The sequence below is a fragment of the Ambystoma mexicanum genome, chromosome 8, assembly GCF_040938575.1.
Source record: "Ambystoma mexicanum isolate Mex_15411 chromosome 8, UKY_AmexF1_1, whole genome shotgun sequence".
NCBI lineage: Eukaryota > Metazoa > Chordata > Amphibia > Caudata > Ambystomatidae > Ambystoma > Ambystoma mexicanum.
In genome coordinates, this window is record NC_090929.1 from 1158308430 (window position 1) to 1158452608 (window position 144179).

The window sequence follows — 144179 nt, forward strand, 5'->3', positions numbered from 1 at the left end:
ACTTTGATACCATGCCTTCCTTACATCAGTGAGAACCGGGCTCAATCCTTTTAGAAGAAAGTTTGTTTATAGAGAACTGATGATGGAGGAAGTTTCCGAGGGGTCAAGTGTGCATCACTGTCATCAAAGCCCTTATTGGGAGCTCAGAGAAGAGCTGCAGACCCTCGCTGACTGAAGTGCCAAGAATGGAAAGAAATGGAAGGAGGGACATGGGTGGCAGACAGCAGGAGACAGGCCTGCACGCTTACAGGCAGAGGCAGAGCTCACACAATGCAGACCTCGGAAGTGCCAGTGTCTAGCACCAGCTATAAATTATGTGCCAGGCATAACACCGGCAAGAACCGGCACACATGAAGCACTTGTAGAGAGAGAGAGATAGTGACAGGAGGAGAGAGCTAGAGAGAGATAGTGTGTCAGCAAGTGTGATCGGACAGAGTGGAGAGAGCCTGTGGAGTCAGCCCATCAGAAGGATCGGAGCACATTAGTAATTGCCAAAGGGAATTAGTCACAGAAGGCCAGAGTCTTTAGGTTTTCAGCATCCGTTGAGCAAGACTAATTAAATACCTTGTTATCGTTAAAATAGTGCAGCATTGGGGGGACAATGATGGGGTTAGGGACACTTGAGCTATGTTGGAGGGAGTGCAAAGGAAGGTTGAGAGAGCCATACTGTTTGCTCTAGCTAGACTACCCCAAGATCTCCCGATAGGCTTAATGTTCAAATCAAATACAAATCTTAAAAATCTTAAAAATCATTACTTAACCAGACCATTACTCTAGTCGGCAGGCCATCTGTGACACGTGGGAGATGGAGCACAGAGGCTGTCTAATAATCAAGACTTTGTGTGATGCCTCATGTCCAGCATTGCATCCAGAGTCATTGGGATAATGCCATGGCATTGGGGTTAACACACGTGATTCACTCGACTCTCAATGGCAGATGGTGGCTCGGGGTGACTGGGGCATTATGGCAATGGATGTGTTGTATTTCTCATGACATTCTGAGGAATTGGGCACTACTTCATTCTGCAATTTTTTGATTGGTGATTGGAGCTTCATGTGAGATTTGAATATGGTTCAGGGGTAGCCTATTCTAAAATATGTGCCACTCTCACCAGTTTCCCTTTCTTTGGGGAGCAGTACATCATGTTTTGATCAAAAATAGCATGACATCTTCCTGACACATTTCTCAGTAGAGTAAGCAAAGAATTGTTGCTAGAATGGAGGCACCATGCCATTCAACTTCCCTCCTTGCTTCCTAACACATTTTTCACCACTTGGCTTATATCCCATTCCCAGTCTTGGTGTTCAGTTGTTGCACGTATAGGTGGCATTAGCTACCTGGATTACAATAAATATATTGTGAAGGTAGTCTATGTGGCTTGGCACTTTTATATGGCATTTATGTATGGATATGTGTACCTGAAGAGCATCACAAGTGGCATGTCCTTTGTGTTATCTAAACCCTTGTTCCCTTTAGGTGATGCTTTTCTGTAAGCAAAAGCAGTGCCCTGAAATATAAGGTTAATTGCAGTTATTAAGCTGCCCTACTTTGATTAAAAAAAACATCCTCACCAAGAGTGACTTTTCATTAGTGATTTATTAGCAATGCAGCACATGGCACTGAAACAAAGCACTTAGGTTGTCTCATTTAAGGTGAGAAGTATGATGCTTCTAATGAAGGCATGAGCCTTAACCTTTTATCCATAGAAACATGCATCAACAAAAATTGTTCAGCTGTTTCATCTTTAAAGTGGGGGTTCTCTCATATTTGTTAGACTGTGGATATGTTAGAAAATAGGTATGGTGTATTATGCTTCCTTCGTACTACATCCCAGTCATGTTATCTCATAATTACTGAAGTGATTCATTAAAATACAAAGTAATCTGGTGTAATACAAAATTATTTCAAATAGTCCAAAGTAGTCCAAAAATATTTAAAAGTAATCAGATGTAATGTGATATATTTTAAAGTAATAAAATACTCAGAAGTACTCTAAAAGTCATTTGAATAAATAGGAAGTAATATGAAATAATCTAATGTGAAGTAATCTGAAGTAATCCAAAAGCAATCTGAAGTACTTTTAATGCAATTTGAAATCATGTGAAAGTAATACGAAGCAAACCAAAATAATTTCTTTTTTTATTAATTTATTTTTTATTGTGCAATTTTGGTTAAAATAAACCGTATACACATTTATTATAACATTTCAAGAACATTTAAGAAAACACATGATTGCACTCATGAGACGGTGGGATAACAATATCTATATACAATACATAAAAGAATCAGTGAAAATGTTATAAAATCAAGATTTAAAATCACTTTTTGCATAATTGCACCCAATAAAAGACATCACATCATGATAAAACACAATCATATTGAAACATAGACACCAAATGCTCCTTATCACCTTAAAACCATTAAATTGCAATTAGTAATGATTCATGCTTTTTCTTGGACTTTATACAGGTATTGGCAATTTTCCCTATGTTGTACACCGCAGCATTGATTACCACTGATTCTGCGCCAGTGATGGTACTCCAAAATGGATCTCCCTCCCTCTGGGCGGGGTTTGAGATAATCTGTCAGTAGCCCTTTATCATAGTATTTGGTCATTTTGGGTACTGTGTCAACACATGCCGAGCAGTCTCCATTTTCAGGCCACAAAGTCTGCACAATCGCTTATCATGAGGTATCTTTTGCCATCTCCCTGGGTGCTCTAAAGTGGGTAATATGCTCAACTGCAGATAAATTATAAATGTACAGATAGGTCTTGGACAGTTTTTGACCAGATAGCTACTGGTAGTAAGACCCCTAAATGCCCGCTTACAATATTCTGCATACATGGGTATATCTGCTAATAGGTCTAAGTTATTAGACTGCGGTAGGCATTTCGTTCTCTTTTTCAGTATCATTAGTCAATTTGGAAGCACCATCAGATCTTACAAATGCGCATGGGTGTAATTTTAGGGGTGGATGCAGTGTTTGTCCCCCCCAACTTTCATGGCACACCATTTTGTCCCCATTCATTTGGCTGGGGCACCTTTTCTTCGGATGTCATGTCCCCCCAAAATCTTCAGCAAAGTTACTCCACTGCAAATGCGTGTTGATATAGACCAAATGCTTCAATGCAGAATTCCTCAGCCATTTTAAAAATTCGTTTTTGCAGTCAATACTCTCCAATTGCACTAGCGGGTGAGAGAGAGTATCGAGAAACTCAATTGATTGTTGTATTGTAATATACAATTGGCACTGTTGTGTACTGCAATTCGTTTTTAATGAGTGAACACCCAGCTCACATCTAAGTGCTTGCACAGGGACTGATTGAGAGACTTCTAGTATTGATCTGAGTAGTCTCCCCTCTAATTTATCCAACCACTAAATCAGTTCTTCCGGAAGAATGGCCAACCCATATAATATAGCTGGGATATTACTCTTACTATACAAGGCTACTTGGCCTTCAATATTGTTCCCACGTTTTAATCGCATATTCTTTTTATCCACTAGTCTTTTTTTATGACCTTAGAGCTCACCAAATTGCAGTACAAATCCTGTGAAGGCGTGTTAGATATTTGGAAGCCTAAATAGGTGTAATTATCTACTACTTCCAATGGGCTATGATTCAAAAACCATTTGAAGTTGTTTTGTTTATGCCTGTTACGTAGGATCATTATTTCACTTTTTCCAATATTCAGTTTGAGGTTACTTGCCAGAGACTAGTTTGCCAGTGTGAGAATTGAGCGTTGGAGGCCAATTACAGTTCTATCTAAAAGAATGGTATCATCCGCATAGCTGAGCCATGACACCTTAGTAGTGCCCAGTTTAGGCCGAATGTTTCTAACAGCTATTACCTCATTCCCCATGTCACTCACACAAAGGTTATACAATAAAGGTGCCAATGGGCATCCCTGTCTGACACCAACGTTGAGGGGACATTCATAGTCATAGCTTCCTCATGACTAAGGCGAATGGCAACACTTTTTCATTGTATAGTAAAGTGATGAAATATAATAAAGAGTTATCCATGCCCCAATCTTGAAGCTTCGCCCAAAGTTTTGGTCGAGATACCATATCAAACGCTCTACTATAATCAATGAAACACATATACAATTTGTCATTAGGTGTTCTTTTACACTCAGAGATCAACAATTGCACTACACTGATGTTAAGTAGGGCGTTAAAGCCTTTTGTAAATCCTGATTGACTAGGAGATAAACAATCTGCTGCAATAGAACATTGTGTGGCTTTCTTCAATAAAATGTTTGTGAAAATCTTCTAACTAGCAAAATACATTTTTATATAGCGCAGCACTCACCCAAAAGGTCTCGGGGCACTCACAAGAAAAGACAAACAACGAACAAATCAGCTCAGAGTGGGGGGAAAAGCGTTGCTTGGAATGGCCACTGACAGAGTCCTTAAAAATTGCTGGGTTGTCATATACTAGTGAGTGACGTTAAGCATCAAAGAGAAACGTCTTAAGATATTTTCTAAACTGTTGCAATGTTGTACATTGTTTAAGGTAGCGTGGAATCATATTCCAACTATTCGGAGCCCAGGCAGCGAAACTTGCTTCACCTAGTTTCTTCAAGGAGGTGCGTGGGTGGACCAGTAACATCAGGCTGTTAGAGCGCAATGCCCGCTTTGGTGTGGCCATTTGGATATTAGATTTCAAATATTCTGGGGTCTTACTTGAAAGACATTTAAAGACTATTACTAACCCTTTGAATTTCAGCCGCTGCTCAATGGAGAGCCAGTGTTGTTTTTCTTTGATGTTCTGTAATATGAGATTGACGACTCAATCCACAAACAGCCCGTACAGCTCCATTTTGTATGGTTTGAAGTCTCTTGATGTTCCCTTTAGAAGTTCCTATCAGAAGACTATTGCAGTAGTCTAATTTGGTGTTGACTATAGCTGCTGCAATAGATGCTCTATTAGCTTCTGGCAGATACGGACGTATTTGCCATAGAAGGTGAGTAAAGGAGCTACATGGCGATTTAAGGTAGGACACATGTTTCTGAAATGTCAGGTGGGCATTGAAGAACACTCCCAAAATCCTCACATAATCAGATACTAGGATGTTGTTGCCACCTATTTCAAAGGCCTTCTAGCATGCATCCAAGTTTTATATCCTATGAGGTGTACTAATGACCAGCAACTCTGTTTTTTTATCATTAAGGCTTATCATAGCCGTCTTCTGGCTATGCTGACTTGCATCCAGCATAGGCAGAAGACGGTAATTGTCCTTGTCTATTCTGTCAACCTTTTTAAAAACTGGGATCAAAATCGTCCTCTTCCATGAACATGGGATATTGCCTTCATGCAAGGTTTTCAAAAACAGCTGTTCCAAAATATGTGCCCAAAAAGGTGGGTTAGATTTAAATACCACGTTAGCAAGGGTATCGGGACTGGGCCATGAGAATTTTTAATTTTAATAGATTTTATGATCATAAGAATATCCCCCCACTCAAAGCCCTCACTGAATTCAAAACAGGGTACATATTTATGACTTGCCTCATACTTAACAGATGTGTCATAAAACATGTTCCTAATTGCTAGGTGCCACAAGGACTCATCAATCGGAAACATTTTTCTTAATGAAGACTTATTGAGAAATCTATAGACCATGTCCCGCACAAGAGAACAAGAGAACCTTATCACCCTTAGAGGCCTGAGAAAGCAAGTAAAGGTGTATTAAAGCTGTATGCACCGCGTGAGAATTGAAAGACAGCGGAGGATACCAACATGCTACTTTGAAAGAACTCTTGAATTAATGCTCATACAGTGATGCAACAGGTGGATCGGGTGCCCTGCTGGAGTTCCCTGTGGTTCACAAGTTACTGGTAAGTTGCTGAGCATCTTTTGCCCCGGGGACGGAGTGTTGTGAGTTAGTGATTGTGGGAATATGTGCACTTGGAATGGAGAAGCCGGTCGTTTCCTGGCTTTAAAATGATGTGCAAGAAAATATAAGGGCTACCCACTTCATTTACTAATCTATCGTTATTAAAACATAAACAAAGGAGAGGACGAGCAAGGACAGTTATTCCAATTCGAGTGTCTACTTCTTTGTCTTAGTTATGTCACGATACTAAGGGGGTAATTCATAGAATTCAGCGCACAAGTGGCGCACGCGGCTGGCGCACAGTGTGCGCGTGCGAATCCCTGCGCCAGCCGCGTGCGCCAAAACCCATTTCCGCGCACAGCGTATTCATGGATTCCAGCCACCAAAACCAGCCGTGGCGCACAGTGGCGCAGCGACCCTGCAGCAGTGCCAGTTACGCCCCCAAGAACGCCTTCCGCGCAGGGAAAAGCCATCAACATACCCAATCCAGCGCAAAGGGCTGCGCTAACCCTGTACCAGCACAGCAAGCGGGCTACGTGTATCACTGGGGTGCGCGGGAAGTACCTCACGCGATTGGCCCCGTGCGAGCAGGGTACGTGAATTTCAGGGTGCAGGGGAAGTTACACACGCGATTCCATCAGGGTACGTGTATTTCGGGGCGCGCGTGAAGTTCCACACGCGATATCAGCAGGGTACGTGAATTTCAGGGTGCAGGGGAAGTTACACACGCGATTCCATCAGGGTACGTGTATTTCGGGGTGCGCGTGAAGTTCCACACGCGATATCAGCAGGGTACGTGAATTTCAGGGTGCAGGGGAAGTTACACACGCGGTTCCATCAGGGTACGTGTATTTCGGGGTGCGCGTGAAGTTCCACACGCGATATCAGCAGGGTACGTGAATTTCAGGGTGCAGGGGAAGTTACACACGCGATTCCATCAGGGTACGTGTATTTCGGGGTGCGCGTGAAGTTCCACACGCGATATCAGCAGGGTACATGAATTTCAGGGTGCAGGGGAAGTTACACACGCGATTCCAGCACGGTACGTGTATTTTGGGGTGCGTGGGAAGTTCCACACGCGAATAGCCTGGGCGCGTGTATTTCAGGGGTGCGCGGGAAGTTCCACACGCAAATAGCCTGGGCGCGTGTATTTCAGGGGTGCGTGGGAAGTTCCACACGCGAATAGCCTGGGCGCGTGTATTTCAGGGGTGCGCGGGAAGTTCCACATGCGAATAGCCTGGGCGCGTGTAAAACTTCCCGCGCACCCCTGAAATACACGCGCCCAGGCTATTCGCGTGTAAAACTTCACGCGAACCCCCAAAATACACGTGCCCCGCTCGCACAGGCACTATTGCTGTATGTTGCCACTTTTGTAATGCGCAGGGACGCTACCGCCTGCCTTCGTGTGGCGGACGTGTATCGGCTTGTGCGTGTCTTTCGCTGTGCGTGGCTTTGCCCTATTCGGTTCCATGAATACGTGTGGTTCGGGTGCGTGTGGGCGTTCCCTCTGCTTCCCTGCAGTACATCCCCAGTTACGCCCTTGTTTTCGCAAGTTGTTCCCCATTCCGCGCGTTACGCCCCGTGTTCCGCCCACTTTCTAGTGTATGCGCAGAGGTTGTGCGCTTTCACTGTGCGCGTCGCGCACGTCTTTCGGGATGTTGCAGTGACGTGTGCGGCATGCACGGGTTTGGCGCACATCCCGAGGAAGACACGCGCAGGGACTTCCATGAATCGCACGCGTGCGCCTCTTTTTTTCCGCTTGCGCCTGCTTGCGCCTGCTTGCGCGTAGATTTTCGGCGCACGTTTGTTCCATGAATCGGCCCCTTAATGTTCTGTAGTTTTAATTCATATTCAACCAAATAAGGTATACAAGTATACAAGTGCAATTAGTACTAAGGCAAAATAAGTCTGTGCCCATTTTTTAAAATCATAAATAACAAGTCCGGATATGTTATATAGTGTGTTGGTGAGACTGTTGCCCTACCATTCAGATCAAGTAATCCTGTAACGCTTCCTGTGTTCATTGTAGTGCGTAGTTTGTGTGATTACTATAGCACAACTCCTGTAGAGATTTCACATTTGTGTGGACAATATATTGAACACTTAAAAAACCAAAGTTGTAGTGCATATTGATAAATGTGAGTGTCTCTTTGGCTCAGACGACAGCTCAGTGTGTTGCAGAGAACTATATTCATATGCCAGATCACAGTACCAATCTCTGGCACGGTCAACTCTGCCGGTCAGAGGTTGATAAACGTACACGTGCATACACATTTGGCATACTAACACCTATTGCACTAGCTATCAAAAAGAACACAGCGTCAGTATGGTTCACTTCTAGAGCTCTGTTCCTCCTGAAGAAGTGGACGGCAACCACAAGCGAAGAGCACAAAGCATTGGTGGGATTATGATGAGGGAGCCAAATTCAAGACTCTGGAACCAAAGTGTCGAGGTTCATATTCTGGCTTTACCACCAGATGATACAGTGACCCTGGACACATCATCCTATCTCACTGTATAGTACTGTGCTGTCATCGGTGAAAATGTTTTCCTTCTCACATTCTGGTGAAATTGTTGGCTATTGTCTGCTCGTTCCTTTTATGTAGTCCATTTGGTTGGAAGAGGTACAGAAAAGAAATAAGACAACCTAATATCACAAGCCTGGTGTCAAGCTTATTATCAGATCGGCTGATTTGCCTTTAAAAAAAGTTTGTTTTTTGTACAGTTTTACACATTCTTCTGCACGTCATGAATATCAACCCACAAGTCTGTGTGTTGGGTGCATTTACAGCTTTAAAATAAAATGCAATGGAAAATACCGATATAAGATTTTTATGTTCACATCAATTACTATTCTAGTACTTGTATACTTCCCTTGATGAGGGAAAACAAATAACCTAACATCATTTACCTCTAGCATTACATGCTTCTGTAAAGGACTTTTGTAATATTGAGTTATCTGGGGAGGATAGCTCAGGGGCCACGTGCTCGCCTTGGAAACAAGACGACACGGAGCACCACGGGTTCAATCCCTGGGTCTGCGCTTAGAAACCTCTCGTTATTAAGCGCATTTAAATCACCAATCGTTTTATATAATGTATGTAGTTTCCAAGTCAGGTCTACAAAACAGGGTATTATTTTAGTTCCTGAAAGTCAAACATTCACAAAAATGTGCACCTTATGTGGTCAGAAAATGCATACTGGGATCAAATGCCAGCTTTGCCTCTTAATCCATTGCCAGTCCCTAAATATTTTGAAATAGCCCCTAAGAGTGAATTTGTTCTCGGAATACTGTCCAAAAAAACTCACTTGCAGCTTAACGGCGTATATTTTTGATTCATATATAAAAATAGTGACAATTTATATATCGGACGCCACAAAGTCGTTTGTTTCTTTGCTCACTAACAGCAATCCCGCTTGAAAACCATGTCTGTCTTGTAATGTCAGTCTACATCCAGATATGCGCCCCTTCCTGGTAGCTTCCAATCTTCTATCCGTTTTGGTGCGTGTCCCTTGTTGCCTCCGATCTGTCTCTGGTATCTGTACTTGAGCATGCTTATAATCTGCGACGCTGTTAATCCGAGTTTGGTCTCGCCGGTTTATATGCTCCCTTTCATACCTCTACTGATCTGTGCTCTGCAGTTATAGTGTGGCCGCTATACCTTCCTCATGGCTGGTATTGTTAAAAAGTGACCTGTTCCCATGCTAGGAACAAATTGGTTGTAGAGGTGCACTCCTTAAAGCTGAATAGAGCTTAAATGAAGGTAAATAGTTCACAATAGATGTAGGTAAACTCAATAGTGCTCCCTGTTGGAATCTATGCTACTAGATTCGAAATAGTGAAAGGAAAGGGAGGGTACCCCGAGACAACTTGAGGTATAAACAGGTGCACAAACAGCAGCCCAATAGCTGCTAAATTTGTTCTTTAAGCAATGTAATTATTTAGACAAAGTGATTCCACACGATAATCTTTAAATAAAAGGTAATATTATTGATAATAGTGACCAATCAACAGTCTTGTTGGTTTGTACTCTATACATAGTATTCAAACAAAGGCGTAATTCATACAATTAAATAAACAAAACAGAACACATAAGTATTTGTATTCAAATTACACAAACATATATCTCATTCTTTTAACATTGGATAACAACATAAATAGTTCATTCAGTTTTGATCTGTTAGATACAAATTATAGTCAGATATTCTGATATCTGGACAGGAAAGTGTTGTTGTTGTCTCTTCTGTCTCATACTACGCGTTTTGGGTTATTAAACCCTTCTTCAGGTATAGATATCAGTTGACTCTTTCTAAAAAAATTGATATAAGGTAGTATTACTAATTAATTCATCAAATTATAAAGTTAAGTAACTGAAATAATGATTAAGGGCTGAGTTAGTTAGTTACTTCACTAACCTGTTGCTGTGATCAGTGATCGGGGTCAAAAAATTGTAAGAGATTCTTAGTAGGATATCCCAATCCTATCGACAACAAAAATTTAATGTGTATATTATAAAATCTATGGCTTACATATTGTCTAGATTGAAGGCGATCTATCACGGGACCAGTGGCTTAAAAAAAAGCGCTGGGTCCCGCTCAAAAGATCGCAAGTTTTATAGTTAGTTAGTACTTTTGTAGTAACATGATTTATAACTCAACTAATATGATATTTGGTTGGGAAACATATCATACGCGGACACGAGATGTGTCTCCATGGTGCCACAGCATCATCTTAAGGAATATAATGGCGGCTACAATTAAAACAACAAAGTTTGGGTTGTAAGTCGGGAATACTCTACGTCGTTTGCAGAGAAAGAAGCATGTGAATCAGTTTTTAGGAGAGGACAGTACCTTAAAATTAGTTCCGGGAGATGTCTTCATGTTCTACTGAGAAATCTGTGCTCAGACTCGAAGATGAAGAAATAGAGTTTGGCTTTAAACCATGATTGCTGTTTCACACGCGTGGTCACTTAAATCCATGCATAATACCGTAAATGGGCGTCTAGCCTCGTCTGGTGATCATACGCTGTTCTAAACAAAAACAGAGAGAATCTCCGTGTAAATCATCTTTATGCTCAGATAATTACTGAATATAACCGGCAGCACAACGACCGCTGGATCCTCGCATTCAGAGGAAGCGTATTACCTGTGTGTCAGTGCGCTGGTGTGTCTGTGTTTCAACGGGAACGAGATGCTTCCTGTTTCTCGTGCAGTTGCTGCGCAACGCTTGGCATTTTATGCTACTTATATGAACTAGAGGGGTTCTCATAGCTAGAAAGAACTTAAAGGACACCATCTTGGATTGGAAAATGGCTGAAAGGATTCTTTATAATGAATCTTTCATGCAATCTGTAGTCCTAAGTATGATCGCAGTGATATATCCTGTCACTACTGCGGGTGATGACAAATGTTTATGCTAAGGAAACCTTAGCACTATTAATTACCTGCAAATTGTATTCCTATATTACCAAGTTGGTATATTGGTCTATGGTGAACCATTTATTTATATGAATTGGAGCATAGTTCTGGCTCATAGGAAGTTATTATAGTGGGCAAACTATAATGGGATACGTTTAACACTATAAAGCAGGTGTATGTTTGGTCAAGTAAAACATTTTTCTTAATAGGTGGTACATTTTACACAAACAGTTCGCTTGTCACAAAAAACAATATAAGTCCCATTCCAAGTTCATTCCTCGTGGGGACATGGAATCAAGTTTGTCAATCCAAAAGGTTTCCCTTTGCTGAAGCATTTTTTGTAGATTACCTCCACGTCTTGGTAGTTGTACATGTTTCAAAATGACAAACTGCATTTGCGCGATTGTGTGATTCCGTTCAATGAAGTGTTGAGCCACAGGAGATTTGGTCAATTTCAGCCTAATATTGGATTTATGTTCGCACCATCGTTGTTTCACTTCCCTACCTGGAAGGCCAACATAGTAAAGTCCACAGGGACATTTGATTCCATAGATGACACTTTGTGTATCACATGTAGAGGTATGATTCAATAGGATCTTATTACCTTTGTATGGATGATGTATGAAATTGCCTTGCATCACATTATGACAACAGTTACAGTTGTTACATGCAAGAGTCCCCTTAAATGTATTGCTCTGTATCTTCTTGGTGTTGAAATCTGATTTGATCAGACAGTCTCGAATAGATTTACTTTTATTATAGGCAAAGAATGGCGGTGTTGGAAAGAGATTTTCTAATTTCGGGTCGAAGGATAGCTTCTCCCAATTTCTTTTGACTATTTTTTTGATCTGTCTGCTTTGTTGTGAGTAGGTGGTAACATATAACATGTCATTAGTATCCTTCTTGACACTAGGACATAGGGCTTGTTGTCTAGTAATGTGCTTCACTTTCTCTGTGTCTAGTTGTAATTTGGTTGGATCATAGCCTCTTGCGAGCAATTTCTTGGTAAGTTAATTTGCTTTTCTGTCACGATCTGAATGACACCTGGCCTAGTAGGATCGTTGTCTGTCTCCCCTTGTTCTCCCCCCCTGCCTCGTCGCGCCTTGAAACACTTGTGTATAGTCGCGTTACAAATGCCATATATTATCATATCATATTTATCCTCTTCAGATACAATCCTTCTATATCTTAATAGTTGACTCAGAGGAATACTTTCAATCGTAGTTTGTGGATGAAAACTTGAGGCCAAAAGAAGAATACTTCTGCCTGTTTGTTTTGTGAATACAGTTGTAGACAATTTGTCCTGGTGTACATATATCATAACATCTAGAAATTCAAGCAAGGTTCTGCTGGTTCTGTAAGTGAATTTGATCCTTTGTGCCAACGTGTTCATAAAGGTAAAGAAGTTTTCGAGTTCTTTTTCTGTCCCGCACCAAATACCAAACATGTCATCTATATATCTGGCAAAGAACTTCAATTTGTCACTCCACACAGGGTTGTTGAGTACATTCGTCTCCTCCAGGTATCTCATAAAGATATTTGCGTAGCTGGGGGCCATAGCTGCCCCCATGGAAGTTCCTGAGATCTGGATAAAATATTTATCTTTGAACATGAAGAAATTATTATTCATGACTATTGTAAGTAGTTGTAAGATGAAAAGATGAAAAGTCTGTCACTCTTGATATTAACTGCTGGGTTTAATTCTATTGCTTCAGGGCCAGCCTGATGGGTGATGTTCGTATAAAGACTGGTAACATCATCAATAGTAAACCTTCCTCATGGCTGGTATTGTTAAAAAGTGCCCTGTTCCCATGCTACAACACCCTGGTCGTGAACTTCTAATGTTGCCCTTGAAATGCCACTTGTTTGAGAGGTCAAGGGGACTTTAAGGTAGTACCCTTGCTTATTGCGTGACCAGAGATTCTGGATACCCTAATTTCTTTAGTTCGAGGGGAGGCCCTGAAGGTGCCTGTTCTCCAGGCCCCAAAATTCCTTAAGATGCCACTGCAAGACTTTACATGTTATGTACCAATGGACACAATACAAATAATCACATTGTCTGCAGTCATGTATTAGAGCGCAACTACAAGTTATGAGATTGTATTACCAAAATCGTGACTTGTTGCACTTATAGGCGTATTTATATCCACTTCTACATTCGGGTGACAGTGCTTAGCCTAGGGACCCGGTCTGATCACTTGTGTTGGGCATGGGAGTGCTGCTGAGTCACAGTACAATGCAGCACTCATTTGCACAGAAAAATGCAATCAAGCAGCACAGTCGGACTGGTCCATAACAGTGGGCCTTATTATGAGTCCGGCGGTAGCCGGACCGGAAAAACCGGCAGGCTGCCGCCGGACCCGAGATACCATTCTGCCTCCGTGATTGCCGGAATCACCGGGGCATTACAACCCCGGTGACCCGGTAATTCCGGAGGCGGAATTCCGTAAATCCCCATTTCCATGGACTCCATGGGGATGGGTACAATGGAAACACTGGTTCCATCTATGACGGAGCCAGTGTTTCCATTTCCGCCTGCAGGCGGGTGGTGTTACTCCCGCCAGGTCAGACCTGGCGGGAGTGACACCTCCCGCCTGCAGAACTCGGAATCAGCCGGTCCGGTAACAACGGTGGCAGCAGATTTACTGCCACTGTTCTTTCCGGACCGGCTCAGGCACCAATGAAAAAGTGCCCCACAGTTGCAAATGGATATTCATTCCTTTTGTGACACTGTTTGAATACTACCAAAGGGGGAGTTTTTTGATAAAATGTAATGCAAATTGTGCGTGTTAAAGACTATTTATTCAGTAACGCTGGTGAAAACCACTAGTCGCATAGTGAACTAACTCATCAAACTGGCCCACATTGGCCCAAAAAGTGGCCGACTTTAACCAAAAAAACTGGCCCACACCAGCACTTTTTGTTATTGGTTCGGCCATGGGCCTATTGCCCCATTGGCCAGTCCCAGCCTGTTAAGCAGACCTTTGATTTGTTGAAAAGCAGAATACGGTGTTTGCATGGAACAGTGGTGGGTTTCTGTAAGCGTCGGGAAAGTGTGCAAGATTTATGCCAAATGCTGCGCAACATATCTATAAGAAGAAATTGACCCTTGCCTGTGGAAGACCGCCACATACTGGACAACAATGACAACGCAGAACCTGCAGGTGGAACTGGCGACAGTGGTGATGGTGAAAGGGTTAGACCAGACATTGTATATTGCCTTTTCTTCTAGCCATATGTTGAGATTCTTGCTGGTTTTTTTTTTAAATACACACAAATGGCCTCTTTCTTTGCCAACATTTTTTATTTGTGTACTTTATCTTGTGTGGATGCTTTATCCTATGTGAACAATGAAGGTATTAAATATTGTTTTTTTTTTTTTTACACACCATCCCTCATACATTAACCATTCACCTTTTACAAGACCAACACCATCGGTCTATGCTCACCGACTCATCACTCTCAGATTTCGGCACGCCAGTTTCCCGGTCATTGCCGCCAATCTGTGTAATTCCATGCCTCTCACTCTGCACACTGAACAACCGCATTGGGTTTTCAGAAAACACCTGAAAACATGGCTCTGTCTAACTCTGCCCTCAACGCCACATTTCTTTGACTTCTAACTAGCGCCTTGATGCCCAATTGTTTAGCGCCTTTCTACAAATGTAAAAATATATAAAATAAATAAATGTCAGTTGGTATGATTGCCAAATGGCTAGCCTTGGAATAAAATGGTACTGCATAACTCTACAATGCTTAGAAAATGTAATATGTACCTTTATTTTGGCTTGGTCAGATAGCACAGTGGGTGAAGCGCTCGCTTTGACAACACAGGTTCGAATCCCGGCATGACCAAACTCAGCCTTTCATCCTTTCGAGGTTGATAAATGAGCACCACACACTGTGGGTAATAATAAGCAGCGCTCAGATGCCCGAGGGTTCATTGCGCTATATAAATGCAAATTATTATTATTGAAAATAATGTGAATTTCGACATGTAGGTAATTTTGTGTATGATGACTTTTATTTGCAACTCAAAGTAACTGTTGCACATATATGGGTTTCACATGCTAAGCCTAGCAAAAGGCACTTCCAAAACTAGAAATCACAGATATGCACAATATGTGTTATCTACATTCATATGAGGGAAATCAGGTTTTTGCTTTCATCTTTGAGAGAGTAGTGTAGTTCAAATGTTAATGCTTCCTCCACGGATGTAATTTCACCAAAATGCCAGGCGGAGCGGAAATGACATCACATGACCCTTGACCTCTAACATCACAAGAAGTGATGTAATTTGACCCCGCCCCCAAGTCACATCATGGGAAGTGATGGCACACAACCTTTGACAAAACATGCAGTGGCGTCACATAGCATTGTTCCTCAGTACACTACAAAAAATATGGTTACGATATCACTGTGATATGAATTATATTTCATCACCATATGTAGCGTTACCATCAGTGTGTACAGGCCCATATTACCAAGATCTTTTAGTTGTGTGACCACCAAATGGGATGGTCCTGTTCCCCTGCCCAATGGACCTTGACAAATACCCATTTGCTACTTGTTGCAGCCAGTAAAAAAAAATGTCTGGCCACGGGTAGCAAGGGAGTGAACAGTGGTAGAAAGAGAGACTGTAGGGGTCACATCTGCGACCCCTAGGGACCCCCAAATGGCATTCCTAGCTTCCTCATCATCAGCAGAAAACAACGTTGGTGCCCCCTACTTTAAACTACTTGCCTGATTGATGGTCGATGGGCATTGTACTTCTGTGACAGAAACTGATTCAATCCTCTCTATATTGTAGAGAATTTCTTGACAAAAGTGGCCATGTGAATAGGGGATCTCACAAATTCACTGTAGAAAGCAGATACATTTGTGTTACTCCCTGTAACTGCTTTTCCGAGGTGAACAATACTTTTGCCTATTTGCATAAATTGATCCTGTGAGGATAGTGGGTGAATGTGTGCCATTTGGTGATGACACTTATGTGCTGGTGTCTGCCTATTTCTTAAGTTGCTGTCCTCCTTAAAAAAAATCACAGTAATTGGCACTCAAATCTACGAGCCGCTGTTGTCCATCCTTATTTTAAGTGACTTCAATCTCTAGAACAAACGTGCTTCTTCCAAGAGTTCCTACTATTTCGTCTGTCTTCGTGAATCCTGAGACCTGAAAACACAGTCAGCGGACACTACTCACATTGGCGGTCATGGCTTTGCCACCATCATCGCCTCCTATCATGTCTAGTTAAACTGCCCTTTGCTCCTAACCACACTCCCTAAGTCAGCAAAGGTCTGCCCTCCTCATCCTGGCGCTGGTTTAGGTTATAGCCAAGTACTTCCCATGAAACGCGTCACTTCTGATCACTTTGCTGCCACATTCACCTGACAGTGTCCTCTCCTCCTTATCTGACAAACTTATAAGAACAATTGACATTATTGCCCCACATAATAAAGTTGTAGTTCAATACTGACCTGAAATGCCTTAAACTAAAATGCCACCCACTGAACAACATTGGAGGAAATCTAAAGCTGCACTGATACAATGGGCCTCATTCCGAGTACGGCGCTAACCAATGGCGCTATTAACGCCTTGGTTGACGCCGTACCCGGACCGGCAGCGCCTTGGTGGATGGCGGAATTACCGCCCCATTCCAAGGTTGGCGGGACGGTAATTCCCCATTCACCAAGGCTCTTCCCCATTCCAAAATGAGCCCCCATAGGGCTCAATGGGAATGGGGAAGATGCAAATAACGGTGACCGTTCATTACGGTCACCGTTATTGGCTTGGAGGCCCCTTTGCGCCCTCGACTTTAACACCTGCTCAAAGCAGGCGTTAAGGGCGAGGGCGCAAAGGGAACTCGGAGTATGGCGGTAAGGGATTACCGCCACAGGTCTCTTTACCGGTGGCCGCTATCCCTTACCGCCATACTCGGAATGAGGCCCAATGTTCCTTCTTTACCATTCATGGTATGGCCATACATACATATATTCATGTAGAGGCCTTTCTCCATGTGTATCTCACAGGCTAACATTGCAGCAGCTGAGCTCCTCAGAAACTACTGTGGGCTAAGAGACACCATCCAGTGGTCATCTGCCTCAGACGCCTCCCTGTCCTTTGTTGATCATATGTCTTTGGTCTTCACTGGAAGACAAGGCCTATACATCATCCCATTACTAGCCTACCCAGATGTAATGCCATGACCTCCTCAAAACCCCCCAGTGTCGTCCTCCCTCGCCAGTTCCAAACTGTTACCTCCTTGTGATTCCATAAAGTTCAAAAACTGAGAGTGTCTTCAGAACAATCGATCCTGTGCCCAGTATAAGCAATAATCAAGGATAACATCTTCATCCTCACCCCTGCTAATGCCACAATGGGGAAACTCTAATTTGCCACATGATCCCTATCCTCCTCTCTTATGGAATGCCACATCTCACCTCTCCTATCAAAAATGAATGCGGATCCTAATATCTTGGCCAACTTTCATCCTCTCTCTGAACCCGCATTTTAAAGCATGATAGAGGAAAAAGCAGATGTGCACCAACTGCTTCAGTATTCTGAGGCCAACAATGTCCTCCATGATTACCACCTTCCAACCATCAGGAGTCAAGGAAAGAGCAATTTCCTTTATGTGCAATGGCCTCCTAAAAGCACTTGAACCTAACTCTCCTGCTATCATTATCCTTTTGGACCTACCATGGATATTCGATGTGGTAAATCACTCAGCGCTTTGTAATTACATAAAACAATCCTTTGGCAGAGATGGTCCTGTCCTCAGTTGTATTTTTTAATTCCTTACCAATAGGTGGTCATGGGTAAACATGGACTCCTTCTCCTCTGAGGCTCCATGCCTTGAAATAGGAGATCACCAAGGATCTGTACTCTCCCCCTTGCCCCGCCCGTTCCAGTCAGGACACCAAGTTTCTCTTATAGACCCCCCTTCTACGGGATTGAGTTTCAGTCTCTGATTAGTCTTGTTCGCATACACTCCGTTTCAGTCTTAGGTCTGCACTCAGGGTTTGGGTGCTTCCTGGCACATACGTCCACACCAGATATTTTCCAGTGGTTCCCGATCCAGGAATCTTGCTGTACTCTCTTCAATTATTTATCTCCTAGTTTGTACACATTCTTAAGGGTCTAAGGTTCCTCTGCCCATCTTGGGGTCTATCTCTCACCCTGCTTTGGAGTCTGGTTTCTTTCAGCCCACCTTGGGGCCAGTCTTTCATCCCACCTTGGGGTTGGTCTCTCACCCCACCTTGTGGTCTGGTTTCTTTCACCCCAACTTGGGGTCTGGCTTCCAGCCCACCTTGGAGTCAGTCTCGCACCCCATCTTGGGGTCATTTTTCTTTCAACCACCTTGGGGTCTTGCTTTCACCCTGCCTTGGGGTCTGGCTTTCACCCCGCCTTGGGGTCTGGTTTCTTTCACCTCACATTGGGTCTGGCTCTCAACATTCATTGGGGTCAGTCTCTTACCCCACCTTGGGGTGTGGTTTCTTTTACCCCTTCTTGGGGTTGGTCTCTCACCCCACCTTAGCATATCCTGGGGCTTTTATGCCCACCACCCTGTTCCTGAGAGTGACCGCGTACCTTCTGTTTCTGAGCGGTGCTTCTCTAGGTGGGTGTTCCCGGAGAGTGAGATGGCTTTTCTTCCTAGGCTTCTTCTTCAGATTCCGCGTGGGTTGGAGCCTTGGCTACCTTCCTGCTGCCAATCTGCGGGTTCCCAACATCTGTTTCTCATTGCAGCTGTTCTTTCCCGCTCGGGTTCACTCATTTACTCAAGAATCTCCAGGACCGGGCAATTCAGTCTGTCTCCCCGCTCCGAGGGCTTGTCCATGGCTTGGTACAGCATGCTGGGAGTGTGCTTCTGGTCTCCTACCACACCTCCCATGATCAGTTTTCCCATCCTCTGCTACTCCGCGGGTGGCACTCCTCTCCTCCCTCAAAGGTGATTGGAGCTTTGTTTTTTTCCCCACAACAAGAGGGTGTGTCAGTTCTTCGCTCTTTTTCTTTAAGTGCGGATTGTGCCTGAAAGGGGTCGGAGACCACACCAGCCGCTAGTTATCACAAAGGTCGATTCCCATATAACCAATAATGCTGTTTGTTTCTTGAGTCCAAGAAGGATACCATAAATCCCTCTCTAGGGATGGCCTGTCCTCTAAGGGGGAGTCCCCCTCAGTGCGATTCTGCTTGCCTGGTCCCCTGGGGGAGTTAAGCATAGCAGGCACACACCCCTAGTCCCAAAGGGGTGGCTCCCTCTTGAGGAGAGGGGATGAATTGTCTGGATTTGTCACACACTTTACCAACTTTACCACCTATACTACTTTTTCTTCAAAGTCTTTTTAAGACTTGAAGTAAAGAGGTGCATCCAACCAACAGAAACAAATTCTAATATCTTACACTTACTCGGAGCAGCTGTGCTTGAGTACTCACCATTGAGTCAGTGAAGGTTTCTAAATCCATGGGTTCTATGCTTAACATTGCCAGTTTTTTGCCAATTTTTTTTTTTTATCTAATCGAATCCATGATAGCCATCATCTTTAAGTCAAGTTTGCTGAAGTCGGGATCATAAGGCAGAGCAGTAAAATAAGTGTATAAAATGAAGGGTAAAAAGCCTATGCTAGTCTTTACACCTGTTTCGCTGCTCTGGGGCATTTAAGAAAACTTTACAGGTGGGAGTTGCGAGGCAAAATATGTTTCATCCGCCTCAATCCCGCTGTGTCTGCAGAAACACTTTGTTACACGCCTGCATGTCATTTTCATGCAGGTGTAAAAGAAATTGATTTCTATGGCATCCGTTTGAATAGGACTCCAATGTAAATGCAATCTACAGAGCATAATTTGCAGGCAGCATTTACATCTTTCAGAAATTGGATGATAAAAATGAAAGAGTAAAGGCTATTTCGCCTGTTTTGACTTTAATTTTCCACTGTTATTTGTGACTTTGCAAAAATTCCACCCTACGAGGAAAACACTTGCCGGTGAGAAAACCGCCTGGAAAATAAACACAAGCAGTCAACTTACTTATATGGACAGCTTTCTTATTAGATCCGGTTTCCTTTCAGGCTATATAATTCAGTCGGCCAATATGGCAACTAGTACCTTGTTCTTTTGCATTCCGCCATATTTCCCAAGTGATGGGAACTTTCTCAATATTTTGATCCGGTGAGTGATTTATTTTAGTCCTCATCATTTTGTTCAATTGATTTCATAGCTCCTGTACTGAGTTCTATTTTTGTTTTATATATTTTTACTTTGAATAGGATATAACCAGCTAATTGATGATCTTTAGTTTTGTGTGGTAAGTGACTTTTCTGTATCATATTATCATCGAAAGGAATTTTGCATTATCCTTATGCTATTCTATATAATTGGTATCTTTTAATTATTTAGTATCACGTAACATTAGCTGATGCTGTATTTACAATATCCCTCCATTTAATTTTGGGTTATTCTGGACTGTGATTAGCACTTTGTTTTTGTCTGGTGTCTGGGCTCGCATGTGGTTGTGCCACGGGATACTGGCTACAGTTAGCTTTAAGATGATATTTGAGTACCAACTGTAATATGTATGGATGATTTCTCATCTGAACATTGTTTATATCTTTTTCTAAATCGTTTCTTTTCTTGTCATCTTTGATTTCACTGTGTTTTTACTGATTCACAACTGCTGTACCTCGCCCTCTGCATGTTTTCCTGGTATGTTTATTCATTTTATTTTAATTTTGCATTTCCGTTATCTTTTTGGAATATCGATATGTACTTTATTTTAACGATTATTTTTCTACTGCTATGTATTCAATGATTATTTCTTTGTTATCTTTTTGAACATCTATATTATTCTTATTTACGATGTGTGTTAACTAGCCTTGAAAACGACCTAAGTGTCGAAACACGTGTCGGCTGTTCTTCAAAGAAAGTTTTATTATTAAAAACATTGTATTCAGCAAGATTGTTGATTTACTTTAGTTTAACAGTGTCAAGCGCATTCCTACCCCCATTTTCATTATACTATTGTTAACTTTTGCCAGCCTTTGTGGATGGGTTGGTGGGTACGGAATTGCTGCTAGACACGCCTTTTCTGAATATAGTAGTGATAAATAGCGCACAAGTATTCTGTTTGTGACTCCACACATTTTCTTGTCACTGTATTTTGTCACTTTTTACCTGTGCCAGCTGACCATCACTCTATTAATAATGGCTGACTATATGGCCAACAGGGACCAGGATAGAGCGGCCCTATTTGCCCCACGGGGCAGTACTGCCAATGCCTTTGCCAATAACACTAAAGTTTCTGAAACTCTTAAACAGAAATTTATCCGACTTGAAAGATTATCCAAGAAAGAAATCAATAAATACTGGGAGCAGGCTTCCCTCACTAATTATCTTGAAAACAATCTTATCCCGAGGGGCCTACGCAACTTAACATTTCCGAATTTTGATAATGAAGAGGATGCAGACTTAGCGGAACAGTGGGTAGATAACCTTAATCAAAGCTCTAAGAACATGATAGAATTATTAATTTTACATGCCACTAGAGAACACAAAAGGGTTCTTACCCAAATCACAGCACTCAAAGATGAGATTACTAAAATGCCAAATGCTGAAGAAACCAAACGTAAGAATTTTGACAAAATGCATGAAATCTTGGTTGAATATCAGGATGAAATTAAACTTCGTAAATGCAGAAAGTTTTTCCGAGACGATAAGGATTATCGTCAAGATAGGGTCTATACATTTCAAACCAAATATGACAATATTAATATTGGCGGTAAATCCGCCTCAGCAACGACCTCAGCTAACACTACCCCTGCAAGTTCGGATCTCGATTCTGAAACAGACTTCAGTGAATTACCAACGGATAACGTTCCAACTAATGAACCTAATTTAAAAGGTAAACATTTTTTAGGGGAAATTCGGAGATACAAAAAAGGGAATGTAAGATTCGCAAATACCAAACAAGTTCGTTTCACCAAAACACCAACAGTATTTACTCCAATACCTCCAAACATACCAGGGGCAGGAGGGGGGGGCAAGCGGAAGCGGAAGTGGCAGCTCAGACGAGGAACTAGCCAGACCGGGCATCTTGACTCGCTCCAGAAAACGTTTGGGACAATAGTTGATGTTGACTTAGTTACTAATCTTTCTAATCGTAACTTGACTGATCATGAAATATCTGCCCTGAATAAAGGTTTATCATTTTCACCCAGTGTGTGTACCAATTTCATCAATTTTCAGATTGACCTTTACAAATTTTTGAGAAAACTTAAGCTCAAAAAATATTTTGCAACACAGGTTACTATGTACAAACCTAAACCCAAACCTGATCCCCCGAGTGCTTTCAGCATTTCAGACCTTAAAACCATTGAAACTTTGGTTTCCTTGGATCAGGAAGCCCGTCGTGACACCTCTAATGTTATCCATGATTTGAATATCAATCCATTGCACTTGGATATCATGGAATTTAAACCGAAATCTAAGTTTACACCTCAATTTATTGGAGACAATGTCATTGAGACATTTAATCAAGCTTTGACTCGAGATATCCATCAATATATGGACAAGCACTCCAAACCCCATTTTAAATCCAATCTTACTAAAAATCAAAAAACTGCTCTTCAAGAATTAGCCGATGACAGTAGTATTGTAATTAAAGAGGCAGATAAGGGAGGCAACATTGTCATTCTGAATACTTCTGATTACATTTCCATGGGTCTCAAACATCTTTCAACCCCTGGCTGCTATCTCACTCTTAAATCTGATCCCACTAAACGTGTTGTGTCAAATTTAATTGATCTGATTTCTCATTGGCACTCTAAAGGATTCTTAACTGATGATGAAAAAGATTTTTTGTTAATTACTGATCCTACCATACCAACTATGTATTTTTTACCTAAAATTCACAAACCTTATGAGATTCTACCTGAGGTCAGACCTATTATGAGCGGTATTCATTGGGCTACAGAGAGCTTGTCTAAATATTTGGATGAAGTGCTGAAACCATATGTAATACGAATGAATTCTTACATCAGAGATAGTACCCATATTCTTAAGGACCTTTTTGCCACTACTTGGCAATCAGACTTTTTGCTAGCTACCATTGATGTTGTTGCTTTGTACACCAATATTGATCACCATCTGGCTTCACTTACATTAGATTATGTTTTTAAAGATTGTTCGGCATCTTATATTGAACATGTTTCTATGCTTAAACAATTTCTCAAATTTGTTCTAGCCAATAATATTTTTCTTTTCAATGACCAATTCTATCTTCAACTGAAGGGAGTAGCCATGGGAGCCAAGTTTGCACCCTCCCTGGCTAATCTCTTTATGGCATACTTTGAGGAGACCCATATTTTCAATCAAAATCAATATCATGCCAACATTGTTACATGGCGACGTTTTATTGATGATATCTTTTTGATTTGGAAAGGCACTGAGGATACCTTCAATGACTTCCTTACTTATGCCAATACTAATACCTTTGGGATCAATTTCACTGGCAAATCTGATTGTAAACAAATTGACTTCTTGGACTTACATATATTTGTCGAGAATCAACAAATTTACACGTGCACTTACAGGAAACCTACTGAGGTGAATTCCGTATTAGCAGCACAGAGCAACCATCGACGAACTACTATTAATAATATCCCTACGGGTGAGTTTCACAGGGCCAGACGGAACTGTACACGCCCTATCGACTTTGACAAAGAATCGAATATTATTAGTCAACGTTTTTTGAACAGAGGATACAAAGCCTCTGTAATCAATGAAGCACATGCTAAATTCATTGGTGTCACTCAACCAGACCTCTTGAACAAGGCAGCCAAATCTAAAGACTCTTTACCCCATATTTCTTTGGTTACCCCATTTACGTCTGATTCTTCCATGATGTACAAATTGGTTGCCAAACACTGGCACATCCTGAGACTTGACAAGGATCTAGAGCCATACCTGACTCCTAAACCGAAATTTACTTATTTAAGATCACCAACTATTAAATCACGGGTGAGTCCATCATTCTTTGATAACAAAACCACAGAAACTTCCTGGTTACAACAACTGACGGGCTTTCGTAAATGTGGAAATTGCAATCAATGTGCCTGGGCGTTTCCCAAGAGTGAAATTTTCACTGATAAATTTGGAACTAGAGTGTCCATTAAGGACTACATTAATTGCAGATCTACCTATGTGGTATATGCCATTGTATGTGTATGTGGCAAACTTTATGTGGGCAGTACCATCCGTCAGCTTCGAATACGCATCAGGGAACACTTGGCCAGCCTCAGGATGTGTGAACCCAAATCACCATTAGCAATTCATTGGCAAGTAGAGCATCAATTGGACTCAATCACTGATTTGCGCTTTATTGGTCTGCAGAAAGCACATAAAGGGAAAAGAGGTGGCAATCTCCAGCTTAAACTGCGACAGATGGAAGCCAAATTAATTTGTCTACTGAGATGCACAACACGTGGGTTGAATTCAGATCATGAGATGCATGTTTTTCTCTAAATTAGGCTTACCTTATCAATATTGAATTTTGTGAGCAGAAAGGTTGTTTTTTTCATGCATGTGCATCACTGTTTTGAATATCTATCTGATTGGGGCCAGTTATCACCGTGGCTCACCTCTCATGCGTGTCCGACCACCAGTAATTTTTATATTACTCTTTAGTCTAATTTGGAATCTGTTTGTATACCATATTCATGGAGTTCACGTTAAATGGTTGTGAGGATTTTCCGGCAATTATCGGGCACTGTAAGTCACCTTTTCGAAACTATGTTGATATCTGACGTCATAGCCTGCGACCGGGGCACACTGCGTACGGCCACCGTCACCTTGTTGATACAATACGTCACCAGAGCGACATAACGCGCCTCCACTTACGTCGCCGTCACTTCTGTGACGTCTTTAGCGACACACTTTATCTTGGAAGCTTTCGATCATTGATGGTTGAATTTATCCTGGTATATATGTTTCTCACTCGATACATCGAGTAAGTAATTTCCTCTTTGTGAATATTGAATCTTTAACTGATTGAAATCGACAGCTTTCTTATTAGATCCGGTTTCCTTTCAGGCTATATAATTCAGTCGGCCAATATGGCAACTAGTACCTTGTTCTTTTGCATTCCGCCATATTTCCCAAGTGATGGGAACTTTCTCAATATTTTGATCCGGTGAGTGATTTATTTTAGTCCTCATCATTTTGTTCAATTGATTTCATAGCTCCTGTACTGAGTTCTATTTTTGTTTTATATATTTTTACTTTGAATAGGATATAACCAGCTAATTGATGATCTTTAGTTTTGTGTGGTAAGTGACTTTTCTGTATCATATTATCATCGAAAGGAATTTTGCATTATCCTTATGCTATTCTATATAATTGGTATCTTTTAATTATTTAGTATCACGTAACATTAGCTGATGCTGTATTTACAATATCCCTCCATTTAATTTTGGGTTATTCTGGACTGTGATTAGCACTTTGTTTTTGTCTGGTGTCTGGGCTCGCATGTGGTTGTGCCACGGGATACTGGCTACAGTTAGCTTTAAGATGATATTTGAGTACCAACTGTAATATGTATGGATGATTTCTCATCTGAACATTGTTTATATCTTTTTCTAAATCGTTTCTTTTCTTGTCATCTTTGATTTCACTGTGTTTTTACTGATTCACAACTGCTGTACCTCGCCCTCTGCATGTTTTCCTGGTATGTTTATTCATTTTATTTTAATTTTGCATTTCCGTTATCTTTTTGGAATATCGATGTGTACTTTATTTTAACGATTATTTTTCTACTGCTATGTATTCAATGATTATTTCTTTGTTATCTTTTTGAACATCTATATTATTCTTATTTACGATGTGTGTTAACTAGCCTTGAAAACGACCTAAGTGTCGAAACACGTGTCGGCTGTTCTTCAAAGAAAGTTTTATTATTAAAAACATTGTATTCAGCAAGATTGTTGATTTACTTTAGTTTAACAGTGTCAAGCGCATTCCTACCCCCATTTTCATTATACTATTGTTAACTTTTGCCAGCCTTTGTGGATGGGTTGGTGGGTACGGAATTGCTGCTAGACACGCCTTTTCTGAATATAGTAGTGATAAATAGCGCACAAGTATTCTGTTTGTGACTCCACACATTTTCTTGTCACTGTATTTTGTCACTTTTTACCTGTGCCAGCTGACCATCACTCTATTAATAATGGCTGACTATATGGCCAACAGGGACCAGGATAGAGCGGCCCTATTTGCCCCACGGGGCAGTACTGCCAATGCCTTTGCCAATAACACTAAAGTTTCTGAAACTCTTAAACAGAAATTTATCCGACTTGAAAGATTATCCAAGAAAGAAATCAATAAATACTGGGAGCAGGCTTCCCTCACTAATTATCTTGAAAACAATCTTATCCCGAGGGGCCTACGCAACTTAACATTTCCAAATTTTGATAATGAAGAGGATGCAGACTTAGCGGAACAGTGGGTAGATAACCTTAATCAAAGCTCTAAGAACATGATAGAATTATTAATTTTACATGCCACTAGAGAACACAAAAGGGTTCTTACCCAAATCACAGCACTCAAAGATGAGATTACTAAAATGCCAAATGCTGAAGAAACCAAACATAAGAATTTTGACAAAATGCATGAAATCTTGGTTGAATATCAGGATGAAATTAAACTTCGTAAATGCAGAAAGTTTTTCCGAGACGATAAGGATTATCGTCAAGATAGGGTCTATACATTTCAAACCAAATATGACAATATTAATATTGGCGGTAAATCCGCCTCAGCAACGACCTCAGCTAACACTACCCCTGCAAGTTCGGATCTCGATTCTGAAACAGACTTCAGTGAATTACCAACGGATAACGTTCCAACTAATGAACCTAATTTAAAAGGTAAACATTTTTTAGGGGAAATTCGGAGATACAAAAAAGGGAATGTAAGATTCGCAAATACCAAACAAGTTCGTTTCACCAAAACACCAACAGTATTTACTCCAATACCTCCAAACATACCAGGGGCAGGAGGGGGGGCAAGCGGAAGCGGAAGTGGCAGCTCAGACGAGGAACTAGCCAGACCGGGCATCTTGACTCGCTCCAGAAAACGTTTGGGACAATAGTTGATGTTGACTTAGTTACTAATCTTTCTAATCGTAACTTGACTGATCATGAAATATCTGCCCTGAATAAAGGTTTATCATTTTCACCCAGTGTGTGTACCAATTTCATCAATTTTCAGATTGACCTTTACAAATTTTTGAGAAAACTTAAGCTCAAAAAATATTTTGCAACACAGGTTACTATGTACAAACCTAAACCCAAACCTGATCCCCCGAGTGCTTTCAGCATTTCAGACCTTAAAACCATTGAAACTTTGGTTTCCTTGGATCAGGAAGCCGGTCGTGACACCTCTAATGTTATCCATGATTTGAATATCAATCCATTGCACTTGGATATCATGGAATTTAAACCGAAATCTAAGTTTACACCTCAATTTATTGGAGACAATGTCATTGAGACATTTAATCAAGCTTTGACTCGAGATATCCATCAATATATGGACAAGCACTCCAAACCCCATTTTAAATCCAATCTTACTAAAAATCAAAAAACTGCTCTTCAAGAATTAGCCGATGACAGTAGTATTGTAATTAAAGAGGCAGATAAGGGAGGCAACATTGTCATTCTGAATACTTCTGATTACATTTCCATGGGTCTCAAACATCTTTCAACCCCTGGCTGCTATCTCACTCTTAAATCTGATCCCACTAAACGTGTTGTGTCAAATTTAATTGATCTGATTTCTCATTGGCACTCTAAAGGATTCTTAACTGATGATGAAAAAGATTTTTTGTTAATTACTGATCCTACCATACCAACTATGTATTTTTTACCTAAAATTCACAAACCTTATGAGATTCTACCTGAGGTCAGACCTATTATGAGCGGTATTCATTGGGCTACAGAGAGCTTGTCTAAATATTTGGATGAAGTGCTGAAACCATATGTAATACGAATGAATTCTTACATCAGAGATAGTACCCATATTCTTAAGGACCTTTTTGCCACTACTTGGCAATCAGACTTTTTGCTAGCTACCATTGATGTTGTTGCTTTGTACACCAATATTGATCACCATCTGGCTTCACTTACATTAGATTATGTTTTTAAAGATTGTTCGGCATCTTATATTGAACATGTTTCTATGCTTAAACAATTTCTCAAATTTGTTCTAGCCAATAATATTTTTCTTTTCAATGACCAATTCTATCTTCAACTGAAGGGAGTAGCCATGGGAGCCAAGTTTGCACCCTCCCTGGCTAATCTCTTTATGGCATACTTTGAGGAGACCCATATTTTCAATCAAAATCAATATCATGCCAACATTGTTACATGGCGACGTTTTATTGATGATATCTTTTTGATTTGGAAAGGCACTGAGGATACCTTCAATGACTTCCTTACTTATGCCAATACTAATACCTTTGGGATCAATTTCACTGGCAAATCTGATTGTAAACAAATTGACTTCTTGGACTTACATATATTTGTCGAGAATCAACAAATTTACACGTGCACTTACAGGAAACCTACTGAGGTGAATTCCGTATTAGCAGCACAGAGCAACCATCGACGAACTACTATTAATAATATCCCTACGGGTGAGTTTCACAGGGCCAGACGGAACTGTACACGCCCTATCGACTTTGACAAAGAATCGAATATTATTAGTCAACGTTTTTTGAACAGAGGATACAAAGCCTCTGTAATCAATGAAGCACATGCTAAATTCATTGGTGTCACTCAACCAGACCTCTTGAACAAGGCAGCCAAATCTAAAGACTCTTTACCCCATATTTCTTTGGTTACCCCATTTACGTCTGATTCTTCCATGATGTACAAATTGGTTGCCAAACACTGGCACATCCTGAGACTTGACAAGGATCTAGAGCCATACCTGACTCCTAAACCGAAATTTACTTATTTAAGATCACCAACTATTAAATCACGGGTGAGTCCATCATTCTTTGATAACAAAACCACAGAAACTTCCTGGTTACAACAACTGACGGGCTTTCGTAAATGTGGAAATTGCAATCAATGTGCCTGGGCGTTTCCCAAGAGTGAAATTTTCACTGATAAATTTGGAACTAGAGTGTCCATTAAGGACTACATTAATTGCAGATCTACCTATGTGGTATATGCCATTGTATGTGTATGTGGCAAACTTTATGTGGGCAGTACCATCCGTCAGCTTCGAATACGCATCAGGGAACACTTGGCCAGCCTCAGGATGTGTGAACCCAAATCACCATTAGCAATTCATTGGCAAGTAGAGCATCAATTGGACTCAATCACTGATTTGCGCTTTATTGGTCTGCAGAAAGCACATAAAGGGAAAAGAGGCGGCAATCTCCAGCTTAAACTGCGACAGATGGAAGCCAAATTAATTTGTCTACTGAGATGCACAACACGTGGGTTGAATTCAGATCATGAGATGCATGTTTTTCTCTAAATTAGGCTTACCTTATCAATATTGAATTTTGTGAGCAGAAAGGTTGTTTTTTTCATGCATGTGCATCACTGTTTTGAATATCTATCTGATTGGGGCCAGTTATCACCGTGGCTCACCTCTCATGCGTGTCCGACCACCAGTAATTTTTATATTACTCTTTAGTCTAATTTGGAATCTGTTTGTATACCATATTCATGGAGTTCACGTTAAATGGTTGTGAGGATTTTCCGGCAATTATCGGGCACTGTAAGTCACCTTTTCGAAACTATGTTGATATCTGACGTCATAGCCTGCGACCGGGGCGCACTGCGTACGGCCACCGTCACCTTGTTGATACAATACGTCACCAGAGCGACATAACGCGCCTCCACTTACGTCGCCGTCACTTCTGTGACGTCTTTAGCGACACACTTTATCTTGGAAGCTTTCGATCATTGATGGTTGAATTTATCCTGGTATATATGTTTCTCACTCGATACATCGAGTAAGTAATTTCCTCTTTGTGAATATTGAATCTTTAACTGATTGAAATCGACAGCTTTCTTATTAGATCCGGTTTCCTTTCAGGCTATATAATTCAGTCGGCCAATATGGCAACTAGTACCTTGTTCTTTTGCATTCCGCCATATTTCCCAAGTGATGGGAACTTTCTCAATATTTTGATCCGGTGAGTGATTTATTTTAGTCCTCATCATTTTGTTCAATTGATTTCATAGCTCCTGTACTGAGTTCTATTTTTGTTTTATATATTTTTACTTTGAATAGGATATAACCAGCTAATTGATGATCTTTAGTTTTGTGTGGTAAGTGACTTTTCTGTATCATATTATCATCGAAAGGAATTTTGCATTATCCTTATGCTATTCTATATAATTGGTATCTTTTAATTATTTAGTATCACGTAACATTAGCTGATGCTGTATTTACAATATCCCTCCATTTAATTTTGGGTTATTCTGGACTGTGATTAGCACTTTGTTTTTGTCTGGTGTCTGGGCTCGCATGTGGTTGTGCCACGGGATACTGGCTACAGTTAGCTTTAAGATGATATTTGAGTACCAACTGTAATATGTATGGATGATTTCTCATCTGAACATTGTTTATATCTTTTTCTAAATCGTTTCTTTTCTTGTCATCTTTGATTTCACTGTGTTTTTACTGATTCACAACTGCTGTACCTCGCCCTCTGCATGTTTTCCTGGTATGTTTATTCATTTTATTTTAATTTTGCATTTCCGTTATCTTTTTGGAATATCGATGTGTACTTTATTTTAACGATTATTTTTCTACTGCTATGTATTCAATGATTATTTCTTTGTTATCTTTTTGAACATCTATATTATTCTTATTTACGATGTGTGTTAACTAGCCTTGAAAACGACCTAAGTGTCGAAACACGTGTCGGCTGTTCTTCAAAGAAAGTTTTATTATTAAAAACATTGTATTCAGCAAGATTGTTGATTTACTTTAGTTTAACAGTGTCAAGCGCATTCCTACCCCCATTTTCATTATACTACTTATATGGATAGATGATCCAGTTAAGAAGAAAAGCAACAAAAACACCAGGTGCTCACTTGCTTACCAGATGGAGAGTTTCCCCCCCACACGATTATAGGTGTATTGAAATAAAATCATGAGGAAACCCAGGAAACTTTAAAAGAAACAGTACAGAAAAGAAACAGTTCATCTTCCCTGTGTGTCAAACAAGATTCAGAATTTGAATAAAAGACTATTGGGTAGTCAACTGATTTGAATATCATGTTTATGAAATTACTGTATGTCCTGATGAAGGCCCAGCATAACATTTAAAAAGAAGATCGCCAAGGATGGGCGAATCTTGACCAAAGGGCCGAAACAGCCTGTGTCGACAGAACATCCTAAGAGAAAAAAACATTCTTTTGTGAACCCACTAAAGCGGAAAGGAAAAGCATTAGAGCTTAGCCGCTGGGCAATTTATAAACACATAAACCACTGTGAAATGCAACAATGAAATTAAATCATATGTAATTTTGCATCAGCCTTTAGGAGAGGCATGGGCATTAGTCATGTACACTAACAAAAAATAATGTATTGGTACCTAAGGAATAGCTGTGGTAGTGTTCTCATACCCTTATATATAAAAAATGACAAAATCTTTTAACAATGTTGAAAGCACTTTCTAGTATTAACCCCACATTGCACTTATGCACTTTAACGAGCAAGTACTACTGACCTCCAAGTACTTTGTCCGCTAAATAATATTTTGTGTTAAATGTTAGATGTATGTGAAAATGTATGATCCTTTGTCTAACTGCATTTTGTGTTATATTTAGTTTGACGTTTTAGAATTCTGTTTATGTATTCAATGTGTTTTTCCTTAGAAATACAATAAACAATTTCTTATGGAAAATGAGAGCTGAAGCTTAGTGCAGCATTTTTTCCATAGCTGCACTCACTTTACAGTTGGCTTGAGGTCCCCACACAAGAGGGAGGGGTAGATTCACACTTGCTTGCTCACTTTTCTTTGCAAAACTGCATGCCGGGGACCCAACAGCGTGTAAGTGCTAACTTTTGCAGTCACCTGTAAGGGAGTGCAACAGTCCAAAACGTCTGCTTCCACTCCTGAAATGCCGATGATGCAGCCATTTTCCTCCTCATGAATGTGTGAAAAAGATGTGTGGAAACAGCAGCTCTGGTGCCAGTCCAAGGTCCGGGCATGTTTCGGTAATGCAATGTGTAAATGCACGTGAAATGGGAACTTACATGTGCCTAGGAATGCATGAGCATAGAAATAAGAGGTATCACCACTTGCTTCCTAACACCAACCAGTAGTGCACAAGCACACGAAATATTTGTGCATGCACCACTCCTTTGAAAAATGCACACTATGAATGACATTGTGTAGAAAATACATAGTTAATCTGTTTCATGATTGAAAAAGTTAAAAGTCTTAACTTCTAATATCACCACACTACGTTCCAATGGCTCTAGTGATAGGAATGCTACAGCCTCTATCTTTCGACCTTCTCAAACGTATCATAGGAACACAAACCTAGTAATCATTTACAGTGTGTAGACCTTCTAACAAGCATTGCTATCTCCAAATAATGTAGGACTTCATCAGGACTAAAAACATAAAAACATTTATTGTGATTTGGTTTACAAAAAACCTTTCACACTTACATTTAAAATGTACCAAAAATAGAATCGAATATGTACATCCATGTATCCAATACAACCATTTCAAAACAAAGCAAAACACAATCACTTCTCAATAGTCTCAAAGGCTGCCAAAAGAAATCTACACCAAGCTAATATTAAGGATACATTTTCACCCCACATGAGGCGAGCCCAAAACATGTCCCCTGAAAAGTGAATTCCTGAAGGGGTACAATCTTTGAAGTGTCGCATTCTGTTATTACGCAATGTAGGGCAAACAGAGACCAAATGTCTCAAAGTCTCTAGATTGCCGGCACTTCCACATGACTAAGATGTATACAATCACTCTCCTCGATGGTTTACATGTGTATCAGCTGAGTGCACCAATCGAATCCTGTTATCTTTTCAGGCCTACAACCACATGTGCAATCTGCAAGAGGGGACTTTTTATTCTCCTCGCTTAGGTGCTTTCTCGTGTCCCTTTTCAGTGTTTTCTCAGTTAGTGGCGAGGAAGGGGGAGAGAGGCAAACATCCTCTTATATTAGAATACAGTGTGTCTTGCTGCACAGTGTAACAGACATACCTGGATAAGATATCTCAATCGAATTAGTCCCTACATTGCTCTTCTCCACCTTACTCACCACAAACTAACGCATTCCAGACACTAGCATATGGTCTATTGATAAAAAGGAAAACCTCTCCCTAGAATTTAAACAACACAAAATGTGCACTGCCTACTCCAACTGACACACTCAACCCCTGGCCGATGCACGCCCACACTGCAAGCACAAGGCTGCTTCTATTTGCACAAAGCCTCCAGAAAGCATGCACGCGCATCCGCACCCTTAACACAGAGCACTGACATATTGCCTTCCCCTCTCTTCCCAGCTAACCAACCCCACCCAACCTCTTTCAGACCCGTCCGAGCGCTTCCAAGCCACGGAAACGGCAATGGTATGATGTGAAAGCCCTAATAACGTAACATTTTCCTTTGCACAACTACCAGACCCCATTCAAAGTGGCATACCACAAATTCAAACAGTGGGATGGCATGTTCGAACCTCAAATTAAGGGCACCGCCCCCATGTGCATTTTTGTGCAAAAGGTCCTCTCCAGGCAGTTTTCCTCATTTTCACTACATGTTGAAAACGTAGGGAGAAATGCATAGGCAAAATCGCCTTCACGCTCCAATTTTCCAACACGATAGTGGAACAATGTAAATGCTGCCGCATAGTAGCTTCACAGGCATCATTTACAATGGATTCCCATGGGGTCCATGTGCTTTTACCAGGTGGTATTTGCATCTGCTTTTATCATCTGCGTTTACCAGGTGGCATTAACGCCAGCATGAACATCCATGCTGGCGTTAGTGCACCCACATTAGTATGACGAGTGGGAAATGAGGGCGGAAACATAATGTGTGCCTCACTCTCCAACTCTGCCCTATGAATTAAACATAATTAGGCGAATTGCAAAAAATGATGGTAAACACATTGATTGGCATTTTTTGCAATTCTCTTCACCTGGAACATGTCCCCTGAGCGTATGTAGGTCCAGTACCCGCCCTCTACCCAAGTCAGCGCTTGGGGAACAATATCCTATAATCAGTAGACTTGTACTTGTGTTGCCTGCCTTTGGAATTGTTGCATACCTGCCATTGGGTGGCCATTGAACTGACATACATTAATAAAGGGTTTCCTTGGGTGCTGGATCACTGCGCAGGATCTAATACTTTCCTCAAGTGTACTTCAAAGACTTGCAAATATGCATCTGGGATACCTGGAAAAAAAAGTTCAGCAGAATTCGTATTCTCTTGTTTTTATGATTACTCTATTTCGTATGAGAAAGAAGGGATTGACTTCTAATTTTTGCTACACAAACATTGTAGCTCAGCGGCAACGTGCTCGCCTTGGAAGCAAGACGACACGGAGCAACACAGGTTCGACCCCTGGGTCAGCGCTTAGAAACCTCTGGGTATTAAGCGCATTATAAATTACCTATCATACTATATCATATCATTGCACGCTGTGATCACCTGGCCGCCAAAAGGCATGGTCTCACAAACGGCCCAACAGATCAAACTTGCTGCACATTTTCAGCTGCTATAAACAGCACTCATGGCATCATTTCCTTCCGGATCAGAACACCTTAAAAAATTGAAAATGTGCTCGCCTTTCTGTAAAAAGTATACTCCATTTGGCTCGAACGGCACCACACATGCTATTTAAACTCTTTACCTCTAATAAGGTCTAAGATTAAATTTGCAACCAGGTGTATACTTGTGCAAACTATGCAATGGAGCACAATGTTACATAGAAAGTAAAAAAATCCATTGGGACACAAATGGCACCATGCATGTTGCTTATACCAGGCGAAAGCTTGAGTGCACAGGGTGTGATAATTGCATAGTTATGAATTATGAAAGAAGATGTGACATTAGGTTACTTGTGAATTATGATAGGCGAAAGCTAACTCCCCTGACAAAAAATAAGGCAAGTGAGTAGCTACTCATTTTGGAATAGATGTCCTTGTTCCTCCTCTGCTGTGTGATGAAAGCACTTATCCTTTCACCCTGTCACGTGTGCAAATGTAAAATATGACATTTTTGGTTTTGGCGAAGCCACAACATTGCCAAAACCATTGTCCCAACAGAGAGAGAGAGAGAGAGAGAGAGAGAGAGAGAGAGAGAGAGGTAGAGAGAGAGAGAGAGAGAGAGAGAGAGAGAGAGAGAGAGAGAGAGAGAGAGAGAGAGAGAGAGAGAGAAAGAGGATTCTGAACTGAGAATATTTGGTTGGCATAGCAACAAGCAATGCTGTTGCACGAAATGGCCAACTCACCAAAATTTATTTTCTCCAAACTACTCCGCCATACTACCCAATGAGGAGCTCCCTACCAAGATTTGCTTCAATCAGCAGCTTTGTAAGAAGCAAGTCAGCCAGGCTTTCCATTTCCAAGCTGCATAGTGATTTTCCTTATTGGGCTATCTTGGGCTATTCTGTGTGCCATTGGGTTATTTTTAGCCCACTTTTGGCTGCACTTTTTTTTATTCCCCCTGAGGATGCTCCACTACTACAATCCACCCACCCGACTTCCACTCTCTGTACCCCTACCAACCCCATACACATTAAATGTGCTGGTTGGGTTATGCTTGGGTCACCCCCCACTCTCTCTATCTCCACCCATCCTATCCCCACACTAGTGCCATTCTTTCAACCCCAATACCCACCCTATGCTCACTCTTGCAACCCCACTGCGTGCCCACCTTACCCCCACTTGTTCTACCCTCATGCACCCACCCTAACCCCACTCTCTCTTGCCCCACCCACCCTACCCCCACCATCTCTATAAACGCTCCCACACTCTCTACCACCACCAACCCACCCTACACACATTCTCTCTACCCCCACACCCAAACCCACACTCTCTCTATCCCCCACCCACCTCACCCCAACTCTCTCTATCCCCCACCACCTCACCCCAACTCTCTCTAGCCCCATCCTCCCACCCTACACACACTATCCCAATCCACCTGCCCTACCCCCACTCTCTCTTCCCTACACACACATGCTACACCCACTGTCTCTACCCCTATCCACCCACCCTACCCCCACTGTCTCTATCCCTACCCCAATCTCCCTACCCCATCCATCCTACCCCCACTCTCTCTACCCCTACCCACCCACCCTACCCCCACTCTATCTACCTCCACCCGACCTCCACTCTCTCTACCCCAATCTCTCTAACTCCACCCACGTTACCCCCACTCTCTCTTTCCCCATCCACCCACCCTATGCCACCCTATCTCTACCCACACACTCTACCCACACTCTCTACCCCTACACACCCACTCTACCCCACTCTCTCTACCTCCACCCGACCTCCACTCTCTCTACCCCAATCTCTCTAACTCCACCCACGTTACCCCCACTCTCTCTTTCCCCATCCACCCACCCTATGCCACCCTATCTCTACCCACACACTCTACCCACACTCTCTACCCCTACACACCCACTCTACCCCACTCTCGCTACCCCCACCCACCCAACCTCCATTCTCTCTACCCCCTTCTCCCACTCACCCACCGTACTGCCACTTACCAACCCTACTCCCACTCTCTACCCTCACAACCCTAGCCACCTTCCCCACACTCTCTCTAACCCACCCAACCACCCTACACCCACGCTCTCTACCCTGACGCACGCTACTCCCACTCTCTCTACCCCCATCCATCTACCCTACCCCCACACTCTCTCTATCCCACCCACCCTACCCCCATTCTCTCTATCCCTACCCACCCACCCTACCCCACTCTCTCTACCCCCACATACCTTACACCCACTCTCTCTACCCCCACACACTAACCCTACCCCACTCTGTCTACCTAAACCCACCCACCCGGCTCCACTCACTCTACCCCCAACCACCAAACTCCCACTGTCTCTACACCCACCCAACCACCCCACCCAAAACCCACTCTCTCTGTCTCTACCCACCCACCCAACCGCCAATCTTTCTATCCCCACCCACCCTACCCCATTCTCTCTACTCACAACCCCTCTAGCCCCACTCTCTCTATCCCCACCTACCATACCCCAACTCTCTCTACCACCACCCAACCACCTAACCCCCATCCTCACCCCACACAACCACCCTCTCCCACTCTCTCTACACCCACCTATACCGGCCCCAACTCTCCCTACCCCCACCCATCCATCATACCCCCAACCTCTCCACTCACCCACCATACTGCCAATCACCCACCCTACCTCTACTCTCTCTATCCCCTATGTCACTTCCCCCCACACCCAACCTACCGTCACTCACTCTACCCCCACCCAACCTACCACCACTATCTCTATCCCACCCACCTAACCTACCCCCACCCATCCATCCTACCCCCAGCCTACCCCTCTCGCCGACCCTCCCCCCACTCTCCTTTCCTTGCCCACTCACCCTATCTCTACTCTCTGTACCCTCACTCTCTTTAAACGAATCCAGCCACCAATCCAGCCACCCTACCCCCACTCTCTCTACTCCCACTCGATCTACTCCCACCAACTCCCACCCATCCATACTCTCTCTACATATCACCCTCTCTCTATCCCAGCCACCTTACACACACTCTCTCTACCCCCACCCAACCTAACAATACCGTCTCTACCTCCACCCACCTACCCTACCACCACTCTCTCTACCCCACCCACACTACTCCCACTCTCTCTACCCCTTCCCCCATGATACACCCACTCTCTCTACTCCACCAACCCACTCTACCCCACTCTCTTTACCCCCACCCATCATTCTGCCCCACCAACCCAACCCCCACTCTCTCTACCCCACCCACCCTAACCCAATCCCTCCATCTGACCCCACTCTCTCTACCCCCACACACTCAACCTAACAACACTCTCTCTACCCTACCCACCTACTCTACTCCCACTCACTCTACCCTCAACCACCCTTCTGCCACTCTCTTTACCCCCGCCCCATGATACACCCACTGCCTGTACTACACTCACCCACCCTACCCCACTCTCTTTACCCATGCCCATTCTACCCCCACAAACCCAACACCCGCTCTCTCTACCCCACCCACCCTACCCCAATCTCTCCATCAGACCCCTCTCGCTCTACCCCCACCTACCCATACTACCCCACTAACTGTACCACCACCCACCGACCCTACCCCATCCAACTCTCTCTAAAAACACAACTCTCTACCCCCACAACTTACCCAATATTCTCAACCCCCACCCATCAAGTCATCCAACTCTGTCTACCCCCACCCACATTACCAACTCTCCCTACCCCGACCCATCCAATCAACTATCTCTACCTCAATCACCCACCCTATCCGCACCCTCTCTTCCCCCACCAGCCCACCCTAACCCCACTCTCTCTACCCCAGCCACCCCATTATCTACCACATCCATGCACCCAATCCATCCCTCTCTATCGTCACCAACCCTATCCCCTCTTTCTCTACTCAATCATAACCTCTCTTTATCCCACCAAGCACCCTTCCCTATCTCTCTCTAGCCCCACCCACCCTAAACCATTTTATCCCACCAGCCACCATACTCCCTCTGTTACCCACACCCACTTTACCCCCTCACCATATCTCCTCTCCTCATTCTTATTCTCACACTCGCTTTATTTCTTATACTCTCACTCTCACCCTTTCACACTCATATTTCCTCTTGCTCATCATCAATGACACCCTCTATCAATGACTTCTTCCCTTGCTCTATTCCCCTTCTTATTCTGTTGCACACCCACACCCCTTATCGCATCCTCCTTTGAAACTTTGCACCCTTGTGCTTATAAACACAAAATGCAAAGAACAGCAGTAAACGCCAAAACTATTGCCATTGCCAATGCTTGTTAGTTTGGGCTATTAGGTGGCAGAGCCACCTCTGAGCTGAAACTATTTCATTAGGGTAGAGATAGGGAGAAATGGCGTATGAGAAGGGACACAAAGCTTGAAGCTATTGTTTGATTATTTGCATACCCATTGACTGCCCATGGCCATGCTAATCCCTATGGCCATCCCCATGCGGTTCCTGCCCCCCCCCACTCAAAACACCTCCCCATGGGAACTCTTTGAGATCACTTTAATAAAGCCTCACCATCTAACTTTGCAATAGAAGTGCGTGCCAGTGTTTTCTAAAAGCAGTCTTCTGAGAGTTAATGACTTAACTGGTGCTGTAAACACAGTCCTGTGTGATATAAATGTCTAAACCAGGTCTGCCTTCAGCCACTAAATTTGTAAGCACTATGTGTGTCCTTTACAGAAGTCTGTTAAAAACAAGCATTGGCAATACCACCAGTTTTGGCCTGTGTATAAGTATTAGGCATTTGCCAGACAATGCTATGAGATGGCCAGGTGCTCACACTATTTTTCACATGCTAGCATCAATGACCAGTTAATAACACTACGGCAGTGCCTGTCAAGTGAGTGCCCATGTCTATACAAAAGTCCAAACTGGTGGCATTGCGAATCCTTGATTTCATTTAAATATTTATAGAGCGCATACCTCGTAGGGTCCAAACAGAAACTACATCTAGGTCCAGATGTTAAATTCTGATTCATCATAAAACTCATCGAGCCATCATTTCATACTTATGTAAGTTGCTAAACAATTACATAACACGGTACGTTTTAGTAGTTTTCTAAAGGTGGGCATGGACGTGGTCCGTCGAAGGATCAGAGGAAAAGAGTTCAAGGACTGAGGCCCAAAAGATGAGAAACGACTGTCACCCCACGTTTTCGTTTTAACAGATGGAACTGTCAGAAGGCGCTGCTCTGCAGAGCGGAGAGATCGATTTGGGCAATAGGTTTTAATTTTTGCGATCAAATCTTTTCCTTTCTCCTATAGAGTTTGTTCAGGTTTTTCAGACTATCATTAAACCACTGATTATTATGGCTCTTGGATTTTTTTTATATTCTTAAGAGGAGCAATATTATTACAATTAGTTTGAAGGTGTCACATAAGATTGTAATACAATTCAATGCATGTGTTGGTAGAGTGCACATACGATAAACCCTCCAGTGGATCTTTACTTGAGATAAGGTCAAGATCTTTTTCCCAGCGTAGTAATTGCACATGGGTAGTTGCAGTTTGAGAGCGAGATAAATGAGTATCAAGGATTGAAAAGCTTACTATAGAGTGATCTGACCAACTCACTGGGGTTATTTCATGGTCGCATAGTCTCAGCCCTCCACAAAGCACATGGTCCAGAAAATGACCCCCAGTGTGTGTTGGGAGACTAGATAAAAGATGTAAGTCATGAATCTGCATTATCATGAAGATGTTTACAATAAACTTTTTCATGGATATTGCACCAAATGTTTAGGTCACTCAAAAGAATCAATTTTGAGTGATGAAGTGCCTCTAAATATAGGCATCAAGTGCATATAAAAAAAAGAGAGCAGCTGAGCCAGGGAGTATATAGCAAAATAGCAGTCGATATGCTTCATTGGGTTCTGGGTGATATGTACAATCTAATTACCTAAGATGAAATGTCCCAATCAAAGGGATGAAAGTTTGTCATTTCAAGAGCGGACCTTGCCAAAAGAGCCATGCCCCGTCCCTTTTGATTAATTTTATCAGGCCATTTGATTTGAAAAGACTCAGGTTCTAAAAGATGAAAATATATAGTACTACTGTCAGTAAACCATGATTCAGTCATCAAGAGCATGTCAAGATTCATGGAACATATAATTTTGTTCAGTACGACTGCATTCATTATCACGGACCGTGCATTAATCAATGCTACTTTCAGAGGGGGTACTATGGCGCAAGGTTGCACCAAAGACTTACTTACCGCAATGTTTAGCTGCCTGATTCTGTTCAAGGTACGTAGTGAAAGCATACGGTATGTGCTATTTTTAAATGTAAGTAGATAGCTACTGGTATATGCAGTTAGCATTGTTGCAGAGTAATTTGTAACAGTGACAGTCATACAATGATACAACTGCAACAATATAGACAGGGGAATACTCACTCAAGTTCACCTATCATGGTATGTCAGGAAAAGAAGCTAAACATCCACCACGTCCACCACGGACCGACACAGACCGCCTGGTCTCTGGAGCGCCAGCGCTGTCATGCCTGGTGGTCAATAAAAGAAGGCACGGACTACAACTCTCTTGGGAGTGTAGTTCAGCACTTCCACTCAGTATAAGTAAACAGGGCATTCAGTCGAGCGCAGTACGTTTAGATGCAGTAAAGAGTTTTCTATTTGTGTCTTGCTTTACCCACTTAACCCACTTCCCAAGAACATTTACTGTGCAAAATTTGCAATTTTTTAAAAATCAAATCTGGATGTAGTTAAAATTAATTAAACACTCACAAATAAGTTAAAACAAATCTAGATGTAGTTAAAAATTGATTAAACACTCACAAATCATCCATACAGCATAAAACCAACAAACTATGTAATGACTGTGCAAAGAACAAGCAGCGTGAGGTTAAAGTGCAATTCAAATATGGACAATAAACAAAATGAAAGTCAGAGCCTCCTTTTAAGCTGACACAGACGGTCACTGTTGCGCCGCTGGTGTTGCACCTCTGGTGTTGCACCTCGTGGCCAATAAAAGAAGGCACAGACTACAAATCTCTTGGGAGTTGTAGTTCAGCCTTCCAAACAGAGCGTTTACTCACAAATTAGTTTTAAAAAAATCAATTCTAGATGTAGTTAAAATTGATTTTTAAGCATGTTAAATTTATTACGTGTCTTGATGTATACAGAATATTCATTACAGCAATGGTCTAAGAAACTAAGAAGAAAAAACTCAGAATGCCTGACTCAAAATGTTGGAACCTGACAACATGGCATTGCCTTATCTACTTCGGAGCAAGGAACAGCTGAGGATCTTCAATGGGTTTAACACATTACAATCCTTTTTGCTGAACATATCCTACAATCTTCAGACAGTTGAATCCAAGTCCCTGACATACTCGACAAAACAGGTGTACTGCATCCATTTCATCACCCCTCATCCTTTTGTCACTCCTCCGTCATCCTCTTCACTTACAATTCAGCCTTCTCATTCCTAACATTTCACTCAACCATGGGACGTGGGCATCCTCTTTTCCACTCCTCACCCGTGTGAGGAGCAGAAATGGGTATGCCCTAAAATAGATGCTGTAAGTGGCAGCAAAGTCAAATGGCAAGGTTTTCGGCCATTACAAGGTACATCTACTGGGTTGTGAACCAATACAGTGTAGAGAGCAGTTACAGTCAGGCGCCAAATTACACAGACATTTTTGGTCAGTGCTAAACGTTTGGTTTGCTTTAATTTGAGATGAATTTGAAGTTTGTGCACGCTGGGGCTCATTGTCCATGTCCCCAGAGTATAGGAAATGCAGCTAAAAACAGACATAACAGTGTTTTTTTATATTCACATTTTATTCGATTTATAATCATAATAAATAAGATAACAACACATCAGTAACAAGCCAATGAAAACATAAACAATACAAACATATAATACAGGATTCACCACTATAGAAAAAAAATCATATTGCAATATGTATAGGGTAGAAGACATTCTCAGGCAAACAGATCGAGGAACCTGCCCCAAATCTGATAAAATAAATTCATCTTTTTGTTTCTAAAAAAGATAATTCTCTCCTTTCTGGCCACTTGGCTGAGGTCCGAGGTCCATTCTACAAACTTAGGTCTTTCCACATCTTTCCACTTCCTTAGAATAACTTTCTTGGCAGAGTTAGAAGCCCTCGGAAACCAACATCTTTGGGGATATGTGAGTTCAGCCACCAATTCATCCTTACCCAGAATCACATTTTCATAGTCAAACTCCACATCCAGCATGAGAACCTCATTCATTTTCAATGACACCTCCCTCCAATAATGCCTCAGTTCATAACATTCCCAAATCATATGTTCAAACGTTCCTTTAGAATGTCTGCATCTCCAACATGCATCTGAGTCAAGAAGACCCCTTACTTGAAGCCTTTCAGGTGTCCAAAAAACCCTGTTCAATATCTTGATCTGACGACTTCTTTCACCCAGATTTATAGATGATAAAGTCACATTTTTGCAGATGTTCAACCACCTGACTTCACTCATCTCTGTGTCTAGAACAACTGACCATTTGTCCAACAATTCTGCATTTGGCTCCCTGAATTGATTCAGCTTTTTGTACTTGAGGCTGTGTGACAATCTACTTTATATTCCTTCAGCCACAGACATAACAGTGTTGATTTTTTATTAACACTTTTATTTATGCTATGGGGCATTTGTGTGGTTTTTAAAGCTGAAGGGGACACAGAACAGGAGTTAAATTTTTGCCTCCCATATCACTATCATCTCCAAAAACCAGCTGGTTTTCAGTCAGCATGAGATTTTCATGCAGGCGTAAAACCAATCGATTCAGGATTCCGCCTGCTTTTTACACCAGCAGAAAGCAGACAGATTCCATAGGAATCCATTGTATGGCAGGCAGCATTTACTGAATTTACATTGCTAAGTGTAAAAGAGTAGGATACAGGCCATTTCGCCATCATTTTTATACCTCCCTTTTGCACGTCCCACTGTAAATGACAAACGTCACAGTAGGGGGAACTCTTTTCACATAAATGTAAATGTAACAGATCCCCTCCGTATTAGCAATTTTCCAAAATGAGCTCTGCTATGTTTTGCATGGTATGTTTTTGTGGATACAAAAGCATCTTGTATATGGTTTGAGTGTATCTTTAGCTCAGGGGCAACGCGTTTGTCTTGGAAGCAAGATAACGTGGTGCAACACAGGTTCGAATCCCGATCCCACGCTCAGAAACCATTACAAACAATAAAATTAAAATAAAAAAATGTTGTGCTCATCAACTTGTGCAGTTTTAGCTGTGGGGTCCAGGGGAGGTCTTACCTCACATACAAAAAAATGACACAGACGTGGGACGGGCAGTGAACACTAATTGCTTTATTGTTCACACCTTCCAAAATAACTGAACGTGTCCCCGTTATATCCTGTTCCTTACCCACGCCCCCTCTTTAACCCCAACATCACTTCCCTGGAGTCTTGGCCCGAACGAGAGGCATCCTCCACAATGATGTGCAAGGGTTACATGTCCCATTGTACTCACAACATGACATCTCCCCCCTTTTTAACGTAACAGATCACTTACAGTTTGTCATCCCATTTCCTCAATCAGTCGCTGAGGCTTTATGCGACATCTCTGCAGCAACGTGGGCATAGGTAGCATCTGCAGGGATAATTGTGCTCCTTCACAGCTGTCTTCTTCTTCCGACTGCTCACCATCTCCTTTATACAAGTCATCCGAGCACCTGTCATCTTGGCTGGCGAATGCATGCTCCCATGCGACGGGTGGGAAGTCTCTGACTGTCCTGAAGTGGGACGAGTTCCTCGTTATGGACTGTTGTTGGTGCCCACTGGCTGTTATCATGGTGCCCTTTTTAATGGTCACCGCCAGCGGCTCTGGTGCAAAGGTAGGGTCCACCTTTCCAACTCGTTGGCTGTCTTACCAACAAGTGGTCTCCCGGCTCCATGACACCCTCTATGGCTCCTCGTCGAGCATCTGCCCTGTCCTTCATTTTGTTCTTCTCATCTTGGTCTCTGGTCCTTGCTTGTTGCTCCAGGGGTGCTGGCTGTGTCTGTGTGTGTCCTTTGGGCAAACTTGTCTTGATGTGTCGGTGGAACATCAGGTCAGAGGGGCAGACTCCTTTTGTGCTATGTGAGGTGTGGCGATACACATGCAGGAGCTGATATAGTGCTTGTTCAAATGGCTTGTTGAGGAGCGTGGCTATTTGCAGTGTCCTCTTGACGTTGCCCATGAATCTCTCGACTATGCCATTGGCTTGAGGCCAGCATGGTGTTATCTTTCTGTGCTGGAACCCTGTGTACCGTGCAACGTTTTGAAAGTCCTGGCTGAAGAACAGGGGCCCGTTGTCCGACTTTATATGGTTTTTGGAATCCTGTATGTGGACAGCATGTGGTCCCGGGCGAGTATCACACACTTAGCTGCCGTGCTATCAACCAGTTGAGCATCAGGAAATGTGAGTGTTCATGAATTAGAACAAGTACATAGGCGCAAAGTATTCCAAAGAAGTCCACTGCTAGTTCTTCCCAGACATTCTCGGGGAGTGGAGACATTTGTAGAGGGTTGGGGTGGGGAGGCTGGGCCACTTTAGCGCATATGGAGCATTTGCCAACAATCTCTTCCACTATGGTGTCTAGCTTGTGGAACCATACCTTTTGGTGGAGGAGGCGTTTCGTGGCTACCACCGGTGGCCTTTGTGTGCTAGCATAACCGTCTTCTCCTTCTATGATTCTGACATAATCACCTTGCAGCACTTCATGATGATCTGGTCATCGACAACAGTCAGCTCGTCCTTTACCAGTTCCATGCATCTAATGTCGGACTGCACCAACTCCTTCTCATTCCTGGCCTGATGTTTCAGATGCGCAGTCTTCCCTGACCTGATGCAGTGGGCTACGATTGCGAGAGCCGGGTCCCGTTCTAAAGCATTTGCCAGGGTGGCCCAGTACACTGGGAGAGGAGTGCCTGATGGTGAATGATGTAATTGATTTAGGCCTCCGCAACAGAGGGTCCTGCTTGAGCAGGTCCTTTGGGGTGGCACGACAGGTAGTCTGCAGGGTTTTCTTCCTTCCCTGGGCGATGCACAATGTTGAATTTGTAGTCCTGTAATCTCAACCCCCACCTGGCTATCCTTTGGGGCATTCTTGCCTTTGGGTCTCCGTAAATGTAGTACACTTATTCCATGGCTGTGAGGCTTCTGCTAGCGTAAGCTACAATGAACAAGTTGGACAGGTCAGTCAGATCCCTCTGCATTAGTATGGCTCCTAGCCCGACCAGGCTGCCATACACTATGACCTTGGTTTTCTCTCTCAGCATGAAAGTCTGCCATGTCTTTCACCCTCACAATGTTGTTTCGTATGGTCTCAAAGGCGCGTTGGCAGTCTGGTGACCACTCAAATGGTTGATCTTTGCACGTGAGTAGCCAAAGGGGGTTGCTGACCGTTGCATAGTCTTTAAGGTATCTCGAGCAGTAGCTTGCAAGCCCTAACAAGGACTGCAGCTCGAATGTGTTTTTGGGCGGTTGAGCGGTGTTCAGTGCTGCCACCTTGTCAGGTCGGGCCACATTCCTTTCTCTGAGAAAATGTGCCTGAAGAACCTGAGGGAGCCTTTGCTGAATTCACATTTTGCCTTGTTAAGTGTTAAACCTGCCACTTCGAGCATGGCGCAGACTTTGTGTAGGGCTACGTCATGTTCGTCTTGCGACTTGCCGAATATGAGGACGTCGTCCGAGTAGTTGAGGCAATTGGGGACATGTGGAACGACTTCATGTATCTCCTCCTGAAATATTTCAGCTGCAGACGAGATGCCGAAACTGACCCGTTTGTGTTGGAATAGCCCAATGTGCGTGACGAAGGTGGTAATATAGCGTGACGAAGGTGCAATCTCACTTTGGTGCTACCCTTTTGTGAGGTCCAATTTTGAAAAGCCCTTAGCACCATGTAGCAGGTTTATCATGTCAGTTATTCTAGGTGCCTGGTGTCTTTTGCACACAGTCACTTCGTTTGCACTCTGCATGTCCACGCATAGTCTTATTGGGCCATCTGGTGTTTTGTTAGGCACAGGTGCTATAGGCGAAACCTATGGGGTGGGGCCGGTAGCCGGTTAGATGACTTGTCTTTTTAAGAATTTGCCAATCTCTTCTTCTACTTGTCGTTGTATATTAATTGGTATGCAGGTAGTGTTGGGCCACAGGTGTGTCCTGCTGGTTGATGTGTAGTTGTATTTTCCGGTGTTTCAGTTTTCGGAGTCCTTTCAATAGGTTTGGGAATGCTGCCTCGATGTTTACAGCTTTTCAAAGTATTTGTGGGCCATTCATTTGTATAGGATGTGTACCAGACCCATCTCTAGTGCCGTTCTGAAGCTGAGTATACAGCCGCTGTTGACTTCCGTTTTCAGGACATGTAGTGGGATCTTTGCTGCGTGGGCCTTATGGGTGCACCAGACTGTGATGACACCCTTACATGATAGCGGCGAGGTGGACCCGTATGTATAGATATCGACAGTTGACTTCTTGAGCTTTGGAGCCCTAGAGAGCGCATTGTAGGCCTCTTCACTAATTATATTGACCGTCGCCCCAGTGTCGATGAGATATTCTGGAAGGGTGTTGTTGGATTGGAGAGTGAGGGCTGGGTGAGGGCTGGGCTGTGTTGGGTAGTGGTCCTGTTGTTTAGGGCCCATACGTAGCCTATCTTCCATTGGTCTTCCCACGATGAGGGAGAGTCGCTGATCGAGGGCAATCTCATTTCAATGTACCTAAGGGCCCTCATGCTGGGTGTAGGGGTGGGTGCATTTTTGCAGATGGCCTGAAGTGGTCATCACCACCGCATGCAGCGTATTGCTGGCCCAGGGCGGGTCATTCTCCGGTGTGAGGATATTCATATCCACATCAGAAGCATTTGGCCTCCGAGCGTCTGACCGGCTGATTGGATGTGGTGAATAGTTTATTGATGGCATCAGGTTCGGCGGGCTTGTGTTGTATTAAGGTTTTTCCTAAATTGTCCAGCTGGGATTCCACTGCCACTTCCATGTGAGCGAGGGCCAGAATTTCTTCTAGGAATCTCTGTTTTTGCAGGAGTTTCTTGCCAAAAGTTTCTGAGTTGCAGCCAGCTATCTCCTGCAATCGTAGCGCTTCCTCATTGGAGTATCTGGGAAATTCACAGTATTTCAGTTTTATTCTAAGTCTCATTACAAAGTTGTCTAGCAATTCCCCTTTGTCCTGGCGCATCGTATGGATGATGTGCCTCTCATAGTCAATGTTGGTGTGAGGTGCGAAGCATTCCGACAGTTTTTCGTGCAGGTGTTGGTAGGACGCTGTTTCTAGGTTGAGTAGTTCACACGCTATGTCTCTCATGGCTGGTCCTACTGCCATGGATAGGGTGTTCTTCAGTCGTTCATCATTAATGAGCCCTATGCCTCCAACATAAATTGTGAAGTCTCTTAACCAGGTCACCCATCAAAGCCCCAGGTTGCTGGTGTCTCGGAGGTCAAATGCGTGGGGCAGGTGTAGTAGTTGCAATGCACCCCCAGAGGCGGGTGCTGGTCCTAGAGTGCCGCCTGCGGACGTGGAGGAGACGTCTTCCTCAGACATGTCGTGTGTTCAGCTGTGCCCTGGGAGCTTCCTTGGCACGTGTGAGGGGGTCTTGCTGCCCCTTGATGAGCATGGGTTGCTACCTTGTCAGGGTGACCACCCTGCGTATGCTGATGTGTGTCGGCCTTATGTTTCTCGGGTTGTAGAGCTTTCCTTTGGGACACGCTTTCCTGCCGTCCCTTATGCCTTTGGGGGGCAGATTCTCCTCAGCAAGGTCTTCCTGCGGTGCCCGGGGTCCTTCCTCCTGCTTCCTGCAGCAGGGTCTTCCTGCTATGCTCTGGAATCTCTTGGATGCGCGCTCATGCGCAACGTACGGCCAGTGTAGTTCCTTTGTGGGGGCCTACCCCTGCCCCTGCCGTGTGCTGCGAGTGCAGTAGGCTGGCCTGGCAGCAGGAGGTGTGCCGATGCACGTGTTAAATGCCCGACGGCATCTTCCGGTCGCTGCTGCTGGCGGTGCCCGGCCACGGCTTTCCCACCCGTGTGCTTGTGCCAACGCTCATTGCAGCAGCTGGTATTGTGGCGCGTGGTGCTGTGTCGTCCCTTCATCACCAGTGTGCAGTCGTGCCTGTGGGGTCTATGGGAGGTCTTACCTCACATACAAAAATTACATGGACCAGAGTGGCCGGTGACCTCTACTTGCTTTATTGTTCACACCATCCAAACTAAATTAACTTGTCCTGGTCATATCCTGTTACTTCCCCACACCTCCTCCCTAAGCCCAACGTCACTTCCCTGGAGTCTTGGCCCGAACGAGAGACGTCCCCCACAATGATGTGGGAGGGTTACATGTGCCATTGTACTCACGACATGACACAACTGTCTTTCTTTTTTGTCTGTTCCCAATAGTATCATGTTCATGCATGTGGATGTAACACTTTGTGTGCAACCCAATTTGCGGGTGCAAAATGACATCATATCATGCGTGGCACATTTACCTACTTATAGTGTTGCACTTTGTCTGCTGCCACTTCTCCACCTCGATGATAATGTGAAAAAGGAATCTTAAGGTGCAAGTAGCAAAACCTCACCTGAACAAAATAAGAGCGTTCAAACATAATTATACTTCAAAATTGCCCACATTACACACGACAAAACGTTTTGCAAAGGGCAAAAGTGTTTATGCTATATGGCCTTAGGCTGCACGAATGAGTTTTATGTGAAGAAGAAATGCGGTTATGCCCTTAAAGTTACCTACATAGTTTTCTCAATGGAAACATGGCGACATTTCCGTTTGATAAAATATGAGTATTTGGAGACACTGAGCAGAGCCATCCTTTGCCAGTCTGATTTCAAAGCACTCCCAAAAACATTCTCCAGTGTGTTTTCCTTTCATTTCTAAACACTTGCAGACAGGACCTTTAATAGTTGATCGCTAGAATGCAGTACTTAGGTATTTGCCCAAGCCCTGTCCCCCAGCATGCAGCTGGAGCAGCAGGTCTTATACAGAGGACGACTTCCCGGTACATGTTTATAGAACGGCAAGGCTGCCCGGACTGTGTATACTACAGAATCAGGCCATAAAATGAGCCGCTTCCTCTCCACAGCTGTGCCTGCTAACAGTTGGCTCATTTGGGACATTCCAAAAGAATATTTGTGTTAAGAAGCGTAGTGATTTGCGAGAAAGATAATAAGCAGGAACTGGAAATCCTCTTCCAGATTAAAATGTGAGTCCCTGATGGAAGAGATGAGCTGGCAAGCAGGTCTACCTCCAGGATGTTTCCTTTTCTGAAGTTTGTTTGGAGTTTACGATTGTTTAAGACATAACTGGCAACTAAATAAATGCAGTTTCTGCACCATTCATCATACGTTAAACTAACAAATATCCTTCCACAAATAGAAAATAACAACAAATCAGTGGGGTAATTTGCCTCCAGTGCCGATCACGTCATCATTTTCCCTTTGACATCCGATCCGACTATTAACTTTTTGTTTTTAGTTTTTGATACCACGGATGGCAAAATATGAGTGTATGTTACCTATGCCTGTTTACTTTGACATGCATCACTTTGGCTCAGCAGTGCCACATTGCAGAATGCCCCCACAAATCTCTATGCGACATTCGGTGATGCCGTGGGAAAACAAGAACACTCTAAAAGCAATGTTAGTGTTGCATGATGCCCCTGCGACCTCATGGCTGCTGCCACATCCCTAGTATGGTCTGCATGGAGAGGAGCCCCTATACCTACACAGCAGAGCACAGCACACCACAGCTTGGCAGTCCACCAGCCACACTCCAGGCTTGCTTTTTCTCCTGGGCAGGAGATACCACCAACTAGAGGTATTGCTAGGTCTGGAAAAGATCCGGGGCTACGCTAAAGTCAGGACTGTCCAGACTCGGGGCTAGCTAGCGTTTTGACTGTAGCCCCTGAGCTTCTACCCGGGTCTACAACCGAAAGACCCAGGGCTATAGCCCCCTCAAACTCCACCTAGCAACGCCTCTGCCACCAACACCGTCCTCACGTCCACACTGTACAGGGGACGAGTATTGATCTGGAGCTCATCGCTCCAGCCTGTGGATTCCGGCAAGAGACAAGATTACTCAGAAATCCCTACTGGAGGGGATGTCGCACGCCAGCATCGCAAGGAAGCCAAGCTAAAGAGGCAGGGAGAGTCCTCACCTCCCTCCACGAGACACCTGGGCAGGTTCCTGAGAGAAGGGATATGAAGCAAGGACATTTACTTTTAGAGCTTCTTTGAGGTTGCCAAAGGCTTGCTTCTCCTCTTTACTCTCACTTTTACCGTTGAGCACATTGAGAATTTGTTGCCTGGCACTGATATTATTTCTGACAATGACGCCACAATTAGGGAGCTTTTGCTCTCACTGAAGCCTGTATCTAGCAAACCCACTCAATACTCTCTGGCAGGTGTCCACAGGCTAAGTATTAGTAAATCCATCCTTATTCGAGTGCCATTTATTGTGTCCTTCTAAACCATTGAATAACAGTTCTTCTAGCCCAACCTATCTATGACATTATTATTTATTTGTGTACGAGCATGGTGTGCCTTCATGACACCTGGCTAGCCATCCACAGACCCCCTTTTCCAACCCTCTACTCAAAGATGATTGCTCGATTCTCTTCGGTAATAGTGATGAGCTTGGAAATGTCTGGATCGCGGTTATATTCCATAATGACCCTTCAATCACCTTTTTCCTATACTTTTGTTGATGATCACAAAAGGCCCATTAGGATTTAAAACCCAAACTTCACATCACCTGAGTGCGTTTTGTGCTCTGCTACATAACACATCTCCATTCCCCATCCCAGTAAAAACAACTGGAAATGATTATTGCTGTCTACTCTTGCATCCCTAAAGACCATTTTGATTCCATTAGTGTTCCCATCATGATAGCACTTACGAATGAATCATTGTGAAACCGTCAATATTTATTTTCAGTCTTATACCTTTTCCAAAAGTTATATTTTAGGCATCCTCACTTTCTGAGGCCTCTAATTTGTCCCCTCTCTGCCCAGGCTGCTTACCTGGTCCAATAACTTTCTAGTTCCATCTTATATTAACAAACCCCATCCTAACCTCCCTGTCTCTAGTTTCTTCTGGATGTGTTCATTTCATTCAAAGAAAATCATCTGCATGGAAAATCTGAACTCTCGGTTTAAGCCCCTAAAAGCAAGCCCCTTGCCAGTTTCTATAATCGAATTGTCTCTGAAGCCTACAATCGTCTCTCTCTAGTAAAATATTGTAACAACTAAAACAAGCATTGACAATGCCAACAGTTTCGGCTTTTGTGTGCATGTGAAGGCACTTGCCAGGCACTGTCGTAGTGTTATTAACTGGTCATTGATGGTAGCAGGTGAAAAACGGTGTGTGCACCTGGCCATCTAATAGCAGTGTCTGGCAAATGCTTAATACTTATTAACAGGACTTCTGTAAAGGACACACATAGTGCTTACAAATTTAGTGGCTGAAGGCAGACCTGGTTTAGACATTTTTATCACACCAGGAAGGTGTTTACAGCACCAGTTAAGTTATTAACTCTCAGTAGACTGCTTTTAGAATACTCTGGCATGCACTTTGATCGCAAAGTTTGATGGTGAGGCTTTATTAAAGTGATCTCAAAGAGTTCCCATGGGGAGGTGTATTGAGTGGGGAGGGGCAAGACCTGGGTGGGAATGGCCATATGGATTATCATGGCCAGGGGCAATCAATGGGTGGGCAAATATACAAACTACACCTTTAAGAGGTGTGTCCCTCCTCATATGTCATTTCTCCATATCTGTACACTAATCCAATAGTGTCGTCTTATCAGTGGCTTTGGTACCTACACCCCCTAATTAATAGGATCTCCCAGTGGTTCAATGATAGGCTCAAAAAACTCAAATCTGCCACTAATGATCAAGAGACAATGACATACCAATGACTTGGCATCTGGTAAATTAAAGAATAAAACACAAAAGAGTACTTCAGAGAACACCTATCTCCAAGACAATCTAATACAATTATGGTAAATCGATATTATGGATTTCATGATTTCATGATGCTGGGGAAGTAAATTAACCCTGGCACAAAGGTCAAGAAACAATGAGAAAAGTATAGTATGCTAAACTTAAGGATACTCCTGTCCCCTGCACACCTATATTCTGAAAACAGTCAATAGTAGATCAGTTTGATAGTGAGTTTAGCTATTCCATAGTACCCACTTACATAACAAATATCAATACAATTAGGAATATAGATATTGGAACAAAATCACACATGTTCAATACCATGTTCAATAACAAAAACCTTTTTTGTGAAAGCTAATAAGGAAGTGTGTATATATATATAATATATATATATATATATATATATATATATATATATATATATATATATATATATATATATATATATACATATAATATAATTGTGCTCAAACAAGTCCCGGGTTAGCGCAACACATTTCGGGACAAGACCCCTTCATCAGGAGCATAGTTTAAAAGATCTGTTGAATATACAAACATACTAGTGTTATGATGTTTATGGAGAACAGAAAATAAATCACATATAAAAGGATATATACAAGGATAAACATTGCATGAGATATTACATTGATTAATAAAGGAATGCCTGCGTAGGTGAACAGACCCGTAGTCTGAGTTCAAATTCTGTGAACAAAAATGGAATATGCCTGTAATGTAACTAGTTGTAATACCATATATGAGGTAGACATCTATGGTACTATTAAGTACTTGAAAGTATAGTGAGAAATCACAAAGTGGATGCTCCCAGGCTGGTTACGTAATGTCAATAGTGGTATCTGAGGAATATGCCAATTCTAAAGTTAGAGAATGATAGGTGCATAATGTTGATTGCTATTTCAAAAGTATCTTACCTGAAAGAAATTAAATAGGTCATAGGCAAATAGTGTGCTGATGCCATGTGTCTGTGTACCTTACTACGAGACACCAGGTAAGTAATGGGCTAAAAATGACCATAATGTATAGATTACGTCATGACGTACGTGCCATAATGATGTCATATGTAGTATGTGTGACAGTGATTAAATCACAATTAAAAGAAATGTTGACATAACATAGATCCAATCATACTTATCAAAGGTTTATAGTTATAAAGGTAGAAAGGATAGCCGAATTAGTTTATCATACTTACATGTTCAATGGATGGTAATAGATGTATCACAGATACAACAAGAGAATAGTCTCAGAATAAAGTGAGTTGATGTTGAAAACAATGCATATTGCATCTCTCAAACATCAAGGTGATAATCAAAGGAGCACAGTATATGGAAAAGAACAGATACCTGGGCATCTAATAGCAGGGTCTGGCAAATGTCTAAATATCGAGGCTCAGTGCCACAAATGAAATACGCCAAACACGGGTTGAAAAGATACAAGTATCTTTTATTACTGTACAGTTACAAAGCAAAACAGATAGCTATCTGGCTCCCAACACCTCGCAGTGTGTACCAGCAGACACAGTGAGGAGTGAGAATGCTGGACATCTAAACACAGACATATTTATACCATTTTGAAAACATTGTCCAGCCTCTCTCCAAACTAAAAATGTACTGACTAGAGTTCATATGACAGATGTTACAATATTATATAAAGGATTAAACAAGTTTGCATGTCCATGAAGTCACAATGATGCTGTTGGTTTTTGGATCCACGGTAAGCCAATTCCACGAATCGCTACAATGCAGTTCAGCCAAAACACACAACCAGAGTTTGTTTTCCATTATCTCTTTGTTTATACAAAGATGAGGCTTGTGAGCGCAGACAACACTTACATGGCAGTTCATATGAAGAGCAAGGTTTCTTTGCATTAGTCTGCTCTCGGTCAGCCTAAACATTAACAGAACTCAAAGGTCGTTCGGCTCGACTGCAAGTTGAAAACACAGTCCACCATTTTAGAACATGGAATAAGAGTCGAAATCAAAATAGCGGATGAGTATTAAAATGGCGGAGAAGTTAACCAAAAGTCAGAACATTACAAACGCGGTTTTCTGTGCAACGCTAATGGGCTTAGGCCAATAATCATAATAAGGAGGTATTATATGATTATGGTTTACCAAACCCTCCTTTTGGCGTAAGCCAAGAGCATTACTCAAACATTCGTTTTACTCAAAACCCCATGCCTCAATGGCCGTACATCCTGAATCACATTCTTCAAAAATATCAATTGCCATTTGATCCTTGATAGTGATATCCTTCATTACAAAAACATTAGTCATTTTCTCAGGTGCATGTATTTCTGGTCCTAATGTACCCATAGTTTGCGCACAACATCCTTCTAACATCGAAGATATGGCAGGAACACATTTTATGCAATAACAACAGAATAATAGAATACCAAGAATTACTAACAGGACTGAAAAGAGCTTCCATCCCCATGAACGTAGAAAGTCCCAGAACTAAGCACTAAGATCACAATTTCCCTCGGGGATATGTACTTCCGTACTCAAGGTATTCAGATTTAGTTTTACCTTGAATATGGTAGGGGAGGTGTCAGGTACGAAAACACAACAAGCAGATCCCACCAATTTACATACCCCATTACGTTCGGCTGGGATGACATCTAACACCATCCTATTCTGAAGGGCCACTAATCTGATTGCTTTTTGTTCCAGCGTCATGTTGTATAGTATATCAGTGGTTCTGTTGATGGTCCTCTCCAATACTCTTGGTAGTCTCCTAATATCCTCAGAGTTCATTATCTGTCCCCAAAATGGTACAAAGGATTATGCTACATCACCCGTAACCTGTGAAGGAGTGTCACCGTTCCCGTCCCACCTTGGACGAGCTCTAGAGACCTCAGAGGTGCTAGCTACATATACCCCTGGTAACAAGATACCCAAGTAACAAGTACCCTGCCAATCTCTAGGTAGCCAAGGATAAGCTTCATTGCCACAGACAAAATAAACAGGATCACCTACATACAAAGGTCTGTCATCACTAGTTAGATTTGCAATGTTGGTACAACCCTCAAATATACCCATTGGCTAAGAACGATCCCTTTGTATTGAAGAGGGAAAATGGGACGCTCCCTTCCCCCGATTCTCAGCCAGACCATGGCCTAGATCGTCACGGCCTAAGCACCCACCACAAGAGGTATTCGACCTGCTCACAGATGCCCCAGACGTCAACATCAGACCCACCCATTCAACCTATGAGGGCCAAGTCACCATCCCCAGGTTCAGACGACAGAAGGCAGGCGGATCAAGCTTCCCAGTGATTGTGTCCAAGCAGCGGACTGAACACTCCAAATGGTCCTTCCGCAAAGGCCTCAAAACCTGGCTGTTCACCCAAGATAGTAACTAACTTAAGGGTCCCTGTAGCACAGACAGCCATTAGCCGTTACCTTCACATTCCTGTTGGAGCGTTTTATTAACTACAACCTATACAACTGCCTCATGTCTTCTCTGGAACTCATTTGTTGTAACTGTCTGTACACCAACGCTAAAGTGCTTTGTAACCATCACTGCTACTTGTTTGATATAACTATGTAACTGCATGTAAACTTTTACGACGACAAGCAACCTTTGTAACTGACTTCATAAGCATTCCTTTTGTCTAAATTCGGCTGGTGGCAGTGCATACTAATGAGATAATTGAGGCAAGCCTGAAGGGGCTTGGTTGACAAATAAGATAACAGGAAGGTGGGACTAACAACCATTTGGTATGCAATGTGTCAACTTGAAGCTAGTTCCCATCCCTCTCTATGAAAGGCAGTGAATGACCTGTCTGAGCAGACCCTTTCCAGAGGGGAGATGTATGTGATTGGGGGAGACAGGGAGTCTGCTCCCACCACATACTTCAAGGGAAACCTGCATTTTCAATCAAGAGTCACATGGGGCTCAGTTAACCAGAGATACACTTTGATCTACAACAGAAAGAAAGATGGGTGAGACTTATGTATATGTTGTCACCCCTTGTCTGTTCTTTTGCAAAGCACTCTGGTCCTGACCTCATGCATAACAGAAGATTGATAGTGTGGACCCAGGATTGGTTTATTAAGGTGAGCTTAGCCTGCACCAATAACTTGGGCCCATTTGGCTTTAAAAGAGGGCTGAACCCATCAATTAGCAGATCATCTGAAGACTTTGCAAGGAGTAACAAGAAGGACTCATTTGGACCTGGGCTGAAGATACAGTCTACCTTACATCTTAGGCCAGTGAAGGAAGGCCAGGAGTTCCAAGAGGGAAGCAATATCCCTTCTCTAAACATCTCCAAGGGAACAGAGGTAGATACCAGACTCAGAGGACCTGTCCAGCAGCTCCAGAACCGGTACCCAGCCAGCACACGGCATGCCCTGCTAGGTTCTGCCAGCAAGCTTCCTAGGTGGGAAATGCCAGAGAGTCTCTGGACAAAGGACAAGGCCGTTGCCTGCAATCATTCTCCTGAGTTTTGTGCTGCCCGCCTTGAAAGGACATGAGCCCTGAAAAGAAGCATGGAGTGCCACAAAAGCATCATCCAGCATCCATCTTTTAAGGACATTTTTGAGACAGTCGAATCCTTGAACCGCATCTGGCTGCACCGCTGACTGTTGTCATGCCGCAGTCTCAAGAGCCACTGAGCAGCCTCGACCAGCATTCCAGATCTGACAACCTGCACAGAGACAAAGATTCTTGGCACTGAGGCGCCGCACCAGACAGCCTGCAGATGCCCGTCCAGCTTTGCTTGCCGAACTGCCTGCCGCCTGGTACCCGCAACTGTCTCCCACCACTAACTCTGTCTCAAGGGCTGCAAAGCGCCCTGGAACCGCCTCGGTGCTGTTGAGCAACAAGAACTTCTTCAGCACAAGGTACATTGTAATTTTGGCTCCCTGGTCATTCTCCGAAGGCCCCTAGGGACAGTTACGACCCTTTGACCCCTGGGTGCTGGAATCAAATAACCTTGAACAGAACTTTACCAGACTCATGGAGGGAGGCCATACTAATACCAATATACAGGAAGGGAGATTGATTGGATCCTATGAACAACCGCCCGATCTCCCTTCTAGATGCAGACAGTAAAATATTTGAAAGCCTAATGCTGAAGGATCTTGAAAGTTGGATAAAAACTCATTGGATACTCGTGAAGAATCAAATTGGGTTTAGGAGGGGCTTGTCTACCACACTGAATGGCCTGATCCTCAGCACAACATCAAGTAAGAGTTTTGTGAAGGGTGGTCCAACTCTGGTCGGGGCCTGGGTCAATCTGTCCCAGGCTTTCAATACTGTAGACATAAATCGGTTATGGTGGAAATTGAGACAATGGGGAATCACTTCTATCCATTATTATAGAGCTCCACAATAAGTAATTTTTGAGGATAAGGCTGGATGCTAGAGGACATCTAACTACTCAAATCCAGACTCAAAAGGGAGTGAGACAGGGGTGTATGGTGCCCCTGTGCCTCTTTAATCTATATCTATCAGATCTGGACATTTGCTTGCTAGGGGAGGGCCTCTCTAGTCTGATCGTTGGTAAGGAGAGGTTAAACTCGGTAGTGTACACAGACAACATTGTGCTACTGGACTACACCCTCAAAAGACTACAGAGACTACTGAATGCCTTGGGAGAATTTGAAAGGGTCAACAACCTAATGAAACATCTGTTGAAATAAAAAATAGTAGTGTTCAAACGTCCTCTGACTAGGGATCCCACCTTTACATGGGAAATGACAGGTCAAGTCATTTCTAAAGGCAAGGAGGTCCTGTATTTGTGCTTTAATATCTGTTCCTTTTCGTCTAAAGGCTTCTGGAAGAGAAACTGATTAATCTGAGGAGCCAGATGAAGAAATTGAGCTCCAATCACTGCAAGTTCTCAATAATGCCCCATCTAAAATTCTATGTCAGTAAAGTAATTCCAACTTTGACTGATGGTATAGAGGTAATCCCATCAATTACAACAATACATTGGGAGAGGCTAGAAGGATTTTTGTGGAAAAATGTTCTCTCCCTCCCTCAGTCTCTCCCAATAGCTTAACTGAGGTATGAATTGGGTCTTCATTCTCTATGCTATCATATAGAGTGCAGATTAGTGTCATTGTGTTGATTAATTAGCTACCCTCAAGTTAATACCTTTTACGGACACCTAAACTAAGAAAGGATGAAGAAGGGCAATCCGTTCCTATCAGGTCTCATGGCCTATGCGCATGACATCTTGAGCTCCTGCGATTGTGAAGTGGGTGACCTTTCTGACAACTCTATGTATGACAAAAAATGACTAAAAAGAAATGTTTGGATAGCAACAATTTCATCATATAAAGGAGACAGAAAATACATTCCCCACTCAACACTGATCTTTACATATCGTGTGATGCTGAAAGACCCTCTTTATACCAATAGTCTTGAAAACATATCGACTCCACCTCCATTGGTGGCTTTTAGGAAAAGCCAAAACATCAGACAGATGCTCATTAGGAAATGATATATCCATCAAACGACGTTATGGGGCCTTCCGCCTGTTAAGGTACATTTTCCCTGTGGAAAATGTGTGATGTGTGCCACGACGAAGGAAACAAAATATATTATATTAAATCCTGATATTAAGTGGGTTCTTAATGAAATGACCAATTGTAACACGGAAAATGTTGTCTATTTAATTACGTGTCCTTGCGGATTACAATATGTAGGCAAAACCAACAGGAAATGTCTTACTCGCATGATAGAACATCGCAGTTGCATAAAAAACCGAGTACTGCTAGCTCCTATGGTTAAACATTTTGTACAGATGAAACATTCTCACAAGGATTTCAGTTGGGTGATCTTAAAGAAAATTTATGGCAAAAATAAATCAGAAATAGATGATAAACTCATCCTATTCGAACAAAAAATGATTTACAGGTGCCAAAATCATATCATTGGTCTTAATGAAGAAATTGACTGGCTGCATACTCAGAGATAAAAGGACATTGGGTGGTGGTACATCCCTATGGAGATATCAGATGGGTCATTAGTGAGAAATATGAAGAGTTAGTAAGATGCACTATGAATAGAAATGGGTTTTTCAAAAATGACACTGGTTTAGACTTTGAAAATATAATGTGATGAGTCGGATATGGTTCAGGTATTGTAATGTATTTTTGTAATGTGTTGCATGGTTTACTTCACATAGTGTGGGCAACTTTGATTACCTACAAACTATTACATTTAGAACTTGGTCTAATAATGGTCCCCTGGTTATGTTATAACCCCAGGTTTTTTACCTGTCGAACGGATTAGACTTTCTCCAGCATGGAATTCTGGGTAAATTGTAATTGTGGTCACTAATTGGCCTACCATGGTAGGTGTATGTGAGCTGGTTTATTGCACTTACGAGAGCAGTGGGTTAGCAGCCGAACCGCCGCGCTTACCGGAATCTTGTTTTGGGTTTCCGGAGCTACATTGGGTGAAATTCCCGTCCTTATGCAAGGTAACAACTATTGATATTGAATACATTGTAGTTTAGAGATATCGGTCAATTACCCATGATCGATTAAATCTGTTTACTATGTTTATGAAATAAAGAAGGTTAGTCCCTCGTTTATGTCTCAGCAATAGGATGCGCGACGTTCCATGAAACAAAGAAGGTTAGTCCTTCGTTTTTGTCTTAGCATTTGTCAACTTGAACTGCTTCTCATTACGAAAACATGGGGTTAGCAGCCGAACCGCCGCACTTACTGGAATCGATCCCTGGTTGCCGGAGCTACATTGGGTGAAGTTTCCGTCCTCAATTAAGGTTACAACTATTGATATTGAGTACACTGTACTGCAGACGTTACTAATTGGGTATTAAATGATGGGCCATCGTCTTACACGAGCATTTATTTGGATTTTCTAATAATGGTTGATATTAAGTAAACTACATTGTATTGGGCATAGCGTGCTACAGAAGTACATGTGATATATATATATATATATATATTTTAGCTAGAACATTGATCAGGTTTCTTCTGTTGTAGGTTACAATTTTTTGGACAATTTAACAGCGACGAAGAATATGTAAACAATCTCTTCATCCACGCAGGAGTATTGGCATGGCGTAATAGGTATATATGCATATATTGTTTTAAATTAGTGATAGTGCTATGGTGAAGGTTGTAGTTTTAAAAGCACTATAGGGTTGTTATGGAAGGCATGACCACATTGAATGATAGGGATACACGTGGGGGCACCACTTAGATGGGCAGGTTGATCGAAGCTCTACATAGTTTCTGCGGTCACGTGAATTTGTGATGAAGTGAGGGAGTAGTGGTTGTGTTGTTCACACCACTGTTTGCTTGTTGTTCCTTTCTCAGCTGAAATCAGGTTCCTGGTTACCAAAGAACCATTTAGAGAACAGTATCAGACTTATTGAAAGAGGTCGGAGGGCATTCGGGTGCACTGTGGCACACCTACACTGCAGTAATCCTACTTGTGAGGTATGTAGTGACCATTGGGTTCAATTGATTTTACCAGTATATAGGTACATATTTTAATGTTACTGGAATATAGTTAGCATTATGGAGCTGACTTATGTATTTGTGATGATGTTGATCTGTAGTGATACCCTATTTTTCTTTGTGTATTGAATAATTATAGGAGTACGGTTTGAAGAGTACTGTTGGGGCCCTGGATTACATGGTGGAGAAAAAATTAAAAGTGTTCTTCCCCTGAAGAAGGTTCATGCATTTAGCGCCACGAGGAACTGAAACATGTCGGACTGTTTATTCTGAGTTAATAACACTCAGTGATTGGAAATGTTTAAATCATTATATAAATTTTATATGTTGATGTATTGTATTGTCATGTTATAGGAATGGATGTGAGTGAAACTAGTAATTTGTATTGTAGATGTATCCACTGTATGTTGTGTTGTGGGGTCCTTTTTACTGAAAATTCTGTTTTAGAGTTAGTTTTATAAAAGAACAAGTTGGGTTGTGATTCAACCTATTAAAATAAACTATTTTTGATATTATAAAAAAACAAATAAGTACTAGGTCTATTTTTTCAAGACTATTGGTATAAAGAGGGTCTTTCAGCATCACACGATATGTAAAGATCAGTGTTGAGTGGGGAATGTATTTTCTGTCTCCTTTATATGATGAAAATGTTGGTTATCCCCTAACCGTGAGAGAGAGGGAATGTTAAAATAAGGGGAACGGTAGACCTTTGTAAAGATAGATGGATAGCAACAATCACAGAAATGAGATCAGGAAAATTGTCACAGTCTCACTCGCTGCACGATAAGCCACAGGGTGTCCTGCCGGGTTACTGAAGGCGGTTTCCAAATGCTAGGGGTCCGAATGACTTCTTTAGATTCCGTCTTAACATCCTACCAACGAGGGAAATGCTCTTCTCTAGACTTAAGGACCTCTACAGAGATAATATATGCCAATGCTGTGATAGGGCAAATGTAGAGACATTGAGACATGTCCTGATTGAATGCCCCGGTACTCCCCTGCACAGGATTAAAAGGCTATCAAGATTTGTGAACAAAGAATGGTGGCTGGAGACCCAATCTTCTTGGGACCGGCTCTGTTCTGGACATGAAAGTCTTTTGACCTTGGCACTGATAACTCTTCTACGACAACTCAGCCTCTTAAAGTGAGACTATGAATGGAGGGCTGAATCCTGGAAATTGACATATTTCCCTGTCTTTCGGGTTTTTATTTTATTTCATCTTTCTTTTTCTTCTCAAGCTAGTTTACAAAATGTGTGTGTTTATGTGTCGATATTATGAATTGATATTTGTTTCATTTTATCTTCATTATTGTAATTGTGTGAAAAGTCTAATTTGTTTTTCTAATTATGACTGAAACACAATAAATACAACTTAAAAAAGACTGATCCCTTTCCTTCATAAAACTCTTTGCCCTCTGTGTTCCTTTACAGGGTGGGTTGATTTTGTAATGTGCTAGAACTGTCTGTTGTGGTAAGAATAACGTGGATATGTGTACACAACCTTGCCTGGACAGTCCCTTTTATCATTGGGTAATAATTTTATTTTAGCTGTGTTGCAACTAACCAATGATCCATGACCTTGCTGAGATAAGCCTCCTGTTCCATCCACGTTACCAAAATTGGACAAGGAGGTCTTATAATTCACTTGTATTCCAATCTGTTCGGATCCATTCTGGTATACTAGAGGTGTGGGGTTGATTGATGGTTTAGAAAACGATATTCATCCCTGGACCACTGGTGTCTTCTGAAGTTGATTTGTCACAATAGGAGATCGATAAACTAGACAAAGAATACACACAACCACAAGAGAGTGGTGCACCACAGTGCACACAAGCAGTGGTAGGTCACACCATCAGCCCGTGTGATGCAAGAAACCTAACGCAACTACAAAAAATAGAGCTATAGACCGCTACACAAATATGGGATAGCTACCCCCATAAATGTGCATCCAGATAGAAAGAACTGAACATAGTTTGTAAATCGTCATACTCAAAACATCTGTTCGCTTCATCATCTCAATAAACTCTAACTCTACGCAAGTGCACATGGATAAAGTTTCAAACAATTCAATGACTCTAATCGGACCATGATAAAGCTCTTGACACAACTGTGCTCCCATATATTGGCTATTTCCAAAACCTCTGGTGCCACGGTGGTCCATAAAAAAAAACAATTAACTCCAGTTTCTGAGGACTCAGTGACTTTAAAGTCATGTCTTGTCCTTATAACTACTACACCCAAGGTGTATTATGGCCAAATACTGATAGTAAATCTACTGCACACTGTGTGCATGGCACGCAATTCTGACTCCCAAATACAACTCAAGCGATTTGGAGGATCTCTTCTTTCACTAACAGCCCAAGTTAGTGCTTATACCTCCACAACCTAAAACTCAAATACTCATGTGCTAACTTTTACTTCTGGATATGTACACCAAGTGTTTCTACCTACAAAACTGTAATACATTTTCACATATACCAGCATATAAACTCTACTACGAAACACGAAACCTCTAGTGCACCCTCATAGTTCTCACATACATGAGTGCACCACATTCAAATCCCATCCTCATCACCAAATGTAGTATCTTGGGAGCTGGTAGGAACGCATGCAGGACACAATTAAGGCTTGGGACAGTTCAAAAGGTAGACTTCTTTATTAGTTGCAGTTCAAAGTAAGAAGAATGAAGCAGAAGAGATAGGCAGGCACATCTTCTCAAGTAGGGCTCCCATGATGCAGTCCCTAACTCCCATTCCTGGAACCTCAAGGGCCCTGCCAGTTCCACATTCCATTCTGTCACTCACAATTCAACAAGCTATTGCACACACACACAGACAAAATACAGATCACTACAAGACCCCATTTGAATCTCATAACTTTTTATTACCAATTGGCTACTTCTATAGAATGGGTGAGGTAAGAGTACGAAGATTGTGTGGGAAATTGATACCCCAGATACTATACACCAAATGCTTTGAATCTCTGAGTAATTTAAATATTAATGAGTGACGTCAACTAATGAGAGGGATGTAAATAATGGCCTTGCTACTGCATAAAACCCAATGGTGTACGTCAAGTAAATTCTTGTGTCTTCAATATGTAGACTGGAAACGAATTACATTGTTCACACCTAGAGGATGGATACAGAGATAGAAATTCAGTGAGATGAAGGACAGGCACTCACATTTTGTTATTGATAATATCCAGCTGATTGAGTCTGAAGGGACAAAGGATAATAAAAGTATTATTCTTCGAATACCGTCTGTAGTGGCCTCACATAACACCCAAACATTGGGATTATGGCATGGCACCTATCAGGCATCTACTCAAAAGCTATTTGTAGGCAATGGAGGGATTAATTTGTGATAAACGTCGAGATCCTACTCTTTCAAAAAAGTTGTGTGTTGCGAGTTATCTTTCTACGGGTATATCCTCTTACTTTTTACAGCAAATAAGATCAAGTAAAGGCAAAATGTCAATTGTCTCCAGATGTGTGTCCTTGCAATTGAATGCAAAGGTAAAGGAAGTTTGAATTAGATTCTTGAAATTTGATTCTCAAATCATGTTAAAACCCTTACATTTTTATAATCCATACCTTTATTATATCTGTCTTTTTTTACAACTCAAACATTTAATTAGCATTAATCTTGGATGGATTATCAACACAATGATGTCTAGAGAACAAGTATCTTGAGACGGGTGATTGTAACGTGAAAATAGGAGTGTGAATTTTAGAAGAAATTATTGATCCACATATGGTACTATCTCAACCTCGATTAAAGATGGGAGAGTTGACCCTAGAGGTCTAGCGTTCCTCACATTTTCAGAAGAGAGTGGAATTTGCCCAATTAATGGCAGGGTATCCCGAGACTGACCTGTGAATTGCATGTTTGGGTGGGGCACTACTATTTCTATATTAGATTATTTGATCACTAGACTGGTAGACTGGGAATTTGTACTCTCAACAGAGGTTTTGAATAAAGTTGGTATATCTCACAACCCTCTTTTTTCCATATGTTATATAGGGAATTCAGCTAGGCGATAAGAAACTGAGTCTCACTTCATAGTGCAAGATCCTAGCAATAGTAAGATGAATATCAGTTGGACCAAACCTGATTCAAACATGATAACCAGAAAGATTGTCTCTGCACATTCAATGCACATAATGAAATGCCCCCAAGAACTAGGCATTCCTGATCATGAGTTTTAGGGCAGGACATATTACCAGAGACTGAGTAAACTCAGGGATGCGGGTAGGAAAGTAAACAAGTGCCTCTTGGAAACCTTAAAGTCGCTTATCATCAATAGAGAAGCCATTTAACAGGCTCAAATAGAATGCAAAGGGGCAGTACAAGATAAACAATTGACAGCTGAAAATGAAGATTTGGAGAACTTGGTAGATTCTACGGAGGGGAAAGAGTCGCACAGATTTTTTAACAATATTGTAGAACCATCAATAGAGAATTCAGTTTCCTGGCTGAAAACATATATCACAGAAAATTAATGGATTGATTATTCTGAAAATCTGTATACTTTTCAGTCAGATGATCTAGTACTCCATTATATTTTTGAAACAATCAAGATGTTAGTGAGTTTTCAGTTTTACCATCTAGGCTGAGACTAACTTTGCAATATCACTCTGTGGTTTAGCTTCACAGGCATCGCTCAAATCAGCAGGACCTGATATTGTCACTTTAGTCTTTAGCAAGAGGGGTCCCTCAAGGTTTTGTTCTAGGTCCCCTCTTTTTCTCACTTTACGTTCAACCTCTTGCTGCTATTATCTCTACTTTGAGTCTTTCCCACCACCTCTACGTGGATGATAATCAGCAGCTTGAGAACTACCAATCCTGAGATCTGATCATTATAATTACTTAGGGACATTGTTTGCAGACAATAAGTGGTAGGATGGCCGCATTCAGCGTCAATCAGAAAGATTTTAGCAGATGACTATGGCTTCCCTGAGATTTGCCCCTTTATATCTGATTAAATGTGATGTGCCAATTCTGGAGGATTATAGAATTGAGGGAGTTTATTTGATCCTCTAGCGCCAGAACTTTGGGGTGGAGTAATTGTTGATGCCTTCAAGCGAGTTGAAATTAGTTCTTTGTGTTGGTTGTTAGGGGTACCACAGTCAACCCCAAAATATTCAGTGCATACATAATTATGAGTAATGTGTTTGGCTGATGCAATTTTATTGCAACATGTGGCCCTTTTGACAGAACTATTGTCAAAAGAGACATGGTCATTGACAGATGCAATAAGTAGTTTAACATGTGATATTATATTGCTGTCATCAGTTTTAGAACAGCTTTTGATAGTGTGGATCGCAATATCCTTTGGAATGTTCTATCTCAGCTGGGTTCACTGCATGGGCTATTGGCACCAATGAAAGGATTGCATATCAGAACCACATGAACTGTGAGATGTGAACATAAATGGGGAGGGACTAGATCATTTACAATCAATGTCGAATTTAGGCAGGGATGCATCTAAGCCCCAATATTATTTCTTATTTATATTATATTATTAGCTCCATGAAAACACTACATAACACTGTACCCATACTACCATCATTTTCATAACCCTCACCTACTAAGAACACATTGTACACTGAGACCTTTTCAGATTGTTTATCCCCATTGAATGAAACAGAAAATGCTGGAATTGACAATGTCAACCTTGAAGTTTTTTATTTTGATATCTCAGCACTGGTATGTTGGTAATTGAGTTGTAGCTGAAGATGATCCCATTACCATATCCACACCTACTTCTGCTACCATATTCCCTTGCATATCTGATATTACGAATATTACTATCCCTTTGTGCCACAGCCAGAATTTGACCTGCTCTTCCACCAACATCGGGGAAACACTCAGGTTGAATCCAAAAATAAAAATGCTATTGTCCTCCCCATAGGCCCATCCTGCAAAACCCCTCCCGGATGGCTTCTCCTCTAATGACTCCAATTCAGAAATTCACAGCTTTCCTAACAATCCTGCTCCCTCGAAAAATGAGCACTGTTAAACCTTAGAGCCTTGTTCAACATGCTGTGGAACTGTCTGATTTAATTGTGGAAGCCATATTGCCTGTCTTCTTACAGAGACCTGGCCTAGGGAGGCGTCTTATCAGGCAGCAGTTCTTGCTGCTCCAGTTGGCTTCAAAATAATTATAGTAGATCGCACTGCATCACAAGGTTGGGGTGTCACTCTTATCTACAGGGACTCCCTCAAAATCCATCAATCCAAAGTATTCATTATTCACGGTTGTGAAGCACTTTTGGTGAAGCTTAATCTTGATCACAAATTATTGATCAGTATTTTCCTAATTTATAGGCCTCCGTGTACAGCTCCTCACTTTGAAGAACAATTGCTAGTTTCTTTAGATGACAGCTGAAATTATAACTTCCATTTTCTTCTTCTTGGAGATTTTCATTTTTGGTTTAATAACCAAACTGACGTCCAGGCCATCTCATTAGCGAATGCTCTTAAAGCAATTGGCTCCCAGTAACATGTAAAATCCGAAACTCATGAAGCCGGAAATATCTTAGACTGGATCCACACAAACAATCTTCATGTCGAGTCCCTCAACACTAAACCTTGTCCTGGTTTGACCATTATTTAATTTTCTTCAACTTGCGATTACCTTCCCCAGTGCAGCGTGTAGGCAACAATTCAAGATTTGTTTTAAAAGCTAGGAATTTGAAACAGCTTTCCCTTAAAACAATTGAGCCCTTAGTCGCTTTGAAACTGGTGGATTTACACACCATAAAAGATGTCAATGACCTTGTACACTATTTTCAACAAACCCAACATGGGCTATTGACACTCTTGCACTTATTCAAGTTAAAACACTATAAACTGAAACCACAAAAAATGTATAGTTTGATGGAAATGTTACCAGAATCAGAAAGACAACGGATGTTACGAAAGACTATGGTGAAATATCCCTAGTGCTGGAAATGCATTTGTCTATAGAAAATCAGCCAAAGAGTACAAACAGGCTATTCCTAATGCTATGCAAACAGCACATAATAAAAGAATATTCATAATATAAGAATATTAAATGCAGAGTCTAGCTCCAAAGAATTATTTGCCATCCTTAAAGAACTTGAGGGCGCTCCTAAGACACGTTTGGCTGTTTCTAATGAATGGTGCTAAAACATACAGAATGAATTCATGAATAAAATTACAAGGCACCAACAGGTAATTACTTCCAAGAAACTTCTACTTGACACAATCCCATTTGATGTTGTAAATATCCAGGCCAAACCTAAGACTGGCGGAAATTTTCCCTGCTTCTCCTGTTGTCAAGTCATAGAGGATGAAGTAAGAAGTATTGTCGAAAAGCTTAAGGCTGCCTGAACCTTTTACTTCCGGCAATTACCCAAATTGTAAATCTTTCATTTTCTGACTAAAGTTCCCCCTCTTCAAAACAAACATGGATCACACCTTTACTAAAAAAGGAAAACTTGAATCCAACAATGCCAAGCAATTACTGGCCAATTACTAATGCCAACTAATAAGTAGCCAACTGCTCGGATAGATCAGCCACCTGTATTCAATATTTTTGGGGGGGCCACACAAAGGGAGGGTATCAGTGGGTGGCTCGCATGCAACTCCAGTGAATCACCAGTGCGGAATCCCACAAGGTGCATGCCTGTCACCAACACTGTTTTACATATACACCAAACCACTATTCGACGTATTGGATAGTGTCAGCATCTCTCATACCAACTTTGCTGATGATTCTCAGATCTTACTTGGGTTCTCCAATGATTATGAACAGGACTCCCAGACTCTCAACAAGATGTTGTCTCTCATTCAAGTGTGGATGGCAACTAATTTCTTGGCTCTTAATGACAGCAAAACGGAGTTACTCATGGTTGGTTCCAGAACACGTTTAAAAAAATTGGATTCCAGATATGAGTACTTTGTGATGCTGAATGTCGGATTATGGTTGCAGCCTGTCTAAAAACATTAGGTGTCTATATTGACGCCCAGCTGTCCTTTTCCAACCATGTTGCCCACCTCAGCTCCATGTGTGGATATATTAACAAACTGTTCAGTCAAATCCACCCATTTCTTTCCTTGGAAAATAGAGCCCTTTAGCCACCGCCCTCATACATGATTATTTTAACAGTCTGTTTCTGGCCTAACAGCTTGAATAAATTGCAGGTTCTGCAGCACAGAGCAGTTAGGGCCGTTTATGGATTAGGTAAATCCGAGCATGTCACTTCGTACAGACGTGCACTTCATAGGCGATGGATCGTATTCACCACAAGGTGAAGTCTTTGACTCAGAAATGCATCCATGGTGGTGCCCCCGGCTATCTTAGTGCCAATTTGAACCTGAAACCTATCGGCAGAACTCTTTGATCCAATTCTAGCACTCTGCTGTGTCAACCCGGTAACAAACTTAAATTCAGAGGCTCCAGTTTGGATATTTGGGCCTTGAAAACACAGAATCCGCTTCTGGCTGATCTCCGGAATTTTTCCTGCTTTAAGAAATAAAAAAAGACCTGAACAAGTTTCTTTTCAAGAAGGGCATTGATTAAGTTTCCCGTCTCTCCTTTCCTTTCTTGGTTTGTGTCTGCGAGTCCTAGTGCCCTGAGACCTCTGGGTGTGTGGTGTGGTGTGGCGTGGCGCCATGTACAAACATTTAAATTAATAAATCAATATAAATGAACTGGTTATAAGAATTGTGAGCTTGCTGATGCACATTCTCCTGGCCAAAGGAAAATTGACATTTTCCTGTATACAGATCTCAATAGTGCCTACTGGATTTAAAAAAACAGCTCTTACTGATATCAGATTTTTCGAAGGAAAGGACGATTGTACTAAGCTCAGGCAACGTTGTAGTCATTACTCTTCAATGTTGTAGTCCTTTGATTACCTGGGAATCAGGTCCAATATATCTATGAGTTGTGACCCACATGTAGAGAAGAGTAATATGGAGATTTGTAGGCATTCAGGTGTTCTTTGTTTAACCATTTGCCATTTGGTAAATGGGTGCCATTAATTGTTGTAGATATTAACAGAGCCCAAGTAATTTCTGCAAGTTTATACCCAGTTAAACTTGTTAAAATAAACAGAGACTACTTGTTTTTAAAGAGTCTTTGGCCTCCCAACGAGTATTCCAAAGAATGCATTATTTTTGGAAATAGGCCTCATTTGATTTAGAATCGACCATTAGGCCAGTATTGTATAAGAAGGGGAGATTCAACTGTACAACAAGTCTGTTGGGGATATTATACGGCACCCTATAGGTCAGACACTAAAATTATTTAAGCATGCTAAAAGCTTGAGTGGCAATGGCGTGAGGACGTGAGGTCTCGGAGCTCCAGCCTAATCCTCTTTGAAAATGATATGTGTTCTTACTTTTCCTGGGCTTAATAAGGATACCCACGGGTAGCAGAGACTCTTCTGACTGCAAAGGAACACTAATTGAGGCAAAAAAAGAAGCAGGACGGTTGTATAACGCTGAACGGAGTTCAGTGCAAAGAACACCCAAAATGTCGTTGTCGAGATATTAGCTTGATAAAGGCAACTGAGGAAGGTCTTCCCTCTTCCACGTGGTGCAATCTCTATTCCAATGCTGAAGTGATAAAAGTGCTCGGTTACAGGAACACCCACAGACTTTCTGCTACAGTGGGGTCAGCAAGATAAATGGTATACTGAGCAGTGAGAACACACGCATCGTGGACGTAGCGAGAGCTGGTCCCATAGGGAAGTACCTGACGCGAGGTGGACTGCCTGTTCTACATAAACTGTAGGAGGCGATCTGAGAAAAGACCCCACAAAGGGAGGTAGGTGAATGTTGTGTGCGCCACCCATTACAGAAATAGGTTTGCTATCAACAGAGCAGAGGCTGCAGAGAGACCTCCTTGTGCTCCACCCTCTGCTGGTGTGTTTAGCACCAGAAGGCAGTGAATGCACAAAAGGTCAAGGGGCCACAGAAACTGCCTTGGATCCACAGAATTAATGGATCCTGCGATTGGATAACAATGTACACCCACAGAGATCGTCTCGGGAGGATAGCTCAGCGGCAGCGTCCTCGCCTTGGAAGCAAGACCACACGAAGCAACACAGGTTCGATCCCCGGTCCGTGCTTAGAAACCTCTGGGCATTAAGCGCTTTATAAATAACCTATCATATCATATCATATCCTGTGATGAGAACAGCTGATCGCGGAGGAGCTTGCTGACCAGTGAACAACTCTTCCAAAGTTGGAACTAGGGATTAGCTAACAAGTGGTAAACATTGGGCGTGCAGACCAAGAAGATAACTGCAAAAGAAACGTATTGCTCCCTAATACAAAAGGCAAGTAACCAACCTGACTTAGCTATGAAATAAAACACATATATCCATTCAAATGATACCTGCAAACAGATCCTGACACCAAATGCACTACTACAAGGCAAGTAGTTGAACAACAATCTTTACATCTTGAATAGCAGGTCGGTGAACATCGGCAGGCAGTGGTGGGAAACAAATGACTGAAATAAAATCCTCCCTAAGAGATAAACAAAGCAAGATGGAAAACTACACTCAGAGCCTCCACAAAAATGAGAAAAGTCCACTGCGAAGGAGATCATACAATTGCAGATCCCTCAACCTGAACATACGAAAGACAGGCAAATCTTAGAGGCAATAGCAGCACTAACAAACTCCTTGCAATCCATGATAGGGGAAGTGAAAGTTGGTGTAAACCTCCTCCGGCAAGATGTGAAATCCCTCTTGCAGAAGATTGTTACCTCAGAGAAACAAATCTCAGAGACTGCGGAAAAAACAAAGGAACAACAGAACCTAATGGATGACTTAACTAAGAAAGCAACAGTAATGGAAAGCAAAGTGGAGGAGGCGGACGGCAGAGGGAGCCGAAATGACATCAGAATACTTGGATTGCCTGATGACAAGGAAAAATTGACCCCAGCAACTATATAGAGAACTTACTCCTACAAGAAAATGGCCCTGAAAATTTGCTGCAAGGCTTCACCATTGAAAGAGCACACAGATAACTAACTTACCTCCCCCTCATCGGAGCCCCGCCCAGACCAATCAAAGTGTTGAACTACAAAAACAGAGAAGAGATTTTAAGATTTTCAAGAGTGGCCAATTCATAAGAGCATCCTCAAACCTACCTATTGTGACACATCTGGACAATTGTCCCTTGTCCATAGAGGGGAGCCACCCCTTTGCTAGATATGGCAAGAGCACTTGCCATGGAGACAAGCACAAACAGGGAAGTGAATACTCCCAAAGTAAAAACGCCAGTGAGGGCTATGAACTTTGGATTCCAAGATTGCCAAAACCAACGAGGTTACGTAGCCGGTTAATCAGGAATAGAGACAACCATGGCTGGGAAAGCCGACAAAGGTATGAGAGCTTGAGAGAATGAAACGTCACACGCCCTATGTAAAACAGAGCAAAAGAGATACAAACACTTTATACCAAGGCAGGAAAAGCTGACAAAGGTATGAAGGTTTGAGAGAACGGAACAGGTCCATTCCCTATGTAAAACAGAGTGCAAGAGATACAAACACTTTATACCAAGGCTGGAAAAGCCAACAAACGGTACAAGCACTTTAGAGAATAGAATGGGTGCATACCCTATGTAAACAGAGTGAAAGAGCTATGAACACTTTATCCCATGGCTGGAAAAGCCAAAAAAAAGTATGAGAGCCTGAGAGAACTGAACACCAGACTGCAGGTGGCATGGAGGAAGAGAGGCCAGCTAGCTGGAGCCTGGAAGGCAGTCATTCTGACTGTGAAAGAGGCTCAGGTCGGCAGAAAGACAGAGACAGAAGCACAATCATCTTAACTGGTGGCGCGACCACAGGAGAGCTGTGGTGGGCTTAACGCCTGGCAACCAACAGCATAAACAAAGGAAAGAAGAATGCCTGGGTCTCCACATGGCAAGAGCATTTGCTGCAGAGATGATCACCAACAGGGAAGGGAATATTCCCAATGTAAAAATGCCAGTGAGGGCTGTGACGGGTCGGAAGAAGGAGTCAGACACTTTAAAAGCATTTTAGGGATTTTTAATGAAAATATATAGATAAGGCCTACCTCTCCCTATCACTAAAGTGTTCACCCTACATATCTAAAGGAACTAAGGGTGCTTGTCAGTGATCAGGAAGTCCTAAAATATAAATGTACTGGGGCCAAACCTAACTCTACCTCACCCTAGCAATAAGATAACCAACTTAGAATCATCCAACAGAAGATCCTTATTCTCTTGGGTTGCTGATTTCTTCAGTCATCTCTGAATGAATGAGACAATTCAACACATTTCACGACTTCTCAAGACACAAGATAAACTGGTCATAATCAGAAGCCACGGCAGCATCAGTGGGATGTGCAAGTGGGCAACTAAGCTACGGTTTCAATTGGTGTCCTGAAAGAATTAAATATTTGGGCATCTGGTTAACTAGAGACGTGGATGGGGGCGTGGCTAGGAAGCATGTGAAAGGACGTGTCTGTACGGGGGCTCCCGAAGATCCGCACATTATCCGACTGAAAACAGTGCAAGGACCGATGCAATTTGGCTGAGACTGATATGACTGCGCGCATGAATCTCAGGTGAACGTGAGGTTGTGTTTCGATATGGGCCTGCACCGTGAGAGCGCAACAAAAAGCTAAAAGAAGATCTGGAGGCGAGAGTGCGATGAACGAGAAAATGGCCGCCGCCGCCGAACAAAGGGGTGCTTGATCTGGTGTAGGTGCATGACGCGGGTGCATCAAGGTCATTAAGGACACCCAGTCCTGTGAGGCCGACGGCGAGGACCTGGGAAGGGAGCAGGGCCTGATCGAAGATACTTTATGACCGGATCGTGCGGTGTGACCGGGAACTGTGCCCCGGGCCTTTTGTGGCCTAAAGTGGACCTCAGAGGGTGAGACGCGACCTGGCTTCGCTAGGTAATAGACAAGCTGGCCGGGGGTGCCGGAGGACAGAGGAACTTTGTGTCAGAGAAGTGGTGATAACAATGGGGCACCCGCAGAGCGCACTGTAAAACCCTGCCCCAGATCCGAGCGGGGATTGAAGGACGCGAGACATGTCTAACAAGCCCCTGAGAGCGAAGACCAAACAGCACACGCTCGACGAATACGCTAAAACGCCTCCCGGCCCAGACGGAGCCAAAAGCAAGGACAAAACGCAAGCCAAGGAAATGGCCGCCGGGGGTGCGAACCACGAGGTCCTCGCTGCGATCGCAGACCTGAAAGAGACCTGGGAGACCAAGCTCCAGCTCGCTGTGGCTGAACTGAAGACCGCAATGGAACTCCAGGTTGGGGCAGTGCAGGAGGACGTGAACCTCCTAAGGCAGGACGTGCGTACCCTGGCAGAGCGTACAGAGACTTTGGAGAAAGAATTGAGCCCTACCGCGGCAGACTGCGCTGTGCATAAGCGTGAACTCCATGCCTTGGTGCAACGCGTGGGCAACTTGGAGAGTAGGGCGGAGGAGGCAGAAGGGCGTGCCCGGAGGAACAACATTCGTATCGTAGGCCTGCCGGAGGGAACTGAGGGCCACAATCCAACGGAATTTATTGAAAACATGCTACTGCAGGAGATCACGGGAGGCACCCTGTCGCAGGGTTTTGCGGTTGAGAGAGCGCACAGGGCCTTAACTAGGAAGCCACCACCGGGAAACCCGCCCAGGCCAGTGATAGCTAAGATCCTTAATTACCGGGACCGAGAAAGGATCCTTGAACACTTCCGCAAGGGAGGCACAATACAACGAGGAGCGGCGAATATAACGGCCTATCCCGACTACACCCTGCAGGTACAGCGCAGTCGTATGAACTTCGGAGCGGTGAAGAGGAGATTGCGGGAAGCGGGGCTTAAATACATGTTGCTCTATCCGGCCAAACTGAAGGTTTTCTTTCAGAGCAAGCTACTGTTCTTTGTCACCCCGGAGGATGCTATGGAGTGGTTGGATGCACACAAACTGCCCTCAGGAGTCAGATGTCCAGACGGCCGGTGGAAAATAAAGGACGAGATAAGTAACGCTGTAGGCCCGGTCGGGTCATGAACATTGGGACTAGATTATAGTCACTGAACTCGCTTGAGAACATGCGCGCGTCAGGGGGTATGAAACGTGGTCCTTGCGCGGACATGGTTGCGAAGATGAGGAGCCACCTGAAGCCACCCTTCACACCCCCTTTTTGTGTTTAGTTTAGTCACTGTTAGTGGGGTGACACCCTGTCGGGTTCTCTATTTGGGTTTCCAAGGAGGACCGAACACAGGGATGCCTGAGATCCAGGGATGGAGCTGGGCAGTGGTTGGGGGTAGGGGTTTGGGGGGGAGTTTTAGTTTTTGTATGAGCCTGGGGGTGAAACCGGGAGTGGGTGTTCGCAAAGTGGGGAGGGATTGCCTCGGATGGGGGGAGGAAACTACTGATAGACCATGGGAGACCTCAGGATATTAACGTGGAACGTTAGGGGGCTTAACAGTTATCTTAAGCGAAATAAAGTCATGTTGTATCTTAAGAGGCAGAAGATAGACGTAGCCCTGCTACAGGAGACACATCTAAAGCGAGAGAAACTGGAGCTGGTAGGGAGGAAGTGGAAGGGAACAGTGGTAGGATCAACGTACTCCGCCTATGCCAGAGGAGTGCTGGTGTGGGTGGCGCCACACGTCCCATTCAAGCTAATTGAGGAGGTTGTGGAGGAGGATGGGAGGTTGGTTATGGTGAGGGGGATGGTAGAGAACAAAGTAGTGTGCATTGTAAACACATACGCGCCTAACCAGGAAACGGCGACATATTTTAGGACGCTGTGCACCAAGCTCAGTGTTGGGATGGGGGGCACGGTGATATGGGGTGGTGACTTTAATTGCGTGTTGAACCCCAGAGAGGATAGGTCGGATGACAAGATGGCTAGGCCCAGTCCGGCGGCTAGGGTATTGCAGACGCTGCTGGCGGATTTTGGCCTAGTTGATGTGTGGAGAGCGAAACACCCGAGCGCGAGACAATACTCGCACTATTCGGCTCCGCATCTACTGCACACGAGGCTTGATTACTTTTTCACTACGCCAGACATAGTCGCGGAGTGCGACCATATAGACTACAGGGCGAGGGTCCTCTCTGACCACTCACCCCTGGTCATGCGATGGCAACTGTATTCCCCACGAGCGCGTATTCCAACATGGCGCCTAAGGGCGGAGGCGCTCAAAGACCCCGCCTTCAGAGAGGATATTAGGAAAGAGATAACTGCTTATTTTGAGGTGAATAAAGGGAGCGTTAAGTCGGCTGGCACCTTATGGGAGGCCTTTAAGGTCGTAATGCGGGGGATCGCCATTGCGAAGTCTAAGGGATTGATGGGGGGAGTCCTGGCGGATTTGCATAGAGCTGAGACTGCGCTGGAGGAGGAGTTGAAAGGTGGTGGGACAGATGCGGAGGCGGTCTCCAAATTGCAACAAGAGTGTGCGGAACATTGGGACAGGCTCTGTAATTTGAACTATAGAAAGTATATTGAAAGACTGCATGCGGGGGGAGATAAAACGGGCCGACTCTTAGCTTGGTTGTACAAGAGTGAGACCCCACGATCCCCGATCAGAATGGTAACCAATGAAAAGGGGGAGGAGGCAGACACCCAAGAAGGCGTGAACAGGGCATTCGTGGAATACTATAAGGTCTTATACGAAGATTGCGAGGGGGGCAGCCAGGAGGAGATAGACGAGGTGCTGGAAGATGTAGGCTTGCCCAAGGTCAGCGATGAGGAGCGAGAGGAGCTGGATGCTCCGATCACCCTGGAAGAGCTGAAGGAGATTGTGAGACAGTTGCCCACTAGTAAGGCCCCAGGGGCAGATGGGATCCCCAGTGAATTTTATAAAGTTTATGCAGAGGAAGTGCTCCCGCCCATGTTGGAAATGCTCAACGAAGCGTATGAGATGGGACGGTTGCCGGAGTCACTTAGGGAGGCGATTATAATACCGCTCCCCAAGCCAAATAAACCGGGACATGATTGTGGCTCCTACAGGCCCCTGTCGATGCTGAACCAAGATAGTAAGATCCTGACAGCTGTCCTGGCTACTAGAATGCGTAGAGTGATCGGCAAGTTGATCCACCCTGACCAGACGGGCTATGTCCCCAATAGGAACATCACTCACAACCACAGGCGCCTCCACAGGGTGGTCGAGTGGGGTGGTGGCGAGGACGGCGAAATGGCGATAGTAGCATTGGACGCGGTTAAGGCGTTCGACTCTGTTCGGTGGCCTTGGCTGCTAGCGGCTCTGAAAGGGTACGGGATGGGACCAGGTTATGTTAGGTGGGCCGAGATGTTATACAGTGCACCACTGGCCAGGGTCCGTACGGGCGCAGTGGTGTCAGAGAGATGGCAGTTGGGCAGAGGCACTAGGCAGGGGTGTCCTTGGTCCCCAATGTTGTACATCCTGGCCCTAGAACCCTTAGCGATTTACCTCCGGCAGCAATATGACCCGGTTGGCATTGATGTGAGAGGAGAGTGTCACCTCATATCCCTGTATGCAGATGATATGCTGTTATACCTAAGATACCCAGAAGAAAATTTGCAGTATGTCTTAGAGGTGATGGGGAGGTATGCCTGGTTGTCCGGTATAGCGGTAAACCCTCAGAAATCCATTCTATTTCCGCTGGGGGGCTATGTGGGGACTCCAGTGGAGAGGTTGCCAGTGTTGCAGATCCCGTGGGCGACGAGATCCTTTAGATACTTGGGGATTGATGTGTATCATACGACCGTGGAAGAGCACAAGCATAACACCGAACTTGCTGTGGGGAAGATCGAGAAATGTATGAGGTTCTGGGAAAGATTACCACTAGCGATGATGGGCCGAGGAGCCATGCTTAAAATGGTAGTGCTGCCCAGGCTTCTGCATTATTTTAACAACATCCCCTACATGATTCCTAAGAAGTTTTTTGTGAGGCTACATAGTGTTTGCAGAGAATTCCTGTGGCACGGCATGCGCAACAGAGTCGCACTGTGGAAGCTACAGAACTTCTATGAGAAGGGCGGAATCAAGCTGCCGAACTTTGAGGCATATTATGTGGCAGCGCAGCTACAATATGTGTCCAGGTGGCTCTCTGATGAAGAGACCCCTGAACACAGGCTGTTTGGGAAGGATTGCTCCCCTTTTTACTTGCGAGAGGTGATCTGGGTGGCTAATGCATGCATGAGGGAGCGGCCTAGTATGCTAGCTTTGGGACGGAACATGTGGAAACGGGCCTGCCGGATGATGGGCAACCCTTCGCCGTGTGTGTTGCAGTTCCCATTGGTCGCACTGGCGAAGGGAGACGGGCAGCTCAGGGCAACCATTCGGATATACTGGGAGTCAGTGGGGTTGGTCACCATGGGAGATATTTGGCAGGATGGGACCATCTTGGAGTTCGAAGAATTAGAGGCAGGGTCGGGACTGCACAGGGGTCAATATATGACATATCATAGGATAGTGCAGGAGATCCGGAATAGGTGGCCCGAAACTACCCTGGCCGATGAACCGGATGTCCCGGTGGAGATACTATATGACACATCGGAGGGCGGGCATGAGGTCTCTAGGTTGTACGAGATGTTGATGACGAAGGCTGGGAGCGATTTAGAGCACTTGAGACTGGAATGGGAAACGGAGATGGGGGCCCCGATGGCAGATGGGTTGTGGGAGTGAGCCCTTGGGTATCATAAAAAAGTATCGAGAAATGCCAGGTTTAAGCAAATACAGCTTTATATAACGCACAGAGCATACCTGACCCCTTTGAGAATATCCAAATTTCGGGGTGTTGGACGCCAGGCGTGCCCCAAGTGCGACGAGGAGAATGCAGACATGATACACATGTTTTGGGCGTGCCCAGTAATTGCAAGCTATTGGGGTGAAGTGGCGCAGAGGCTGGCAGGAAAGGGTGTTACGCTCAAAGTGGATTCAGCCTGGGCCTGCTTACTGGGGGGATATCCCAGAGCGCGTAAACTTAGACATGTCGATAAATTGAAAGATCTGGCTTATGTGCTTGCTAAACGTAGGATTGCCATGGGTTGGAAGGAGTGTCATAAGCCACGAACGGAGGTCTGGTGGAGGGATCTCCAAAAATGGGCGGAGGCCGAGACGGCTGTGTGGCGAGATGCCAGTATCGCGGGGGAGGACGAGGAAATGTGCTCTCTCGCGGCATGGAAACTGTTGATAGCTGAACTGTTTGGAAGGGGGTCAGCTTCAATTGACTCTGAGAGTGATGACGCCCCCTCGCCCACAGCGGATACCAAAGGCGAACACCATACAGGCTCATAGGGGGGAGGGATGGGGATTGCAGTGTTGTTTGTTGTTAAACGTGTTTATTTATGTTTAAGTTGTAATGTTGTGTGGTTTATATATATAAAATAAAAATATATTTAAAAAAAAAAAAAAACTAGAGACGTGGATCGCATGATGGAAGTGAATCTGAAAAATATGCTGGAGAATCTGAAGAAAGACATAGACAGGTGGTCTGAATTAAAACTAAGTCTACGGAGGAGAGTTAACGCAATCAAGATGACAAGGGCCCCATGCATAAATTATATCCTGAGTATGATACAATCTTTATTATGGGAAGTAAAACAACCAAGCTTGAAGTTATGGAAGCTACAGCTACCTCCAGAAAGAGGAGGTTTGGGAGTTCCAGACCTTAATAATGATCATCTGGCTTTTACTGCAAGACACTTACTTATGTTCATTGAGGATTCAACTGATGTTTGGATGATGCGGGGACAAGTCGATGTACGCCGCTATCACCCGGGCACTTCTGACATCGGCGGAGGGAAACGGATGCAAAACGTATACACCAAACACATTCTTGAAGGAATGTTGGCATGGTCTGGTGAAGTTTACCAAAGGGAATGTGTTCTGCTCCAAAAACTCATCATTATGGCTTAACCCGGAGATTACGATGACGGAAAACGATGTTCTGGGTACATTGGTTCTTGTGTGATATGCAATGGTTTTCGGCCTATTTAAGGATAAAATGTGGATCACTTTTAATAGTTTGATCGATGAAATAGGGATGGAAGGCTGCTCGTATACAGCATATCAGAGAGTAAGGAGGACAACTGGTGGGAGAATCCCAGATGAAAGCAAAGAATGTGCAGACTGGCTGGAATAATTCAAAATATCTGGTCATATTGCTTCAAAGATATACAAACACCTGGCTAAATACAAGAAGGTTAATGAAGATCTACTCGGAAAATGGTCAAAAGCAATAGGTTCAACGTTAAACCTTAGAGAAAGGGCAAGGCAGATCAACATTTTAAACAGAGTATACTGGATTCTGCTTAAACTCCATGCATTGGGTTTGTTGGAATCTGAGGCATGTTGGAGGTGCAAACACCCGGGAGGACACATTTGAGCATATGATGTGGTAGTGCAGCGTTTTGAGTGCATTTTGGCAAAAATCGCAAAAAATATGAACAAGGTTTTGATGCTGGATATCGAATACGACTATACAACCATTGTAATGGGTGAACAGTATTTAATAGCTGACTTGTCATATCCGCAGAGGTGCTGGTTCTTCAGAGCATCTCTGATTACAAAAATAATTACATTGCGAGAATGGAGAAATGAGCTAACACCTTCAGTCAATGCATGGCTTATCGATATGCAACAAATGTCATTAATGGAGAGGGTGATTATGTACAGGAATAAGAAGAGAAACCTATATGAAGGAATTTGGGGGAGGTTTTTGGAGTTGTTTTAATTTAACTGCTTTCGATACATGTAATCCATGATCTAGACTGTGACATTTCTAAGATTATATACTTCAACTGTGCACTGTACCTGTGAGGTGAGAGGGTTGGGGGGTTTGTATATATTTCAGTGAAATATTGTAAGTGATTCCAACCTGGCACTTCACCTAAGTCAATGCCTAGCGTGTGATGCACAGCTGAAACCCTTAATTATTTATTTATGTCTATAAGTTCTTTTATTTCTGAATGATGTACCCTTATATCACGCCCTTCTCTTTGAATCCCCCCGGTCACACTGAACCAGGAAGCAGGCTGTTTTGCAAAGTTAAAAATGTTTATTTTAAGTATTTCACAATATATATATAACACTATTTAATGGTTATGCAATGATCATCAATGGGGTGATGTCACAATAAATCTCTTTAATCACACGGAGTAATGATGGGAAAAATGATGCAGCATAGAATAATACTCTGTGTGGGTTCAATCAAAACGCAATGTGATTACTCTTTCCCCCTGCATGCTACTCAATCCCACCAATATACAATATAAAGAGATGGAAGGATAGAAAACAGGTTTCAGGAATACAGAATTCAACAAAATAGTATCAATCCCAATTCCCCTGCCAGCAAACACAGAGAAAAACGGGAATGATTGCAAACTTGGCAAAAATGGTTTTAAAGTGGCTTGAATGAAATGGGTAAAACACTGAAAATTGATTTAATTCACTAAAATGGTTTAAATACTAGTTGGAGCTGCTTTGTATAGTTTCAGACAAACACTAGCAATGTTTCTTGAGTAATAAGCAAGTTGAAAACTTAATTCTGAGGTCGGATGCAATGAACAGCTATTTCACACGTGATATATTTGAGCCAGATGAAAAATTTGTGGCAAACATTTCCGCGCGCGGTAAGCGAATAACTATAAGGAGTTGAGATGCAGTTTTGGGTTCATTGGAAAGCTGTTTCATTTTGTTTCTAGCATAAACAGTGAAGAAGTTATGAAGGGTTTTGTGGAGGTCGTTTTTTCAGAAAGATTCAAAATTGCAAAACAAGAATGTGCTAATTAAAATTACACACAAGGTTTCTTTACACCAGGGGAGACTATGAAGATGCAAACTACACGACAGCGCAGCCACCAGCCCAGGATATCACTGGATGGTTTGGCCTGCCGAGGCGCTTGCCTTTCTTCAGAAAATATATCAGCGCAAAGATGATTTTAACACTGCTATTACAAAGGACTATAGGGTAAGAGAAAGAGTTCAGGAAAGACAAAAAGATTTCTAGAAATTCAGTTGTGGATATAAGAAAATGGGTTTGGATAGGATGACTTATGGATAATACATAGGCTAGTGACAATCCTATGCTATGGATACTCACTACCAATGTTTGGAATGGAACCGTCAGGGATCTGGTCAGGGATACTTTCTGGACAGGAATTCGGCTAGCACACCGGACTGATCTGGTCAGCGATCAGCACAGCACTCTGGACACTGCATGGTGGGACTGGACTGGGTCTCACGGGTTCTGGTTCTGGTTCTGGTTCTTGTTCGCAGCTATCTCATCACAGCATGCCTCTACTGGTTTGGATCTCTGGATTCTGGTAAGAATTCTTAGCAAGAAAGCAGCACAGCCAGGCTGTTCTTTTGTTCCCCTTAGAGGTCCGGGGTAAAATCTGGTTTCTGGATTTCTTGAAGGCTAAGCTGAGAATGGTTCAGCTTTGGAAATGGGCCTTTCTGCTTTCAATGTTCTGGAGTCTGGAGTCTGGAATATGGATTTCTCTTGCAAATTGCTCTGCCAGCAATCGGTTGGTGGGTGAGTGTGTGTGTCTCTAGGTCCTAAACTGTCTCTATTTATGTGTTTTTTAAAGGGGTGGGTATGCTGAATTATACTAGGCACACCCATAGGTATTCTATTGGCTACTGTCTTTCCTCTCCCTTGATTTGAGAAGAAAACAGAGTGTCATCATGACAATGTGTTTTATGATCCAGGGAAAACCTCCCCTTTGTTTTTTGCATATGAAATCTACTTTTCCTATAATGCATGTTTACAATTTCACAAACTTGATAGCAATAGCATATTTATTTCACAGATTTGGTGGCGCAAGTATTCATCCAAGACCCGTCGCGGTGAGAGCTTGGGTCTAGATTTGGCAATTCTTCGCACTTTTGGTCTGGTACCCAATGTCGGGTTGGTCCACAATTTTGCACATATGTGCGCATGATATCTGGGCATAATAATATGAAGTTTCATGTTTCTAGCATCAATACAATTGCTACAAAACTACAAATTCTGCAATCATGTCCATGAACATAACACAGAATTCTGAGTACTTTTAAAACGTGCCGAGAATTTTCACATTAACAATACTGTAATTTTACAATGTTTACAAGTTTGCACAGTCCTTTGTCAGTCCTTTTCAAAATTATACTTTTCTGTGCTTTAAGAATCAACAAAACTGTCTATTCCCACCCCCAAAGTTATTGGTGGCTCAAGAACAACCCCGCCTCTTTCCTCTGGCAGGGGCTACTGTTGACACTTGCATCTGCATATTCTTTTCTGCCAAGGAAGTCCTTTGTATCTCCCAGGAGCAGCAGTCCAAATCTCCTCCCCTCTTCATTAACACCTGAATGTGCGTTCCTGGGCCAGAGAGCAGAAGGGAAATGCCTTTTGTTGGGGCAAGCTGTGGAATTCGCTTTGTAGTTCTTTGGCTTGCATCAGGTTACTTTAAAACTCAATTTGTTAAGTTTTTCTTTGATGAAAATAAACTTACAATTTCAAAACAGATAAACAGAACTCTAACTCCAGTCTTTTAAAACATAGAGATTAAATAGTTGCAACCTATATTACTTTTGATGGCAAGTCACTTAATTCCAACCATTTGATATTAACTGCACAAGTTTAAGCTTCTAATGCAATTAAATGACAGCTGTCATACAGGCGGCCGGTGGTACTGCACCCATATTTTGACTGATTTTCACAGACAAGCACACTTTTTAATGTGGATATTCTGATGATAGATTCTGCTTTTCCTGACATTGTGTGCTCATGTGGATTCCTTAAATAAGGTGATGGGTAACACCCAGCAAGGATGTTGGATATTTTCTGATGTTTTGAACAATTATTTTGTAATCTCAGCAACCAAGGAAAAAAGGATTTCAGAGCAACTTCTGGGTTTCCTTGCAATAAAACACTGCCTTTCATGCAGTTTCCATTTTTACTCTGTGGGCAGCCCAGTGACAGGTTTCAGCAGTGTGGTCTCCTGTTCCACCACTGACACAGGTAATGTAGATTGGCAGCCAACTTTCTGGTTTCACAGCACAATTTTCATAGGTTTAGCGCGCATAGGGCTTTTTGCAGCCATTCTGTTGATTCTGGTGCCACCAGCACACAATGATGTCGCAGGGTAGAGACTATTGGGTCAGTACATCCCACAATAACTTTGATTGTAGTGTAATTTGTGTTTATTTATCAATAAATATGTGAATGTAAAAAAAAATGTCTCTGAATGTAATTTCTCTGTTTCACAAGTTTTCTCGTTTTATGATTTTCTTCAATAAAGCCTGGATATCTCCTCCATGAGGTCTTTACATACTTTGCACCCTCTTATATCTTGTGTTATAGTCTCTAAATTCACTTTTGGTTAGATTATGTGATCCCCTTGTACAATGTCTCTCTCCTGGGATCTTTCTTTAGTGTTTTCTCTTCTATTCTTGTACTCTCTTGGCACTACAATACCATATTATCTTAAGACATGGACGTGGGTCATGTTTTCTCCAGTCTTCCTCTATTGGCTTATGAGACCATATCCCTTCCTCCCAGGGTGTTTGTCTCCAGTCTCTCTCTCCTACCCTTTTGGGTTTATTTGGTTTCCACTCTATGAGCTCTCCACATTGCCAGTTAAAGAACTTTAGTCTGTGTGTCTTCTTTGGGACTAGGACTAGTTACACTCTTCATGCATGTTATTCACCTCACAGGGTTGCTGGTTATTGACCCTAGACACCTTTGAAATTGGTAATTCAACAACAGCATTCCTCCTGACTCGTCTTTATGACTGGGACGAGTTGTACTCTTCATGTGTTCATTTCCCGGCTGCCTCCAACTTTTACTGTGTTCGACAGTACCTTCAGGTGATTATGGGAACCTTGCAGGGCTTGGGACTTGCTTTGGTATTCTTCTCGGTACTTAGTTCTCACCCGCTCGGCTTTTGTCAACATCCCGATCTCTGCTTCCCCTCAGGCTGCTGACTTCTTTGGACACAGACAACAGGGAGCTCTGCTCCCTCCCAGCAGTGATGGTCTCAGCGTAGTTGTGAGGGCGCTTTGCCCACCGATTTGCTTGTGGTCACACCACCACCAGGTCCTGGACACCTCTTCACTCCATAGTTGAAGGTATTACGAAAAGAAAAAAGAACATGCGAAGCCCGTTGGAAAATTCACCCATCCCCCAACCACAAGGATAGCCTCGTCATAGCCACTCTTAACTATAAAGAAGCTATCTTTCTTGCAAAAAAGACACATATAACACAAGTATCATGCAAGCCGAGTCCAATACCAAAGAGCTCTTCAAGATCCTCAAAGAACTTGAAACTCCTACCACACCTCCTGATATCTGCAGTAAAGACAGCACATGGTGCTCGAACATCCAAAGTGCGCGCCTTGGCAAAATCTCTACATTACAGACTAAAATTAATGACAAAAAAGTAATCTCCTGTCTAACCTCCAATTTAACCCCCAAACCACCAAAACTAATAACACTGTACACACCTTTAAACCGTTTAGCTTCACATCATTAACAGTCCCAGAGGTTGAAAACATCATTAATACACTCAAACCGACTAACTGCCAGGGTGATACCTGCCCAGCTACCATCATAAAGGAATCCTCCCACGAAGTAGCACCCTTCGTCATGGCTCTTACAAACACATCTTTCAGCACAGGCATTGTACCCGATAACCTCAAGGATGCATGGGTTATCCCACTCCTACCTAAAAAAACTAACATTAGAACCTAACACACCCATCAACTATAGACCCATCACAACCGTGCCATTCCTTCTGAAAATCCTGGACCGTGCAGCATACCTGCATATCCAGGACTACCTGGAATGTAACAATCTCCTTGGCCTCAGACAATCAGGCTTCCGTCCTAAGCACAGAACCGAAACTGCCCTTATTGACCTCAAAACTCAAATTGAGGATCTTAAAGATAAAGGCAAAATTGCCCTCCTCTTATTACTAGACTTATCCGCTATGTTCGACTTAGTGAACCACCAAATCGTGTGCCAACACCTCAAAGCGTATGCCCATTTCTCAGATAAAGCCACTACCAGGATCAGATCTTTTCTGGCAAATAGATCCATGAGGGTCTTCTCTCCTGCTGCTTCTGCTGAACCATCACCAGTATTATATGGGGTCCCCCAAGGATCCTGCGTGTCACCTACACTCTACAATGTGTTCACAAAACCCTTATTTGATATTCTTGACTATCTGGGTGTCACATACACATATTACGCGGACGACACCCAGATACTCATCCCTATCACGGGGATCACATTGTGGATTCCAAAGCCCTAAATGATGTTCATCAAGTCGTCCAGGCCTGTATGGCCCAAGACAAGCTCTGTCTTAACCACGATAAGACAGAGCTCCTCATCCTAGGTTCACCCAACCGACTTAGTCGACTAGATCACACATTTAAATCTTTTAACATTGATGGTAATCTTATTAAGGTCTCCAAGGACACCAAAATGTTAGGTATATACATTGACGCCACCCTATCTGTCTCGAGGCAAACCAACGCTGTGACTTCTGCATCTGCTTGTACGTGCAAACCTATCACAGCATGTCACCCCTTCCTCACCACAGTGAACTGCATTATCCTGGCCAGAACCTTAATTATGGCTAAACTAGATTACTGCAATGCTCTCTACTTAGGGACTAGGCAACGTTACCTCTGTAAACTTCAGGTCAACCAAAATAATGCCATAAGGGCCGCGTTGAACATCCTTAGAAATCAACACATTTCGGATACCCGGCGCAATCTGCGCTGGCTCTCTGTAGCACAAAGAGTTTCCCTCAAAGCACTTGCCCTCACACATAAGTGTCTGGCTGACAAGGCACCACAATAATTGGCCAGCCGGTTCCTTCCACATACCACCAGCCGCCCAATGAGAGCAGCCCAAGCTCCTTGCTTCCAAACTCTGGAACTCTCTGCCCACCACACTTAGATTAGAACCCTCTTTCCAGGCTTTCAAGAGCAAAGCCAAACTGTGGCTCATTGGCCAAGATTCACATGACTCATCACCTCAACTCTAACTCCATCTGGTTTACCATCATCCACTGTATCCTAAGTCGCCTCTGCAACTCTAATTTGATAACACTTTTCTGTATACCTGACCTGTATGTGACCTGCACTTGAAACTATATTGATGTTTTTTATACGCAAGCTATACACTCACTGACTTGTGTTATTTTGTACTGAGCCTTGTTGTTCATATTTGTAATGTAAAATCAATCCTCAACTACCTGCTACTTTACATGCATCCCTGTAACTGTTATCTCACTTTCTTTATGTAACTTAAGATATGTGCCCAGATGCCCAGGTGCGCTATACAAATAGAGAAATACAAAACTGGGTTTTCCCCAGTGCCTTGCTCGCTGGTCTTGCAGCATCTCGCTTTGGCAATCCTCACCTATTTGAAAGTCATGGGCTCCGCAGTAGTCTCGACTCTGCCCCTTCTTGGTGGGATCACGTCAGGGGGCTTCCCCTACATCCAATACTCTCCCTCCTCCGCTCCTCTGCTCATCTCAGTCAATTGCAAGGCTCTTAAAGCAACCTCTTCTTTTACGATCTCTGATGGTTTTGCTTTAGCATTGCGTACAGCCATGTTTAAGGATGTTGCATTCCTCTTCCCCATATGCTGATAGTGTGGCTGATTCAGAGAGTTCCTCACAGGAGCAGGAGTCCTTGACCACTAAGGCGGATTCAATCCCAGTGAGGTCTCACTGCCCAGACCCCTAAGGAGGATCTTGCAGAGCGAGCTCAACTCCTTCGCCTTGGGGCGTAGGGATGAATACAGTTGATTCATCACAGGGCTATGAACTTTGATTTCCAAGACTGGCAAAACCGACATGGTTACAGAGACTGGATAATCACGAACAGAGAGAACCACGACTGGGGAAAGCCGACAAAGGTACGAGAGCTTGAGAGAATGGAACGGGAACACACCGTATGTAAAACAGAGTGAATGAGATACAAACACTTTATTGCAAGGCTGGAAAAGCCGACAAAAGTACGAGAGCCTGAGAGAACTGAATGGGCACACTCCCTATGTAAAACAGAGTGAAATAGATACAAATCCCTTATATCTCTGCTGGAAAGGTCGACAAATGTACTAGAGCCTAAGAGAGCTGACCGGGCCTACACCTGATATGAAAGAAATACGTATGCTTTATGCCAAGGCTGGGAATGCTGGCAAAGGTACGAGGAACAGATAAAGTCGGACAAGCATACGTCCTAAGTAAAACCTATGCAAAGGAGTATGAACAGTCTGCAACAAGGTTAGAAAAGCCAACTCAAATATGGGAACCTGGAACTACCGAGCAGGCAGACACCATCTGTCTATTAAGTTGTTTGATAATCAATACGCCTTCCAAGCAGTCACATGATTTTGGGAGTCCATGTGCCACAAAGGTTAGGCACAGAGAATTGTGTTAAAAGTGATCCTGGAAGTTCTGAGCCCTTGCAAAATCTGAGAAAAGTAATTTAAGGAGATTCCTTCTTTTCCAAGGGAGAAGATAAAACAGTACAGAGGATATTTGTCATTTTACTCAACAGAATCTACAAGAACACTGTGAACTGGGTCCTTAGAGTTTGAGACCGAAAATAAGTCATCTTAGCGTTGGGCTCGTCAGAAGCCAATGACAGAAGCCATTTCTACAGCCTTCTTGTTTGTGTTAAGTTTTCTTTGGTGGTAGTGCCAGTTAGTTGCTAGGATCCGTACTCAAGACTATTTTCTTTAGGACTTGCCGAGCACCATTAGTTTAACTATGTAGGCAGGGAACTTCCCTCATAGTGGTAGGGCCAGGTAGGCATTTTTTTTTCATTTCAAATAAATACCCTTGAATCGTGACCCACTGTAGTCTGAGTCCTTCTTCTGGTACACCACACTACATGCACGGATTACACTGCACAGATCCAAAGGAGGCAGGATCTATTTACACCAATTAATTAAAGAAAATGTCAGCATCAACTGAAATACATGCTAACATTTCCAGCAAAATTGAAAGTGATATGCAATAGGAAATTGTTCTTTTTTGATAACCCAGAGGAAACACGTTGATGGCCAGCATCAACTTGCAATCACTGCGCATACAGGAGATGAGTAAACGTAGATGCCCAATCTGAGCAAGCACTTGAAAACAGTAATTGGACTTTCTCCACGAATTGAGACGTTATACTACGGCACATCGAGAAGGTGGGTTGATGCTGTGTTCCCCTGGTGAAGATACAGTATTCTGTTTCTAGCTGGCTAAAATGGAAATGGAAGTACAACGTTATGAACGTTCAATTTTGTCAGGTTTTTAACCCTTTTTTGCCAATATAATAGGCACCCATAACCTCATAATGAAGTATAACTGCATTGCATGAAGATCACTCATGTTGCCTGCTATAAAATGTATATGTGTTATTAGAAATGCATCAGTGATATGAATATTTATATCATGGTGAGTTCCATAATTTGGCCAAATAAACAAGGGGTTTCAGGCGCGCCTCAGCTCCGTTCCCTCTAATGCCCAGTTCTAATATCATTGCCACATTAGATTTACTTGAAAGGAGGAATAACAGGGACTTAAACATTTTATTTTCAGCTATTGCCAAATGTTGTAAACAGCCTACCCCCAAAATGTCAGCCCCATAAAACAGTGCAGCCGTAGCCTGTCAGTGATAGACTTTAAGGGAGGGGGAAATAGCATAGCCACCAAACCTTTTAGAAAACCTCTTGTTGCCCTCCTCTTTTTAGTCAATGTTACAGCACTCTTCTCCGCCTGGGGAGGCGGGCGCGGGGCGTACCCTAACTGTACTGTTTATATGAGTTATATAAACGTTGAATTGAATAGCCGGAAACACAGTTGTATTCACTCTCTGAGAGAGTGGGGATAGGGTTGGGTGCTGAGAGAGTGGGGATATTGGGTGCTGAGAGAGTGGGGATGTTCGATTGTGGATAATTCCACAGGCTGTCCGGACCTACAACACCATGTAATAACACCCAGAATAATAAAACAGCCCATTTGTTTACAATTTATAATAGACCAATGGGGGATTTTCAAAACAAATCTATTGTATTGATGCAGGAGATACTTGACTCCCTAAATGCCTAAGCCAGAAGCAATTTTCTTGTTCTGGCTATGGGTGACCTAAATTTGCAATTCGAACCATTGAGAAAGCTCAATGGCATGTGAGCTGATCAGGATTCACTGCGCAAGACGGAATACAAGGTAAGTAGGGGGCTTGGGTAACTCAGTAATGTTCAGGGGAGAAAAGACCGAAGATTATTTCTAAAAAATAATCTTTGGTCTTTTCTCCCGTGAATATTTCCACTTCGGTAAAACAACCCCAAGTCGTTTAGACTCCTGGGGGGCAGTGCATCCATCTAATTCCTCCAGATCTGTAAACATAGAGGTAGAGGGCATCGCAACACACAGAGTAAAATAAGGGGACGTGTTTGAGAAACAACCTCAAACCCAAAGTGCATCTCACCATCATGGGCGATTTTGAAGCAATTTGCACTCTTCCATCCGGTGCTGAACCTGTCCTAGATCACTATGAAGCTATGACAAAAAGCCTTCTGGCAGTATTTACCAAGCCTGCCAGACAGATCAAGTATAAGGAGCTAAAGAAGGATGGGTGGTTTGAAGAGGAATGCAGAGTAGCTAAGCGTAACCTAATATGTTGTCTTAGGTAGGGCACAACAGTAGACAAAGTAAGGCTGTATATAAATCACTGACTTTGATGAAAAGGCAGCTTTTAACCAGGAAAGATGGGGCAATTTGTAATCTGCATGTGCTAATGGTGACTCTCAGTTGTTCTGGAAAATGGTGCAGGGAAAGATTGTAATGCTCCCAATGTTCTTCAGTGCAGTATATCATCCTCTTCATGGTACAAGCACTTTGGGGAGCTATGCTAACTTAGGGCAAATCAGCGGGAGGAACACCCACAACTCGAGAACATGCCCCCCCCTTCCTGTTTGCAAATCCTTTGGTGTTTACAGAGAGGGAGGAAGAAAGGGCAATCCATGCGCAGTCTGGGGGTAAGGCACCAGACCCAGATAAGATCCCTGTGGATCTATTCAAAGTTGAATCCTTAATATGGGCCTCTTTACTGTGTCATGTTTTTAATGCAGCGATGGAGAGCAGAAAGACACCGAGGTCAAGGAGCAATGCAGAAATAGTTCTGATTTTTAAAAGGGAGACAGCGATCAGCCTGGATATTAGCCCCCCACAGCACTTCTTGATGGGGCAGGGAACTCCTGGAGCAATTACAGGACTGGGTAGATTCAACAGGATTAATTGGCCATCTACAAGCTGGTTTTAGGAAAGGGTGGAGCACAATAAAATATTAGGCTTCAGACCCCACTTAGGGCAATTCTTGAAGCTTGACACCCAGGTGATGGAACCACTTTAGAACAGGTCTCATCCTATGATTACCTCACAGTCAGGTTTATGGATAGTGGATTGTGGTTGCAACAGGTAACTAAAGCAACGACTACCCTTCAAAAGTATTTGGCGGCATAAAGCAATTTCATTGTATCCACCACAGTGGTACTATTAGCCAAGCCCTATTATTACAAAAGATGCAGGAAATTTCCTCATCATTATAGGGGGCTGAGCTTTGGAGACACATGGGAATGAACTGCTGCTTATGTTACCAACTTCCTCGCCCAGCGCTAGCAAATATTTGGAATGAAACCTACAACCGGTTGAAGATCAAGCCAGGTTGAAGCCCCTTTTGTATTGGACAAGGATTTGGACCTTGCCAGATTTGGCTGTATATAAAGATGTCTTGGTGTATGTTTTGCCTCTGGCAGGGTCCAAGTCTCTTCCATGGTTAAAATGTGTGAAAACAGAATTTTCTAAATTGAACCTGGATCACTACTGGAGAACATCTGAATTGTTGACTAGAGACTCAAGGCAACAGATCAAATGCTCTGGTGGTGCCCTCTTCCATCGTAGGCTGGTGTAGTAATGTACCACTCTTATCACAGGCTTGCACTATCGATAGTACAAACCCAACTTTGGTTTGGAATCCTATCTGGATATGGTCAGCCTGTGATATGCCCAATCGTTATACATGCAGTTTCCCCTTAATACCCTAAAAGTAGCATCTTTCATGCAGAATTGGCAAGGTTCAAGGGGTAACATTTGCCTGGTATGTGGAGCCAGCGAAGAGGTCGTTGTCCACTTCTTGCTTTTTCTTTTCCAAGGGATACAAGGCCTAGTGTGCAAAATAGCTGCTCTCACTCTTTCGGCTGGCTGAAATTCGCCACCTTGATGATGGTTGTTCATTGTAAGGATACGAGTAACTTGAGAATGGAATACTTTGTATCCAAATACATTCACTGGGCATGGCTAAGGAGAACCAAAATGGGGGATGCAATGATCGTTCCTTAATTAGATCTTGATTCTGCATTGACCTGAATCCTGTTTAATTCCACTGCTACTTGCTGCACATATTTTATTTGAATAAATGTATATTTGTTCGTTCCATATTTTATTGATTTTATGCATGAATATGTTGTTTTTTTCTAAATATTGCCGGTCATGTTACCTTTCTTGAATGTTTATTGTTGGATGTATTTGCTACTTTTTGGCTAACACCGTAATAAAGCTTGATGATGACTGAATATCATGACAGATTCCGAACACTAAATATGTGGCTCTGCTCTGATAATCATATTCATTTGATTTAAAAATGTTCTTAAAGTTGTACTTAAATTACTTTGTAAATTCTTCAGGTTACTCAGTATTGGTATTGCGTTTTATTGAGCCAATCCATTTCATGGATTTAGTTTATGCTCTGCTTGTGGGGTTCTTTACTTAGCACTAATTCAAATGGTTCAGGGTGGCACCACAGGCATGTAATCTGTTGTAGCAGCACCTGGTAATATTGCACTGTTATGCTTCACAATATCACACTAGTTCTATGGGTTATTGTCACACTCCTATGCTTCACGCTGTTATCCCTACTGTAGCTATTTGCTTCTTGTAAACTTTCCTGCATATTCAAGCGATTCCATTAAGTGTTTTGATGTTCACTAATCATTTGTAACAATTATCAGTGTTCTCTTTTGCACAGTGAACTGTAACAGTGTACTCCGTTTTTTTTTTTTGCAAAGTTCCTTCAAGTACACTTCCTCCCAGTATGCAACTTTTAAGAAGAAGATTGAATTTATATTGAATTTATGTGCAACAAATGACATTTTAGCAAGAAGAGGGATTATCTCAACAATCCAAAATATCTGTTGATTCTGCAAAAATCAAACACAGAAAGAAACTTTGGCACATCTGGTGGTGGAATGTCCGGCATTGATACAAATTCGGCAAAGATATTTTGGAAATGTGTTTTATATTAAGTGCCATCAAATGAAAGATGAAATATGGTGCACATTATTTACTAGTCCAAGAATAGCAGTAAAAATTGCACTTGTTCAATATGTGAATGCCATTTTACCCAGAGAGTCAAAAATAGAATATAATTTCAAGACATTGGGCTTCATTAGGAGTATGGTGGTACAGTAACAATGGTGCCAGTAAGGCACCGGCACCGTTGCTACTGCACCGCCATACTCTGAGTTTACTTGCGGGTGCCTGACAGCCCACCAGGTCTGACCTGGTGGGCTGTCAGGCACCCACGAGCCCAACTCGCGGATGCACCGGCACCATCATAAACGGTGCCGGTGCATCCACACTCCCCATTCCCATTCAGCCCTATGGGGCCGAATAGGGATGGGGAGTGCGGCCACACCGGCACCCGCGAATGGCCAATTAACGGCCTGCCGAACTCGGAATGGACCGGTAATTGCCCATTCACAGGTGCTGGTGTCGGATGCGAGTTTGGCGGTAGCCGTGCCTTTCTTACAGGCATAGCTACCGCCAAAATCCTAATGAGGCCCATTGTTTTATTTGCCTTATAATTTTATTTTTCATCAGTTCATTTGATATGATATAATGGATTGCACAAATTGTTTGGGTAATGTAACAATTTTAATTTGATTGTGTAAATCGTTGATATTGTGTAAATTAATAATGTAAAGAATTTCATTTTTGTATGACAAGGAATTTTGAAAGGTTGAATTATTCCAGCCAAAAAAATGTTTAAAAAAACGATTGCACAGTTCCTCCCAGTTGTGATAACCACACTCCAATACCTTCATTCAAGTGCAGACCAAACTCAATTACTCAACTGCTTGCAGCAAATGGAATAGAAGTCATGTATTCCTCCCTGATACTGATTCCCAAGGTTTCACCAATAAAACTGGACCTGCTGTAGCTTCTGCTGCTTTCACTTGTGGTCCCCAGGTTTCACTGGATTCTCTGCAGAAGTGGTCCAGGATCTGGTCACATTTGAAGGCACAACCCAGTGCCTCGGGGCATCCTATGCACATCACATTCGAGATCGTGGATGTAAGATCTGTAGGAGTTTCGGCTGATTTGGTGACATTTTGGGCCCGATTCAAAGAGATTTTTCCTGTAGGATTGCGCCATTATAAAACACTTCTGTGAATCAGGCCCTTTGTGCGGAGTTCGTGAGACTTCGTGGAACTTCGGTTTCTGCAGCAGGAGAATCTAAAACCCTGCCACCACAGTCTGGTATGTCCTTTTAAGGAAATGTCTAGTTTATTTGGAAACATCTGTCAAACTTTTAACATATTGCATCAGTGACAGCAGAGCAGGGGTGGGCGGGGAACCAAAAGAGGGCCTGGAAATCATTTTCAAAGTGGCCCCATATTACAGATGTTCAGCAAGCCCAGGTTTTTTCCTATGAGAACATTTTGAAATACCACACACAAGAGGCGCATGGTGCAGAGGCCTACCAGGAAATCGCCAGAGTTCCCTATAGGCAAGACCACCCCTTCACCAGACTGCTGGTGCCCCTGTACTACAAGTTCTTCAATGTATTCATGGATTACATTTTATGTGCTACACGACCAAAGGAAGGTATACCATTGTGTGTCCGATTTTAGCTCATCAAAGAAAAGGAAATGTAGAGTGTCTTAAACATATAACAGACCCCATCTCACCACCTATACATATTCAAATGTAATCCAAAACATAATTTTTAAAGTTTATACACCTAAATGATCATACAAAATATATTATAATTAAAATACATTCATAAATGTCGTGTAGTACATAGTTTTGCCCACCAAGTAGGAAGGCTGTGGTTTTCACTGTGGGTCTACCGTTGTGCGACATATTACATTTTATGTGCAGCACTCCAGGGCGCCTTGTTGCTAAACTGCCAGTTGTGACCAAGTGGCAAGAAAGCATGCCGATCATGGTTGGCCTCTTCTATGTGTCCAACTGAATGGCTCTGTTGGGCTATAAGTTCAAGGTGAGCTATAAGTTCAAGGTTATGGATGTGATGCGCCACACCTGACATCACCCCCACAAGGCCTTGGCCCCGGACCAATCTTAACCGGGACTCATGCATGAAACCGGCAAAGGAGATGGGGAGCATAAACGCACTGTGTGCCTTCCCAATATCGTGCCCCAATGTACGTGAGAATCCAGAACTGTCTGAATGATTGTCAACCATCACTTGTGGTGGGGATTGCTAATGCCGGCATCTGGTGTCACAGGTGTCAGGTCAAATATGGAAAACAGGATATGCACTGACAGATTGTGGAAATGTTCGCATAACAGAAGTCAGGTTGATGCTTTACATTATGGGATAAGTGCCTTTGTAACAGGGGAATCATTTCTTTCACCTTTTCATTTTCAGTGTTTATTGAGAAAAAACATACTGACTCTCTGTGCTGCTTCCTGTTGTGTTTATTTAATAGACCCTAATCTGATCACTGCCTCCAGGCACCTTGAATCGGTGGCCACAGTATGAGATAGCAAACAGGAATCATGACCTTTGTAACAATGTAATGGGGCATCTTGATTTTAGCGGTTGGCACCGCTATGCGCTGAAAAGCATACACACAATAAAGGACCACAAGCCACGGGGATGATTTCTAAACCAGCTATATTAACTGTTCTTCTTTCTTCCTCTGACCCCTCCCCCTCCCTTGTATGGGCACTTATGCATGATTCCCAGTCAGATGTTACATTGCTTGAGTCACGTCTTTCATTATTGTAACCTCAGAGGTGGCCACGTGCTTGCGTGCTAGAGTCCCACCGTTTGAGGGGTACGGCTTGAGGTCCAGGGTCACCCAGTTAGCTGCAGTTTGAGCGGAGCGTCATTATGGGGCTCACAGCGTTAACCACACACACTGTACATGATTCTGTGCTGCCCATTAGATTTTCTCCTTAAATTCTTTGATTGCTAATAAGAACAAGGTTAAATCAAACATAGGGGCTTACAACTCAGTTCGTATGTGAAATCTATTATTGAGCTTGTAATCGCACCTGTCCTCGGAAATTGTACATAGATAATGAGTTTAGGAAACATGTTATAAACCTGTGTGTCCTCATTCAGCATCTGCTGGATCAATCAAAAGGCAACGGATCCAACACCAGGTCAACTCCACCATGCCTGGAGTCCTTTCAGATCCCAGGGCAATAGCAGCCTGAAATAATATACAGGCTAAACCAACCTAGTATTAGCAATAATGGTTAAGAGAAAACACCTTCATAGGATGGAGACAAGGAGCATAACACCCAGTAGCCCTCCAAATAAGGTTACAATGTCAAAATCATTGATGTAGCGGTCAACCTGACCAAAAATGTGCCAAGTCCCTATCAGGCGTCCAGTCACATGCAAAGAAAACATCTTCCGTAACAGATTCTTTGGCCTCTCTACTGAGCTCTGTGCAGGTCTCCACTGAGGGAGAAACATGCACCATATGTATGGTAGGAGTACCTAAACTATTTAATGGGGAAAGGGAGAGCATTGATGGTCTTAACACCAGGTGTATCCTTTGGGTAAGTCACCAACAGGAATGTCTTTCCGTTATCAGATTTGATATCACTCTGATAATACTTTTACAAAAATGATTTGATATTAATTGCACTCACACGGAATTGATGTATGGATTTCTATCCATTGACCAAAGAAGAGCTATGCAGAATCTTTCCTGTTAATATGTTGCACGGGGATTGAACCCATTTGATTTTCGATTGGCAACCAATTATGGACGAGTGTGTATTTGCCCTGATTTGAGAAAGGCTAACCAGCCCAAACACGTGTCATCACAAAGGGCAGTTGGTTAATTGTGACAAATAAACAATTTGACGAGCTACCTTAACTTGGAGCAAGTCTCCGGGAGAGTTTCTCTTTATTGCTGTGCACATAAAGGTGGTTTATGGCTTTCCCTCCACCTACTCCAGGGAGACACGACAACATTTCTCAATTATATCTACAACCAATAATGCCAATTGGATAAGAATACCAGCTAAGCTTTAAAGTCGCCAGCAGAAGACCAGTCCTAGGGGGAGCATGCTTTACTTACTTCATTGACCAAAGATGTTTGTCACCCCCAGAGCTTTCGATATTTCTTCGGCCGTTTATTTCTTCGGCCATTTAACTTCATTTAGGAAAACTTTATGGCCACCTGTGGTTTACTTCGTCATGCATCTACCACCCTGTACCTTTCAAAAATTCAAACCCAAGGATCAATACCAATTTATTGAACTTGGATTGACTGATTGCCAGCCCCCCCTCCCATATGGATCTACTACAATGATATTGAAAACAAATGCTAGAATTGCTAGAATCCTAACTAATCTTATTTCTGGGACTATTGCAGGTCTGGAAGGGAAGATGGTGCACCAGGAATGGAAGGTCAATGTAAGATAATTCGATATTGTATGCCTCCAAGAAACTTGGCAGTTGGATGATATTACCCTTAAGGGATTTACAAGCTATTACATCCTTCCTCAGAAGAAGGAACAGGGTTGGCCTAGAGTCTGTTGATCTGGCTGGCACATACATTTAAATAGTCTTTGATTTGCCAGATGCTTTGGGACAAAAAATTGATTTGAGTGGCAATCTTTATTTTGTATCAGTTGTGGGATGTTTTCGCCCACTAGTCCAGGCCCTGTAACATTCCTGTGCGCTGCTTGCATCAGGAACATCAGAATGGCCGCCGGAAAGCATTCTGCTCGCTAAAAATCACCCATAAATGCGCAGGAAAAATCTGAAAAATAGGCCGCCATCCACTTTTGCCTATGTCAGTGGTAACACTGCCAAAACCCATTATTTGGCTGCCTATAGAGCAAAATGACTGCAAAAGAAACACGGAGCTGTGTGGAAATCAGTTTTTCTTGGTTGTCAAATTTGCAAAAATCATGGCTCACAAACCACCCAAAAGATTCAACCTCCTTGTGGGGTGTTGAACATCATTCTACTTCAAGAATCCACATAAATATAATGTCAGCAGAAGTATATTTTATCAGAACAAAATCCACTTGTAAAGATGGAAAGAAATATGTCAAAAATGGGTGCAATACCGTTACTCGCCTCTATCAGACGCTGGCGATCTCTAAATCTGTCAGGTGAAACTTGTGTCTCAAAAGCTAAATATGCCAAAGAAGGGACTTCCATCAAATGCAATATAGGGTGCCACACATTGATTTCCATGTTGAAAAAGACTGGAATTGAAGATATGTTTGCTTATTTTTAAATTTGTAACTTACATTTTTCACAAGGAACAATGTCACAATGTACTGTAGGTAACCTGATTCAGCTAAACTTCAAAGAGGTTTTCCCCCACTGAGAACACACCATCTTGTTCCTTCCCACCAAAAGGTGAGAATATCTCATGGGGTTATTAATGAGAAGGGGAGGAGACTTCCTCTGCTGCTCTGGGAATGAGAAAATGGGATCCTTGAACTGAAAGAAAATGCTAATTCGGGTGTGACAGAAACCAAGCCCAGGCAGGAAGACAAGCCCATGTGACTCTCTAGCCCAGCCAAGACCTTGGAGGCGGGCCAGACTGAAAATGTGGATTTGAAACTGGAGTAAATATATGTTTAATAAAAAGACTTATAACAAATTGTACTGAACTGGTAAAAATATGGAATTTAGAGGTTATTAAAATAAAAAGATCGTTCACGGTTTAAAACTAATCTGGAATCTGTGCGATGTTCTGAGACTGAACCACGAAAATGTAAATATTGTTGCTATTGTGATTATGCTATTAAGATGAACATTTACAGAAGTATGCCCAGATGGTATGTGCATGTATGTGTAAAAAATTGTACAGATCCGAAAATGTGTAACCAACCAAAAGTGCAAAAAATTGTCATTTTTGAACCAAAACTCGTAGGAATATGAGACTTTGACAGAAGCGTACCTTAAGTAATCTGTAATGTAAATATGCATTATCAACAAGTTCGTGACACTGGAAATATGTTTTTTTATGAAAAGTAGATTTTCTGGTTAGACACAAAGAAGAGTTTTTTTCTTTGGACCATAAACACAGTGTCACTCAGACACATCATGACACATCATGACACTCTGTTCCCTTCTCAAATCAGGAGAGGGGGAATTCTCTGACCTATCAGATCCTTAGAGGGTTGGGCATTGTATAATCGGCCACCCTGCAGGGAGATCCAGACTCCAGAACCTAGATCCAGACTCCAGAACTCTGAAGCAGAAAAGGCCAATCCAAAAAGGTGAACCCTTCTCAGCTGGCCTTTAGAATCTTTTGCAACCTGATTCTAACCCCAAAACTTTCAAGGGGCACCACAAAATCCAACAGCCGGGCTGAGCTGTTTTGCTGCTTCTGGCCAAGAACCTGTGCTATAACCAAGAGATCCGAACCGGTAGAGCAGTGCTTTAACCCAGAACCCATCAGATCCAGTCCAAGAGGCGGTGCAGACCAGAGTGCCTTGCTGAGAGCAGAACCAAGCGCCTGAGACCTGTCCGGTGGCGAGCGAATCCCAGCCAAACCCTTGACCAGATCTTTGACGGGCCCATTCCATTCCAAAGCCATAGTAGCGAGTATTTAGCATAGAACTGTCCATAGTCATCTCTTATTTTAAAGTAATCCTATTCAATCCATTTCAACCTATCCAGAACTGCATTATAGAATCTTGTGTCCATCCTGAATCCTTCTCTTCATATAATCTTGTGATAACTATAGCGATAAATCATCCTTGCGCTAAATATATTTTCTGAAGAAAGTCAAGTGTCCTGGCGGACAAAAGTCGGAGCGGAGGCGCTGCTGCTCTGGTGGCTGGCTGTTGGGTATCTTCCATCTTCATAGCCCCTTAGTATAAGCCTATCCTTGTTGGTAAATCTTCAAAAGTGCAATCCCATTTATAAAATCTTGACCCTTTTTGAGAAAAATCGACCTTCGCTAAAACCTCTGTAACTTTTGAACCGTATGTCCTAGAAACAAAATTTAAATGTCATTTTGCAGCTAACATCCCCAGCTTCCAAACAACATTCCAATTCCTTATAGTTTTTCTGTAATCGCACGCGGAAAAGTTGCCGCAAATTTGCATTTGGCTCAATTTCACTCCATGTAAAATAGCTATTTCTTGCTTCCAACCTCTGAATTTCGTTTTCCATCTGCTAATCATCCTACAACCATTGCTAGTGTCTACCTGAACCAATCCAAAGCAACTCTCACTAGTTCTGAATCTCATTTAGCGAATAAAAATCATTTTTAGCATTTTCCCATTCATTTCAAACCACAATTAAAAGCAATTGACCTGTTTAAAATCATTACTGTTCTCTCTAAGCTTGCTGGGGTGAATCAGGATTGAAACTGCAATTGTTGATTGTTATTCCTGATACATGTGTGCCCTCATTCCATCTCTTAATATTGCATATTGGGGGGAGTGATTAGTAACAGGGGTAAGAGTGATCACATTGTCTTTGATTGAATTCCTATCAAGTTTATTTCTGTGTTGCATTCTTTCCTATACTTGCATTTCCTTGAACCATACAAAGTTATTCTCTGCTACATTATTTTTACTATTCCTACTCCTAACTGATTAAAGAGATTGTTGGTATTGTAATACTACCCATTGCTGATCATTGCATAAATATTCATAAGTGTGATATTCAGATATTACACATATATATATAAAAGTTTGATATATATATTGTTCAATTCTTCAAATAAATCTTTTAATTTGCAAAAAAACCTTCTTCTTAGTTCAGTGAGACCGGGGGGATTCAAAGAGAGGGGCGTTATATAAGGGTACATCATCCAGAAATAAAAGAAATTTTGACATAAAAATATATAAATAAGGACTTCCATTGGGCATCCCATACTAGGCATTGACTTAGTTGGAGTGCTGGGTTGAAACCACGTACAGATTGGGGGCTTGTGTCTGGGATTTCTGGATTAGATATACCACTTGTGCAGCTTAATACAGTGTGCTAACTGACAGGATACATATATCCTGTTTGGCTACCACGCTGTGTTACACTGTAAAAGCACCCCTCAAAAGGGAACGCTCTAAGGAAACAGTCTGTTTTGCAAAAATAAAATAAAAAACTTCTGTAAGTCAGGAAGGAAATCAATATTTCCAGAATGGCAACATTGGTAGACACTAAGATGGCTAGAGAACTCCTTTTACATAAGTTATTTGTGAGAGGTGAATGGACTGAGCAGGAACAGAATGTGTGGTTGCAGGCAATCACACAACAGATCACTGCAACAGGGTTAGATTTCTGAAAAGACCAGGGTCCCTTACATCTATCCCTGAGTGAACTATATATGGCTCCTAAGGCCAAGGATGAGCAAAATAAGATTGCCAAGATAGCGTCATATCTATATTTATCTATGGGAGCCATATAGGATAAATATGCTGAAGGCCAAGATCTGGCAAGTAGGCAACTGATGGTGTTAGAAAAGGCCCAAACTGATCTGGACTCTTTTGAGTAGAGGCTGCAGAGGAGCCAGGAGTCAGAAAATGAAAGCAGACAGTATATAGTTAAAATAAAAGAGGACATGGGTATCCTGCAACAGGAAAAGGCAGAACAGGAAACCAGAATTCTGGCCTTGCAGAAGGAGTACCAAGAAAGTTTGGACGCCCTACTGCAGAGCCAGAAAAAGCTGGAGCAACAACTGGATTTCAACAGGGCGTGCACAGAGCAGATAGTCACCCTGCAAAGCCACCTAGATAGAGATATGGCAGAGAGCAACACTTTAATTCTGAAAGACCTGGATACCCAGGCAGAATTTGAGGAAGAGTGCCGGAATGCTGGTGCCCTTCAAAGACAGAGGGACGACCTGGTGGCACAGAGGCAGGCTCTTTCTCAGGAAAGGAAAATCACCTGGTCCTCCAGGGACTGGGTGACCTCCAAAAAGAGCATGATAGATTATTAGAGCACACCAGGAGGGTGGAAGATGCTCTGGCAAGGAAGGAGCAGGCCAGTATGGACAGGACTCAGGAGGTAACCCTCCTGCAAACCAGGAAGAACAGAGAGAAAATGAGGCTCTCTGTCAGAACAATGATAGGCTCCACAGGCAGCTAGCCATGCAAGAGAGACTGATAGAGACTAGTAAGGCCTTGATTGAGGAACAGAAAGCTCAGGTTCTTGCATGGCAACAGGGAGCAGGGGCTGATAGAGATGAGGTTCGCTGGGAAAGGGAAACACCTGAGCATAACCTTAGGAACCCTAGTACCAGAGGCCTTCATCTCTCCCAGTCCCTGGACTCTGCCACCCCCATGTCCCTGGTGCCCATGAGCCCAGGGCCATAGGGATGGCAGATTACTATCCAGTCAGAAGTATGGGGCTCATAGACCAGTTCCTCCCAGGAATGGATGGGCGGGCATCTGGGTATGGGTACCCAAGCACTATGAAATTTAGTGGGGAACTCCAGGAGAGTAGGCCCACTAAGGGCATCTTGAAAACCTCTGCCCAGCTAGGACAGTGGGGGGGGGGGTACCCATCAAATCCTGGGAGCAAGGAGGAATCAGAAGACACCTCTGAGCGCCCCAGGACACACGAGACTAGGTCCCCACATTCTTCCAGCCCTTCCCAGGCTCGCAGAATCCGGAAGAACCTAGAAGACCAGACAGGCACCTCTGGGAGCAGTGCCTCTGAGTCAGAGGATGATTGGACCAGGGTTACCCAAACCAAAAAGGCCAATAAGGCAAAAAGGGCCTTGCTTAAGGACCCTTAAAGCAAATCAAGGCAATCAGGAGCGTCATCACGCCTTATCATAAGAACGCTAAGTATTCTGCTTGGGAGCACTTAGAGCTCTTTGAGCAGATGATGGAAACTTCCCATCTGAAAGACAGCAGTAGCTGCATTCAGTATGTGAAATGGACCTTCTCACCAGAATACTCAGGTTTCTATGCAGGGCTGGAGGACCAAAATCATTCTAGATGGTCCACATATAGGGTGGCCATCTTGAAGCATTTTTTTGTACACAGAAATCCCCAAGAGGCTCGCAAGGCAGCCTACAACTTGCAATGTGGGGAGGATCAGGCCCCACAAGAATATGTGCAGGAATTAAAGCATGCCTTTGTGCAGACCACAAAAAGGGTGCGCACGGACAGCAAAGAATTTGTTAATACTTTTTTCCATGCTCTACCAAAATACATCATAACCCAGCTAGTGAGAATTTTTCATGGGAAAATTTCACTAGACTGGGTCATTGAACAGGCCACCCGGATCTGTGATGTGCAAAAGCCCATAGAAAAGAAAAATAATGCTAAGAGCCCAAAACACCCAGCACCCCTGCTGCTGCTAAGGTGGCAGAGGTAAAGGTCACCCCCATTTTGGACTTGGAGATGGAGGGGCCTAAAAACCCACATGCACAGCAGAATAATCAGCAGAATAATCCCAAACCCAGAAGGCCCTCGGGCCAGTCACAGACAGGGAGCCATGGAGGTAGTCCCACCAATGGGATCCCTCACTCCCCCAACTATATTAGTTCCTGCTACAAGGGGAACCAACCCATCCTGGGTTATGTGTGGTCTCCTCCAGCCCAAGGGGAGGATCCAACCAAGCAGCACCTAACCCAGGGATCTTCCCTCCTCACTTCCCACAGGAGGGCAGGAATTCCCCAAATCCTGGGCAGAACTTTTTCCCAAGGTATCCACAAATTTTCAACCCCAGAACAATCCATCCTTCTTTCCCCACTTTCCTGAGCCCAGACATCCTAATCCAGGAGAGGGGAGGCCAAGGGTGGAGGGGTACCCAAATCTTCCCAACCCGGGGTATTACCAGAGAAGGGATAGCGACTCTTCCCGGGATCAGCCCAGGGGAGAAATGAGAACCCCGTATCAGCCTGAGCGGGTTTCACAGCTAGAACACCAGGTCCAAAACATGGCACAGGATCTGGGTCGCATGATGAGGGCTCAGCAGAACCCTCAGATGAGCATGCCTGCACAGAGTGCCTCAAACTCTGGACCTGGTGACCAGAACAATGACGGGGGCAGCAACCCAACAACCTGACAACCCACCGGTTCCCAGGGAGGAGGCACAAGGGCAAGAGGGTGTAAAGCCTTGGAGGAAGCTTCCTTCCCCACTTGTAAACAGCCCCTGGAAACCCAGGAACTGGAAACAAAATCTCCTGCCCCTGAAAGTCTGCCACCCAAGGAGCAGAGGGAGGGTAGGAGAAACAAAGAACCCAAACAGACCCATTTTGAGGAGGAGGTACAGATCTTCCAATTTCAAGGAGATGGATCCTCAGAGGATCCCTGGAAAAGGATCTTCTCCTTCAGAGATGGGGGAACTCCTCCCAAAGAAAAATGGGTCCCAAAGGATTCTAATCCAGTCTGGGTAGATGTGGGGACTGAGCTAAAGCCGCCGATCATCCCATCCCAGAACCAACAGCATCAAAATCCCCTGGGTCAAACCCATCCTGGTGACTGCCTCCAAAAAGGGGGAGGCGGCCCAAAACAGGAACCATGGGAACTCAAAACTTCTCCCATCTCTAATTGCCACCTTTTCTTTGCAGATTCCCTAGACTCCCCACAGAATTCTGCCCAAATCTCTTCTCTCTCAATGTCCAAAACTAGAAAATTAGCCCACCAGTTGTCCCAAAATGTGCATTATCTGTGCCCCCTTGCGGAGAAGGAGGGAAGATACTATACCCCGATTCAAGTTCAGGGGTGGGGTACAATTTTGGCAGTGGTGGACACTGGATCCCAAGCTACCCTTCTGTCCAAAAAGGCCCTTGATTAACTAAATTCAGGAAGGGGGGATAAATACCAAATTCCTCTCACCTCTCTTCCTGGACAACTTCAGAACTTTGACGGGAAGGAAATTCCCGTTGAGGGGACTGCGGATTTGGACATTAAGATTGGGCGACACAAGGTGAAGCACCCGGTCATAGTTGTGACTCCAGAGGGCACACCTTGTTTACTAGGGATTGACCTCCTGCGAAGGTTGTCACCCCTAATAGATTGTGTAAACAAGGTCATCTGGACCCAGACTAGCCGACCAATAAAGTTAAAACAGAGTGTCAACCATGTTAGTTTAAACGGCACGTGCCACATGTTTGAACAAAAATCTGACCAAGTAGAATTTAACTTCCAGAACAACCAAATTCCAGACGTGACAGTAATAGCAGTAGGACAACAGACTGGTGATGGGGGGTCCTCTCTATTTCTGAAAATCAACCTTCCTTCCAGTTTAAGGTGGCATTCCACACTGGAAGGAAACACTCTGAAATTCTTTACCAATCCACAATCAGACATTCCCTCTCCCATAGTCCAGAAAGATGAAAAATCAGCTCAGAGCCTGGCTGATATTCAGCAAATTGGAGAGCAGTTGTTCATCCCTGTTCAGTTAAATGAAGGGAAGGAGTCTGTTCTCACCCGAGTGTGTGTGAACAACGGTAAGAGCTTCATCAGCAAAGCCATGTTCCGCCAACTCCCAAAAGATCCAGCCATTCCCACATTTAGACTGATAGACAAATGGGAGTGAATGGATATGGGAAATAGGTTCCCAAGAATCATCCGAATGTGGGTAGCCCTTCCAATGAATGAGATATTCCAGTCTGCCTCCCTTGTATCTGGAGTCCTGGATGGCTGCCACTTCATATTCGTCAGGTGGTAAGTCTATGGGTTTCTGGCCTTTTGGTATTCTTCGTTTGTAGGGGTCTTCCCGATATTCTTTCAAAAGAGAGGAATGAAAGACCGGATGAATACGTTTCATGTAGTTGGGCAACAGAAGTAGATAGGCCACTGGGTTTATCCTTTCTGAGATGGCATAAGGACCCAGATAGCGCGGTGTTAGTTTGGAAGAATGCAACCAGCGCGGAAGGTACTTTGTAGATAACCAAACTTGGGTCCCTTTTTGCCAATGGGGAGAAGGAAGACGCTGTGGATTGCTGGAAGAGCTATAGCGGATCTTGCTGGCTCGCAGACTAGTATAAGCAGCCTTATGTGCCTCAGAAATACTGGCAAGCAAGGCATCCACGGAAGGTATATCCCCAGGAGGAAAGGGTCTGATTGGCAAGAAACGGGGATGAAAGCCATAGGTACAAAAAAAAGGACTTAGTTTGGTGGCACTATGGGCGGAGTTGTTGTAAGCAAACTCGGCTGTAGGTAAAAGACCCACCCAATCATCTTGCTGAGAATTAGTAAAACAACGAAGATACTGCTCTAACAGAGCGTTTATCCGTTCTGTCTGACCATTAGTTTGCGGATGGAACCCTGAGGACATAGCTCTTTCAATACCAAGTCTCTTACAGAGCTCTTTCCAAAAGCGGGAGGTATACTGAGTACCTCTATCAGATATAATCTTGTCTGGAATTCCATGTAACCGGAATATTTCCTTGGAAAAGATAGAAGCCATTTCGGCTGCTGTTGGTAGTCCTGCCAAGGGAGTAAAATGTGCCATCTTAGAAAAACAGTCCACGGTTACCATGATGCAGGAGCAACCATCCGAAGGAGGTAAATCGACTATGAAATCGGTGGAAATTACTCTCCATGGACTCCTAGGTGGTTCTTCTAGTTGTAGATATCCAACCGGTTTCTGAGTGCTGTACTTAGATCTGGAGCAGATGGGACAGGTCGATACGTACTTATCTACTAACTTTCCCATTCCTGACCACCAGAAATGACGTCTGAGTAAATCCAGAGTGTTCTTAATTCCTCGATGTCCAGCTACTTGGTCATCGTGACACCATTTTAAAACCTGTAGACGGGAGGTGGAGTCTGGGAGAAAAAGACGTCCTTTGCAAAGATATACGCCATCCTGGAGGAGGAGATCCTCTGAAGCCCTTACCAAAGGGGGTTTGTCCAGGTTGACAGTGGCCATGCGTACCCCTTCTAGAAAGGCATTAACCGTACATATCACCCTTTTCTGGGGCAACATGAGGTTTAGATGTTGATCAGGCAAACATTCGGAAGAGGGTTTTCTGGATAATGCATCGGCAAGCACATTTTGGGTTCCGGGTAAGTAAGTAAGCACAAAGTCATATTGGGAAAAAAAATGGGCCCATCGGGCTTGTCGTGAATTTATACACTCCATATTTTGTATGACCTTTAGATTTTTATGGTCCATGCGCAGTTCGAAGGGGAAAGCAGCCCCTTGTAAGAGATGTCGCCACTCTTCACATGCCACCTTCATCGCGAGTAGCTCCTTCTCTATCACGGAATAGTTCCGTTGGCTAGGGGTTAGAGTCTTTGACACATAGGCTACCGGAAATTCAACGCCATCATGTTCTTGTAGCAAGGCTGCTCCCAAAGCTGCGGACGAGGCGTCAGTTTCTATTATAAATGGAAGGTCTTGATCAGGTTGACGTAGAACTGGGGCCGAACAAAAAGCAGTTTTAAGTTGGTGAAAGGCGTCCTCTGCTTCATCGGACCAAAGAAAGGGAGAAGTAGACTTCTTCAACAAACAGGTAATGGGCAATACCTTATTGGAGAAATCAGAAATGTATTTGCGATAAAAATTCGCTAGTCCGAGGAATCTTTGGATTTCCTTTACAGAAGTCAGACTTGGCCACTGTAAGACGGCTTCTACCTTCCGAGGGTCCATCTGAATCCCCTCGGCAGACAAAATAAACCCAAGATAAGGAACCTTAGCTACCTGGAAAACACACTTGTCTGGATTAGCCTTTAAATGGGCTTCCTTAAGTCTTTGGACGACTTGATGAAGATGTTGTGCATGTAATTCAGGGGATTTGGAAAACACTAGAATGTCGTCCAAGTAGATGATGGTACAGTTATACAACAAGTCAGAAAAGGTGCGGTCCATAAATCGCTGGAAAACCGATGGGGCGTTGACCAGACCGAATGGCATCACCCTATACTCAAAGTGGCCAAAGGGGGTCCTAAAAGCAGTCTTCCATTCATCGCCGAATCGAATACTTAGCAAATGGTAGGCTCTTCGAAGGTCGATCTTGGAGAACACAGTGGCCCCTTGTACGGCTTCTAATATATCCTTAATCAACAGCATCGGGTACCGATCTCTAATGGTGATTCTGTTCAGACCTCGGTAGTCGATGCAAGGTCTTAGTTCCACAGAATCTTTTTTGGGCACAAAAAACAAAGATCCCCCAGCAGGAGAACATGAGGGTTGAATGAGACCGTTTTGGAGATTGGAGTCAAGGTATTTCTTGAGGACTTCTTTTTCCTTCAGAGAAAGGGAGAACATTCGCCAAAACGGAACTAGGGCCTCTGGGACCAGGTCAATGGCGCAGTCCTCTGGTCTATGTGGAGGTAATTCTTGGACTTCTTGGTCTTGGAAAACTTCACTATACTTAGCCAGGTCGATGGGAATGGTATGTATTCCCAAGGTATCAGTTGTTGGACAGAATTCAGATATGACTTGGACAGTGGCATAGTTGGTCTCCGGAAGACATTTCTTCAAACAATAATCAGAAGAAAAAGACATCTGATTGGTTCTCCAGTTTATGGTAGGATTGTGTTTGCGTAGCCATGATACCCCTAGTATGACCGGGAAATGGGCAGCTCTTATTAGGTCAAACTGGATAGTCTCTGTATGCTGAAGCAACTTCATCGTCATGGGCAGAGTGGTATGAGTAATCAGACCAGAACTTAAGGGCTTGCCATCAACTCCTTCCACCTTCTGGTCTTCATCTTTCTCTAGTCGTTCTATGCCGGATTGGTTAGCCCACATGATGTCCATGAAACATCCTGCTGCTCCGCACTCCAGTAAAGCTAGGACTTCATAAGATCTTTGATGAAGGGTGAGCTGAACTGCCAGAACCATAAGACGGGTGTCTTCTGTGGATGAGATGGATGTTATCGACATTGAGACGTAGGGACCAGGAAATCCCCCTCGGTAACTTGTCCCCACTAGTTCCGAGGTGGGGCGTTTCCCGACCGTCGTGGAGGTACTTCTGGACAGTCACGTAACAGGTGTTGGTTAAAACCACAATACAGGCACAAATTATTGTCCTTTCTTCTCCTTCGTTCATCAGACGAAAGGGGCCCCCGGGTAGTACCTATCTGCAAGGGTTCATCCTTGGTTTGATGGGTGGAGGAGGTAGTGGGTAGACAAGGCTCGGAGAATATAGGCGTGAATCGACCTCTTCGTTTTTCTGACCGCCTTTCGGAAAGGCGGAAATCCAATTGGAGAACGGTAGACCACAATTCCGACAAGGTTGCAGGTCTGGGCATGCGTGCCAATTCATCTTTTAGTTCTTCTCTGAGGCCACGACGGAAAACGGTATATTGAGCCGCCTCTTGCCACCCGGTTTCGGCGGCAACCCTCTTAAAACGGGAAATGTAGGATAGTAAATCCGAGCTACCCTGACGGATGTCAAGCAACTGCTCACTGGCTATCAAGGCTGTTTCTTGTCTCTCAAAGGCTTCTTTGAATTGTGCCGTAAAACCACTATAGTCTTGCAGCAGTGGGCTAGCACTGGTTACTAATGGGGTGGCCCATGCCAGTGCATTTCCAGTAAGGTTGGAAATGAGAAACCCTATGCGGGCATTATCGGAGGCATATGTCTGGGGTCTGAAAGTAAAATGTATTATACATGCCTCCATGAACTCTTTGAATTTCTGTGGAGAACCGTCATATTTACCCGTTGCCAGGGGCATAGGGGGTAATTCTGCACAAGCTCTTTCTTGGTTATCAATACGTTGCTTTAGGGCTGTATTCTCTACCTTGACGGTTTGCAGTTCCTGTGTGAGGTTATGTACCGCAGCAAGCAACTCCTGTATCTGTTCAGCCGTAGCCATTGTAGGATCATTTAGGCGTTGCAATCTGTCATGAATGTCAGGCTGATCTCTTGATTCGTCGGAACCAAAATCATCTTTATGCAGAACCCACTCCTCCTCACCTGATTCTTCAGTAGACTCCTCGCGTCTTCGCCCCTTTTTTCTTGTGGATTTCTTTTTTGAGAAGAGATATGGTCTTCCGCGGTTAGAAGCCACCCTGTTCCCCCTAGTAAACCAGGGAAGCAAGGGACCCCCTTTCCGCAGAAGCCGTAGGAGAGGAAAAAAGCGTTAGCTAAAAAAAACCTCTCTCTTATATTTCGATCTTGATGAGGAGCCAGGTAACCCAGACAAGCTGTTTCTCCAGGTATCCGAAGGAGAGGAAGTTCCGGGTTGGAGCGGATAGCAGAGACCGCAGGGAGTCGCGTCAAATGCCTAGTTGGAAGGGTAAAAGGTAAGGAAACAGGTAAGCACGGATGAAGGAAAGTACAAAAAAAAAGGAGGACTGAGGCACCGGGGAAAGAAAGTAGGACGAGAAGAGAGGGAAACGGGAGAGGATGCAAAGAGCAGAAAGACGAAGGAAAAAGCGACGAAACCAAGGGAGGAAAGGGCACCAGGAGGAGATAAGCTACAAAGGAAGGCAGAAAGGGACGATAACCGGCAAAAACACCGGTCAGGAAGCAGGCAAGGAACTGGAGAGAGAGCGCTAGCGAAACGGAGCGTGAAAGCTTCAGTTGCAACGCGCCGGGCAAAACAAAGAGGAGTGGTTAAGAGTGAAACCAGGAAGAGGCCGGAAAAAGACTAGAGCGTAGCAACAGGAAATGGGGGAAAAATTGGAACGATTAATGGCGGCGGAGTTGCCATTGGTTTCTCAGACTCCAAGGGAATCTCTTTGCAAACGGCATGACAATGACTTGAAGACTACCAGAAAAGAATACAATGTAGGAGACCGGGTCTACTTATACAATTTCCAAAGGAACCAAGCCAAACAGTGCACATTTTTGCCTACCTGGAGGGGTCCTTTTGAAATTGTAGACAAAATCTCACCAGTCACCTACAAAATCTGCATCCCTCAAGGCAGTTTGGCAGAAGGGGAAGATAAGTGGATCCATATTAATCAACTAAAGTGTTGCCATCCTAGGCACACTCTGCAGCACCTGGAGGAGTCTTCTGGAACCCCAGAGGGCTCCACTCCAGCCCCATAAAATTCCAACTCGAAAATACTCCATATATAGTCCATGATTACCATGTAAAAATGTGTCCTGATTTATCAAAATGTATGTGTCCGCCCCACTACATTAATAGTGGTGGGGAAATGTCTACAAATATGTTTTTGTTTTGTCACCCATAGTAATTTGATTGGAAACCGTGGAGAGTAACCAAGGAGGACTACCCGGGGACTGGGAGGAAAGATCCGTGGGGCCCGGAGTATCGCTCAATACTCACACCAGGATTGGAGAGGAGAACCGATCGATCCACCTTTGATGGAGGAAAAGATGAGGAACTTTGCTATTGGTAGAATCAGAAGAGATGAGACTGACCTCCCAGTCTTGCGAATTCCCATTGATGGACGATCAACGCCAAATCGCAAGAGGGGGGGCTTGTGGGATGTTTTCCCCCACTAGTCCAGGCCCTGCAACATTCCTGTGCGCTGCTTGCATCAGGAACATCCGAATGGCCGCCGGAAAACGTTCTGCTCGCTAAAATTCACCCACGAGTGCGCAGGAAAAATCTGAAAAATAGGCCGCCATCCACCTTTGCCTATGTCAGTGGTAACACAGGAGACCACTGCCAAACCCCATCATTTGGCTGCCTACAGAGCAAAATGACTGCAAAAGAAACACAGAGCTGTGTGGAAATCCGTTTTTCTTGGTTGTCAAATTTGCAAAAATCATGGCTCACAAACCACCCAAAAGATCCAACCTCCTTGTGGGGTGTTGAACATCATTCTACTTCAAGAATCCACATAAATATAATGTCATCAGAAGTATATTTTATCAGAACACAATGCACTTGTAAAGATACTTGCTGGAAAGAAATATGTCAAAAATGGGTGCAATACCTTTACTTGCCTCTGTCAGACGCTGGCAATCTCTAAATCTGTCAAGTGAAACTTGTGTCTCAAAAGCTAAATATGCCAAAGAAGGGACTTCCATCAAATGGAATATAGGGTGCCACACATCGATTTTCATGTTGAAAAAGACTGGAATTGAAGATATGTTTGCTTATTTTTAAATTTGTAGGTAACCTGATTCAGCTAAACTTCAAAGAGGCTTTCCCCCACTGAGAACACACCATCTTGTTCCTTCCCACCAAAAGGAGAGAATATCTCATGGGGTTGCTAATGAGAAGGGGAGGAGACTTCCTCTGCTGCTCTGGGAATGAGACAATGGGTTCCTTGAACTGAAAGAAAATGCTAATTCGGGTGTGACAGAAACCAAGCCCAGGCAGGAAGACAAGCCCATGTGACTCTCTAGCCCAGCCAAGACCTTGGAGGCGGGCCAGACTGAAGATGTGGATTTGAAACTGGAGTAAATATATGTTTAAGAAAAAGTCTTATAACAAATTGTACTGAACTGGTAAAAATATGGAATTTAGAGGTTATTAAAATGAACAGATCGCTCACGGTTTAAAACTAATCTGGAATCTGTGCGATGTTCTGAGACTGAACCACAAAAATTTTAATATTGTAGCTATTGTGATTATGCTATGAAGATGACAATTTAAAGAAGTATGCCCAGATGGTATGTACATGTATGTGTAAAAAATTGTACAGATCCGAAAATGTGTAACCAACCAAAAGCGTGAAAGATTGTCATTTGTAAACCAAAACTCGTAGGAATATGAGACTTTCACAGAAGCGTACCTTAAGTAATCTGTAATGTATATATGCATTATCAACATGTTTGTGACATTGGAAATATGTTTTTTATGAAAAATAGATTTTCTCGTTAGATACAAAGGGGAGTTTTTTTTCTTTGGACCATGAACACAGTGTCACTCTGACACTTCATGACACATCATGACACACTGTTCCCTTCTCAAATCAGGAGACGGGGAATTCTCTGACCTATCAGATCCTTAGAGGGTTGGGCATTGTATAATTCAGCCTACCCACTCCTTTGGAAGAAGGATAAATAGGGACTGTTGAGGACCCAGAAGAAAAACACACACAGTCACTCATCAACTGATCCACTGGCGAAGCACCCTGCAGGAAGATCCAGACTCCAGAACCTAGATCCAGACTCCAGAACTCTGAAGCAGAAAGGCCAATCCAAGGGGGGCGCTGTTGCGCACAACGAATATGGCTGCCTGAGAGGAGAGCTCCGGCTCCAACATTAATCCTGTATCGAATTATTCCTTTCAGTGCCGTTCTGCATGTCCGTGAGAGGAGAATTCCTGAGGCGGAAGACCTTCGGAGCAAGCACCTGAAAAATCGAGCCCATAAACCAAAGGGAATTTGTAATATTTGCCCGGAAGCGTTTTGGTGGTCTGGAGGTGCCGACGCGGCCGCCCGCCGGCTCCACAGCATTTCTACTGCGAGCCGGAGGTCTGCCGGGAGGAGCGGGCCACAGTGGGAGAGGGGCGCAGTGGTGAACTCGCACCACGTTGCCTGAAGGACAAAGGAAAATACAGCCGTCACTGGCTTGGAATGCCGGGGGGCCGCCGACGGAGAACACCAACACCCGCAGCTGCTGCTGCCGGGGAGGAAGTTCAGAAGGCCAGCTGAACAGCTTAGGGAGCATCACACGGCTCATGCGGCCATCATACGCGTGGCACCACAGCCGCTACCGGCAGGCCAGCCCCCTTCTCTCCCATGTCAGCAGATCGAGGAGAGCAACGCGGAGGCACGCGGGGTGGGGTCGTGTCGCACCCCTCATCTCAAGTAAGTGCAGTGGGGCGGACAGGCCCCCCCCACAACGACAACTGCCTGTGCCACGCCATAACCCTCTGGGAGAGATCAAGGGGAGGCTCTGTGCCACATATCAGGAACTGTTGCCGGTACTGAATTTGAGTAAACATAGTGCCATGTGCACACCATATGAAACATGGTGGAGTACGCTGAGGTAGCTTCCATGGAGTGGTTAGGGGCTGGGGCTGCCATTGCAGAGGGGACATAGAAGACCACGTCCACCCTGCCCCCGGCACTTGGCGGGGCTCGCCGAATAAGATAACATTAAAACCTACGAGGTGTGGTAACAAGTGCACTACTAACATTCTGTTATACACAGACAGAACTTGGCGGCTGCTGCCGAGCAGTACCCCATTAATCCTGGAGTGGTGCAGGAGGGATACCCCACTGAGAGCCGCGTGGGGACAGTGGGCCTCATTACGACCCAGGCGGTAAGTTACCGCCTGGGCCGTGACTTTACCACCATGGCGTAAACTACGTTTACGCCATGGTGGTTGGCGGACTTACCGCCCCATTCCGACCTTGGCGGGGCGGTAAGTCCCCAATCCCCATTTACCCTTCCCCATTCCCATTTTTGCCCCATAGGGTATAATGGGAGTGGGGAAGGCGTTAATTACGCCACCGTAAATTACGGTGGCGTAATTAACTCCATGGTCCCTTAGCGCCATGGATTTTAACACCTGCTAAAAGCAGGTGTTAAAAGCGCCATGGCGCTAAGGGACCTCGTACTCAGGCGGTAAGGGTCGGCGCTGTTAACGCTGCCGTTAACCCCTTACCGCCTGGGTCGTAATGAGGCCCAGTATATGTGACCAAACTTTCGGAACCAGCCCAGCAAAGATCCTGGCCCTGTAGAAGGCACAAATAGACAGCTGAACACCCGGAGGAAGGAAGGTGCGAGGTAGGCAAACGCTTCCACACTACCCGCTCTTTTGCTCGTCTTAGAACATTTACGCGGCTGTCTATATTACGTGGGAGGACATAGTCCACTCAAAGGCCGTACACCACATCACATGGAACGCACCGAGAGGAAAGGCACGGGAGGGAAAAAGACTGGCCCGATGGATTCCTTCGCCAGTTCTCAGCCACACGGGGCGGCCGAGGGGGCGCCACAGGAACACGACAAAATATCACAGGATGTTCAGCTCTGTTGAGCAGTGAGGGAAGGGGCGGGGGGAGTTGGGAGTCAGATGGAGGAGTCCTACAAGTTAAAAATCGTGGTGACATTGCAACACATGGAACTCATCTAAGTAACAGCAAGTCAAGTGATGCAAAATGGGTGTACAGACATGGCTAACCCTGTCAGAACGGCCCGAGGGTTTAGACTTAAACATCTTACGTGGAACGTCCGTGGGCTGAACAACCGAGCCAAATTGAACAAGGGGGGAGCCTATGTCAGTCGTCATCATCCTCAGATTGTCATGTTACAAGAAACTCATGCGCTCCAGAAGGTTAATACCGAGTTCTTGAAAGGGTGGGGTAAGCATAAATACTGTACAGAATACTCTTCACAGGCAATAGGAGTACTCATCCTGATTCACCCATCCGTTGGGTTCTAATTAGGAAGAAGTAAAATAGACCCTTTGGGTCGCTATGTAGTAGTGTGGGGAAGCATTGTGGGGGAAGAACTGATATTGATAAACACGTATGGTCCAAATGTGGATGACCCTGACTTCTACACGAATGTAACGCAAGAGATTGGCTTATCTGGAAGCGAGCAAATACTGTGGGGGGGGGAGATCTCAACACCATATTAGACACTACCCTAGATCGCTCCACCTCCAAACACAGGAATCCCACAAAAGCAGCTAGCACTTTACAACAAATCATATCGCAACTGCTACTGGTAGATGCCTGGAGAACACTGCACCCCCACAAAAGATAGTATTCCTTTTACTCCTCGGTGCATGAAACTGAATCCCGCATAGATTACTGGCTGGTGTCTGCATCTCTTAAGAACCAAATTAACGATAGTGAAATATTTTCCTGCACCCTGTCGGATCACTCCCCTATCCTGTTAGACATGACACTAGGAAACCTTAAACCACCGGTAAGGAGATGGAGAATGCCTCCCGACATCCTTAAGGACCCTGTAGTGGCGGAGGAATTACACACCGAGGTAGAATTTTTCCTTGAAACCAATAAAGACTCAGTAAATAGCTCTGCGATTTTATGGAGGACGTTTAAGGCATGGGTGAGGAGAATCCTGATCTCCAAATCCATGGGGCTGTTGAAGGCGGTCAGGGGGGAACTAGCAGAGGTAGAGAAATGGTTGGGAGAGTTAGAACAACAATATACATCTCTGCATGAAGACAGCACCCTTGCAGACATTAATAGTAATTTACAAGAATTCAATAAACTAGCTACCAGGGAATTGCTGTATATGGCTACTCCAGCCAGAGCACACCGGTATGGTGAGGGGAACAAGGCGGGTCGCACCCTAGCTAACCTACTGAAAGTGGAGAGATACCATACTTCGATTTCTAGCATAATAGCGAGCGACGGCACAGTAACAACAAGTGAGGAGGGCATAAATAGAGAATTTTCCCATTTTTATACAGAACTATATGCCAACCATGATCTGAAAACTCCCAATGACATTAGGGAATACTTAGATAGTATCACACTCCCGACGTTGTTAACAGAAAATAAACTGCTGTTAGACCAGCCCCTTACGGTTGAAGAAATAAAGGAAGCGATTAAATCACTAGCCAACGGAAAGGCTCCTGGCTCAGACGGTCTGGGAGTTGAGCTATATAAGGAGCTCCGTGAGGAGCTTGCCCCGATATTACTGTCCGTGTGGGAGGAGGCCATAGAGGTAGGGACACTTCCAACGTCCATGAGAGAGGCCATAATAGCGGTACTCCCTAAGCCCAGGCGACCCCCCAATGAGATGTCCTCATACCAGCCCCTATCCCTTATAAACTGTGATGCCAAGGTATTTGCAAAGATTCTGGCCACTAGACTCCTGCCTCACATGCCAGTATTGGTATACCCGGACCAATGCAGATTTATCCCCACTAGATCGACGGCACTGAATCTGCGTAGGTTATTTGGTGTCATGGCCCAGATTAAGCCAGAAGCCCAGACGGTGGCTGTGTCTCTAGATGCCGAAAAGGCGTTTGACTCTGTGTCATGGACATGACTGTTCATGGTGCTTGAGAAATTTGGACTAGGCCCATACTTCCTGAAATGTGTCAAGGTACTATACACTAACCCAGGAGCCAGGGTATTGACCAACCGCACCATGTCAGAATGGTTTGAGCTGGGTAGGGGTACGAGACAGGGCTGCCCGTTCTCCCCATACTCTTCGCCCTAACCATGGAACCAGTTGCAGCAGCAATTAGGGAACACCAGGGACAGAGGGATATATGGATGGCGGGCCTGACCCAATCAATATCACTATATGCAGATGACACCCTATTATACATCCTGGAACCAGACATACATTTAGGTCCAGCGATGGAGGCAGTGCACAAATTCGCAGAATATTCGGGATACAAGACTAATCGCTCTAAATCTGAAATCTTTCCCCTGACCCCAGCTACTAGATGTCCAAACAACACGCACAGCCTACAATGGGCCCCGGACAAGATAAGATACCTGGGTGTTATTGTGTCGGGAGACAGAACATCCTTATTCTTGAATAACCACGACTCCCTATTGAATACGATTTCTACTAAATCCGCTTCTGGGCTAAGCTTCCCATTTCACTTATCGGCCGGGTAGGTATATTGAAAATGGTAATTCTTCCTAAGCTGTTGTACATATTTACCAACATCCCGATATGGGCTGGTAGGCGGTTCTTTGACACTCTTAGATCCATGGTGGTGGAATTTGTCTGGTGCGGGGGGGCGGCCAGGATGAAGTGGGAAAAAATGGTGGAACCCTATAGCAAAGGTGGCATAACAGCTCCTGACTTCGAATTGTATTATCTAGCTGCACAGGCCCAGTCCGTTAAGCACTGGTATGATGAGCAGGACACCTCACCGCATATTTGTTTAAAAAAGCATGCCGCACGCCCAACCGACTTAAGGTCATTCATCTTTAAAGGTAAACACAGAGATGAGTGTCCATTCGATCCAATCAGTACAACAGCACAGGCATGGTCCAAACTTTTCCCGTAAGCTCGGGTTGGAGACACCTTACTATGCTGAGGCCCCGTTCTGGAACTTCCCAGTACAGCACCCACATATGGTCCAGATATACAAAAAAAAATGGGACCCGGAGGAAGAATTTAAAATCAAAGACATATTCCCTAATGGCAAATTTATAACATTGGAGGAGTTCAAAACAGGGATGGGAAGTGACCAATTGATTATATTGCAATATCATAGAATGAGAATGGCTTTTACGGCTAGGTGGCCAATGTTCCCAGACGAACCCCCAACGCACCCGTGCCTGGTGACCCTGTCAACCCGGTCGGGAACAAGTGTCTCGGGGCTATACGTGGCCGTGCAGGCCAACACTCCAACGGTAAATGTGATAAAGTCTTCCTGGGAAGCAGATCTGGGTGCAACCATAACTGACAGAGCCTGGGAGAGGTACTGTGAATTGACCAAGAGGGTATCCATGGATGTGGGCCTCCAGCTGATCCAATTTAAGATGTTGAACAAGTTGCACTACACCCCCCAAAAAATTGCGAAATTTACAAATAACAGTCCCGGTAGGTGTCAGAAGTGTAGGGCGGATCAGGCTGATTCGATACACATGTAATGGAGCTGTCCTCACGTACGTGTATTCTGGGGGGAGGTAGCGAATATCCTAGAGGAAGTAACCCAGATACCGGCAGACCTCACACCACAAAAATATCTGTTTGGGGATATTGGTAAACAGTCAGAGGTAACAAGAAGGCTCTTTAACATTGCATGCGCGGTGGCAAAAAAGTGCATTCTGCAAAAATGGAAGAGTGCACAGGCACCACAAGTGAACCATTTTCTTAAGGAATTGATGTATGTCAATGAATGTGAAGAACACTACGTAATGTCACTCCCGAATTCATGTAAACCGAAGGACATTTGGGCCCCGTTTAGAGTATATCTATGCGAAGCAGACTTGGCCAATAACAGCCCGGAAGGACCCAGCAATGCGTCTAATCAGTAATACGGCTCACTCTGTTATATAACTGAACTGAATGTTGCTGTTCCGGATATATACGAAATGTAATGTTGTTGCAATGTTATGTACCACTATCATTAAATAAAGTTTAAAAAAAAAGAAAGGCCAATCCAAAAAGCTGAACCCTTCTCAGCTGGCCTTTAAAATCTTTTGCAACCTGATTCTAACCCCAAAGCTTTTAGGGGCACCACAAAATCCAACAGCCTGGCTGAGCTGTTTTGCTGCTTCTGGCCAGGAACCCATGCAAGAACCCAGAGATCCAAACCGGTAGAGCAGTGCTGTAACCCAGAACCCGTCAGATCCAGTCCAAGAGGCCGTGCAGACCAGAGTGCCTTGCTAAGAGCAGAACCAAGCACCTGAGACCTGTCCGGTGGCGAGCGAATCCCAGCCAAACCCTTGACCAGATCTTTGACGGGCCCATTCTATTCCAAAGCCATAGTAGTGAGTATTTAGCATAGAACTGTCCATAGTCATCTTATTTTAAAGTAATCCTATTCAATCCATTTCAACATATCCAGAACTGTATTATAGAATCTTGTGTCCATCCTGAATCCTTCTCTTCATATAGTCTTGTGATAACTGTAGAGATAAATCATCCTTGCGCTAAATATATTTTCTGAAGAACGTCAAGTGCCCTGGCGGACAAAAGTCGGAGCGGAGGCGCCGCTGCTCTGGTGGCTGGCTGTTGGGTATCTTGCATCTTCATAGCCCCTTAGAATAAGCCTATCCTTGTTGGTAAATCTTCAAAAGCGCAATCCCATTTGTAAAATCGTTACCCTTTTTGAGAAAAATCGACCTTCACTAAAACCTCGGTAACTTTTGAACCGTACGTCCTAGAAACGAAATTTAAATGACATTCCAATTCCTTATAGTTTTTCTGTAATCGCATTTCTTGCGTGCGGAAAAGTTGCAGCGAATTTGCATTTGGCTCAATTTCACTCCATGTAAAATAGCTATTTATTGCTTCCAACCTCTGAATTTCGTTTTCCATCTGCTAATCATCCTACGACCATTGCTAGTGTCTACCTGAACCAATCCAAAGCAACTCTCACTAGTTCTGAATCTCATTTAGCGAATAAAAATCATTTTTAGCATTTTACCATTCATTTCAAACCACAATTAAAAGCAATTGACCTGTTTAAAATCATTACTGTTCTCTCTAAGCTTGCTGGGGGGAATCAGGATTGAAACTGCAATTGTTGATTGTTATTCCTGATACTTGTGTGCCCTCATTCCATCTCTTCATATTGCATATTGGGGGGAGTGAGTAGTAACAGGGGAGAGAGTGATCACATTGTCTTTGATTGAATTCCTATCAAGTTTATTTCTGTGTTGCATTCTTTCCTATCCTTTCATTTCCTTGAACCATACAAAGTTATTCTCTGCTACATTATTTTTCCTATTCCTACTCCTAACTGATTAAAGAGATTGTTGGTATTGTAATACTACCCATTGCTGATCATTGCATAAATATTCATAAGTGTGATATTCAGATATTATTCATATATATAAAAGTGTGATTTATATATTGTTCAATTCTTCAAATAAATCTTTTAATTTGCAAAACAAACCTTCTTCTTGGTTCAGTGAGACCGGGGGGATTCAAAGAGAGGGGCGTTATATAAGGGTACATCATCCAGAAATAAAATAGCTTTTGACATAAAAATATATAAATAAGGGTTTCCACTGGGCATTCCATACTAGGCATTGACTAGTTGGAGTGCTGGGTTGAAACCACTTACACAGTCAATCTTTATGTAATCCCTGATGATGATTTTGTATGTATTTTCTTAAACATCGTCGATATGGTCCATAAATTAATATCTGATTCAAATGTGCTTCTTATGTTGGCTAGTGACCTAAATGCTAACCGAAAACTATTCTGATTGATCAAGGTGCCGGTCATATACAATCATTATAAAAAGATGAACATCACCAAGACCCTGCCAGACAGCTGGAAAGGATCAATTATAGTGCAACATATATTGGAAATAAGTGTGAGGTTTCCAACTATCGACCTATTTCATTGTTAGGTAGCTAAGCAAAACCTTCCTCAAAGATCTTGTTGAATCATATATTTTACTGGGTGGACGATAATAATGTATTATCCAAGTACTAAGCAGGGTTTAGGGCACATGTATGTTCCATTGATCCAATCTTCAGGCTCAATCTTATCCTATAGAAAGGTGTAGCATTGAAGAAACAAAGTCTTTGCCTTGCTTTAATTTACCCAAAATCTGCATTTAACACTGACGCTATGGCACAAACTCTATTGACTTGGCATCCCCAATGGAATCCTAAGCTCGGTACAGGGCCTTTACAGCAGCAACTCAGCAGTTGTTCAATATGTCCAAGGATGGGAATTTACAAGGGGTTTTGCATGGAAATTGGAGAAAGGTAGGTTGTTTCCTGGCTCATTACTCTTGCCATTGTTTAGGAATTCCCTTATCATGGTATTAATCAGCTTGAAGCACACCCCCAATGTTAGCAGGTGAGACAATTGGAATATTGATGTGTTCGAATGACGCAGTTTTCATCTCCAAAACTAAAATGGTTCTAGAAAAGCAATTGAAAATCTGTGAAGATCTTTGCCATAAAAAAGGTCTTGTGATAAATTCCAGTAAAACTAAATGTATGCTTTATTCGACAAAGAAGAAATCAAAACTAGGACCACATTCTAGGCTCCTACGCAATGCTCTGGAGTTTGTGATAATTATCTTGGCCTCTCTTCTTGTAGTACTTTCAGTTGAAATCCACAAATCCAGAAGAGTGAATCAATGCTCTTGTGCGGGCATGGGTGGAGGGGCACTGTACGCATTTTCTTTAACCACTTTGGGGATAGGGTGAAAGACTCTGCTCTTTAGAAATATAGAACAAAGGCTCAAGCTGCCTCATTATATGGAATTGAATTGTGGGGCCATTTGAACCTTTCTTCCCTAAACACAAAACCAAAAATGTGATCTTTTGTTTTCTCCTAAATCCCCCTAAGAATACTCCAGTTATATCTCTTAAACTTGAACCTTGCATATGGGGTCTTAGATACAAAGCAACTGTTAGACTGTCGTATAACTGGGTGAAACACTTGAGCACACCTTCATTGTCTAATTATAAGAGTACCCACATTCACTTTATGTGCTGTCTTGTGGCCTGCCAAAGCATGTTGTTGAGACACATTAGGGAAATGTTTTTTGTCCTAGAGATAAGAGAAATCTGGGATAATCTCAGAATTGTTGTGCTAGCCATCGCACTGTAGACTGAAAGAAGTATTCATGACCTGGATGGCTGGACCAATAGTAAATCATTGTGATTCTAGTGGCTTTCTGTACAGGTATCTGGAAATGAAAATGATCCAAAGTGTTGAAACCTATTTAACCAAATTAGAGATGTTTTCTATGAAAGTGCTCCTGGTTAAATTGAGACAAGGAATCCTACCACTTGGTTCCTTTTGTGATAAATGGGCAGCAAGTATTTCTGCTGATACATTTTGTAGACATTGAGGGAATTCTAATGAAATGATGGCTGAAACTATTTGTTGAAACAATGTCATAAATTTAAGTAAAAATGACCTTTATATGTTTTTGATGGTTAACCCTTTGCCATACTCTGTGGTGTTCAAACTATCTACCAGAAGCTTAGAGACTCAGAGAAAAAGTCTTAAAGCCAGGTAATGATAAACAACATCATTTAAATTGTTCAGGTTTAATGATGCACTTATAACAATTCTAAATCTTCATCTTGTCATGTGATCATCTTTGTTAGAGGTTTGTGTCTATTTTCTATATTTATGATAACAATTACACTTTTAAATCCATCTTTATTGCAAATTGTATGACATTTTATCTTTATTTGGGCATGGTTTCCAATGCATACATGGATGAATCATTTACTTTATATTTGTATTAGATACATTTTGCATGTTTATCTTATACGCTATGTCCTTTTTTTTCTTTCTTTTGAGGTATACTTTATGGCTTCACGCTGAATAAAGTTAATTTCCTTCTTTCATTAGTGCAAATGAATTCAGCCAGCCTCAGAACCTTAGCCCTATTTTAAATACCCAGTACAAAACTATGCAGGTAACTTCATATTTTAAAAGTTGAGGTGGCACAGACATAAATCTGTGGGATGCAACGCCACAGCAAGCCTTTTTCCATATTGCAGACAGATGTGTAATGGTCTGAAGGCAAATTATACAGAATGTTTAAAAAGGAGCTAAAGGTTAAAACAGAACACATGTAGGACTTTCTATGTAACTGCACTTACGTCTGTGCTGGCTACTGTCGGTATACATGGGGAAGGGTGGAAGGTCTTATCTCCCAAAGGAATTAAACCTAAGTATATAGGAACCCTTGGAATCCATTAAGGGGTTGCAGTACAACGTGCTAAGCATCACATTCCCACAGGGTGCATCTTATTTTACATCCATCCATTTACATCTCAGGAAGGTGGCCGATTTGGGGTTGTATGCTTTTACAATACCAGCTGGATGTGAAATATAGGTTATGAACCGATGGGTTGCCCATTGTCAAGAGTGCCTCTTGTAACACAGTGATGGCTCCTGGCCCGTAGCCTGTATTTAGAATGTAAGGGTGTTTTTTATAAGGCAGAATGCATTTTATGCTTACTTGATTTGCAAACAAATCTTTAATGAATGTGCTGGGCATTTTAGACGTTATATTTTAAAGTTTAAATTGGCACAGACTAAAGATATGTGTGCTACTTAAAGGTAGCTTTTCCGTTTCTTGGGTTATTTTATTCTGTCTGCCCTTGGGTGATGTACAGAGGGCAAACAGGTATTTAACCGTTGGAGAGGGAAAATATGCAATTTGACAATATTTTGTAAAAATAATTAAACTAAACTAGAAGAAAGTGGAAGTCTCTTGCAGAGTATGAAATGAGTAGTTTTGAAAAACAAGTGGATGAATATTAACATTGTGTGAAACCACCGATCCAAGTATATATCATCTACAAAGTGCATTCACAAAGCATGCCATGCTTGTAGTAGTGAAGGAAAGTGTTGCAGGACCCCAGGAATCGTTTTTCTGTTCATTTTACTTCATTTCGCAATTGCCTGCATACATTTTTCTGTCAATAACTAAGGTGTCCCATCAAATGGTTTGTCAGATTATATAAGTGTTTTTTTCAAATCCATACATACTCTTCTAATGGAGAATCTTGGCATTGCTTTAATGCTTCCTGCTGTAAGTCTTGAGTTGTGAGGCAAACACAACCACTATGAAAAGGTATGCCATCTACTACTGTACAAAGTGGGTGTTGCTCGCCCAATGATGCGAAAGATACATATTTTAATAAATGTACTGCAAGCATCTAGAACTATGACACATGCAATAATGTGTTTTGGAAAATGATAAGACAGTTCTTCTTTAAACTTACCACTTGGAACGCTTGAGTACCTACAGAGAGAGCATCTGCCTTCTTAAACTAGGTGTCGATGCAAAATATAATATAAATTATAATCTGAAAATCAATTGTTTTATCTATAGTTTGATGTTTCTGTCTCGTGCTGTCTAGGTCTTCTAGCTAACTATCGCCATGTGGTAACTTCTTGTGGGTGGGGTTGTGGGACAAAATAATGTGATATACAGTAATTTGCATAAAATGTTTACTAATCTCTACATTCTTCCCTCTTCTGTCCGAAGATGTTTTTCACTCCTTCTAGGCCTTGCCTGCACCCTTTGCTGTTACTCCACCTCCTTCAACTTTTCCTCACACTCTTCCACCACACTACTATTCCCTCCTCCACACTGCTGCTCTCTCCTCCACATTACTACGCCCACCTTCACACATCTCCATCCTCCACACTACAACTACCACCGCCACACTATGACTGCCTCCTCCCACCCTCTTCTCAGCCACCATCCTTTCAATCAGTCCAACACACTTCACATTCATTCCTTACACTAATTCACCTGATCACACTTGCCACACTATCATGCCCACTCACACCGCTGGACCACTCGATACCTCATCTCCAGAAATTGCCTCCACCCTCCTTGCTTCCTCCGGTTGGTCCCTAGGTCTACCACCACCACCTTGTCTGACTACTTCGAAACAACACAACGTCCTGCTCCCTGTCTTTTTTAAGTCGTTCTTCCTTCTGTCATTGGTTGTCTTCCCCTGTCCAATCTATTTCTATATTTCCCACCCAGGTTTGAACATAATCATGAAACAGTGGTCAAAGCGCCACCCCTTTTCTCTGCACGGGCCCACCGCAGAAGACTGATGGCAGCTCAAGGTACTCAATGTTCCTGTTCATGTTAGGGGCTGATTCCTGGGCTCCCCTTGGGGGAAGTATAGTTTGTTTGGGCTCTGCTGCCCTATTGTCAAGTCCCTGGTTTTCTAGTGCAGGAATCACTGGCTTTGATGTGTCGCCACTGGCTCAGGAGAGCATTGTACAACTTGGCTTGTTGACGGATATGGATAATGGTGTGTGGCTTCTCTCACTACCGGCACTGGAGAGCATTGTGTGGTTGTGCTTTCTACTACATAGGTACTGCTCAGCCAGTTTCTCTCATTGTTTCTGCGGTGAACCGTTAGTACTATTGAACACTGAAGGGTTCCGCTGATTTATTTGTGTCCAAATCTCTTCTTTCCAGTTATGGACCTTGCATGGCACTGGAGGGCTCCTTTCCTTTTGGTGCTGCATGCTCCGTCTTCTCTCAAGTTAGTCGGATTTACAAGAAGCAAAAAGAGTCTGGCGAGAATTTTGCACAAGAGGTATCCTGTGAGACAAATGTGTTATGCATACCAGCATGCTGGCACAAAAGGGGATAGGAAGTGGGGCCATCTCACCTGCCACCTTCCTCCGTAGGGGTAGGACTGGCTTTGGATTACTCCCTGGTAGGCCTTCCACGCACAGGTGAGAGTGGTTCCTATCCACTCTTGACAATGGGATGGTTGTGCTCTTGTCACATATTATGTTTTAGTGGGAAATGTATGCCCCCTTTATGTACTAAAAGTGCTTCAATTCAATTGACCACAGTACTCTCAAGGGATAGATGAGGTCCTCAAATTCTCAATTGCTCTAGGACTTTGCAGGGTTTCTGTGGGTGCTGAATTGTCGTATAGCACAGAGTTTAACTGTTGCAATACTCTGTAAGGAGTACCATCCGGCACCATCTTTGCACTGTGAGTGACAGCCACTTTCGCAGTGTTGTCCCTCTCCCCCTACAATATTCTCTTCTCGGTTCCATGTGTTAATATCCCTGCAAAAATATTGCCGTACAAAAAAATTTCCATATTTTTGTGGCAATATTAAGGCATGGAACCTGCGGGGGATACCCCTGCAACCCCCAAATTATTTTTAAAGGAGCAGGGGACACCCCCGCAACCCCTGGTCCCAAAACCCCCAAAAATTATCCCCCCCAAAAATATTGCCTATGGCCATTCCAGACGACCATATATATGCAATATTTTTGGTGGGGATAATATGTAGTGATACCCTCTTCTCTTGTTTGAAAGAAGTGAATGGATGTTTGACAGAACTTTAAAAAATGTCAAGACAGGAGAATGAATTCCAAAAAGGAAGTGTCAGAACAGGAAGGAGTGACTGATGTAACTAACTATAATGGCATTCACGACCCAGCAGATTGGAGCAGTCACGCCCGGTAACAGTCCACCAGCTAAGTGATGGTAAGCCCAAGCAAAGCAAGAGCCTCGGCTCTGGCTTTGGACCGTTCCGTCCATGTCCACCCCCCATCAGGGCGTGAATGTTATCCTGGAGTTCATCATGGGTGCGAATAGCTTTCTTTTTTCCCTTCGGGAGATTTATGCTGCTTGCGCAGCCAATCTCACGAAGGGAAAAAAATGGCTGCCACAATAGGGAAAATTGACTAAGTCCCTTTTCCATTTCTATGGCAGCCGGAGCGGGAGGTGCAGCGGACCAGAGCTCAAAGCACCAGTCCTGCAGGTAAGTATGGAGGGGGGATGGGAGAGAGGTTTTGTTTGGGGGCAGGGAGGCAACAGAGAGAGACGCCATGTTGCTGCCTCAGATTTTTTTAAAAATGGCACCACCCGGGGAAGGGCCTCAGGTGGCTGGAACAGCAGGCAGAGAATGTATATTCTCGCCAGCTGTTCCAACCACCTGATTGGCAATTGACCCTTCCCTGGGTGCAAAGGGTAAGTTATAAAGTTGGAATGCTGGCTGTTATAAGTCTGTGATTATGTGAGATAATGTAAGTCTTAAGGTTAGACGTTGGTGATTGCAGTAACTGGTGATCATTCACCAGAACTTAGAAAGTAGCATGTAGTCATAAGAGAAGGTAGGGCATAGCCTGACTTGTAATTATAAGTTAATGTACGCACAGTGCCTAACCAAGCACTGTGCTTATATCAAGATTGGGCAAGCAACTATATTACCATATAGAGCTGACTTAAGATAACTAGGCCCATCAATAACTTGAAATATATTCTTTGTGAGTAATCCTCTTTTACAAATAATTAAGACCAATGAGACCTACCTGGACAAGTCAGGAATAAGCAACCACACTATTCTCTAAAAATACTTGAACAGAGTACCAACATTGCTAAGAGTATGAGAGTTTACACCTAGCTAAACAAAATATAATATGTACAAAATCATCTAAGAACTATTTTAATGGCTGTTTTTGTATCTCCTCTTTATTTGTCTCTCTTTTCTCTTTCCCCATGCCCAATGTAAGCTTTTTCTGATTTTTTTATTTATGTCAGGATATTGATAAATATTCAATGTATCTTTAATTGTGTTGTTTGCATACAACTAAATCATAATGACATGACTCAAATGACCATTAAAAAGACCAGCAAGGTCGAAACACGTGTTGGCTAGGCTAGTACTGAACACGAATGTGCAAAACTGGAGATTACTTGGGAATTAATTAAAACACTGGTTTTACCAAATTGATTGTTTTGCCTCATATATAAGTGTAAACAACCTCATGAGAAATAATTGGACTTCTTAAGTAAAACAAATCATTGTAGAAATTGTTTATTGAGCTGCCTTTTGTTCAAAATTGATTAGGGAATAACCATAGTTTCTGTTATTCAAGAAGCAGCTTCCTGAAAAATATATTGACATTGTGGCGTGGACAACACTAGACATTGCCCACTTATTGTATATAGTTGTTCAACTCAAGTTTATTCGGCAAAGAAAAATTGTTATGTTTGTTTCAATCAAGCGAACACATGTTCTGTCTGTGGCGGCTCTCCTGGGTTTGTGTGCTATAAGTGTGCTAGGCCATTATTAATTGTGTTATGTGCTGTGTTTAGCTGTGTAACACGGGCTGTGTTAGTTTTGTTAATTTTAAAGATCATTGAATAAGATTCTATGGCAGAGGATGGGGCAAGTGTCTCATTGGATGAGGTCTTCTCGATTCCACGGATTATCTTGGCAGGAGCATGTTGAGGCCATTCGAGCAACCTGGAGGTCAGGGCCTAATATCATTTAGATTGTTCTGCCAGTCATTCTGCAGGAGCAACAGCAAAGCCTGGTGATTGTTCTTAGTCTATGTTAGAGTGTGTGCTTTGGCATGGGCAAGGCATGAGTCAGGTGACCTGGTAATATGTTGTCACAATTGTGGTCGGATCAAGTGCAAAATGAATACAGCTCACCTAATAAATGGAACCTGTCACATGGTACATTTTACCACCACAATGTGCTATATTCCCTCATAATGGTACAAATCGGCTGCCCCAACTAAGGGAATTAAGTCTTCCTACCTTATGGGGTAAGATGTCTAATCTTAAACAAAAGGAAAGCTCCAAAATCAATTCACAACAAGGGCATTCTGAGGAATTATTTAGTAGTGTGCTTACTCATGATATTTGTCAATTCATGTATTCACAAAATACATTTTATCAAACATATATGCACTATAACTTAAAAACATGTATACACATATGCAGTTAAATACATACAACTAATAACATCTTACACACATATTTAACACCCAACACAGATGACACTGCTCACTATCTTATTTACAGATTTTGTAAATCAAATACACATAATGCATAATGTCATTCTCTGTTCAATAGAAATGGATGGAGCAAGAGGGACTCACCTCTACTTGCTCAGAGGCAGCATTGACACTCTCTATGCATTCAGGTTGTTCAAATGTCATTGGTTCGAGGTACAGAAAAAAGTAACCTGCAAAGTAGGAAGAATACAGTAAGTATTTTGGTTGTTTAGCAAGGGGACCCCAAGTTGGCTTTCAATTCACCCACTTTCCTATTTCTAATCTCATGAGGGAGACCTGCGCTTACTTACTTTAACAGTTACTTGATGGCATCTCATAACTCCCTCTGTGTTGCTTTGCTCAAGCGGCTGTCATCCATCAGGTAAGACGCTGTGTAATGTGTTTCAGAAGCCGCCGTGTGACGAATGTACTAATATTAAAGTATAATAATTATCAACTAACCACCAGCACCTAAATTGTATACTGTTGGCAATTTGGTTATTGATGCTTGGCAACTGCTATTTGCTTTTTAATTGCACAGCAACACATTGAGATCATTAGTGTTCAACCATGGCTTTGCACAATTACATCTTCTAGGCAACTGGTCTCAACTTTCAAAAATATAAAAAAGCAGATTTAGAGAAAGGAACAGCACTGGTCGGAGGGTTTCAATCCCAGCTCCCATAGGTGGAAATAGAGGATTCGTTTGGTCTGTTCAGTAAAGCGTTCTGGGTTTTATCTGGTAAAGCAGACACTAGCTCTTTTCAAAGTGATTCCATGTTGAAGTGATTTCCTAAGGATAATACAATCTGGTTAAGTTGGAAAGCTGGAAGATAATGATTTGACCATGATCACACAATTTGGCCAGGTAGGGTAGCCATTGTGGGCATTGCAAACCTGAACTACTGTCCAGTGTGTGAGAGATTCCACCATCCTATTCAGTTTTTTTATGGCAATTCCTGTCAACATACATCTAAGTCCTAACAAGACCTCAATTGTTATTTAGGTTCAGTGGTTTGTTCGGAATACCAATATTTGGTTTTGTGGGAAAAACCGGAACACAGTGGTTTGCCAAAACACACTCAAGTTCAGGTGCTTGGTAAATGGCAATGGTAAACATAGAAGCAAGAACGTTAAGCTGTCTTTCAGATAGTATATATATATATATATATATACATATATATATATATATATATATGTAAAGCACCAACCGGTGTCAATAGCAGGTGAGGAAAGACACAGAGAGGAGGAACAACCCTAAAGGCAAACAGTCATTTATATCAGCTGGAACCGAGCAGCCTAGGCCATTTGTCACAGGCTAGTGATTACAATCCAAAGCAACTAAGTACCATTTTAGTGATGTTGGAGCTTGGAGTGTTCAATTGGGCTGAAGAAAGCTGTGAGTATAGTCATCAAGTCTGATGAGACAGGGTCAGGTGAGGTTGTTGCATTAAGATATCAGCATATGCCTTTGGCAGATGACAGATTGTTCACCTCTCTGGGGTTTAAAAAACCTCCAAGTTTGTGTCTCGTAGTGAAAATGGAGTCAAATAGAGGGTTAACCGTCCACCTGGAACTTCCCACATTAGCATCCAAATGCTTGATTGGTGTCTTGAGGATAGAGGGAGAAGAGTCCAATTCAACCCCCAATGTCCAGTGGCATCTTGATTTGTCAGACAGTAGTCTATACAAAGTGTGATGTTCCAGCATCTCCAGCATGGGACCTCTTGCTTGTTCCTAGGCTCACGGTCACTGGCAGTGTTAAATATATTGGGCAAATCAGTGAAGAAACAAGGCAGCAGATTTTGTTTTCCAGAATCCTCAGAGTATGACTTATCCAGTTATATACCTATATTTGGTCTGTGAACCTAATTTGCTTACTACTTATATTAACAAGCGTCCTATATCATTAGTTTAAAATATATATGTCAATGACAAAATGTTGCCATCCGTGTCCCCCCTGCGCTGTGCATTGTCTTGAACACCCTCCTTACGTTCCACTCTAGAAGCATGACTGGCATACATGCACAACTTCCCTCATGCTCAGTTGCAGCACAAAAGAGAACCTCCCAGATACGGCAATGTGTGGACTAATTCTTCTCTGGCCACCTTCTGATTAAAGGTCACCATGGTATGTGCACCTCCACTCTAGAGCCTCTTGGCAGCAGTTGCTGAGAGCAGAACAGTACATGGAGGTATTATGTACGAAACATGCCTAGTTTTCATTGTACAGTGAAACGGCAAATGCTCAGCCATGGGGTGGATTGAAAGTGGCAAGCTATTTCAGTGGAAAGGCACCATCACCGAGAAGCAATAGCCATCCCACTCTTTCATTTTCCACAATATTTTTGTAAAAGTTAAACATTTAATGCTGCGGACCCAGACAACTACATACAATTAGCTATTTTTACAAAATTACCCCAAGTGTATTTTAATTGTAGACCATTTTATGTCAAAACAGTTTACATCTATATATATAAAAGTCAAAATGTGTCTGTGGGTTTGTGGCAGGATTTGTGGGTTTGTGGCTTGGTAAAGTGTTGTTCCATATACAATTCCACACCATTTCACTAATCTGCAACAAATTCTTTATAGTTACCTCTTAGGACCCTCCGGACAATACTGGCTACATGACATTTGCACACCCCACTGCTTTCCCTGGATTTCAGCACAAATCAAAATTTGTTGGTGGGTTTGTGGCTTGGCGAAGAATTGTTCCTTATACAATTCCATACCCTTTCACCAATCTGCACCAAATTTGTAATACTTGCCTGTTAAGACCCTCCGGACATTACTGGCTACATGACATTAGGACACCCACACCTTTCCCCGGATTTCACCAAATGTTAAAATGTGTTTGTGGGTTTGCGGCTGTCAGGCTGAGACTTGAAATTGTGTCCCCAGAAGCTGCTGAACCCTGTCAGACCCATAAGACGCACTGAACTACTCAATATTCACAGCTAAACACGGAACACTCCTGGAGAAGGGGAAGTGGATAAAATAAAAAAACAGATTTCTTCCTGCTAATGTAGAGGAGCATACGTTCACATCCAAAAGGAGATCCTACCACCACTACCTCTCCTGTATTGGAGACATGAGACCATGCCCTGTCTAACACCAGCTGTTGTACCAATATCGCTGCAAGTATTTGGAAGATAGTATCGATTAAGACAGCCATATCGAATGTACCCTCGAGTTGATGACAGCATGCAGGAGGAGCTTCCTGAAGGAATATAAAAAAGAGCTAAGAAAATGGACTGATGACGTCATAAGAAAATGTGCACGAAGTCCTGAAATACTGAATGAAGACAATGGGGGAATTTGTGAGCACTAGGAACTAGGTACCCAATATGTGTGTCCTGGTAGCTTGGTGTTAGCTTCTACTCGATTGGCGCTGGCTCGAGTAGAAGCTAACACCAACCAAGCTAACTGAATGAAGACAATTTGAGCCTTATTACGAGTCTGGCGGCAACCCACCACCAGCAGGTTTTCCACCAGACTCGTGTTAGTTTACCGGCGCCTGAATTCCCAGTGCCAATGGGAAATTACAAGTCCCGGCAGTACGAGAATTCAGGCGCTGGATTTCGTAACTCTATGGGAGTGGGGAGATGGAAGCTCTGGCACCATTGCTAATGGTGCTGGCACTTCCGTGAAGAGTCTGCCTACCGTGGCCACTGCTCCCAGCAGGGTCAGACCTGTCAGGTGCAGCAGCCCCGGCAGGCAAACTTGTAATTTGCCAGTCCGGAAACAAGAAAACAAGGGTGCAAGGACCGGCAAAGTCCCAATGAGGCCGAATGTATAAAATCCTAGAGAAGAAATGATGAATTAAAAAGTCAAGTGAACCTTAAACGTGTAAGAGAAGAACATTACACAGTAAAAAAGTATTGCAGAAATCAGAAGTATAAAGAATGTACATATGCTGAAACGCAAGATAGATCAAGACATTGTATAGGCTAGCTATAAGTAGTGAATAGAATGAAGGTGGATCCGCCACTGTACAAAAACTGGACATTGGTATCATGAAATAAGTAAGCCAAAGAATTATGAAAACAAAATTAAAATCTGTGTCGCAGTAGAATCGCAGGTTGTTGAAGCTGCGTTAGGAGGCTGTCTGACCTCAAGTCAAGAACTGAGAAGTCAAGGTCAGCTATCTACTCTGAAGAGGAACATGTGTGCGGAGGATGAATCTTCTCACGTTAAGGTGCAAGAAAGAACACAGAAGATGCCAAGTCTTAATTCATTAAAACATTTAAAAGCTTGCAAAATGAACAGAATCATGGTCATTTGTCACATGAGTCAGGGCTGAATATAGGGCTTGAACTTGGAGTTCCAGACACAATAGTGAGAGCCATCACTCCCGTTGCATTTCTAGGACAAAAATACTCTGCAAGGCCAAGTACAAAGAGAATTTCATTGCAAAAGCCATGGGTGATGAGAGATGTTGGGCTAATTGGGTGGTAGGGCAGCTCCATGTCCTATCTACTTACACCTGTGTCTTTGCTTATGTGCTGCTAATTGAACTGAATGTTCCAGATGTGGCACAAGCATGCCAAACCAATTGTATTAGTCCATATTATGAAGGACATTATAGCTTGAGAAACCAATGAAACACTGTGTAACTGATTTTTTATTAAATGGCACATATGAAGAGGTAGGCATAAGTTGTCCACCTGATATCGGACAGCCAATAGCAAACCTAGCTCCTATATGATTGTACATCTAGATGTGTCCCTTAACCAATCCCAACCCTTGATAGGCTTTTCACTATTGCCACATAGCATGAAGGAGTATATAATTGTACTTCATGTGGAAATCGCAGAGAATGGGCGTACGTCCGTTGATGTTCATTGTAACCTCGCTGTTTTAAATAATTGTTAATAAAACAGAAACCTGCCATCTTCTTGAGTGTGTTCGGTTACTTGGACTCAGAATTATTCTGGTGTAATGCCATTACAGATGCACATTCCAAGTGCCATATGCTGATGTGGTAGCGGTGCATATGGTTTTGATCTAAACTAGTTTGACTTCAGAGTTTCGGGCAATCGGGCATCCTCCGCCATTAGCTGAAAGATTGGGGAGTTTCCGGTGGAGAGCGGCCAATAGAAATAAACATGCAAGAAAAATCGAGATAAAGAAATCCCTGCTCGGTTTCCATAGGCGCTCCGCCGACCGAAGGCGAAGTGGTCAGATTGGAGGAGTCGATACCAAAGGCCTCCAGTCAATTAAATGGGTGTAAGTAGACTAAGGGAAAGGGCAATATAAAGGGGTGGGATTGTGATATTTTAGGAACATAAGTTGGGTAGCAGGAATGTTGTGTGGATAAAGGAAACGCCTAGGTAATCCTATTTCTAGGGAGATAGAAGAAGACATCTCAAATTCCATTCGGAATATTAAGAGAGAGGATGCACATGGTCAGGACCATGGGCGGTGACGTCTTAAACTCTGTACAGGGTAATATAATTGGAGGCGTAGAGAGAATACCTCTTACTATGAATATTATATGGAAAAGGGAAGGTGATCAGAGTGTTTGTTTTTAATGTGCACTGTGTTATTATTGTGATTATTATTTGATTTATGAAGTTCTGAAAAGTGATACATTGTGAAATTTGGAATTGAAGTTGTTTTGAGTTAAGTGTAGTAAATGATTGGTGCCAATCAGAAAAAAGATAGGTTGTTGAAACAAAAGAGGATTGAGCAGCGATTGATGGTGTTCGCTCATATTTATTGTTTTTGAGATTAAAAGAGTTGAGCAATAAGCTTTGAGATAAGTAGAGATTTATTGAATATAACAAGATCATGATCTGGTAAGTATAGACAGTTAATTGTCACTTTTCATCATGGAGGATACTGCTCTTATGCACCTTTGTAAAACATGACCACGACATGCGCTCAAGCTCAAACAGTACAGTGCAGAATGGGTAAAATGTTCATGCAATGGCCACAAGGTGGATCATTGTCAAAGGCAGTGTTACAACACATGACCACATATGTGCACGCTACGTACACGGGAAAGAAATTAGAGAAAAGACTGGCAGTTTTAGAGCTCTGTAAAATGTATCAAGAGAAGAAAGAGGACCAGCCACTGAAGGAGAGGATGCTTAATCAGCATAAAGGGGAGGGCATCGAGCGCTTGGCTGCCCTTACTCCACCTGAAACTAAGAATGTAGATGCAGAACGAGGTAAGAGATCAAATATATCAACAGATGTAGACAAGGAAATTAAGAGATGGAAAGGAGAGAAAGATAGGGCTGATGAGGTAATGCTTGTACAGAACGAATGGATGGCAGTACAGATATTACTCAAGTTAGATGGGAAAAGCATTGAGAAGGTTAGGCAAAAGGAAGACAAAGAGACGAGCAAGAAAAGAAGGGTAGGAAATGAGAGAAGCAGTTTAGGGAGGATGTGCAAAGAAGGAAAAGCAGGGAACGATGGGAAAAGATATATAGAGAAGAACAAGAGAAAGACGAAAAGCAGGCAGAGGAACTAAGGAAGTCAGAAAGTCAGAAGAAAGAAATGAAAGAAAGGGATAGGAGAGAACGAAAGAGAGAGGAAGAAGAGGCACAACAAGTGAAGGAAAAAAGATTACAGAGAAGAAGAAGAACAAAGAAAAGAAGTAAGAAGGAAGCACGAAAGCTAGAAGAAGAGAGGGTAAGAAGGAATGCAAGAGAGCAAAGGGAAGTAGAAGAAGGACTAAAACAGAATAGAAGGCAGCAAGATCTTAATTTCAGTCTCGTTCTTAAAGAACGAATAATACCTCAGATATGGATGCATGGATGCAATTATGACACATAAAATGAAAGCAGATGAAGACCCTATTGCTTATATTCAGGATATTCAAGAAAGATGGCAGCTTGAGACGTGTGAGCCTTGGGAAAAAAACTGTGGCATTATTCTATCATATTATGTGTCAAGGATTGCAATGGAAGCAAAACCGTGAGCTGAGATAGAGTTGACTATTGTGCATCATTGCCGATTGTTACTAGAGAAGAATAGAAAGAAAGATGAGAACAGAAAAGTTGAGGAAGCCAAGTTAGTTCAGTAGACATTTTCTAAATTTGCTATAGAAGGGGCAGTATTGACAAATGGAGAAGGAGGGAGGGATGCAAGAAACAACAGGTGCATCATAGGTGAGTAAAATACACCCAGTGGATCAAAGTGGCTATGGGTTTTGGCCACGAGAAAAAGGTGGAGGATTTAGAGGAACAGGCGGTGTATTTTAGAACACCCAAGGTAGATTTCAAAATGCCCAGGGTGTAAGTCAGAATATGCAGGAAGGATATAATGGTGTGTTTGCCAGAGGGCCACCCCCAGTGCGCAGTGTGTTGGAATTGTGGCATAGTAGGGCATATTGCCCTTGATGTAGAAGTCGAGGAAACATGCAACAGAATGGACAAAACTGAAGAGGGGTGTCAGGTCATCCACCGCAATACAGCACACAAACACAAGAGGGCTATGCCCAGGATCACACATCCTATCAGACACAGGCACTGCAAGCACAGCAGGTACAATAGCAGGGGCCAGTGCAAATGCACCCACCACAAGGGCAGTTGCAGCAAGCACCTATGCAAACACAATGGAATGCAAACACAGGGCAAACACTAGCACCTAGGATAGGATGTGTCACTGTGGTAGGAGGGAACCCTTTTTACAGGGACAGGGATGTATTTGTACCCTCAATAGGACAGCTCACAGGGTGACCTGACATGTTCAGTACTATCAGTAACACCAGACCCCTAAGAGGAACCAAGGGTCGGTGTGACGATAGGAGGAAAATCTTTTTCTTTTCTTGTAAACACTGGGGCGACTCGCTCTTGTATAAGGGAGGAAAAATACCCAATCCCAGGTATTTCCATGAATGCTCAAGGGTTCTCTGGAGCTATAAATTTGGTTCCTTTTACTGATAAATTACCTGTTTCCATAGGGCGAATGTGACATGTCTGTCCCCTTGTTATATTTGCGCCAGTTAACATTTTGGGTTGAGATTTGATTATGAAACTTAACATGATGATTTCATTCACTGATCAAGGAATAGTGTGCTCCACTCCAGGAATACACTATTTAAACGTAGGAGGGTTTATATTGGCATTTACAGGGCAAGTGGCATTATGAGGGGTTCCGGAAGATCCGGAAGTCTTCATGTATGGGGTGAGCATTCTATTAACATGGCTACCTGGATTAGTAGGGAAAATTGTGAGGATACCTGATGAATTTTTATTTAGACCACAAGTACCTGTGTATGAGGAAGAATGGCAGATAATCCCCATAGACCTGGAAGCAACTATAGTACTTGGGGAAATAGCAATGCTTGAAGGAGTAGATGACGAAGGCAGAGCATGGAAAACAGTGATAGTTCTTGAGGAGGGATACAGATTTACTGACATAACAGATGAAGATATTTTCAGAGATTAACGTATAGGAGATGAGGTAGTGTTTTTTTATAGTTTTTTTATAAGCATTACATACTGGATAATGATTGAGAAAAGGGAAAACCCACAGCGATTCGCACTGATGCAGCAAAGATCAGCGTTCTTTCAGGAAGACATAGAAAAGGTTCCTTTACGTTCAGACAAAATAGACTAAAACATACTAATTTGCTTCGGGGGTGCTGTGAGTCCCCGTCGATTTTTAATAGGGTCGTATAGATGGATTTAGGCAATATTGAACTCAAAAGTGCAGTAATTCAGTACGTAGATGACATATTAATCTCTAGTTAAACAGAGGATGAATGTAAGCAGGACTCTGTTCAGTTAATGACTGTATAGGCAGAAAAGGGCTACAAAGTAGTGAAGGCAAGCGTCCCCAACCAGCACGATCCTCCCCGCAATGAGAGACAATGAAGGACTCTCCCAAATCGGGAATAAAGCCAAGACAGAGTGCGGGTGAGCTTAAATGGGAGTTTATCAATCAGAATAGGGCATGCAAAGAACTCTGCAAACTCCGAGAGCGCTCTGTCTGACAATAGCAAAGACAGGCGTATATATTTACAAAAAACGTCATAAGAACCTACATAGTATAGGGGGCACAAGTTTGATGGGATTGGGTGGCGATGACTAACTATAGGTGCTGCTGCGATGTGGTTGGCTTTGGCTGGAAGACGTCACTGGTCAGCCTCGTGGGTTGGGCTGGGCCTGGCAGGTTGGCTGAGTTCATCCGGGCGGTGTTGTTGTGCCATCGCGGCCAGTGTCAGAGATGAATGTCTTTTCCTGACTTATTTGCCCTAGGCCATGCACACCGCAGTCATTCAGTCATTGCAATATTATCTTCTTTAGTAAATCTTCCAACAGGTTATTCTACAGGTTAATGCAACACAGGAGGAATGCACCTTGTGAGGGGTCTGATGGTAATACGTCAGGACATGGTTACCAGTGTCCTGTTGACCGGGGCCATAGGTCGAGGTGCTAAGCTTCAGGGCATGGGACGGGCGGTACATGCCTCCCTATCTTGTTAGATGTGGTTATAAATGTGCCGCTGTGTGTTGTCAAAGTGTTGGGTGTCATGATTGCACAGGGCCATAAGTCTAAGATGATCCGGTGGGTTATGGGGTTTACGAGGGGGCGCCTTTGGAAGTGTGTGTTCAGGCAGAGGTTTACTGCTGTGCTGTAAATAATGCAGGTGGCGGGCCGCGGCCTTGGGTGCTGCAGAGGGGGCTACAAATCTTTGAAGCGGCTCCAGTCTGGTTGGGGGAGGTGGAGCAGCGCGGCGGGGGCCTCTGCTCTCATGTTTTGGCAGCCTTTGCAGGGTGGGAGGGGGAATGGCCTTGCACGTATTCACAAAGGTATCTCCCTCGTGTGTTGCCGACTTTAGGTAAAAACATCACAAACATTTGAACACTCTATAATACTTATTCAAATCACTTTAAAACATGCATTTCAATTTTGCTGGATGTGTCTCGATTATACCCAGTCTGAGCACCGTATTCGTACACTATGTTTTAACAACTACAGTATTTAGTTATATGCATATACATTTGCAGTAAGTGAGGTAGTAGTCGGGTTGGTGGAGTACATAGAAAATGACCCGCCACTGTACGTGACGGTGGTGGCACATAAGGGGCTTAGACATACACACATGACAAGCGCATTCTCGCGCATCCTTCACATGAGTCCACAGTATGGCATCTCGTGTACTCTAGCAGCATTAGCTCGGTTATGGCGCAAAACCATGGAGGGTAGGTTACCCAGTGATACACGTAACAAATAGATCCCTGGAACGCTCCTTTATTATTAGCACCCAACTGCAATGGTGTGGGCTCGCCATTGCTTATATCATGGAGGCATGCTTTCTTATGTTTATACATTTTACAGGCTTTTGTAATATAAGAGATTTTGTGGAGAAAAGCATACTTTGCAAGTGGTCTTGGCATTAATATGTAGAGACTTTCTGCCATCTGATGACCATTTTACTGTTCTTTTCATTGCCCAGGCCTGCTGGCAGGGTCATGCTGGGAGCGATGATACACTGCGGAAGGTGAACTGTTACAATGTTAGTGTATTGAGTTAGCTCATGTCCGTCTTGTTCGTGGGAACGGGCTCGCAGCGGATCTGCCAGGGTGCCGCGGCGACAGGGATAACTGAAACTTTCCGAAGGTGGGGGCCGCGCTACAGTGCGCTGAGCTCACACCATTTTTAGTAGACAAAATGGTTTCTGAGGCCTAGCTAAATTCTATACGTGCGGGCAATGTCTACAGCAGGTGAGCCATCCACCACCTGGGCCCTGGTGGTAAGGAGGGGACGCCCGATGAGCCATGGCCCTCACCTGGGGTGGAGGTGTAGGCAAGGGGGGGTCTTTTGGACCACTCCTCCCCTACATTTTCCCCCTTTCGTTACTTAAGTAACGAATACTTTAAGTCCTCCAGCCTTCTACATTCTTCTTCGTCCATCACTGCCTCATCCCATGCAGGTGTGCCTTTTATGGGCATCCATGCTCTGCACACTCCCCGTAAGCTTTCCCCTCTTCTGGCATATTCATCTGGGGTACAAGTCAGGTATATGCATCCGCCATCTCCCGCCAAATCTACCCACACCTCCTGGTACCATTCTAGTACACGGGGCTCTCTAATGGTGGTGTGCCATGCTTTATCTATGATATCTTTGTCATGATAGATAGGCACTAGCTGATATCTTGGTGTGTCATCTGTTCCTGTTTGTACCTGCACTTCCTGCATGTTTTGTATTGTCCCACGGGTGTTGCCCATTGTCACCATCATCATTGCACCATTTGGTACTGCGTTAGCACAAACTCGAAGACCCACCTGGCACAGGCAAAAAATTAAAAGGAGGAACACCACAGCTGGCATCAAAAATTTCACAGTTGTTCCAAGCCATGAGGGGACCCAGGAGAAGATGTTATCGAACCATGTACTGTCTTCTGCTCCACCTTCCATTTTCATTTTTTCTCCTAGGTTGTGGACTGCTTCGATCACATGGGACAGGGAGCCATTTTCTGCGTCTTCAGAAGGTACGAAAGTGCAGCAGGCACTTCCTATTTTTCGGCAAACACCTCCATCCATTGCCGTCAACAGGTCCAGGACATACCTGTTTTGCATGGTCATCAGTCGTAAAGCCCTTAGTTCCACTTTTATTACGTTGAACCCTTCTTCAGTGTCGTTCGCCAGCTGAATCAATTCCCAGCGTGTTATCTGGAGCCATTTTGCGTTTGCTCTTGCTTGGACACTTGAGACGAGTGAGGCAAAGAATGTTTCTGCTGAGCTGAATAATCGATATTTATCTGGGATCTGAGCCAATAGTTCTGATGATTCCTTCGATATGTAGTTTGATGCACGTCTGTTACGGGTCAGCACTTCTCCCTTGTTTCCGGAAGACAGGACATACATTTGTGACTCCGCAGTTGGCTGGGCTGCACTTTGTTGCAGGCGTTCCTGTGTTTTTTTGCTCCCGTCGATGTGGCTTTCTGGTATTACCATTAGGGCTGAGTGCAGAGTGGCCATTGAGCTGCTGCCACTCCATGACGGGGGGAGGTGTAGGTATGCTTGGTTGCCGCATACCCAGTACGTGTCCATAAGGGCCGCTGTCCCTTTTCTCAGATCTGGGATGGTGAGGGTCTTGTTACAGTTCTTGTTTGTTCCCATGGAGTTCTTCCCCTCTCCTTTAAAACATAGTTCATAGTCTATTTCGGTCTGTAGTTTGAAAGGTTTTTCAATGGCGGTTACCCAAGTTAGTTTTGAAATGTGTTCTTTCCATACTGGTGTGCATGTTTCTACTATCCACTGCAATTTCTCTGGTGCCACACCTCTCAGTGCTTCAGCTTTGCACATTACTTCTTCATCCTTCCATTTGTTATCAGAAAAAAGTGTCCCTTGTATTACAAAAAACGGTTCTTTCAAACATACCACCCCTGCCGTCTTTGGATAGCACGTTTTCTCGTTCTGCAGCATTTGAAAAGTAACTTCATGTGCCTGGAAGGTGTTCTTAATCCTGCATAACGTGAGATGAAGGAGACATTGGGCATCTATAATTGGCAACTCTTTGGGTAGCAATACTTTGGGTGTACCTGAAGCGTGAGGGATGAGGGAGCAGACATAACAGCTCTCGTTTGTTGTTTGTTTAGCTGTGGCACTCATATCCGCATACCATTTATTTGTTTGGTGGGGGTGTCGTGGGTCTTCCATCTTATCTAGACCTAACCCATAGTACTCATCATACTTCCTCCTCCCTGCTTCCCTCTTCCGTCTGTTGTTCTTGTTCCTCATGTACTTCCCAACTTCCTGGGAGAGGGATAAAATAGACCCCCCTTTCTCATTCCCGCCCCCCGTGGCCCATGCATCATATAATATTTTGTGTATTGCTAACAGCTTTTCCTTTTCGTCCCTGACGTTATCTTGCAGGTTCTTTTTTAGGATGGGGGCAGGCTGGCTGGTGGGGGTGTTATACAACCACGATATGGCCGACGGGTTTCGGTCATTTAAACTGCGGGCATTGTAATTAGATATCCCGGGTGGAGACACTGTGTTGTTTCGCACTCCACCCTTTGGCTTTTTCTTTTGTAAGATGACAGCACTGGATGGTGTGGTATGATAACCCCATACAAGTTTAGTTCCGTCCCACACCAAAAAATCACCTTCCCTAGTATTGACACTTGCAGTTGTATTGGTCCCAGTAGTGCTGTTAATCCCAGTGCTGTTAATCCCTCCCCCCTCGTTCATCTCGATAGAGATGAACGCTACAAACCAATATGTAACCAGGCCAAACATTAGTATAAAAAACAACGTAATGCACACAGATAATCCACACTCATACGAATATCTGCATCTCTCATGTAATAATTCTCTCATTCTACTAATTCTATCCGTTGCAGGCTGCCCGTTAGATGCCATAGTAGCTCCTGTTTGAGATATAAAAGTGCATTAAGTGCATGCATGTAAACATTTTGTTGGCACCATTAGTGCCAATATATATATTGACGGGTAATGGAAGCGGGTAGGGTTGTAGGGAAGGGTATTCACAGACAAGGGTGTAAACATGTCATAATTTGATCACTTTATTAATCATATATAAGTCCAAAAAAAAAAGTTTTTTTTTTTTCCAGTAATGTATAAAAAGATAATGCAGCAATACTTCATCAGTCACTTTCCCATTTGCGTTCATTGCTGACGTACACACACACAAGTCAATATTCAGACATTTTGTTCAGTTGAATTGGTTGCTGTTGTCTGTGCCTCCTCATCTGCCTCCTCTTGCACATTATTATAAGCTCTTCGCACATCTGTCAAGTGTACCCAGTACCTCAAGCCCTTCACTTTTACAGCTGTGGGCGTGCAGTACACTACCTCGTATGGGCCGTGGAACCGTGGTGCATTCCATCGACGCACAAAACTCCTGACATAAATTAGTTCGCCTGGCAGTAGCTGTAGCTGTTGCTCAGGCTCTGTGACAGACCCTGTTAGATTTCCCTCCTCTCTAGTGAAGGGTGGGGAGAGCTGCTTTGATATTGCGCGCGCTGCCCTTGTTAATTTTTTCAAATAGTCTGTGAATTCTTCTCCCAATATGGCGGCGCTCCTGTGTGCATCTGAGTGTTCGCGCAGTGGGGAGTGTGCTGTGTGCATTCGTCTCCCAGTCACAATTTCGTGTGGGGACAGATGGTGGTCTTTACTTGGCTGATTTCTCAGTTCGAATAGTGCAAGGGGCAGACAGTAGATCCAATTCTTCTTCAATGAAAAGCATAGTTTTGATAACCTGCCCTTTAACAGTCCGTTCATCTTTTCCTCTACGCCATTACTTTGAGGATGATAAATCGAACACAATTTATGTTTTATTCCCAATAATGTAGTGACTTCCTTGAAAAGTTCATTCACAAAATGAGTGCCATTGTCTGAGCGAATCACGTCACAAATTCCCCAGCGCGGGAACACCTCCCTCACTAGGAACTTGGCGAACCTTTTGGCATCAGGTCGTGCACATGGTCCTGCTTCCACCCACCTTGAGAATGGGCACACAACCACGATCATGTACCGTGCGACATTACACCTTTCCCCCATGTCTGCGTAATCGATATGCAGTTCTCTGAATGGGCCAATGGGTTTAGGAATTGTTCCCTGGAGTGTGCGTAATGTCATTCCTGAATTGTAGATCTGACATGTTGTGCATTCCATTGCTAATCGAGATACGTGTTCCTGGAGACAGGGCACGAACCATTCTTCCTGTATTTCTGCTGCAATGTGCTGTTTGGTATTATGTGCAGGGAAGTGTAGTTGTTGAAACGCAATTTCTAGTAACTGGATTGGCATTACCACTTTCCCAGAGTTATTTTGCCGCC